At 44.4% G+C, this 104,261-nt stretch overlaps 5 protein-coding genes across 10 annotated transcripts; 1 reads left to right on the forward strand and 4 right to left on the reverse strand.

Annotated features, from left to right (window-relative positions):
* Nucleotides 1-3,459: 3,459 nt before the first annotated feature.
* On the reverse strand, nt 3,460-6,060 carry irf2bp2a (interferon regulatory factor 2 binding protein 2a). The gene is made up of 2 exons (XM_084561979.1): nt 4,890-6,060; nt 3,460-4,577 (listed from the first exon to the last, which is right to left on the reverse strand). Exons 1-2 carry the CDS (start codon nt 5,716-5,718, stop codon nt 3,862-3,864), a joined length of 1,545 nt encoding a protein of 514 aa, XP_084418105.1. The 5' UTR covers nt 5,719-6,060; the 3' UTR covers nt 3,460-3,861.
* A 25,378-nt stretch (nt 6,061-31,438) lies between these two features.
* tomm20a (translocase of outer mitochondrial membrane 20) lies at nt 31,439-33,283 on the reverse strand. The gene is made up of 5 exons (XM_084561068.1): nt 33,094-33,283; nt 32,712-32,758; nt 32,545-32,626; nt 32,205-32,347; nt 31,439-31,903 (listed from the first exon to the last, which is right to left on the reverse strand). Exons 1-5 carry the CDS (start codon nt 33,215-33,217, stop codon nt 31,859-31,861), a joined length of 441 nt encoding a protein of 146 aa, XP_084417194.1. The 5' UTR covers nt 33,218-33,283; the 3' UTR covers nt 31,439-31,858.
* Nucleotides 33,284-33,828: 545 nt separating this feature from the next.
* Nucleotides 33,829-73,275, reverse strand: arid4b (AT-rich interaction domain 4B). Of its 5 annotated transcripts, none has more exons than XM_084562071.1 (24): nt 73,097-73,275; nt 70,688-70,736; nt 60,178-60,288; nt 55,961-56,026; nt 55,510-55,600; nt 54,216-54,295; nt 53,756-53,847; nt 51,231-51,372; nt 50,031-50,110; nt 45,604-45,680; nt 44,728-44,876; nt 44,568-44,640; nt 43,901-43,995; nt 43,670-43,767; nt 43,232-43,430; nt 42,946-43,151; nt 40,030-40,212; nt 38,981-39,065; nt 38,757-38,892; nt 37,314-38,552; nt 37,051-37,161; nt 36,607-36,831; nt 36,335-36,481; nt 33,830-36,214 (listed from the first exon to the last, which is right to left on the reverse strand). In XM_084562071.1, exons 2-24 carry the CDS (start codon nt 70,691-70,693, stop codon nt 36,063-36,065), a joined length of 3,843 nt encoding a protein of 1,280 aa, XP_084418197.1. In that variant the 5' UTR covers nt 70,694-70,736; nt 73,097-73,275; the 3' UTR covers nt 33,830-36,062. The 5 variants fall into 5 exon arrangements, with proteins under 5 accessions (XP_084418194.1, XP_084418196.1, XP_084418197.1 ...); XM_084562069.1 differs by having other exon boundaries at nt 38,685-38,892; XM_084562068.1 differs by having other exon boundaries at nt 33,829-36,214; nt 44,568-44,876.
* A 386-nt stretch (nt 73,276-73,661) lies between these two features.
* On the forward strand, nt 73,662-88,524 carry ggps1 (geranylgeranyl diphosphate synthase 1). Of its 2 annotated transcripts, none has more exons than XM_084561795.1 (4): nt 73,662-74,065; nt 75,934-76,031; nt 79,440-79,510; nt 86,384-88,524. In XM_084561795.1, the coding sequence occupies exons 2-4, from the start codon at nt 75,959-75,961 to the stop codon at nt 87,179-87,181; spliced, it is 942 nt and encodes a 313-aa protein (XP_084417921.1). In that variant the 5' UTR covers nt 73,662-74,065; nt 75,934-75,958; the 3' UTR covers nt 87,182-88,524. The 2 variants fall into 2 exon arrangements, with proteins under 2 accessions (XP_084417921.1, XP_084417922.1); XM_084561796.1 differs by having other exon boundaries at nt 75,937-76,031.
* Nucleotides 88,525-94,937: 6,413 nt separating this feature from the next.
* b3galnt2 (beta-1,3-N-acetylgalactosaminyltransferase 2) lies at nt 94,938-103,744 on the reverse strand. Its single transcript, XM_084562274.1, has 12 exons — nt 103,556-103,744; nt 102,890-103,016; nt 102,376-102,476; nt 100,464-100,663; nt 100,119-100,214; nt 98,762-98,872; nt 98,565-98,643; nt 97,884-98,067; nt 97,447-97,572; nt 97,112-97,271; nt 96,972-97,028; nt 94,938-96,041 (listed from the first exon to the last, which is right to left on the reverse strand). Exons 1-12 carry the CDS (start codon nt 103,662-103,664, stop codon nt 95,904-95,906), a joined length of 1,488 nt encoding a protein of 495 aa, XP_084418400.1. The 5' UTR covers nt 103,665-103,744; the 3' UTR covers nt 94,938-95,903.
* Between the last annotated feature and the right edge of the window lie 517 nt (nt 103,745-104,261).

The following is a 104,261-nucleotide window of genomic DNA, read 5'->3' on the forward strand; positions in this document are numbered from 1 at the left end:
TCCCCCGGTGCCGAGAAGAGAAACCGTCATTACTAGTCTCGCAGGGGCCCGAGCCCGGCTCCAAAGGGAAACTTTGATTGATGAAAAGAAAAAAAAGAGGCAGATCTGAGCGTGTCCTCGATACAACATTTGCTGTGACCTTGTTTTCCCTGACAGGTCTAAAATTAACCAAGCGGATCAGTTATACTGGGAGTGGAGAAATGTAGACCAGATTCTCCTTTTGGCGCGTCCCTGTCTCTGCTCGCTTTCAGGGGATTACAGCAGCACGAGCGTGCCTTTTGATTTATTGTGCTAAACATAGATTCATTAGTGAAACAGCTGGCTACATCGAGTGCTTCGCTGTCTCCCACACATGCCTATCCCTCCCCTCCACCCACTCGCTGGACCATATTCAACAATTTAATGTAAAAGAAATGCCTTAAGGATTAGAATTTATAGTGTTTTTCAATGAACATGCTGTCAGCATGCGTGTCACGGTTGGCTGATATTTAGAACAAAAACACCCATGGATGTGATTATAGTTTAAAGACAGTGTTTTGTGTAATCTCGGAGCACGGCCTTTAAGTTAGCGATATTAAATGAGAAACACGCTTTCTTTGTGAGCAGGCAGACAAAGAGCACACCTCGTGCTCCCAGAGTTATGACTTTACTATCACACCAAGTATCTTTGTGTAACACTGCATACCAGCTGCGTTAACCATTACAAGGCGAGGCAGTGGGGCAACAGGCCGACCTATCTGTTATTGCCTTTCACTTAGCTTGATTAACAGGATTGTGTCAAGTAAATCAATCACACAGTCAATGAGGGTTTTTATGACCATTGATCTGGGCCGTGTGTCGCTGCAGCTTGATAAAGAACGTCTGGGTTTCTGGGGATGTTTCAAACGCTCGACTCTAATCCTGCAAAACGCACGGTGAGAGAGAGGGAGCGAGCCAGAAGGCAAAAAGAGGAGCCTAAGTGGATCTTCACCCGGAATTCACCTGGCTCGGCCTCAGACGAAAAAAAAAAAAAGACTTAACTTGTGATGTTTGCGGGCAAGAGCACGTCAAAGTCAGGACAACGTCTGTCAGCTTAAACATTAAAAAATCCCTGGAGGTTCTTGTAAGTAAACAAAATGAAAACCTGTGAGTCATTAACCACAAATGGTTCCCGCATGATTGTGCCGAAAACAGAGGAGATGATTCACTTAAGTAGTAGTATAAACAAAACAAAACAAAACAAAAATCGTAAGAATTTCGGCTAAACTTCATCAACTCTGCGTGACCTTGTCCCGGCTTTCCGCTTGTTTACCCAGATCCCTCCACTGATGTTCCCTCCTGCATATCAATCGACTGCACCGGAGCATCTGCTGTGCACCGATTTCACCGGTAGCTATGCAACGCCTGAGCATTGTGTTATGACAGGACCACTTCCAGGGACACATTATCACTGTATTAGCTGTGGCGCAGGCTATTTCGGTCGGCGCTGAACAAACAGGTATTGGGTTCTGCTGCCATAAATCTTCACGGGCAGAGGAAGAAAGAGAAAATGTTCTTTTATGTCTCGTTGCGTCATGCTTCGAGACAGATTATGAAAACTTGGCTCCCGTGGCTGATATTCTCGGATGTGGCAATTTTAATTTGGCTGCCAGCGCAGCGTGATAAGGGACAAGTAGGTTAGACGCTCAACCAATGTAAAAGAAAAAGAAAAAAAACGTATGCAAGTTGGAATATGGAGTGGGTGTGCTGTTGACGAGCACAGCAAAGTGTCAGGCTTTATCGAAGTGGGCTGCCTTTCTGGTTTAAAAGTCCAACTGATAAGATAACCTTCCAAAGAAGCGGAAAAAAAAAAAGACGCATAAACAAACAGCCGGCTTTAAAATGTGCACTCATCAACAACGGGTTTCTCTCGGTTCAGGAGACGTTTGGCTTTAAATCAAGACTTTTAAAAGCTTCTGTTTGCTGTACATGTTTTTATTTTTGTCCTCAGCGAGGGGACACTAAATCTCCCCGCCGCTGTCAGAGGGGTGCAAAGGCTATGTTTTCATTCAACATCACGAATCGATCAGTTAATCAGGGCACCATGACGCTTGCTAAGACTCCGAGGGGGCTTTAGAAAATAATGCATGTAAAAGTGACAAACAAGTTCATGAACACCAAGTGAACCAAAGCATTAAAGCAGAAATATTACAGCTGTTTGTCGGCATTTAATTGCAAAATGAAAATAGGGAGCTGCCTCAATAAAACATTAGCAGATTATGTCCCGAATAATTACGCAACTGCCTTCTACACCAAGTCCTCCTCTGCCCCCTCCACTAGATACTATCCTCCATGTCGGGGTCTGCTTGGTGCAGTGTCAGCTGCATGAGGGTTCTTTGTCTGAGAGAGCAAAGAAAGAAAGAAAAAAAACAGTCTCATGATTGCTTCTCCTTCGCAGACAGTATCTGCAGCCCGTCACTTAACGACCCCATAAGCTGCTCATTGCTCGCAGAGATGAGCCTCCGCAGCCCGCTCGCCATCACGGAGGCAGAATTGCTGTTTTGTTTGTTTGTTGTTTTTTTAAACGGCCGTGCTGACACGCACAGTTAAAATTTGCATTCGGAGAGATATAGAGCAAGGTCGGTATGTAAGGCAGCAACAGCAGCAGCAGCAGGGTTGTTTACTCTGCGAGGGCACACCGAGGCAGAAATCTGTTCGAGGCGTGTGAAAGAATGTTGTAGTATCGGTGATGCTAGGAGTGGCGCAATGTACCACACGGGCTGCTAAAACTGAAAGCACATGGGGTGTTGCTGCAGTGCCAACGTACCTAATCCATGACTGGAGACGGATTTTTATTCGTTATTTGTGATTTGTCACTTGCTGAGTGAATCATAAAGTGTCATTACTGGAAAATAATAGGAGTGCCCAAGATATAAAAAAAACAAAAACAAAAAAAAAAATAGTAAAAAAAACAATGTCAGACACAATTACCATACAAGCTTGAAATTGTGGCGCCACTACGAAGTGTTATTCAGAGGGATTTTAGCAAAAGTCCAATTTTGTGGTTACACAACGTGGTTGCACTATGGTATCATGTTGACATTCATGCACTTTCTCATTACTGACTCAACAGATTCCAGCTGACTGAACATGACTTGGCACCTATTTCTGCAATCAGTCGGGAGTGATGCACAAACTGGAGCAAAGTTGGTACAATGTGTCTGGGTATATATATATTTTTTTTATCTTATTCGTTCCAGCAAAGCTTTTCCATGAATCACGAAAAAGGCATGTGTGCAGAAAAGGAGAAGTAGAAGGGGAAAAAAAAAAAAAAAGAAACTGCCGTCCTGCAGCCTGAAACAGTAGCCTACTTATGTTGTGCAGCGTAAATCAGGTCTCCTGAGCCGTCACAACAAGCCTGCATATCAGAGCCCTATCTCGTCATCTGTCCGCAGCCCTGTGCAGCTTATTCACCCAAATGAAGCAAGCTCAGACAATAAGTTCATACAAGATCAGAAATTGTATTTGGCAATTTTTAAACAAGTGCATACAAGTACAGCTAAAAGCATTTTAGTTTTGCCAAGTGCTCGTAGAGTAGCATTAGTCACATTCTACGTTAAACAGGAACTGCCACCAGACCTAGAAGTACATCAAGAATTTTGTTAAACATCAACAAAGAGGAACGTAGTTCATTATAATGAGTACATACCTTTATCTTCAAAAATATAGAAACACAATGTATTCAAAAATCAAAAATTGTACAACCATGTTTACGAAGTATACTCTTCCCTTGGGTCCAATATGTACAAGTCCGTTAGTTTGTTTGAATGGTATGTATGTGATATTTATATATTTATACTCATATTTTTTGCTTCCCCTCCCCAAAGAAGTGTTCACACAAAATCAAGGGTCCCTCTCCTTTTTTACTTTCACATCTCCTGCAAGGATGGTGGCGATTTCTCCCTGCATGAAAGCCCACGGTACGTTCGAGCCAACCAGGGGACATTTCTCTCCACTTGGACAGTACACTTCACCCGTGGCACCTTGCTGCTTTATGCTTTCCCTCGAGCACGGGAAGCAGAACTTGTGAGAGGGGACAGACGGGCACTGAACAAAGTGTGTGTCCTCCAAACGCTCGTGGCACAGCGTGCAGCACAGGGGTATGCTGCCGGGTACCGAGGAGTCCGGAATGCTTTGGGGGTGCACTTGGTCCATGCCTGGCACGTGGGGGGTACCTGCACCAGACGGCTCTCTCTGCGCCAGCCGCCTCGGATTCATGGAGGACGGCGACAGGGGGCTGCTGCTGTTCCTCCGGGTGGTGGAGTGGACTTGATTGGCGTCCTTGGGAGAGCTGTTCCCACCAGCATTGTCTGCCGCCATGATGAGCGCAGCCATGGGGGACTGGCCGTTCTGGGCTGCCTCAGGTGGGGTGGTGCGAGAGTGGGGGGATATTGTGGAGGGGGGAGAGGTGAAGCTTGGGGGAACTGGAGGCATTTTCAGTCCGTCATTAGGCGGTGGTAACCACTGCTGTCCCTCTCCGTTGAGCTTGGCAGCCGTCCCCTCGCCCTCTGGTTCAGGGGACGCTTTTCTCTTCATGCTCCGGGGATGTTTGCCTCTGTCTGGAGGGGGGAAAGGGTTAAACAGAACAGTTGAGTTGCAGAGCTCACACAAGGAGCAACAATTACACTGGAGGGGATATGTTCATTTTTGCTGTTCCCTGCTGCACCACAGGCTACACAACAATAACAAACGCAGCAAACAATAAAATATTCATTTGTGCAGCTTGAAATGGCCATAAACCCTACTTTTATAACCATTTGTTCAACATTAACCCATTGCTGGGATGAAATAGGTTAGTAAAGGCAACGTATAAAAATTAAAAATGCACAAAAATGCACATTATAAAGTAGATATTTCTTAGGTTTGCTTACCTGATTTCGAAGCCGTTGCACTGGAATCATAAACCATAGCCCTCATGGACGCATGGTCCTTCTTGAACCTGCTCTCGAAAGTCTGCTGAGCCATCAGGTCCCTCACCGTTTTGCCTTTGCTCATCCACTCCAAGTCTGCCCTGTTTTTGTGGCTCTCCGAGATCTCCGGCGTGAGGCTGTCCGGTCTGTGCTTCTCCTTCACCTCTCTGTCGTGCTCGGTGCTGGAGACCGAGGCGGGTCTCTTGCCCAGGTCGGCGGGACTGCCGGCCGCCAGCGCGGAGGGAAGCCCCATCTGGCCCTGCCTGCCGTTGACGGCGTGCACCGGGGGCAAGTTCCCGTTAACCAAAGGCACTAGATTCGGGGGCACCGTGCTATTCCTGCGCGGGTTGGGGCTCTGGCGGTTCAGCTCCGGCGGCTCGTCGGGCTTAGGAAATCCATTGGGGACCGGGATGCCGTTCGCCTGCCTGCTAGACTGGTACTCTGGACCCAGCCTGGGCGGACGCTCGGAAGTGAGCGGGTAGCGGTCCAGAGGCTGCGGCGGCCGGGAGCCGGGGTCTCCGGCCGCAGCGTGGTTGATCGCCTGGATCTCCTTCCCGGAGAGCTGCGACTTCCCCGGCCCGGCAGACCTGCCCTCCTGAAACCCGTGAGCCCTCTTGAGCTGCCGGGCCGTCTCGATGACAAACTCGATGCGGTCCGCTCCCTCGTAGTTGACACATCCCCTGCAGACGGGCTCGGTAAAATCCCAGATCATGGCCCAGGGCATGCGGGGCAAGTCGCACAAATAACACGACTGCCTCCTGGAAGAAGCAGCGACCGCCGCGGACGACATAGCTCTCTGTCGTCGACCCCCCGAAAAGAAAACCCAAAATGTGGCTTCTTCTCTCTCTTCCTCCGAGCTCCCTTTAAAAAAAAACAACACGCAACACACGCACAAAAGCGAACAAAGAGCAAGTTCCGTTCGTCGAGAAAATATATATATAAATATATATATATATATATAAAAAAGCCGTAAACTCGTCCTCAGTCGACTTTTGGAGCAACAAGGTTGAAGTTTTAGAGGGAGAAGTTCATGTCGGTGTGTACTTTACTACGGCTCTCCTCTATCTATCTCCACTGACTCTCTACTACTGGCTCAATGTGGAGCAGTGACGTCACCACTAAACGCCTGCTTCCACTTCAGTTTCTATTGACTTGATTTCTTCGACAGACCCCCCCCACCACCACCACCACCACCACGACACCTCCTCTCCACCCTCCACTGCAGCCTCTGTCACTCACTGCTTCTTTTTTTTTTTTTTTTGTCTTCTTCTCCTCTATTTTTTTTTTATTTTAATTTAATCACTTGAGCCTCTGCCAACAAAAAAAAAAAAAAAAAAGAAAAAGAAAGAAACTGCACCCAGTCCTGCTTCACTACCACCACCAGCAGCAGCAGCAGCAGCAGCAGAAGCACTACCGCCGCTTCCGAGCGAAGGGGGAAGCTCCTCTTAAATGTGATCAAACCTGCAAAAAAAATCAAAAAAAAAAAAATTTCAAAAAAATGCGACAAGAAGGATTTTTTTTTTTTTTTTCTAATTTTTATTTTTTTTCCTCCAAAAACAAACAAAAAAAACGTGGCTGCAAGTTTAAAAATTGAAGGGGAAAACCGACTCCTCCGGTTGGGCTGCCTCTGTCTCTGCCTCTGCCTCCTGCTTTGTCCTAAATTCAGAGCATGATCCGGTTCAGGCTCGAAAACGCTCGCTGCAGCTTGTTTTTCTCAATGCACAGACAGACAGCGCCTCGACGCAACGAGCCGCTACTACTACTACTTCTGCTGCTGCTGCTGTGCAATGAATGAGGTGGGTCGACCCTAAAAGAAAAAAAAAAAAACACTCTAATCCAATGGCATTTCTTAGAAATAAGAATAAAAAGCAGATTTTTTTTTATTTTTTATATATCTTGCAGCAGAGTTTATTCTATTTTTATTTCCTCCTCTGCTGCACACCAAGCCACAAATTCAAGCTGCTAACGTTTACATCATATTATTTATTTATTTACTTTCCCCCCATGCCTGCTAATATATAAAGAGCAACAATAACCACCACAATAACAAAAAAAAAAAGGCGCCTCCATTAGCCAGTAACCAGGAAGCTCTGTCATGAGGTGGGGATTTCCAGCCAGTGTGTTGTAAACTTGAATGGACTGGGGCTGCAGCATGAATATAGCTCTGCCCACATTTTATTCTCGTGCACTGATCCAAATCTGTCACCGCTAAATGAAATTACGCTGGATTGAATCAACCATCTAGACTCTCCCTTTTTTTTTTTTTTTTTTTTAAAGCAGCAAGTTAATAAATACCTCCGAACACATTAGTCTGAAAGGTTTAACAAGACAAATGGTTTTTTTTTTCTCTCTCCTTTTATGTGAAAGGAAAACGTGTTAGTTAGAAACAGGTCATATAGCAGAAACTCTGCCAAAATCCCCTTAAGTAAAAGTGTAGGTTTTGAACAGGAGGAGTGTCCCAGTGGTTCAGATTCCTCCCTCTCATCTGGGCTCATTCCAACTCATTGCAGCTTAGCCTCGGGCTCTGGGTGAGGCAATGCGTCTGAAACCTGCAGACACAAAGCAGGATATGTTTGTGCAAGTCCATGTGACGTTGGAAAGAGGAAGCAAGATGTTTAGTCACGTACCCTCATCCGCCTCACCCATCTACGGAACATCAGGCCATTTGGCTCCATGCCTGGGGCCCGTGATCATGCAACTGTGGCATGAGGCTTTTCTTCAGAGGGTTTCCATAAACAGAAAATAGCCACTTATGATCTTTTCACACATATCATATAATTGCAGCACAGTTTGCACAGGCTTCTTTTTTTTTTTTAACAGCTGTCCTTGTAAAGCTGCCAATGTACAGTATGAAAGATAACACGTTCCAGTGCAACACAATGATATTTCCTCTTGAAGAGCTACAGACGTCACGAGCTTTCAGTGTGAACTGCTGTATTAGCACTCCACTTCCCATCGCCGCTCTCTCTCAAATCTCAGTCCTTGTTGGGTGAACAACACTAGGAAGTGTTGTTAGGCTTCATGACACAGTTAGGAAATGACTGTCGCGAGGGGGCAAAATAAACAAATTCCTTTCCTTGAGATTGGTGGGAAACAGTTGCCTAACTCTTTGATCCCTCGGTTTCCACTCGGTCGATGTTTGTGCAAGCGAAAAGCTGCACGGCCAAATAGCTATTATGCAAGACGGAGGCATGCTGAGATTCAATTAAATCCTAAATGACCTGATTCTATAATAAGAAGATCCTCTGATTTGTGTATATACATATATATATATATATATATATATATAAAACATGCTGCAGAGGCTACAAAGCGAAGGCAGGGTTGTGCTGAATCGAGGCGTCAAAGCTCAGAGAGGAAGCCAGACGAGCACAGATGGCTCTGATTGGCAATATGAACCATGTATACAGTAAAATCACCACAGTGTGACCCGGACGGTGTCCCATCTCATTTCAGTCTAGCCTCCAAACCAGACGGAGTGGCTGTATAATGTAGTTTCGAACAGTTTTCTTTATGCAAATTGAGACACGAAGCATCTAAATAAAGAGCGAGAGCTAAGGTGACGGCCAGGGGAATACCCAGCATGTGACAGCATCGCAGGCCTGATGAGATGACGTTATTTTGGTTTTATCGCTTTCTGGGCCCGTTCAGTTTTATATTGGAAATCTTTTATTCATGGGAGCGAATCATTACAAATTCTCTGTGAAGTTTTTTTTTTTTTTTTTTTTGCTAATATTTTTTCCGCCTGTGAGCCGAGAGCAGCACTGGATGTTTTCTGTGTCGTCTCCCTCTCTCTCTCTCTCTCTCTTTCTCTCTTTCTCTCTGTGTTCCCCCTCTCCACCCCCCTGCCGCCAACATTTACGTTATATAACCCTTTTTTTCAGAACAAGTGCTGAGGCGAGCACCAAACTAAACTGTAACATGTTGCACCAACATGAAAGGAGGTTACGACAGGACAGTGTGAGGACACATAACTGAAGTTAAGCAGCTGCTATAGTGACCCGTGTTATAGATTAATGGCTGCACGGAGAGAGGCAAAGGTTGGAAGTTATAAGAAGAGTAAACATGAGGCCTGCTGTGCGTGCTTCGAAGTGTAAGAGGGAAAGAGGTAACCATGGAGATTATCACAGTACCCTAACTACCTTATATATCCTGTTTACGGTGCTATTTTTAGCCGCAGTTTTGCACTGCAAGGATTAGAGCACTGATAACAATTTGGGGGAGCTCTGAAGGATAATGAGCACCCATCTGCCACATTAGCTGCTTCCTGTTCGTCACCGGAGTCTGAATACGCTCCACAGATTTTCTGAATAGATTCGCTCCGTACCCTGAGAGAATGTGCGGCGCATGTGGGGGAATTATGCGCCGGCGATAGATCCCGAGGAGGAGAAACACAGGCATTTCAAGGAGCCGGCTTTTTGATTTTGAGGTGTAAAATGGTGGAATTCAAATAAAATGGAGGGTCGACGGCGAAGGGGGGGAAAAATGCGCTGGGCGGCTGGAATCTGGGGGCTGGAGGCTGCAGAGGTGATGTCATTGGGCCAGAGCAAGAGGCGAGTGAAAAACAAGTCTCTCTCTTTATTCTGATCCTCTTTGCAGTCCCAGCAGGGGAAGGAGGGGTGGAGGGAGCGGAGGGAGGTGGTGGTGGTGGTGGTGGAGGGGGTCTGGCAGTCGGCCAAGGCAAGGGCTGCTGGGAAATGGCAAAGGATGCCAAGCAGGCCCCACCGCCAACATTAGAAGCTCACATCTTTGTTCTCAGAAACCTGGTGTGCTGCCAAAGGCCTCATTTCAGCTCCATGGCATGATTACACTGGATGTAGGCCAACTACTGAGAGCTTGCTCGCTCTTCCTCCCTCCCTCCCTCCCTCCCTCCCTGGGCTCACTCTCTCTCTCTCTCTCTTTTTCCACTGCCTTCAAAAGCTTTTCTGCCAAACATGCAGCAGTTGCCATGGCTGCAGAGAATGGAACATAAAAAAAAAAAAGTGAGTAATGAGTCAGGCTTGGACCCAGATGTGCCACATGTGTATCCATTTAGAAAAAAAACAAGACGCGGTAACATATCCCCTTAATCTGCCGGGCTTGTCGGGGAGGGGGGATGCGGGGTATGGTGGTGGGGGGGTGGGCGGGTTAGCAGACGATTTTAGTAAATAGCAGAGGGCCGGCCGAGAGGGGAAAGTCAAAAGAAGAAAAATCCCCGCACAAAAAAAAAAAAAAAATGTAAATGAACAGCATTGTTTTCACATCCATTTTTAAACAGAAGGTAGTTTCAGTGGTTTTGCAGAACAGATTCGGTTTTGGCAACCAGGAACAGAAAGACCTGAACTTTGCCTCTGTAATGCTACGCTTAAGTAGGCTTTCATGCATCGCGAGCTGACGACATCATTTCCTGTCCGGTGGAAACCCCCGTGTATTTTCGGTCACAACCAGGCAGTTGATGTAAACAACCTTCCAGTGGCCTTTTATTGTAGCAACATCAGCACATAGCTTGAGCTCACTGAACACACAGAGAATGCAGCAGTCGCATGTCTGCGGTTAGGTGGTCCAATTCATACTATTGGATTACCTGCGCATACCGCTGCTGTCTTATTTACTGCCCTTAAAAGGCAGCCTCAAGAGTGACTCACAGTTGTTATGTTTAGCGCGCTGAAGTTAAGTGTGCAGTCATTTCAGCTTAGTGACTTACTCATACGAAATGTTCAAAATGTCATGTCTGCTGCATAGTGTCTCTCTCTCTCACACACACACACACACTCTCAGACAGAAGGACAGTGTTGCCACAGCCACTCCTACAGGAGCACTGCAGTAGCTTCTGTGCTCCTGGTTTGTTTTTATACCTTGATAGATAATCATGCAAAAACTCCCCAAACAGATTTGACACATCATAAAGATCTTTGCAGCACGTAATGTGTCCCGAGCGTACGAATGTGTGCGTCTACGTTTATATTTGTTGCATGTCTTCTCCACAAAGCCAGTGCTTCTTTCCCTTTTCCACCCGTCGAGCCGAGGAGAGTGAAGAGTATTTTGTGCGTTATGTAACCTCTTCCTCTGAGCCAAAATAAAACCCTCCCAAAGTAGGCTTATTTATCACCGAGGCTCCCGTCTATTTTTGAGCTGCCTAGCTACAAAATGGACTCTGACATTCCCGGCGCAGCAGTTAACGGAGCGCTCGGCTCGGGCTCTGCTCGCAGATGGACGTCACGCGGCAGCACTGGCACTATTTCACGTTGTCCTTTCTCTGTTATTAGGCGGAGGACGCCATCGATTTGTTTTTGCTCCTTTTGCATGTATTCACTCCTTCAGCTGAAGGCTGCATAAAACCATTTGTAAATAATCCTCGCAGAACGTGCTGCCCATGCATATTTATAACTCAGTGGAAGGAGATCAGCGTGGCTCCTTTTCTAGTAATGTTTGCCTTGAAAGCAAAAATAATGCACGGATTCATTTTCTATCATTTAAAGAATGCAAATACCCTCACTGTGAGAGTGAGAAGAAAAACCAAGAATAGCAAAGGATGACCTAATTGGAAAACATTTTGTAGGAAACTATTCATTGATTGCATGCAGCTCTGGAAAGTAGGAATGATCAGGGATAATGCAACTGTAATGTATCGTTTGCAGATGCTGTGGTTACATTTGGAAATTCTTCACTTTTCCTGTAATTTAGCTCTAAACACATTCACTTGGAGACGGCCCTTTTCCAGTAGCGGTCATAAATCAGCTTCCAGATTCCACGGATGCTTCACCGGCCTCTCTTTGATCGTCTGGTTTATGGAGGATGTTTCATCGTACACTGCGAGCGTCCGTGCCAGCAGTGTCCTTCCTCCCCTTTCCATAAAAGTGCAAGTTGTCACGATGGTGTGGCATTCATTATCCGCCTGTGGTTTTTGCGGGCCTGGCTCCCGAGCAGCTGGGGATGACTTGCTGTCGCATTCAGCCTCCTGCCGCAGAGAAAAGATGGAAGGGCAGGAGATGAGTGCCGTCCCCTTGTCTGCGTGATAAAGACCCCTCAACCGCAGCGTCTGGGCATCTGGGCACACGATGCCTCACCTCCCTCATCCACTTCAAAGCCCTGTCTCAGACAACAGCTCGCCGAGAAGGGCTGAAATAGAAAGTGGAGCTCTGATGATAAATGCAGCCGCGTGTTTGTGAATTCAAGCACGGTTAACGGACACGATCGCGACACGGTTTCTATTTTCATAGTTTTGCACGTTACCGTACTCACAAATTCAACTTGCTGGCGAGTCCAGGATGTATTTTATCTGAAGGTAAAATCTGAAGAGAGAGTACTGCTAGTACCGTAGATAACCGTTATCGCCTCACACAAAACATGGTGTGTATGGACAAGTACAGAAGGTCTTGTACTCCAGCATTCCTAAAATTTACTGTTCGTCTTATGCCCTGCTGCAAATTAGATAAACTAGGCTATAGCAGTCATTGTTGAAGAGGTGAAAAACTAATAAACCATGCTGAACATAAACTACGACAACAAACCCTCTTAGAGAATGTATGCAACATCTGGAAAAGTCCCCCATACAAATTTTGACTTTGTAAACAGGAACTACTTACAGTAACACTAGCTTGTCCCTCAAGAGATTAACACTCAAGTGGCAACACAACCGAACCGTGTAACAAATTGTGCTTTCTTTAATAGATCTAGCAAAACTCAATGAGTCAGTAATCCCAGTGTTTTATCATGCATTATTGTTTAGCAACTGAAAGTGATGACGGCCTTTATTTAGGAGGCTAAGATCACATTACCTAACGCTGTGACAACTTCTATGACAAACTAGTTTTGCAGCATGAGACAATGACAGTGTTGTCATGCATAATTTTTCCTACCAGGCACATTGTGAGCAGTTTAGTCACAGTTACCACAACAGGCTCAGCTGAGGCGGTACAGTAATACTGTGGGAAGCACATGGGATGACTGTTGGAGAGAGCATTGACGCAACAGTAACGTCCCAGAGGAACAGAAAAGGGACAGAGCACGCTGTGGGAAAGTTCGGTGCCCTTGGAGGAGGCCGATAAGCTCCAAGGTGATATGAAACCGCGTGTGTGTGTTGTGCAAATTTGTAACGGCTACAAGCGCGTCGCTGATAGCGAGCCGTCTTACACCATGTGTTTGCAAAAAAAAAAAACCTGCCTGTCCAAAGGGCATGTTGAGCTGGGTGTGGTCAGCGTTATCTGAGTGATTTCAGTTTGTGATGGTAATGCAACACTGCGTCTGTTTGTGTTTGTGTGTGTGTGTGTAGGGGGGGAGGTTGCAGTCGTCGTACAGGTTTGGGCAGAGGCTGTTTCCAAACGTCTTTAACATATGAAAGGTTGAGGTTAGCCCCCCCCCCCCCTTTCTGTTAAGCGATGAAATCCACATTGTTCAGCAGGCTCGCAGATGTGTAACTCGATCTTGCTCTATGCAAATCACTTGAAAGCTCTTTCTCTCACAGAAGAGGATAAAGTTCACCTACACCGCGTTGCCACACAATGGGAGGGAGGAGCCAGACAGCCTTGAAGAGGAAATGGCCTCACACCGCCTGACAAGTCGAGCTACACCCAGCAGGGTTGCCCTGAAGGCCAACGCTCAACCCTCCCCCTCCGTGTGTGCTTTTTTTTTCACGTGTACATGTACTTTGTTTATCTTGAAACACCTCTGCTGAGAGCTGACTTCTCTCTTCCTCCCTGAGGCTGTGTGACTCTGATCAAAAAAACACGTCATTGCCCAACAACCAGAATACCTCCCATGTAACTCCAAAAAAAGCTTTCTAACTCTCACATGATCCGAGTTAACTATTTACAGCAAAGAGGAAGGAGAGAGAGAGAGCGAGGGAGCAGCTTATTCTGGGTAAACAGGGCCTTGTGTTTGCTGTCTGAACTAGTTAACCCTGCTATTCACTGCCTCACCTCTCCGCTCATTAACGCCCGGCACGCAGGAACATGAAACTCGTCACTCTACACCAAGACAAAGCTCCTTCTTCCTACCACACAACAATGCGTGCGGGCAGTCGGAGCAGTCCTCCCATTATGAAACCGCTCTGTCACAAGACAAGCGCCTCACAGGAATGCTGTTGTGACACATGCGCGCTGTTGACACAAGGGTTAAACATTGAACCGCTCTCTCTCTCTCACACACACACACACACAATTCAGCTGCCAAAAGGGCGGGAGCTTTAACCGCTGCAGCACCAGTTTGTATTTATCTTTCCATCCTGGCTGGCTGCGTCCTCCGCCACCTCCCCAACAGTTGTCAGGTTTATCAAAGGAAAAGTGCTCTGTCTCTAACTGTGGCCAGGTGCGGTACAGTGTAATGATTCACACAGCAGACGCCGCGCTCCGCAGCAGACTGCCCCGTATGCTGGAGCTTTGCAGAGGTCAGCGGGTGCGCGTGTGTTGGATGTCATGTGGTGCAGATCCCTGGCTCAGCGCTGGTGCAGAGGGTTCAGCGGGAGTTTAGTGCAGCTTCATTATTCATGCATTTCTGTGCACCAAATCATGGCAGCGTGGAGCCTTTCCTCTCCCCGGTCCCTGGTTTCATTAAAAAGTGTTTCGTATTTGTTTATGTGTTTTAGACGTTGCCATGCGCCAGGCAAATCTGTAATTCTTAACAGAGGGGCGTCTTCAGTTTAATGTGTGTTGGCAAAGCTTTGAAAAATCCCTGCTTAACAATTCTGGGAAAGCCAGGCCACCTGGAAATCTCATGACTTCCTGAATCTAATTCCAGGCCGAGCTATCAGACTGTCTGACTAGCAGCTTTCATTGAGGGGTGTAAACACTGAATGTCAGGCATGTTTGCCGGGGCCAGGGTTGAATCAGGCATTAGTACTCATGTAATGCCTGCAGTGAACTCGAATGCCCCGGCAAAGCCCTGATTATATTTTCTCCCTGTCTAACAGATTTATAGTACACTGTGAACCCAGAGAGAAAGCTGGCATCGGCTAGACTCATAAACAGGTTTGTGCACCCTCCACACAGCCTGTTCTCGTCGTTTTCAAACACAGTCTGCACTTTACTCCGACCAAACAACAACAACAGAGGTTTGTGAGGGCGGGGAGCTTTGACAACGTGCAACTGCAATCTGAATCTGCACACAAAGCAAACGAGGCCGCAGAAAGACAGAGCAAAGGTATGACACCTCCAAGGGAGAATCCAGAACAAAATCCCCTCTCATGTCACGGCGTGCTGTGTTGGCGGACCGTGACCTCATCCAAAGTTTACACGCAGCTGCCTCATGCTGCTTTGTTATCTTCAAACCAGCACATTCCAGCCCTCAGCAGGCGCAAAAAATGTCAGCATGCGGATCCCGCTGCGCCGCGAGAAACACAAACAGCCGAATGAATAGTTCGCCAAGCGAGCAGGAGTACATTCAGAAAGTAAAAATACACACAGATGCACACTATTTGAAAAGCAGAAGGGTTGACATGTATATAGGTCAGTTGTGGACCGATTGGAGCTTTGCATGCTTGCTTACTCAGCAGCCTGCACCGAGCTCAGCTCGCTTTCAGTCTTTTTTTAAACAGACCACAGGGTAGTAAATAGCTACGAGGAGGATCACAGCCTTCACAGCTGATTGGCTTGATGCTCGCCTGACATAAACAGGAAGCCGGCCCGTGCAAGTCAGAGAGGGGAGCGAGCAAAGACGGAAGGACAAGAGACAGGCAGAACGTGGTGGCAAAACAAAGAGAGTATGTGTAAAAGCCTGAGGGATTTAGGGTTGAGAGGAAAAAAAAAAAAAAAGGTCTTTCTGTTTGTAGCGAGCCACGTGACTTGTGGAGGAATTCAGCCTGTGATTCAGTCCTCTGCGTTGTCAGCAGGTTGTGTGGTGCAATGATAATGGTGATGATGTGTAAAGTACGGTGTGTTTGTATTGGAAACAGTAGGGCAGGAGACCATAAAATGATGACACCTGTACACTACAAGCATATCATGACATTCAGTCTGGCTGGACCTGCGGTGGTTTTATCGCTCTACATGTTTACACATCATAAAGCAAAAACTTTTATAATCTTCATGTGGTTCAGCTGGAAAAGTGTCAATGGGAGTGACATGAAAGATTAAAGTGCCGCTGTGAGTTTAGAAACCAGGTTCCTGTAAACATTTGCAAAAAAAAAAAAAAATGCGTTTGCACCTCTAACTCTAACTGCACACTTCTTTTTCAAGCGCGTATGTGCAACTTCAGGCTAAATGATTCATGTCAGTTCCTGTTTTCATTCTGATCACGTTGCACAACTTGCGGATTACGTAAGAGAAGCAGCCTGTGACCAAAATGATTTCACTTCCTCGTATTTCACCGTTTTGGGCGAGCACTATGCAAGTTTCTTTTTCACAGTAGCCTGTGTATTTAGGCAGTTGGTGATAAGGTCACATTCAAAACGTTCAAATTTTGAAGACCAGTAGTTAAAGCAGCATTTTACATAAGCGTGTACCTCAAACCAAGATCTTAATAAGTGGTTAGATGGAGCATTTTACATTTTTGAAGCTCAGTGTAGATAGTGACTTGGCCTTACTCCTGGCTAATTTGAAAATGGGCAAAGAGGTGGAGTGTAGATGGCGGTGAGACCAATGTACACAGCTAGCAGCCTGACACGGCGACCACCATGTGGCCACATGGTATGAATTTTGCGTTGTTATGAGTAGGTAAATTAGCTACAGAGTCCAGAACCATATTTTTGGCTCCAGGCTACAAACTGTTTATTTCTACTGTAATTTGGACATTTCAGCAAGAAAGTTGATGAGGATTTACTTGTTTTTGGAGCCAGCCTCAAGAGGCCATTCGAGGAACTGCAGCTAGCAACCTGTCAATCACGCCACGCCCTAAAGCTACATACATGGTTTTCTTTAATGATATATATGTATTTTTTTTTTATTAAAGTCTAATGGGGCCATAATTTACTAAATGAACTTTGTCCTGTATTGAAAGTGTGAACTCATCAGGGAAGTATATTCTGAGGTAATAAATAAAATTAGGTTATTTTCTCATAGACTTCCATTCAATCTTTTTACAAACCTTTTACCATCAGATGAGTCGCCCCCCTGTTGGCCGTGAGAAAGAATCCAACTTGAAGGCATTTCCGCATTGAATTCACATTTCGTACCGGTTCAAATAATGACTGGGAGAGACAGATTTACGAAGATTTAAAAAGGACAAACTGAGATCAATCCATAAACAGCAGCACAATCAAACGTTGTGTTGCAATGTCAACAGAATTTAATGAACCAAATCCTGTAATTACCACTTGCGGCCACAGAGGCCAGTGTGCAGCAAACGTTAGATGCATTCTTGTTTGTACTTATGTCCTTGTGATAGTCCAAGTACTGCTCCAAATTAAAGTATGCATCTGACAAAGTACAGTCCAAATACTTGAGCAGTATTCGGTTTCTTAATCCGGAACATGTGACATACTCGGCACCTAACCCAGCAGGTTTTGTCTAGTATGCATCTGGAAATAACTTGTGAGGACCTGGTGCAGACTGGTATCCCCTAATGCGTTTTGCGGATGTCATCAAGTACGCTGCTGGTGCAATTCCAGAAAGACCATTTCAGAGTCAGTACTTCCGAATCAAACTTGTCGAATCAGAGCTACCAAAGTACACAAGTTCAAAGTTTGCGTATTTGTTATTGATTGTGTTGCTTTAACAGCACAAGCTTGATGTTGACAGACCAGATTCTGTTGGGCGGCTATCGTGTATCTTCTGCTAGCTCTGCGTGTGAGTTGCCGGGGTGTTGCATGTTTCCCAGAGAGCTATAACAGGGCAAAACCACTGAGTGGAAATAATGAGTGACATATCAGCTCTGCTACCCATAGAGCTTTTAGAAAAAAAGAGGCCCTCCTCCCTTCTACCCCCGTCAACCCCACTGTCCTCATGACTGGCTTTGAAGGTCAGATGAGAGAAAAAAGCGAAAGCACCGCTGCCACCTCCGACTGACTGGTTCAAACAGGCCCTGGGAGGAAAGGGGGGGTTGCGTGGGGTGTGGCCCTCTGAGCATGCCCAGTGAGGAGGAATGCCGTATGATGGCAACACGGTGGGCTCTCCCATCTGCTGATGCAGTGTGCACTTCTCGCCCCGGGCCCTTTTCCATCCAGTCTAGTGAGCAGCCAGATCAATTTACTGTGGAATGAACACAAAGTCAGCGGCTGACGCACACACATATTCACACATTCTTTATGTACGACAACAGCCGGGACGCAGAGAACCTGCACTAGCACAGTGCACTGCACTGCAGCAAGCCGCCGCGCAAGCCAGGCACGCATAGGAATTTACTCATGCATGCAAAAAAAAAAATAGTACGGCAGAGGTTGAATCTAAGGGCTGATATATTATTCAGGGAAACTCCCTCTCTGCTCCAGCAGGAGTTTGCAGCGCTTCGTTCTCCGACTTTACTGCACGCAAACAAGAGAGCCGATACTCTGGCGACTTTTCTGCTTCCAAATTAAAAAAGTGCTGACTCATCTAATCCACACACACACACCGAGGCGCCTTCATTCATCACGACCGGCTGTAGCTAGCTAGTGTTTCTGAGATGGATGGCACTGACTGACATTTTCATTGTTATTTCATCACCCCTGTTTGGCTAAAATGCCAGAACAAGAAGGATCAGTTCTAGGGAATGCTATTATCTTTCTCCAGACATGCACACAAAAATGAGACCATGCGTGCGTTATGAATAATTGAGGAGCCCTGCCGTGTGCAGTAAAGCAGCCGCTGACTAGGCAACCGGGGGTGGCGCTCCTAACTGCTGTGACAAAATGGTGTAGCTTGAAAAGTGACATTTAAGACGCGCTGATGCTAAGGCGTGTTGTCGGGATCCTTACCTACCTGTGCGTGACAAAGCAAGCAAACACGGCATGAGTAAAACTTCGAAACTGCGAGCGCTAAAATAAAAAAGTCCATTTCAACCGACTGAATGCAAATCCAGGTGTGACTCGGGCCTTTCTGCTCGCTCTTATTTTATGAATAATTGAACCATATTGTGATTGTGATTGGATCTAATGTGTTCTTTTCTTTGCGGAGTCACGCCTGCGCTTTCCGACATGCTAATGAGCCTCCCCTTAAGTAATTGAGCCGCGTTAATGGTGCATTATCTGGAGGACGATCAAAGAAAGCAGCAGAGATGAGGGAGAGATGAGGGAGAGATGTTCTCTGGTGAGCTACAGATGATAACGAGAGAAGGAGTTTTCAACCGTGACGGTCACCGCGGTAGCCCAAGTCGCATAAAGACGCTGAATTTCATTCCTAGATTCAACCCTCAATCAGACGAGGATGTTTCTTTTAAAAGTGAGACGTCCTTCACAGCCCCGTCCTTCGTCTCCTTCCCCGTCTTTGACACACCGCCCCCCCCCAAACCACCAAACCATTACAGCCCACTCCAGACTGAGCACTGCAACCGCTTCGCCACCCCACCTCTCCTCATCTCAGCCTTTTGCTCGAGGGTTTCTAAATCAGGAACATCTGACATACTCACCACCTACTCATGTGTCTCTCTGTAACTCCCCGTGACCTCGATCCACCCACTTACATTTGAATATTGTACACACTGATCTTCCTATGATACTTTATAGCTGCCCCATGTTCAAACACAGCCAGAGACCACATGTACACACGAATAATATTAAGACAGCTGCAGTTCAAAGCTTAGCAACAGCTGTGTTCCATTGTCTAACCGGGAACCGGCTGACATTTGAAGCCAGCGATGGCCGCCTCTAAATGCTTCTATTCTTTCTCTAGCCTTCCCTCTTATTTGCTCCCTCCATCCGTCCCTCTTTGTCCTCCGCTGCCAAACACTTCTCATTCCTGTGATGTTTTGGGTATCGCTGAGGTCTGCCTAGATACCGCAGCGATTCGGATTCTCACACAGTAACCGGGGAAGCGCAGAATATGCTTCTTATTTGCCTCCCGCAGGAGGCAGACACTCGATCCAACCTCTTCACTGTCAAAAAGGGCGACGGAGATATACTTGGCAAGCTGTGTTTTGCACCCCTCCTTCCCCTTCCCAGTGTGTGTATGTATGTATCTTTCAAGCCCTTCATTTCCCAGAAAGGAGCCCAGGATTTATGAGTGCATGAGCCGCCGCGAGCGACATCTCCAGAGAAGGATGAGTGTTTCCTGCAAACATTTGGAAGGGGAGGGTGGCGCTGCTTTGTGTATGTGTGTGTGAGTGTGTGTGTGTGTGTGGGTGGACAGGCTCCCATAGAAACACTATCCAGTAACACTTCAAGAGCGTCATCAAGGGGAGGGGTGTGCTGTGTGTGTTAGCGTGGAGGAGGCGTCTTTCTGAGAAAAAGCCCATGAGGACCTGTGATTGACAGCTAACTCTGCTGATTACTGCCCCTCAGGGACAGACTCTTGACAACAGCTGCTGCTTCAAACTCCCCCTGAACTATCGCTAACTTCAGGTTCACCAAATATGTCCAAACCTGAGTTGTCAGCTTTAACCGTGGTATCCGAATCCTTCCCTCTGCCCTTGCTTCCAGGAACCCTTCGCGGAAATCTGACACGAGAGCACGGCGCGTTGCCCAACGTTTGCTGAGCTGACATGTATTTGCAAAGTAACCGAGCCCCTCATCGCCGCTCGTCTTTATCCGCCGCCATCGGGTGTGCGGACGTGAGCAGCAACAGTGACTTCATGGTGAGTTGTGTAAGAGCGCGGGGCGAGGCTTGAAAACCGAGCCATGTGAGACAAATGAAAGTGCTGATGCGCCGAAAAGAGAGCCAGTGTTTCTGGAGGCATGCAGATACAGAGCATCCGCCCCCCCCCCCCCCCCCACCCCACGCCCCTCGGTCAGAAGTCAGAGGACAGAAGGGGTCCGGACTCATCGGGGGCCACGTGGACAGTGTGTGGTAAAGGGCCAGATATGAGGGGGTGGAAAGGGAGAAGGATTGAGAGGGGGGTGGAGGGGGATCTATTCCAGTAGAGAGAGAAAGGTCGCAGTGTAAGCTGATAAAGGCAGGAGGCAGAGCTTGGGGCTGCTTCCAGGCCAGCTAGTCAGCTGACGCTTGCAGCTGTGTTTGGAACATCAATATGAGCCTTGTTCAGCCCCCCTCCCCGCTCCTACCCTCTAAAAATCTCTTTCTCCCTCCCTCGCCTGCTCACTCGGCATCCCCTCTCTCCGCTCCCTCCTCCTCCTCCTCCTCTCCTCATCATGCTGTTTCCTTTTTTCCAGCTCTGATTTATGAAAGTAGGGCATGTGCCCATAACTGCTGCATCAAGGCACATGGCTGAGCCTCCAGAGGCACTAAGGCTCTGTTTACATCAGCCCAGACAACTGCACCGCATTGCACAATCGCCACAGGCAAGCTCTGTTATATAAAGCGCTGGGGCCACGTTGGCTCTATTGTGGGGGGTTCACCCCTTCCATATCGGCAATTCTTAAACTGCACTAAATCTGTCGTCTGCACCCCGATATAACAACCTACCCCTTTGGCCGAGGACTGAATGTGTCAGTCACGCACCGAGCGTCGAATGTGGAAAATTCATCAAGCATATTTAGATCAAGCGGCCAGGGAACAGTTCCAGGAACTTCAATAGCGGTTTTGTTTTTTGCTTTTTTGTGGGGGTTGTGTTGTTTCCAGTTATTTCCCTTCGCTCTCACACAGGATTTTGGTGGGCCTTGTGTCTGAGGTTTATTGTTGAGAAGTACTGGAGCAGGAGAAAATTACAACAAAGAGAAGCGACAAACGCTGCGATTTCAGTGTAAAGTCTGAGAGCATGCGTGTTTGTTTGGGGGATGACAATCAGTCCCAAATGAAGCGCGCACAGGCGCTCGGAGGATCAGTTTCCATGACAACAAATCAGACTGCTCAGCCGGCGGAAGACGGGAAAAAATGTGTCGTTGATGTGCCGAGAACAAAAGCATTTCAGCCAGAAGCCCGAGACGAATATGACAGTAAAACTGCATAATCATGTTGTGGGCACGAGGACGGAGTCTGAGGCAGATTTGAGGTTGGACCGAGATGATTCATGAGTGTCTGTGCGAGGAGGTCAGAGGAGTACACGGGCTGTGAAAACATGCCGTCATCCTTTGTTTTTCCTCATCTGACACACAGATGGGAGTTTAATGGGTGTAACCTGCCTTTGAAACAATTTTAATGGAGGCTTGAAAACACGACCAGCTGCTCTCATCACAAACCATTAACCATTCGTACAATTTCGCCCGTGCAGCCGTGCGACGGAGCTCAGGAGCGAGTTCGGCGTAACCTTCCCTCCCTGTCTGCATGGTAAACCAGTGCTGACTCAACAACGGGGCCGTTCGCTGCAAGGATGCACCATGGTTTATGGCTGGAGGCTTGGGAGCTGGACCGCTTCGGATGCTCCGTGAGTCATTACCGGCCGGAGGCCTCTGTGTGGTAATGTGTGTGGAACTCTGCACACACAGGATTGTGCTTTCAGTATTCTGAACATCATGCAGCTGTTCAGCATGGAGCACAACACTGTCATCTCTGGCATGGCTTTTACTTTGTTTACGTGCAATTCCCAGAGATAAGAGATGCTTTGAGATGCACCCAAGTATTAATATTCACTTGCAGAAAGCTGCAGAGAGATATGAAAGCCATCTTATTTTTCCAATCCAGAGCCCTCACCTAAATAAACCACGTTTGTTCTTCTTTCTTTTTTTATGCCTGAGAGATATTTTCCCCCTCATGCTTCCATTCTTTGTTGCTCGCTGCTGCTGCTGCTGCTGCTGCTGCCTTTGTAGGAGTCCTCGTATCCTCTGCGCCCCCACCCCCTCCTCCCGATGCCCACGCTCCTCTCCTCCACTCTCATAACTCAGCTGTTACTTGGCAACGTGGTCCCAGCTGGACCCAGCATCAGCCTCGTTGCCACGGCAACAAAACGCACACATGCAGACACGGTAAACATGTTGGTTTATCGAGAAGCCAGCACTGCACACACACACGCACACACACACACAATAAAACCCACATGTGTATTCAGCTCCGGCTCGGTGCTAAAACAGCCATCAAAGGAGGAACGCCCAGAGTAATCAAAGACTGAATGATTGCCAGCATAATCCTGTGCACCTGCAGCATCTTCACATCTGCGTGTTTGATAAAAAAAAAAAGAAAAAAAATGGAGAAAAATAGATCTGAGGTTGCATAGCATGATGTGATGGATTGCTGATTCTTTGCAGTAATTCCTCTTTGGAGAACATCCATCTGGCTGCATTAATTAACCACTTAATAATTTCTATTTTCACCTCCTTTATTAATCATGCCCTGCGTCACTGTACATTTAAAGCACTCACTGCCTCGAGTGCACGGTTCTGGGAAGCAAACCTCTTCTCCACGCTCCGGGTAGCACTGCATCTGTCGTCATAGCAACCCGATCCATCATCTGCAGGGGGATCAATTGATTCATTATTGAGTGAGGCGCAGCCCCCCTCCTTCTCTGCTTCCAGTTCACGTCTACTTACTCTGCCTTCAAGCATCCATTATTGACGTCTAAGCCTGCCCACTCACTGGGCTGAAGAATAGCGAGCTGTCAGGTCTCCCTCATAGAAATATAATTTCCCATCCTAGATTTTCTCAGAAAAACAGCGTGCTTGTTGACCAGCGCGGGGCCAGGTAGAAAAAGCAGCCCGTACAAGATGTTCTCTTCGTTCTGTCACGCGTGCAATCAGGAAGCACATCAGAGCTGCAGGTTTTTTAGGGGGATCATTTCAGTTGGCTAACCCCAAAATCCTCCAGAGGTCATTCCCACATGCGCTAGGAATTAGGAAATAGCACAAGAGGTGGAGGAAAGAGTACTGCGGGGCGTGATGGCCTTTGTTGTACAGACAGGATGAATTAGCATCAGATGAAGCTTTAAGAAGAAAGGACGAATGTAACGTGACACACACAGCCTGTTCAAAACACTGTTTTCTGGAGCAGGGCATTTATAGCTGCAGGGGAAGACACGCTTTGATTCCAGTCTGTCCTCCACTGTGCGGCTGCACACCTAAGTAGAGCCTGGAGGCAGTGGGATGGGTGTGGAGCTCCAGTTTCTAGGAAGGAAAGCTGAGGGAAGGAAAAAAGGAAGACAAATGTTATAGGAAAATGTGTGCTAAATGGATGATGTCAGCTGCAGCACTTTGACATTTTAATGTCATCTCTCAGGGAATTACATCATTAGCCATCTTTCCTGGCCCGACTCAATGCTGGGAAACCTCTTAATGGATGTCAACAAGCCATCCCTCTGGAAGAACGGAGCAGCGGGGGTTGGGAGGGTAGACAGGGTGTGGATGGTGGGGTGGAAGCGGCGCTCTTGCAAAGCTTTTCACTGAGCAATATGAGGGAGAGGCCTCACACTGAGCGTCATCTGGGCTAAAAGCCTTCAGTGCATTTCTCGCCGCAAGATTAACTCAATCTGTGCGAGCGTCCTTATCAGACAAAGTGCAATCATCTGCGAGCTCCACTTTTCCGCCGCCCTTCCTGCTGACCCCGAGTGACCCGGCGTGTAACAGCCTCGCGGTGGAGTTGTTTGTTAATCATTTCATGCATTTATAATTACAGGAGCTCACCGAGCTGGCAGCCGGCGAGTCTCCGCAGCGGCCGTGCTCCGTTCAATTTGAAAAGCTGTCAGCGTTGCTTCTGCAGCCACCCAGAGATCAGATGCTGTATCCAGTAATTGATTCATTAATCATCTACAAGTCCATTAAATTCAAATCAAGTCCAAGAATGGGAGCGTTCTGTGTGAAACTAAATGGGAAAGAACTTTTTCTGGCTGATGGACTCCTCTGGAAATAATTCATGGACACAAACACTTCAAACAAGTAAAGCATATTAAAAAAAAGCCACAAGATCAAGGCTTTGGTAAAAATAGGTCAGATGGTAGATTTAAACTGGAGACATATTAGTTTGAGCTTACATGACAGGACACTGAAATAAATCAACAGTGTGCAGAGGGCTGAAATGTAAGGGGGGAAAATTGGGGAAAAACTTGTGCTAACTCTCCTATCAATTACGTGTCAGGTGGTCAGACACAGAGTCTAGAATAACGACGGGTTTCTTCAGCTCTCATCTTACAGTGGCATGTGAATGCAGCCGCACGGAGGATCGGCTCAGCCTCGGAAGAGGATTTGCTGCTGAGTGAAATGCGGGGCTGGAGGATAGAGAAGAGTGGCGTGGCTCTGCGGCTTAGGTTCACAGAACAATCGCGAGGCTGACCGGTGTTTCAAACGGATTTGGTCGCCGAAATAAATCATATTTCCAGATGGGCACAAAAGGAGAGCTCCGGCCGACGTCGTGAGAATGAAACGTCGCGTACGACGTGGCTCATCCTCTTGAGGGCTTTCATTTGAGAGTCAAAGCTTGACTCGCCGTTATTATCTCACTGACTATGAGCCTGTAATCTCCCTCCCCAGTTCATTGAGAAAAGCAGATTGGATGTGACAAATCCAGGCCCCAGATGACAAATAAGTCAGGAATTTACCACTCTATGGCACGGCTCCTTCATGGACCGGGAATGAGGGGGATATCTCTTTCACTCTGAGTTAAGACGTTAAATTCACATCAAAAACTGAACCTGAACGCCTCAAGACTGGTCAGGCTTTTGATATATTCGTTTCCGCTCACAATTTCCATGCAGAACATAACAAATCGTGTCTTTAAAGTATGAATGGGCCCCGAACCAGTGCTGTTACTGTACTGCCATATCTAAGCATCCATATGCAGACCGGTTACATAAACAACAAAAAAAAAATGTAAACAAGTCCTGCATGCACAGCCTGTCATAAAAATAGTGTGCACGAATGAATAACATTAAACGAGTGGGGCAGATAAGCTACCCCCTTATGTGCTCGCCTCAGATTCAAATTTAGCTTTTGCGTAGGGAATTGATGAGACACAGAGCTCAAAGCCAAAGTCTTCAAAGACTGGTGGTGGTTACACAAGATGCAAGGCGTCAAACCCACTCTGTAGTTCTCGGGTGAACGAGTGGGCTGCAGCCGCCGTGCTGCACGGGGTGATACGGCAACAGAGTTCGGCAAAGCCCGTGAAAAGATGATAAGATACAAAAAGTCACGACAAGGTTACACCGTGCGTAAAGGAGAGCAGAAGAGATTTCTTTTTTTCAGATGATTGTAGTCGGCGCTGCTCTGTCATCTTTCAAGGTCGAGGTATCTTTTATTGTTGCCATTAAACATAGCAGGTGTGGGAGAAAGACGAGAGAGAGCGAGAGAGAGAGGGGGAGAGAGGGGAGACAACCATGGGGGGGAGAGAGAAGAAAATGACACAAAAAGATAAGACGAGAAATAAAGAGGTGTTGCCGCAATAGTGAAAGTCAAGGTACATTCATGCAGGGAGCTACATGAAAAGACTGTGCACCTTTTATAAAGCTGCATTAGCTATTAGCTTAGCTTAACGTAAAGACCAGAACTGCTAGCCTGGCTTTGTCCTAAAGATAGCAAAATCCACTTACCAGCACCAGAGGTCAGAGAGTTGGGGTCAAGTTAAGGTAACAGACTGAGTTTGAGACACAACGCAGATGAAGAAATAGACAAGCACACAACCCCCGTATTATAGGCGGACATCTTTACACTTGTATTTTTATAAATATTAAGTTAATTAAGGTTAATAAGTAAATTTTAGGAGCGTCACACAAAAGCAGATTCAAAGACTTTCAATGAGGGGGCAAGGATGAACTTGTCAATACAAATTTAGCAAAAGAAAATGCGCAATTACGCAGTTGGTGCATGCGTTGTTAGCTAGCTTACAGCTAACATCGGTGTAACGTGGTGGTTCTTTGGCTGATTGGGGAATATAAACATGGACGGTGCGTCTAGGTTAATGCTTCTGCATCCTAGGTGACGCACAGCTCTGTACCGTAACCTCGTCTACACCTCGCCAGAAATGCAACTGCACCCCGCGTCAAAGGAGACGACAAGCTGCTGTGCTGGAAAATGCATTTCCTCGTCCACATCTTCGTCCACGGTCTCAGGTGGCCGGACGAGCTTACGAAGAGTGCCATTTATTCTGATGTCTTCTCTCTTCGTGCCTTGCGGCGATCTCAACGATCTTGTTTGAAGAATACGGAGAAACTGAGCACAACTGAGTAGAAGCCAGCTAGCAGCGCAATCACAAAACGATGCGGACGCACCAGCGCATAAGTATAAATGTGTACAAAGGTGTTCTGCACACGTCCACTGCAGAAGTATAAACCAAACTTTACTTTTTCCTGTCTTTTTGTTATCCCAATATTTCGTATAGCTACTGAAACGAGGGTGGAATCCATTATTTCATCTATTTATTAGGTAGAAAAATGAATGAGCATACTTCCATATATGTCAAACATGAAAGAATAAATAATCATTTTTTATCCTAGATGTGAATCTGACTAATGTCCTCCTTCCTGCAACTGAACTCGCTTGTTTCGTGAGAAAATCCCCGGCAGCTCCAGGCTTGTTGTGAAGAAGCATTTTGCATTACATTATTACATTATTAATGGCAGCGTGCAGCGGCAAACTATTTGTCTTGGTAAAAAGCGAGAGAGCAGAGCGGAAGTAGAGGATTGCCACATTCTTGAGGAGGCCCCACATTCCCCTGAGCACCGCAACGGCGTTGTTACAGCTCGCACAGTTCTCTGTTTCCCCCTGCACCCCCTCACCCCTCCTCCAGGCCCCCGGCTTCCTGCTCAGCAGCGGCGGCAGCAGCAGCAGCAGCATGGCCGCTCAACCCTTTCCCTTCCCTCCCCTGCTCCGAGCTCGGTCAAGCTCCATCTCCCTCCACCCCGCCGCTCCAAATACATTATTTACACTCTCCTCCCCTCCCTTCAGCCCAGCTCCAAAGAATCAGGGCAGAGGGAAATAACACCACTGTATAACCCCCTTCCCCCTCCCTCCTTGCTCTGACACATTGCACACACAAGCTGACCCCCCCCAACCCCCCCCCACACACACACACACATTTCCCCTCCACCAACACCACCACCACCACCACCACCACCCCACCTGCTCGCTCTTTTCTCACTCTGCGGGATGGAAATACAGTGCAGGGCTGGGCTGCGACAATGGGAAACTCTGTGAGGCCCGGCCCTCCCATTAATCCCCTCTGACGTGCCTCCCGAGGGCAAGGATTTGCTACAAGTCAATGCAGGAGACCTACAGTATGCAAAACAAGCCTGTCTGACTCTCTCGTGATGTTCAAAGCCTCTGCACTGCTTGTGAGACAGGAAGACAGATCAGAGAGAGAGAGGAGAGAAAAAAAAAAAAGAAATAACTGTGCACACAGTCTGCTGAGTTAACCCTTCCCTCACCCTCCCGCTCAGCGTATGTGTCACTTCCCTCTTCTAGTTTCACTCCTTGCATAGATTGCACAGATAATGCTGATGACAGATGACAGGATGAGAGCTGATGCTGAGCAATATTTTCTTTCTTCCTTTATGCTCTGCCGCTATTATCCGCTTTGCCCCCCCTTCCTCCCCCCTCCCTCCCCCCACGTTCATGACGAATTCAGCTCCAAGACGGGGGCGTGCTATCAGACCAAAAATATGAAAACCACTCAGTGTAAACAGGAATTCACAGGTCATGTGATGCACTTACTTCTCTCAGACGGAGTAGTGCTATTGAATTTCAGCCTTATCAGGGATCTAGTGATGAGGAGATAGGTGGAGGCTGGAGGCAGAGTGGAGGGGAGGGGGGGGCAGACAGGCTGACATTAGAGAGGGAGGCAGCCGGGGTGGCTGGGCTCTCGGTGGGGGAGCGACTCTCCACACCATTCAGCTCGCACTCACAGGGAATGTAAACAACACGGCCAAATAGGCGAGATGGAGGAGAAAAGCTGCGTGGAGGCAGGGCTGCAGCACAAGTTAAATCACCACAGGGATGGAAATGGAAAAACAGATGACAGTAAAAGGCATCACCCCACAGAGGAAGAGAAATCCGCCAGGATTTGTAGCCTGCTTTAGATTCACGTGATTGGCTCCACTGTTGCTTTGCCTCCCACACCCCCCACCACCATCACCACCACCACCACCACCACCTCCTTTTTCCACCCATCCTCAGACCCTTTGAGATGGAAAAATGGGTCATCTGTGTGGAAGTTAATACTCTGAGCACGTACAGTGCTGCTTTATTTTTAGGACGTGCCTTGGAAATTTTTCTCCTTCTTTCCCTCACTGGTGAATGACACAGAAAAAAAAAAAAGAAAAGAAAGAAAGAAGGCGCCGGGTAATTAATATACCGTGTTGCTGCTGTGCACACAAGTGGCAGTGCAGAAGGGAGCTGCGGTCTTAATAATAGCCTGGACATGTCTCATATTTCTCCCGAGCCTGCCCTCTCCATGACAACGTACAGTAGGCTGTGACATCAGCAACGGGACACGGAGACGGAGGGCATCATCGAGAAACACATGTCCCAAAACACAGGCGCTGGAGGACCGCAGGCCTCTGTGGACGCCTTCGGCTAACACAGATCAGCAAGCTACAGGCGGCAAATACCTCCTCGGAGGATCTCAAAACGCGGACGGGGTGCAGCAGAGAGTCTGCTGCTTTGCAGAGCTACGTGGAGCTGCCATAGCAACCACATACAACTGAGCTATTTCTGGCCGCCTTAAACTCCCAAACACAGCTGCTGCTACATAACCAGACATCTCCACCGGTCAAATGGCACTCGGTATACAGGAGCAGCAATCAAGCTTTGGCATTCAAGCTCACACACGGCAATAACACAGCAAAGGTCATTAGTGATGTGGATAATTTGTTGACAGGATTTCCAGTAATGAGTTGTGGAGCCCAAATTATTACAGCCATTATATTATTCCCAATACAACAGCTGACATATGATCAGAATCCAAGCATACAAATTACAGTGACGGTGCTTTGGTCCAAGCTGGTTAGAGCCTGAATCCTAATTTAACGTTGCTCTTAAAAGCAGGTTATTTCTTCATGCACCTTGTAATGAAGTGAGAGTCTGCATCGACCATCCGTGTACACATTAGAAAAAAAGGGATTATAAACTGTTAAATATCCGTCCTTCTGATCACCGTCTCTGTGCTGCAGGCACAGCCTTTGTTATTGCTGTCAACTGGAACTGTTACACTCTCAGCTCCCTCCATTCAGTTGTCCTTCAGTGGAACATCATGGACGTCTGCAAAGGCTGCCTGGAGCAACAGTGCCCCCTGCTGCACTACAAGAGGAACTATCTCCACTTTGTTCTGTTTTGCTTTTTCCTCTTCCTGCTTCATCAGATATGAAGAGCTGACTCATAATCCATTCAAACAAACCCAAATAGAGCAGGCCTGCAATTGAACGACAGACGCTGAATTAAAAGAATTACAGCAAACACTACATTAATATTCTGCTGAGCACTGAGGACTCTCTTTGTCTCATACAAAAACTTTGCTGTGTCATGCTGCAATCTAACAACGTTTGTCCTCATGTCGAGGCCCGTGTCACTGGGTGTGCTTTATGCTGGCTCGCTTTCAGAGCGGGCCTGGTATCCTCCGGTGACCCCTCAGCCCTCTCCAGTCTGCAGGGGCCAGCGGCCGAGTGTTTATTTACAGGAGAAGCTGGCCAGTGGTTGCCTACGCTCTGCGGAGCGGGTTGAACCTGTTCCTACCCCCAGCACCAGCTCCAGACCACAGCTCCAGCTTGACCTCCAACACAGTCTGGTATTTTTTTTCCCCCCTTCTGCCTCCCCAAAGGATAGGTTAACAACGAGTCACTTCTTCTGCACACACACTCGGGGCCAGACGACTCTACAGACCCCCGACAGGCTTCTCCTTTACCACCGAACGGCCAACTAGCAGGAGTGCTGAAGACTGCAGAGTGAGCCCATGAGTTCATGGAAAATGGAACAGTGTCTACCATTTAGTCTTCACTCGACATTTCTGGGCCGCCGTTCATTTTTCATCCCTAATGTAGAAAAACTGCACCCACCTCCCCCCCCCCCACTCTCGTTTCCTGGCAACCTGAAGGCCCGGGTCGCTCTGGCCAGAGTCTGTAGAAAAACAGCTGCAGACGGGGATAAAAATAATTACAGCTCTATTTGTCTTCCAAGAGACACACTTCCAACCAGACCTACTCCCTTCCCTTACGAGCTGCTCCACTTCTGCTCTCCTGCGCGCACAATAAAGCCATTCACAATAAAGACAATGAGGCTCAGTGGAGTTGCACAAGCTCATGTTGCACAGCCGCGACCGGGAACAGAAATACTGTACTCGCATGATGGCCCCTTCAACCTTGTTTTGGCAGCAGCTGTATTTGACTAACCAATGTCAAGGATTCGCTAGATGTCGCAGATCAAGATTCAAGGATTATTTTTGGACTTACCCAACATTCCTAGGTGTATGAATGCCTGCAGATTGGCTTACCTTACCTCCCTCTGTGTTCATTAATATTTACTCCTGTGGTTTTATTTAAATCTGTTGGGATATTCATCTCGATTTATGTCTGTAACACCATCCATTCAGCAAAATAACTCTCCAACTTTCCAAACAGACTGAAACTAACCACTCTGCGTATTACAGGACTGCGGATGCCTCAGATTATCCTGTGCATTGCTACTGCCATCTGCTGGCAAATGGAAAAACCTCAAGACCCAAAAGTGTGTTTTTCATGTTTTATTGGATGATTTTACACAGAAAATTATGTTCAGATGTGAAAGACAGTAATATAAAAATAACATTTAACAGACGCTGCAAGAACGTCTTCAGAAAACAATGTACTCTGTTTTAGTGTGGACACACATTTTCATCAACTGTACAGCAACATGCAGCAATCACAATGCAAATCAGCAACGCCCGGCCTCGAACTTAATTACTTTTCAGGGAAATAAATACAATAAACGGACAGCTAGACAACAAGGGCAAAGAAAGAAGGAATGTGATTTACATGTCCCAGAAGAGCAACCGTTCACCCTTCATGATGTTCACACACACACACACACGTACCAAACAGTGCATCAGTATCAGTGCCCGAAAATCCCTTTACGGAGCAGTACCAGCAGACTTCCACCTCAAATTCACTCATTCGACGTCATCTTCTGATAAAGTCTGGGAGCTGACGAGCCGCTAAAAAAAAACAGAAAACAGGAAAGGATCTTTCAGAGGCTGCGTCGAAAATTCAATAGAGGTCAAACACAGAGCAGCTTCACAGGATGTCAATAACTTTAGGACTTCTGTCTTAGAGGTGAAATAACTAAGAGCTACGGACACACAGCTCTGAGTTTTGGATGATTCTAAGGTTGATCTTGCACCCTTTCTTGTCCCAGAGACCACACAAGTGTAACTGGGGGGTTTATTAAGGATGCTTCGGCACCAAATTCTCACCACCGGGCTGCGGTTTTAAAGGAGAGATGCAGGAGACCCTCACCTGGCTGATGCTGGGTAGTTTTGTGAGGAGCATTTGGAAAACTGGAGGAGGCAGCGTCTGCTGGAGAACCTGAAGCAGCTGCTGAGGTTGTCCACATACCGCAATGGCATTGGTCAGGTGGTCTACGCCCTTCTCGAATTCACCTGGGTTAGGAAAAAAAATAAAAAATTCTCAATAACATTTCAAAGTATTATAATAAAACAAGGGCTAAAATAAACATAAACCGTGCACTGGTTGTGTTGCTAAATAGTGTATTTAACATTTTACTACACTGTGTACCAAGCACATGAAGCCAACTTTGGTTTTATGTGAATAAACATTAATCAAACGTGTTGCTAACCTTGTGCCAGGAGCTCTTCTCCCAGTTGGATCTCCTCCAAGAAGAATTTCTGAACAGCTTCCGCGTCCTTCAAGTCGGGCAGCTTCAAAGTCAACACACAAAGTGTCAGAAATACATTAAAAAAAATGAAATTATAATGAACTCTAACTGGTGGCTTTTAGTCTTACCTTTGCTAGGCCAGACTTATCACTGGAAACCTTTTGCCGTCTTCTACCTGTGAGACAAAAGAGCGTTTTAGACTGGACAGATAAAAAATTTAGTTTGCAAAACCAGGAGCACATGGTTACATGGCATGTGGTGCGCAGCAGATGTCTATCTATCCTGCAACATAGCTGAGGAAAATTAGGTGACAGTTTATGTTAGCATACTCTAATCTGCGAATAACAGAAAACAGGACAAAACATTCAGTATTGCTCTATATATTTAAATGTCCTTTAAGTCTTTTTTTAATGTGCCGTCCTTGCAGTGCTTCTCCACACGGAAGCTAACGTGCTACCGTTGCTAAGTTGACTGTTGAGCTAACTTCCCCCCCCAGACCCCGACACTTACGTTCACGCAGCTTTTCCTTGAAGCGAGGGTCACTCCGCCGCTTCCTGTCAAAATAAATACAGTATGCGATGAAAAGGGCTCCGCACACCCCGGCAAGTACCGCGCTCGTCCTGCCGCTCATCATATCTGAAAACTATTCATGGGCTCGCAGCGGCAGACTAGCTGGCTAGCAGCTAGCGCGCTGCTGAGGAAGTGCGGACCGGAAGTGCGTAACTCGTGACGTGAGGCGTGGCAACGGTATCCATATCCGGGTAAGTGCGGTGCATTTTTATATTTATTTTAATAAAATAAAATAAAAATCGTAAATTCAGTTTCAGAATTTTAAACGTTTATCAAAGTGAGCAGCTGCCAAAAAATAAATTAAAAAAATAAATTAAAAACCCCACCGTAATTAATTAATTCAGCTAATGTGTTTACCCTGTGCATTATTTCTAAATTGATTTAAAATTGAATTAGACAACCAAAGTAATAACCTCTAAAAGCCAAGTAGGCACAAGGAGAGGCGAGACTCTGTAGGTTAGTTTTGCATCAGGGCCCTTTAACGGCTTTATCAGGCCATAAATAATGATAATAAAAAAATAAATGATATAAAAACAAAACAAAATGTGCTGAATTTGAAAAAGACACCAGCAACTGTGCACATTTAGTGTCTAAACAAGGACTTACACTACAGAACGCTTTAATGTGAAGCGTTTTAATGTTATAGTTAGTCAAGATAAAGAAGCGATCTGCAAAATAACTAAATTTCCCCCTGAAACAGTGGAACAATATAAAAATATTCAAGTATAATAAAAGTACCTTTAAAGCTGTACTTAATTACCGCACCACTTATGGCAAAAGACACACAGAGTACTTCACAAACTATGGCATTTATTTCAAACAGAGGCTTCTGCTTTGCTTACATTTTTACAATAAATTACACACTGACCATCATCAGATGAGCCTAATAAATACTATTGAGCATTTTTCAATAAGCTCCATTGCTCTCTCTCTCTCTCTTTATCTATAATGCGGACTGTTTTTTCCATATACAGGTTGGTACAGCTTCAGCTTCAGGCCATATACAGGTCGGAAAACAAATCAGCCGCATCGTACGCCACCGTTCTTCTCTCACAAGCACAAGCTACAGAAAAACAAAACGGAATACAAACTAAAGCAAACGTGAAATTAAAAAAGAAAAAAAAAAAGAAAGAAAAAGCTACTGAAACTGATGAAATAGGCCAAACAGAACAACAACGCAAAAAAAGACAAAAAGAAAGAGGACAAAAAGGGTGGGGGGCGGGGGGCAAACATGCTGTAACCCTCAGTATTTACACTCTAACTACAGTTAAAACCGTAAAACTGTCTGTACAGAAAAGTACATGTTATTAACAGTGCGAGATATTAAATAGCTTGACTCAAAACACTTCTCAATATACAAATGTATAACAAAAGCATACAATTACATACAAGTGCCGAACAAAATGTAACTTCAGGTTATCATACAGTAGGGGGTCTATACAAAGGAAACACTGGAGATGTCTTCAGAAATGTATACACATACGTCACTCTATGATATAAATGCACATTTACAATATCTCTACCTTTATTGTGGTCATAGTACAGGAAACAGAACCAAACTCTTTTTTTTTGGTAGGGGTGAGTGTGAGGCGAAGCCGACATGCCGTTTTTGATCGTAAAAAGCCAAAAGAAACTGAAATTATGCTTTAATTAATGCAGCAAAAGATGAACTTAAGTAACTTCATGTTGTTTGAAACACTGCAAATGTGTGAAGTGAGTACTGAGAACGTGACTGCGAGCATCTCCTGTGGCTGCACTTCAAGTTAACTTGATCCAGCTGCAGATGTGCACCATTGAATCTTCAGTGAAGACGATGGGACTGAGCGGGTGATGAAAACATAAACGAAATAAAGCAGATGGGCTTTAAGAACTGTGATGAAGTAATGTGACCATTGCATTCACCACCACAACTACCTCCTCCTCCTCCTCCTCCTCCTCCTCTTCCATCATCATTGCACATTTTATACTGCCAAACTCAACAAGCTGGATGAGTATTCAGTAGTAGTTTACATGTGATCCAGTACAGGAGTTCTGCTTTTACAATTATAATTCTTAACTACACCCAGACGCCGATAACATCCATTTCACCTGTCAGACTTAGCCCTTCACTGCCTGCTCACGCACACAGAATTCCTCAGACTTTTATAAGGGACACGTAATTCCAGCTGACCCTTTGATTTGAGAAGAGGATCAGGTATTTAAAAAAAAAAAAAAAAAAGTGCTGTCCTTTCTCAAAGTGCCCCATGGAGAAGAACAAAAAGGCACTACAGTATCATTCCATATTCATCCACTGAGGCCGTCAGTGGACCTATGATGGTCTGAAACCTAATCACCTATATGACTCAAACATGTACAGGACCACACGCCTGTACGTTAGAGGAGCCTCGTCAACCCCTTCAGGTTTAACCACATAAAAGGCCTTTTTTTCTTTTTCTTTTTTAAATGAAGGTGGACAGAGAAACGTGGCAAAGTTACCTTTCATATGCCCTTAATGCCAATGTGGCAGTGTTCCTCTGAATTTCCCGTAACAACACGGCAAGCACAAGCTTGATCACAGAGGGATCATCACTGGAAATCGTCCCTTACCAATTATTGCTTGCAAAAACAATTCTTGTAAATGTTCAATTAAGAAGAGCGCAAAAGACAATTCTGTGTATTTTTTTTTGACAAATTTCATCCTACACAATCTTCATAAAAGTGCACTTAAGTGCCGTTAGCTTGCCAAGGAAACAGTTGTCAGTAAAAAATAGTGCTTGTTTCTTGTTTTGTCTCTGGTCTGGTTTTTGTGCCCCAGTAGTTACAGTATGTAGGTTGACTTGGGCGCCCCGCCGAGCGGGAGGAGAGAGGGCGGCGACCCCAGGGTGCTGGTTAAGTGCTTAGTGCGGTGGCTCCTTGCTGGTTTCGTCCTGTCACCTGCACTCCACTGATACCCCGGAGTTCTGAGATGAGGAGGATGAGGATGATACCGGAGGGTCAGCCAGCGTCAGCATGACCGCCGCAGTCAGTGAGCTGGAGGACGGCGAGGAGGAGGAGGAGGATGACGAGGACGCAGCCACTGTGCCTGCAGAAAAGCAACAGAGTTTAGTTATGACCAGTTTTGAGATGTTAAGTATTAACATTTTAATACAGTTAGCTAACTGTTCATCCTGGCCAATCTGCAGTGAGGGAAAAGCCGACTTACTTTCCCGCTCCTTCTTCTTCATGCGTTTTCGTCGTCTGTCAATAGAGGCCACCTCAGACTTGAGGGAGAGGTAGTGATTTCTGATGTCCTGCAGCTTCTCCTGAAGAAAAGAAATCCTCTCCAGGCTGCTCATCTTTTCCAGATCAGCTATGTGGAGAAAGTCCAAGTCAGATCAGGTCCCCCGAAACAAAGACACAGCAGATAAATAAATTAGAAAGAGGAACCAATACCTTCATCTGGCATTATACTGTATGAATTAATTTGACACTTACACATCTGGAAACTCCACTTGTACACACGTGGCGATCTTCCATGGTGATCTCGATGCGTGGCGTGATCCACGTCAGCTTGTTTGTGGTACTTATGGCTCGAAGGCGGAGATCGTCCGTGACACTTGGGCGAGGTGGCAGCCTTCAGGTCTGATGCGTTGTTCTTAGAGGCAGTTGGTTTGGCAGTGCCCTCAACAACAGACTGGTCCTCACTGTCACTGCTGTTGGCTGGAGGAGGGGGGGAAAAAAGGGAGAGAGCAGAAATGAAAAAAATATAAAAAACCAGCAGGCAAAACCTAATTTCCTTTCCCATCTGGAATCTGTAATATGATATCAGGAAAGCAAGTCAATGTGAAATAGAAATTCCACGGCTGATAAAAGTACTGCTGGCATTTGAAATGAGAAGGTGAGCGTGGTGTCAGCAGTTCTATCTACAGCTGTTCCTACCTGTTTTCCTATTCTTTTTGGGAGGCACACCTAGGCTCTTGCGGTTTGGCTTGTGTTTCTTTGCGGCTCCGCCTGCCTGTGATTCTTTCTGCCGCTTCTGGCTCACAGACACTACAAAGACATTGCAAGAAAATAGTGAGGGAATAAGCAGACTGTGAAATGAGTTGTCAGCTTGCGTTTCTTCACTATTCCACTCGAAGAAAAATAATGAATTCTGTCACTGAAAACTAAACCTGATATCAGAGATTTGCTTGAATTTGTACCTTTGGACTTCTGCTCAGTCTCCTGCTGGCTGCTGCTGCTCAGCTCTAGGCTGCAGCTGCTGCTGCTGTTGCATGAGAGGCTGACGTCAAACACCTTTGAGGGGGAACCTGCCCCTTCGTCCTGAGGGAGCTCTTGCAGCTCCCCACCCAGGCTCTCCACCTCTACCGTGCTGCTGTCTGTCTCGCTGCGCCCACCTGCCACCTCCTCTTGTATGGGTCCTGGAGGAAGAGTGTCAGAAACCGGCTCTGAAGGCAAGGCGGGGGGTAGAGACGGTGGCGGGGAGGAAGGCTGCACTTGACTAGAGTCTTCCACAACACTGCCTCCTCCTGAGGGGGACTCAGGCGTCGTTGGCGGTGTGTTGAGTACAGAGTTGCTGCCACTGCTTGGAAACTCCTGTAGCTTGTCGTTCTCCATGGGCTCCTCTGAAGCTTCGTCCTCAGCTCCGGCATCCTGTTCGACACTGGGCTCCTCCATACACGAGGGTACCGGCGGGGGAGGAGAGTTGGCAGCCTCTGTGTCTGAGTCAGAGAACAACTCTTTGAGAGTCTTCTTGGGCCACTGGGCCTGGATGCTGGACCACACATCTTTTTGACCTTTAGGGCGAACAGCAGCCCTCTCCTCTGCGTTCCCAGACACTTTGGCCCTCTTTTCAGGAATGTCCCAGAAGCCAGCTTGTCTGCTAGCTTTGTTCTTCTCCTTCATCCCGTTGTACTTCTTGGAAGGGGAACCTTTGGTTTTAGGGCGACTTCGCTCACCTTCCTCAGCCTGGGACTCAGCCTGCGCTGCACCCTCCTCATCTGAACTGCTGCTAGACGACGCCCCCCTCTCCTCTCCAGGACCAGCTGCTCTCTCCTCCAGCTTCCTGGGAGAGCCCCCAGGCAGCCAGTCAGCACTCCTGGTGCTCCTGGTCTTAGCTTTGGATTGGCCCCTAGGGGTCCTCTCTGCTGCACCGTCCGCTTTCCTCTTCCTGGTGCTCGCCTCTCCCTCTAACTCTGGTTGGCTTCTGCGCTTCCCAGCGTCTGCGCTCTCTGCACTGACCACTTCCTGACTCTTTCCTGAGACCGGAGAAGGTTTGGGTGCTTCAGAAGGCGCCCCGCTCTCCCAGCGCTCTGATACTTGGGGCGGCTCGTGTGGGCCTTTTCTGAGGCTACCACGGCAACCTGGCCGATCCTCCTCATTTTGCTCTCCCTCCTCATCCTCCTGCTCATGCTCGCTCTCGTCTGTGGTAATCTCAGAGGCTGAGGCAAACAAGACAGAGCTTCTGTTAGTTTCTGCAGAACATCTACAGACTTAATAAACCACTTCAGAGTGAAACAGTCCTAATCTGCTTTGAGTGTGCATGAGGACTACAGGCTAATGAGTGTTGCTACCTTGCAGGCCATTGAGGATAGAAGTAATTTCTATAGACTTGACTGGAGACTGCTGAGTCCCTTTGTCCTCACCCTCGTCCATCTTGGCAAACACATCCTGGCTCAGGCCACACTTGGAGCGTGGGACACGGTTAGTGTTGGACGAAGGGCCGAGGACTTCTCTGTCATTGAGCCTCTCCAGCCTGTCTCGCTCCCTCTCAGCTTTGTTCTGTCAGGATTTAACAAAGTCAGTGATTCACGTTCACGATGCCAAACCCGGGCTTAAATTAAAAAGTCACCACTCCTGAAAGCCGTACCTTTATTTTTTTGCGGTGCTTTATTTTTGGTACATTCTTATTGGCAGGGCGCACAATCTTGTCTGCTTTGATCCATTCATCATATCTAAAAATCAAGTACAAAAGACAAGAGAGACAATTTCAGCATTCAGGTCTTTGAAGGAGGCGCTGAGAAATATCCTCTCACACCACCACCCACCACACGGACACCTCTACAGTCTGACCCCAACATGTTGCTGTGGCACAAATTTGCCTCAGCAGCAAAAGAAGAAATCCCATGGTGTTATGTGGAAAAAGACAAACCTTTACGATGAAGAAAGAAACAATATTTAACACCGACCACCACCACCACACAAATCATATTCAACAGAGTTCCAACGGTACCGAGGGGGCTACTTAGCTCGTATGAGGGGAAATGAAAAGTTTCACAACATCACACACAACAGACACAATGCAGAGAACATCCCACTGTCTTATATAGAGTGCTAGAGGACCACACAACGACATTGAGACAATGAAATGCTGATTGCACTAGTTAACCTCTGTGTCATGGTACCCTAACACTCTACTTAGCACTGCGTTAACCCTGACCCGCTGGGGAGGGGGGAGAGGGTTGAGAGGTAGAGGTGAGTGTAGAAGCACTTTGGTTGGCCATTCAGAAGAGATCCAAAGGGTAGCTCACATGTCAAAATATCAAAAAGTAGCGTCTAAAACAAATTGATCACCGCCAGAGTGGTTCAAATTCAGCCTGTCTGTGGATTTAGTGGAGAGACAGACAGCTGGGGGACAGACAGACAGGGGGATTCAGTCAAAACTGAGCGAGGAAGCTGCGGAGTGATCCACATCAACCCAACACTCAGTTCTGCTTCTGCCACTAGATGGCCCAGTGTTCTCCATAATCAGAGTACTGACCATGGGACTGGATCGGATGAAGCACAATTGTGAGAAAGGGATGTATCTGTTACTGCTGCGGGAACGCCGGTGTAGCGGCGATCCCGTTATTTTGATTATTATTATTTTTAGGGTGAATATATAGACGTTAGGTGATTTCTCCCCAGGTCCTGTCTTACCTGACGTTCCAGCCACAGTAGTGCACCAGGTAGAGCACCTCTCCCCCCTCCACGTCTGCCTCTTTCACAGTGGCCTCGTACGTCTTCAGATTGCGGCCTCGCCCATACCTCACCTGCACCTTCATCCCCGGGGGGTAACACTCAAACTCCTCCCCTTCCTCCCCCTCCTGACTGCTGTCATCCCTGCAAGAAAAACAGTTCAGCACTTCCTGGCCCTAGGCTGCCCCGTTGAACACCACCCGCCCCGCCCGCACCCATCCACCCAGCTCACTACCAGCTGCTAGGAAGCTTGTTTAATTTGCTCCACCCTCGCCTACCCTGTCCCATTACAACACTAGGCCATAATCTATGAAGAAAAATCCCATTTTTCCTGCCTTAGCTCTAATCCAGTGTGACCTACAGCAAACTGCAGGATAAACAACTGCATCGTTAACAGTAAGCCAGTCAAAGAACAGTACATGGAGTGTTTCAGCAAATAAAACATCATTCTTTCATGGCAAAAAATCAATGATCATGGGAAATAACACTACGGTTATGCTATCCAACCTTATGTCCACACGCCAAACACTTGGGATTCTCATTCACACATACACACTGTAAGAAACAAAGCAGCCACAAGAAGGAGCTAGTGGGAAACAGTCAGGAGATGTCAAAGCTGGGGGCATAAGGGCGGTGCAGGAGTGCTGTGCCAGTAAGTGTTTTTTAGGCGCACAGGGGCAGGTTAGCACGGCGGCAAAGCACAACTTGGCAGACAGCGCAGCAGCAACTACGGCACTGAGAGGAAGCGCGGCTGATCCAATTTGGTCGGCTGCCACAAAGAACGGCTACAACACAGTGCTCCACGAGCCCCCCCCCCCTCTCCTCCCAAAGCTAACTGCTCAGTTAGCATGTGCATCCTGCAGACGGATCAGTTTTTGGAGAAGATGTGAAGTCACCGCACTAAAACTGGGGACACTACAGACGTGGCATATCAACTCTGATAAAAAATAAAAACAAAAGGTCACATGGCAATAAATAGGCAATTGACTGTAATAATCTGAATGACTTACTGACTACTCTGTTGAGCACTTGGGTCGACCTTTTTAAATAAAGTGCTTTACACATGAATTGACACTGATATTATTGATTGATTTATTTTTATTGGTCCCATGTTCTTTAATGTGAAAATCTGCTGTTTGTCTTTGTTGTAATTACAGTAAATAATCTTGTTGGAATATTGATAACTTAAAATGAAGCACTGCGGCAATTTTTTGTTTCATGGAACATACAATTAAAATAACAATCAAAACACTGGCAGATATATTCATAATAAAAAAAAATAATTAGAAGTAGCTTTTAAAAAAATATTCAAAAGCATTGGTTATGTTTTAAATGTTCATTTTCTTAAAATATACACAACTGAGTTCAGTCTTTGTACATTAGTATGAAGAAAAAGCCAATAAAATAGAGCCTGGAGTCAGTCCTCGTGTACTGAACAGAGCTTTAAAGGTAAATAACTCTGAAGCAGTAACTAATGAATCACTGCAGAAGCAGGTTTTCATCTATATTATTATTATTTAATGTCGTGAATATAAATGAATACATAATTTTCCCATTTAGGCTAGCTGTAAACCAGCTGTCAGAGGCTACACAGAGCCACGGCCGCTGGAATGAAAAAAATGCGTTCCACATCGCAGGCGGTAAACATCAAACGGGTTTGATGTGATCAGGAGAGCTCAGTTCAGATCCGCCTGTGGATCGTCCACTGCGTGAGTGTGTAAACCCTCACAATACGGCGTGATCTGTGACGGCGGCTGATCCCGACAAAGGAATCTTCTGATCAAGAAGTCAGAACATGACGGTAATCAGCATATAATGGTGTAGTGTGATGTATAACTACCTAGAGGGAGGTTTCTTACTCCCTCAATCGGTCAAAAAAAATTGCCTATGGTGACTGTTAATGTTTCCTACTGCAGTGTCCTCAGCAGCCCAAACAGCCATAACACAACTGTCCCTCCAGAGGATGAACAAACATGTCTAAACTGGACAGGAAACAACAACCACTGAGACCAAACCGTACAACTACCCAGAACGAACACCGACTCAAAAAAGTCCTCTTTCCTCTAAAAGGTTACTGCATCTGAAGCACTACCTTTACAACTGGAGGGTTAATGCATCGGTGACAACACTCACACACATGGAACATTTAATAAAGCCGAACATCAAAAGCCAAAAAAGTGAGGGAAGAGACAGGAAGTGTGTGTGCGAGGAGGGAGGGAGGGAGGGAGGGAGGAGAGCAGAGAGATAGAGACAGACAGATCAGGAAAGGACAGAAATCAAGAAGAGCACAGCCATGTTGTGTGCGCTGAGAGGGTGAGGCTCGCTGGGGCCAAAACGGCCAAACAATCCCAGCAAGAGAGAGCGAGAGGAAGAGGAGGAGGAGGAGAGAGAGAATGAGACGGAGGGGCAGAGAGAGCACAGCATGACATGCCAGGTGAAAGGTAGCAGTCAGGCTTTGGTGCTCTAACATGTCTCTGCCAGCTGATGCCGACTAAGCCACGAGAAATAATAATAGCACAGAGGGCAGTGGGTAAGAGCTTAGTTAGAGGAGAGAGAGAGAGAGAGTAGAGAGAGTAGAGGGAGTAGAGAGAGAGAGAGAGGGGAGGGGACAGCTCTCCTCTCTCTCACTAGTTAGCAGGTACAGGTGGATTGTGGGTAACTGGATATTAGTGTCATTAAGGTCAGAAGAATCACTGCTCCTCATCTGCTCATTGTGTTTTTATTATGACCGAGGAAAATTAATTTCTCAGGTCCTTTTTAACTTTATAAATACTGATGCAGGAGCCCTTCATGGAAATTGTGTTTGTGCCATGAAGATATATTTATATATTGTTGTTTTTTTTTTAACTGGAGGGACCATCCCACCAGATCACCTACCCAGAGTTGTCCTGGCTCTCCTGCTCCTCGTCTCCCTCCTGCTTCTCGTCGTCGGCTCCGAGGCGAGCCGTCGACGAGCCCTCGTCCGCGTCTCCCTTGTGGGGTCCATCTTCTTCGTCGTCGTCCTCGTCGTTTCCGCTTTCCTCTCCGTCGGTTTTCGGCGTTTCGGACTCCATTTTGCTTCGGGTCAAATCAGGTTTCTCATCCTGCGGGAGAGCGAGGCTTTTATTACAGGACGCACGGTCTGGAAACTGATTTTAATCAGACAATATTAAGGAGAACGCACCTTGCAGACTGTGGACTGTGCACTGCAAGGCTCCACATCCGTTTGGGCTTTCTGCTCTTCTGAGCTGGATGATGTGGGAGCTGTTCCTCCTGCCTCCTCCTCAGACTTCACCTCCCCCTTAGGAGGCTGCTTTAAAGGGAGGTCCATCCTGAATGTGATGGCAGTGGAGGTGCAGTACTCCTCGAACCCGTACAAGTACCTGCATGATTAGACATTCCTCATCGACGTATCCAACAACATTTCAATCCATGTTCAATCTAATGTCTTACACGTGCACCGTTAAAAGCTAATAAACGAATTTGCTCCTGAGGGGTTTCCAAAAAAAAAAAAAACTGCAAAAATATAAAAGTAAGTCAGAGAAACTACAGAACACGAACCACACGGATCAAAGGCTGCATTTTAAAACATCATAGCTGTGGAGGCAGAGCCTGTACATACTTGCGGTAAGCACATTTGACGTTGTAGCCAGCGGCTGTGTTGAGCACAGGGATTCCCAGATCTTGATAGACCTGCTTCCAAACTGAGCCGCTTTCAATCTGTCAGAAAATGTAGGAAGATGTTCAGAGATAGTCAACATCAAACAACAACAACAAAAAAAACCAAAAAAAAAACAAGTGCGACCTCAGCAGAACCACTCTTAAGAGGAACTGCCATCAAAGTGACACTCACACTGTCAAAGCCTCCCAGTTTATGCACCAGCCTGTAGAGCTTGAACAGGTTCAGGTTCCTGTAGCCCAGAACAGGCCGCTTGTTGATGGGAGTCCCTGGAGAGGATAAACATGGCACGAGATGATGTGGTGAAAAGGTGTGGAATAATGTGTACCTGAAATTAGTTTGTATTCTGACAGTGGAATGTATTAAAAATAAAATACTTGAATTTCAACTAAAAATCCACGATTTTTTGTTGTTTTTAGTTGTTTTTTCAGAATAATGCATAAAAAAAAAACCACAAATACAAGCATCCATAATACAGGATGTAGCTGATGTGAACTAGAGAAGTATATTCCTGTTTAATAACAAGCAAAGTGCACAATTTAAATCTGAAAATAACTATAATGGAGTAGATTAAGAGATATGTCATCACTCTTAATCTCAACATTTTAACGACTAAAGCAGGAAGTGATAAAGCAGCTGCACATATAGAGATATTTCTTCTTATTAAGCATTCAGGTCTTTGAAGAGGCGTCAAATGTAGTGGCAAAAGGAGTAAGCTACACGTGGGATTGTAAAAGTGTAAAGAAAATAATTCTAAACTAAATAAATAAAAATTGTAAGCTGTAAATGCCTGCAGGGTTTTGAAGAAACGTGTGCACATGGATTTTATCTACACACTCACCTCTGTCCTCCATGAACTTGTACAGCTGCTGCAGAAAGTTCTCCCTCTCCTCTGGGAACGGCTCCACCTCCTCCTGCAGACAGAAAACAAGACAAGTTTGTTGAGGCCTCGCTGCTGCTTGCCGGTTGCTCGGATGAGAGCGTGTCCACGGAGCACGTACCTCCTCCTCTTCACCGCTGGCATCCTCTTCCTGGTCCTCCTCTTCGTCGTCATCGTCCTCCTCGCTGCTGGAGCTTTCCTCCTTGACTTCTGTCTTCCAGGTGCTCGGCACGACCAGCTGCTGCTGGAACTCCAACGCAGCGTCCAGAGCTGTCGTATGCAGACATTATAACGTGTTAACCACACTTGTCATTCCTTGCTGCTGTAAGCTAGCAAACTGGAACATGTAGAGCAGCTTAGACTAAATGTAGAGCAACCTAAATACTTTGAAACAGTACTGGTTTACAAGATCTGCTGATGACGTGTTGTAAATTATGTCTAAGCTCTCATAATATAATAATACATCCACGCAAAGATAAGACACGACAATAGGAATCAAAAGAAGAGCAGCATGAAAATCTGTCCGTATTTGCAGTGACGCAGAGCAGCAGAAGCATTCAGCCACAATGTCACAGGTGGGTTTAAGTAGCAGCTAACAACCTTGGCAGATGCTTGTTTTACGCTTTTAGGATGCGGAAAATATCACAGTTGTGAGTCAACCACCTGTGAATACCAAGACTGAGATAATGCAAAGCTGTTTCCTCACCGTAATTACGAGAGAGTAAGAGCTCTGCGGCAGAAAAAAAAAGGGGGCACTGTATAAAAAGCCTAGTGAGGACTTCAAATAAAAATAGACTCGGCAGTGACAGCAGCTCTCCGCCGCTTCCCCCAGAACAAAAACAAAACTTCTCCTTCTGCAGTCCGCCTCGCTGCAACACATTCTGTGAGCCTTTTCTGCCAAGTGTGTCAACACACAGGCCAGCCCACAGATGTCAGGGACTAGGTATGCACTCTGCACCAGATCTGTAGGAATCCCAAAGCTTTACTTTAAACTCACCGGGTTTGAGCCCTGCGTCGGCTTTTGGAGGACAATCGCTGTTCATCTCGCGGACGTCCTTCCGCAGCACCATGTAACTGCAAAACACAGAAACTCTTGATTAAAACGCGCACAGAAAAGACATCATGTGGACACAGTGTTACTTCACCAAGGCTCAGCTCTAGCAAGTAAAAGTAAAGAGCGAGCCAGCCACAATCTATCTTGTTTTCTGAAACAAAGTTCCTAATATAACAACAACGCGAGGACTTTGCACTTTTCAAGTTTCTAGCATTTCATCCGAGCAACCAACAACGACCTCAAATTCTGAGCAGACACGGACGGTCATGGCTGCAGTCACAGCCTTCTTTCTTAACAACATCTCAGCAGCAGCTGGGCAAAGTGTTGGCGATTTGGCAGATAGATGGATCAGCGGAGCTTGTAAGCTGAAGGCAGTCAGAGGCTTGGCTGGTGTGCAAGAGAGACGATTTGCCGTGGTGTCTGTGGGCAGCTGAGCTGATCCAATGACTAGATTTGTCACGGAGGGAAATTTTTAAAGGAGCTAAAAGCGCTCGTGCTGCGTGAAACAAAGAGCCCGGTTCATTTCCTGTAGATAATCGCTTGAAAATTTGAGTTGAGTATATTAGGGAGACCCCTATTTGTATTCAAATGTGAAACATGGTTTTTGTAAACGTGTCCAGCTAAAAGTTAAACAGAGCTAAAGAGCATTCATGCTAAAAGCTCTGTAAGGCTGTAGTTAGACATAGCAGTGATTTAAACACTAATGTCAGGAACATTCATGCATCACCTTATGTTAATTAACATTAAACAACAGGTACAGCTGAGCCGTATAAGAATGCTGTTAGTTTTGCAGGTATATAATGATAAACCAAGCATTTGTCCTGATGATGGAGCTGTATAGAAAAGCCAAGGGAGTAGAGTTCATCCTTTATGCATGTAGTACATTTTATGACAAACCATCCAGAAGCTGTCAAGACATTTCACCCTGAACCACAAATGTCAGTCTCGTCGTGCAGCTAGAAGAAAAATCAATGGATCATCAAAGTCAGTAAGATACATCCTCTGGGCAACGTTAATGTCCCCTGTGACATGATGAGCAAGGGGCGGGGAACGCGCCGGACAGATCGCAAGTCAATCACAGGGCTAACTCAAAGAGACAGACAACCATTAATATTCACATTCACACTTACGGTCAATTAAGAGGCCTAACATGCATGTCTTTGGACTGTGGGGGGGAAGCCAGAGCGCTGCACCACCGTGCTATTAGTCCAACTAAATAAGTAAAGAAATAAGGTCTGCAGAGAAGCGTAACTGTCAGACAGTCATCATGAATAAATACAACTATTTAGTTTCTAATTTATTCTAAAGCTGGAATTATTTGACGTCACTGCTTACTGGCCCTGATCAGTTATCTGGATCATAAGTGGGCAGCTCTAAGTACCACCGTACACACATAGCGTTAACGTTCATCTCGAGTAACCACTTGTGATCAGATCTCAGTCTCAGGTTCTACATGCAAATACACACAAACAAAACGATGCGGCCGCTGTCTCAGACCAGTGACCAGCGCTGTTTGCTGGTGTGTGCGCACGGAAACATGATAGCAGTTTTGTAATGTAATGAGCTGTGAAGCCTCCCGCACCCACCCAAAAGCACACATGTTAAGAACTATTTATTTATCTCCACCCTGATGTTTTTTTTTTTTTTTTTAAGGACTTGGCCAAAGCTCATGTTGTAATTCGAACCCTGGAAGCTTCCACACGCACGGCAATGTCATTGCTGAGCTGTGTGCAGCAAGGGCAAACCTCTAGTAATGAAGGTGAATAATGTCCCTGGTCATTATTGAGGGAATACGGCAACTTTAACGCCGCGTGGCTACTTTCCATAAAGTACAACAACATGAACACACGGCTAATTAACCGAACGGCAACCCGTTTCTCATGATTTAGTGAGAAATGTTTTAAAATACTGCGCTTAACTGTGTTTTTGTCTTTTAGAAGTCATTGTGTGTGTTTTTTTTCCCCTGAATGAATGAGGCAAAACTTATGCAAGAGCAAAACCTGTTGAGTAGGCGGCCCATCAATGTGGCTAGGACGCATTATGTGTTCACACTACTAAAGGAATGTGGTCACAGAGCAGCTTCAAATGTGTGATCCGGTCCTCAAATGCACCCTCAGCGTGTTCACATCTATACTTTTTAGCAGGTAAATAAATATAGCATAAATATTACAGGCTGCGCGATGAAATAGTAAAATAGTGTAAGTATAACAAGCACATCCAGGGTATGATTCAACTCTGCAGCCCACTTTTTTCTGTATATACGTCAACAGCAGAGACAGCAGGTCCGCAGCAACAAAATACAGAGACGGCTTCTGTTTCAATAGTTACTACGGTAACCACATCTGACCGAATAAGAATAGCCGCTTCCCGAACGCTCACGCCCTCTCCCTGGATGTGCCCTCGGTTTTCCCTAAAAATGTTTTCCCAAAGCCATTGTTGTTGAAAGGCACCGCTGCATGGTTATCAGTAACGGCACCAAACCCTCCGGAGGAAACGGAGCACAGTGACCGCCGGCGCAGCGTCGCAGGGGTCACGTGACTTACGGATGCGACCCCTCTTCAGTGAAAACAAACCGCACGGGGAGCAGCCAGTTGGAATAACTCGATAATAATAGGCAAGCAGAGGGCCGTCATAAATGATAAAAAGTAGGAAAACAAACAGTGTGTGTGTTAAGAAAGAATGGAAACACACTTGAAAGTAGTGTAAGCACAAAAAGGGCTAAAGGAAATGATGCAGCATTAACAAAAAGAGGATGTATTCTCAGCAATAATTATATAGAGAAGATCTCGCATCTCAGTAATATATATATATATATATATACACTGTACATACTTATAAATAAACCTTCCTCTAAAGATTGTGATAGAGCAAACATAACATAAAGAGACATAGCTCACACAACAACGTCTACCTTTTGTTATTCCATCCACACAAAAGCAAAAAGACTGGAGGGAAACAAACCTGAAAATCTCATTAACGGCATATAGATTTTCTTACTTCTTACATTGCCATTTCTTGCACCATTCTGATTTCAATGAGTGTAATCAAGTTCGGCGCAGAACAGAAAGAAAAAACTGCTCCAAATGTGGCTTAATCTGCAAGAAAACCAACACCATAGGAAGCCCCGGCCGGAGAGGAAATACTCCACGTGTTTATGACTTCCAGCTCTTCTCTGACTTATCTTATCCCTCTCATCAGCTCGACCCTTCACCTGACTATTAGCCAGACTACGAGTGATAAGACTTCCTGTGCAGCAAATATGTCTTCAGCTGCGGATTAAGAGTCACGGCGATGACTTGCGCAGGATATATCTATTAAAGAATGCATCAAGGCTGTTTTGTCATCAGTGGAATTCAAACAGACAGAAGAGTTGTCTTCGGAACAGTGAACAAACACCAGATTAATTTATGTCGAGCGTGGGCTACGCTCCTTCCCACATACAGACAGACTGCAGTAACAAACCGCCAGATGAGCGCAGACTCTTGACAGGACTTATTTCTATTTATTTATTTCTCTCTTTACCACAGACAAAACAATCTGGCGGCTGTGTGGTTCAGTGCCGAAGGCAGGCTGCAGGGAAGCTGCGCTACCTCACCTTACCAGTAACTTACAGCCTTAGGACAAATACAATAAGACTGCCCGGCGCTGCCAGAGAAAGCACACGGTATCTGGTTGGGAGACCTCATCAAATCAGATTCTAATCTTTTAATCCAGTGGTTCTTAAACTGGGTGGCATGGATGACCAGCGGCAAAAAGTCTGAGACAAACTAAGATGTAGGAAATAATTATATTAGTTGCATACACGATCATTGTTAATGACAGACTGATAAAACTGGTGGTGGGGAGTGAACTTTCTTTGGCTTCTGAAGAGGGATGCGATAGAAAACGTTTGACAACTGATGCACAAATCACAGTCATCTTCAAAACACACAGAATTAAGCAGTCGATGCACATTAATTTTACCTGACTGAGACTTTCTGCATAAATATGTAAGATTTACTCTAAAATACACACAAAAAAAAATCCGAAACATTTGCAAATATTATACTTCTACAGCCATGTCTTACAACTGAGTAACAGTGTCCTTCTTCCTGCAAACTGACCACTGATCTATTGACTGCACCGGTACTAAATGATCAAGCGACTGATTGCTAATCACAGCTTAATTTATCACAAACAAATGCTAATCATTTGCCTGTCAAGATTTGAATAGAGTTGGTTTAGTTGAAGGCAAATTCTACGGCTATTTATGGAAGCTGACAACATGAATCAATGACCTATGATGAATAATATACAGAAAGTCATTGGTGTGACCCAGCTTGATGCAACACGGTGTAAACTCGTCTTTCAGCTCATTAATAATGACTCACAATTTTCCATCCTTGAAAGAGCGGACGAAGATGTTGTCCCTCTTCACAGTCATGTCTTCGTGGCAGTCCGGGGAGATGACCTTGTTGCAGAAAAACAAGAGACAGTCAGAATGAGGTGGCACTGTGTGTGTGTGTGACAGTACAAAGAAGAAGAGGAGAGGAGAGTTGGAATATGAGACTAGTTTCAGCAAAAGGCCACAGTGATTTATTGCAAAAGATGCTGTTTGTGAAACAAAAAACAAACAAGCAGCAGGGATGGAGAGCGATGTGTAAGGGGTGTGCACCCTCTAACAGCATGTGCTGCGGCTGTTTACTGGACTTCAGAGGCACAACAGTGAGAGCTGCCAGGGTCTAACCCAGAGGAAGCAGCGCTGCCATTATGGAGATCTGATTTCCACCAGAGCTCAGCCTGCTCTGTGTACAAAGCACACACAGGCTTGAAGGGTGGATGCTTCTACTTGATCACTATGACTCACACTCGCTCTGTGATCCCATTTCGTCCTCTGTCACATTGCCTGTGCTGCGAACGCAAGCACCCAGCTCACACATTCAGAGGTGTTTCTACCCGATTTCTATTTAACTAGGTCGCTCCAGAGGACACAGTTTGCCACAGCTATGCATCATCTGTTGCGTGAGGCATCTACCAGTGTACTACTCCACCCCTCTGCCATACGATCGCAGTGTAAACAGTGACAGGCAACTGTGTAATGTACTCCTCTGGACTGTCACAAGGAGGCAGCGTGGAGCTCAGTCAACAGACAGCCAAGAACAACAAATCCTGGAGGCGGGGCCTTGCTGACTACACAGTTAAAGGGACAGCTCCCCCCCCCCCCCCCCCCCCCCCCCCCCCCCGGCCCATTCTCCCAGTTCTACTTTTAACGCTTACACACAAGAAACCATTTCATTATGTAGGGTAGGCAGGGTGGAAACAATTGGATCGGAAAAGACTGACAACATGCACTGTTGCACATGACAGGGAGAACAAGTCACAGTTGAACTGTTTCTGAAACTCTCCGACTAGCAGATATGCTGCTGCAGAAAGTATGTCCTATTTTTATTTCAGTTTGTTGTAGGTGATTTCTAACGCAATAACATAATCCTGCTGAGTGCCGAGGTTACATAAGCAGGCGGTTTTGATGAAGGGGCACAATGCTGTGACCGTTTCTTCACGGTGATGCAGCAAAAGAAGGGAGGGCTCACCAGAGCAGGGTACCACGTAGTCTTCTTCTTGTCCCCCGTGGCAACCCCCTCCACACAGACCACCTTGCCAAAGAGATCTTCATTCTGCCGCTGATCGCTCTCCTCTTCTTCGCTGGAGGATGAAGACAACTCCTCCTCTTGACTGTGGGAGGAAAGGACAGTTTGCTCAATGGACTGCGCTGTGGAAAGCTACAGTGAGGATGAAGACACTCATAAATAATTTATTTATCAATCAGCGCATCGGCTAAAACTACTACCACGTTAAAGCTGTATACAGACTCGAGCTAAAAGATGTCCGATAATCAGAACTGTTCAGCAGATCAGCCCCCAGTTCAATTCTCAGCTAGCCCTTTTGCTTCATGTCACTCCCCTACTCTCTTTACCACATCCCCTGTCACTCCACTGTCTCAAATAAAAGCATGAAATGCCCCAAAATAAATCTTAAAAAAAGAAAATGGCTGACTTTTTTGACTAAAACTCTGTCAGCATTTGCTGGAAATATATACGGAGACTTGTTGCTGTTCCAGAAGATAATCTGATTTATTTCTGCAAGGGCTGACATTTGATTGATGAAAACAACTTATCTCTTTTTATTCACACCAGAGTAATGCTGTGGTACAAAAACAGCTCACAGAACCACAAAGTGAGTGGCATTTTGTAATGAATCCATGCTCTAAATAAAGAAAAATAAAACTGTGTGCGTGGGTCTGTCTTAATAAAGGCAGGCAGAAGATGTCTCCTGCTAGAAGCTGCCACGCACTTTCTACACTTATTATGTAGCGTAATGAAACATGAGGCTCACGCTACTGATGAGCTCACTCATTAGGATCAGTGTATTAAGAAGCATGCTCCCTCTCTCTTTCTCTCTCTCTCTCTCAGCTGTCTGTCAGTCATCCTGATGCTCAAGCAGAGCCCCTCACTGCAGACAGACAGCCGTGTCTCTGAGTGATCATGCGAGCGGCACCAGCGGGCAAACCGATCTTCCGTCCTCTTTTTATGCCTCACTAGGCGAGCTCCGAGCACAACTCCATGTGCATATACACACATACAAAGTGTCTGGCATGACTCGAGAGCAGTAAATCAGCCAGGCTGCTACTACTACTACAACAACAACAACAACAAAGCTGTGAATCAAAGTCATAAACAAAGCACTCTCAATGAAGGAGAGACTGCCATTCATTTTTTTTTTTCCCACCCACATTGACGGTTGTTGCAAGGAAATGTCTGACAGCTACTTTTAAGGCTATAACATAAACGAACACACTTTGGGAAATATGTTTGTTTGCCGTCAGCTGCGGTATTAGCCTAGCCTTTTATAAAGACTGGAAACAGGCAAAATCTAAAGCTCAATGAATTACACATTATATGCAGTGTTTTTTTTTTTTTTAATATGTGCACGAACTGAGCTACAACAGAACCACTTCTTGGCAGCTACTTCTTCCAAAATCCATTTCCTCATTCATGTCTCTCAGCAGCCGGACAAGAAAAAATCTCCCTTGTTCTGCCTCCAACAAACCATCTGCTCAGATGTATTCTCCAGTTTCCACGTTGTAGTGGTTTCCGTGGAAGTAACTGTTGACACTACTGTTGGTGGAGTGATTACAACATAATGCAAACACACCGACCGCACAGGTATGAATGCTTTCACGTGCATAGCCACCTACGGGCGTATTCTCCACATGCAGGGGTATAAATGAAGCTTCGCAGTCTCCGCCGATCGACTGGCAAACTCGCAGATAAACAAACAAATCTGTCTCATGTCTTTATGCAAAGCTAACAGGCTGCATATTTAAGCTACAGTCGAGAGAGTCCCATCTATTATTGTCTCAGCAAGAAAGCAAATTGAGATGTCCCCCCCCCCAAAAAAAACAAACAATGCTTTGTTTTTCCAGTCATCTCAATCCATAATACTCTCTCGCTGCTCCTCGTAATTCAAAGGTTAATATTAGCACATAAGGAGACAACTGGTCCAAGGTGCTAATGTGCAGCTGGGACCTCTCCAAGTCAATATTACATCAATGTTCAGAGTGATATTGACTTTTCTTTGTGTGCCATTAGCAAGCGGTGTCAGAGAATAAGATTATGTGGCAAAGTGTCCTCTCTATAACGGGAGAGGACCCACAATCATATCCAGCACCAACAGGCAGATCCTGTTCCCTGATGTAAACGTCTGCCGTCTCCGAGGAGGAGGCACATCAGAGCATGAAACACCCACTTGAACATTTCAGTCAAAGCGATAACATTCAACAGGACCACGCCGCGGTCACACTGTCTCTCAACCACGCATGCACACACAGGAGCTCGGCGTGATTAAGGAGCTGGAGGAGGTTAGCCGGCTCCTCTTCTAGGCCTCAGGGGCTCTTTATGAGGGGATGGAGACGAGAGTAAATCTTTCATTTCAACTGCTGTCAGCGCAGTTAGAATAGGGGAGCCTGTTACTGATGACTGTAGATCGGTGCAGAAAACCCTCCCCACCGGCATTTCAGACCTCTGATATATTAAGTTTGAGCAGTATATGCACTCACATGGGGTTTGATCGTCGGCCGCGGTTGCCCTTTTTGCCGATGACAGGTGTGCCGAAGTGCTCGGGGTTGGTGAGAGGGAGTCTGTCAAGCGTCTGCGGGGGAGACGAACAACACAAAAGAAAATCAGTGGCATCTTGTCAGACGCTAAATTAGGAGGCAAAAAGATTTACCCCGTATTATACCCTAAACACAATATTTCTTTACTGGATTTCATCGGTTAAAATGGATTTATTTTATATTTAGTGACGCGTTTATATTTGCTGGGAATATTTCACATCCACAAGGGTCCATTCATAATCAGTGTTTTAATTTTAGCATTTCCAGTTGTGATGTGAGGCAGCTGGTGGTGAAATATATATATATAAAATATATATATATATATATAATATATTTAGCATCATTTCCCTAGAGAACTGAGAGAGTAGGTTGTTATGAAACCACAGGACTGCACAATACTCGCCTCGCTCTCTGCAAAGTGACGCGCTCCTTTCAGGCAGAGAGATGAACGCCTCAGGGTCTTCTCATCGCCATCGTCAAACACTGCAGAGATGAGAAACTATTAGGCAGCTGCATGTAGGCCCGGTTGTCCACAAACACTCAAATGTAAACAAACTTGAGTACAAATGAACTCCCGCCTCAGCTGCAAAATGTCTTCTTGCGTTATAAGATGCTTGAAACCAATTATGCTTGTCTTCTGAGGCTTAGACCAGCTGCTTTGAGCTCGTAGCTTCTCCACAGCTTCAAGGATCCTCTTTGAGTAAAGTAAATAGTAAAATAAAAGAGATGTGGAGAAGCGTCTGAAGAGTCATTTTATTTATGCGTTAGCCGAAGCCATATCTGCCTGAAATTAAAAACCTCTGAAGACCAACTTCAGCACACATAACAAATCAGACAGAAGATAATGATAAAACACAATAATAACCGCACTGTCAACATCCGCAGATTATTCACTGCTCAAACGTACTTTGCGACAGCGCTTCAGCAGGGAGGCATCTTTTTGTTTTCCCCACCGCTGAATATAGAGATTGAAAATGTGACAAGAGGAGTGTTTCCAAGGCGGACGGAAACCCCACAGGTGCTCTGAGGTGGTAGCAGATCTGAGCCGCAGTCTATAACACTGTGTACTCTGAATTTCAAATCGCCAAGCGAAACCTGCTGACAAAATTTGTCGTGTCCCGTTTCTAAAATATGGGAATTTACAGCTTTTCTGACTTAATTAATAAGAAAAATGAATAAAATTTTATGTTTTGCACCGTTTAAGGTCATCTTAACGAAAAACTGTGATAGGTAATTGACACATTATTTAAAATATTAATAAAAATAATAATAAGCAGCCTAATGAAAGAGTAAAATCAGCTGAGCTCTACATGCAGCTCTGCTCACTTGGTTCTTTACTGCACAGTATGTTGCATTAGTTTTTAATCTGTGATAGCCTGGCTGAGCTTTGAAGCCAGAAAAGTAAATTGTATTTGTAGTGAATTTTATAAAGTAATCACACAAATAGCAGCAGTAGTTTAGAGATATTATTAATCTAAGCATCTAAAGCGTAGCAACAGTCTCCCTGCTGAACTGTGTGAAATCACTAGAGATGGTTCCTGCGGCATCTTTAAGAGTAATGCTTAAGGCTATTGAAAACACAAAGCAGCGTGGTATTTCGCTGAGCACAAACTCTTAATGCTGCTGCTGCTGCTGCTGCTGCTGCAGGGCGAGTCTCAGAGAGAGGAGATAAAGCAGACAGTCCGTTATTGACTTACCAACAGTATATATGCTAGCGTCGGTCAACTTGTTGATTGTGGCCTCCTGGTAAACTCCGTCCTGATTCTTCACCTCTACAACAGCACCCACCTGTGGGACGGACACACGGTTATCGTTCTGCATTTCAGTGCATCGCTAATTATTATTATTTTCTAATGATAAATCTAATGATGCGGTTTCAAGTGATGAGAAGACCATATCGCAGCCACAAGAATCCTAATTGACTGAAATTGCGGCGCTAATGCTTCACTGCCTGATGCTCTTTCGCCGTTTCTACGTTCACTATGAAGGGCTGTGATTAGGTGCAGCTGAGATACAAAAGCAAGTGAAGCTAAAATGTAAAATGTTTGCTTTAACCAAAAAAGGATTAACTGTTAACAAAAAAACTCTAAGCTACAAATAAGAGTGAGACAATAAGTATATTACAGCCACGCGTCTTTCCTGCCTTACCTTTAAAGGCCCTTTGATGTTTTCATCATGAACCTCAGCCGTGGACAGATCTGGTTTAAAGGTCACCTGGGGAAGGGAGAGGCAACGACAAATCAGAATGAGTAATGAACATAAACGCGCACAATAAAATCCCTACAGACGTGACCAGGCAACGTCTCTCATCCGCTTCAGAAGGGCAGCACGTCTGGACAAACGGCGCTGGACCTTCACATGATACCGGACACAAACGGGCGAGGTTTGAGATAATATACTAGCAAAGAATCCACAGTGTCATTATGCAAGCAGTCTGTGTGTAAATATTTTATACTACAGCTCATTTCTGGCTCTGTTAAGTGACTGACCCCCAGCTGGCTGCGCTGCTGTCGCCAACAGTGGTGTGGAGTTCTGCTGTGAACGCTCGGGCTACGCCGGCTGACCCTCCCCTCCCGCCTACCCCCTCCACTCTCCCTACTGCATCTGCAGCCTCCCCCTAAGTGGGCAACGGCAGATCATAATCTGATCACGCTGAGGTTGCCATGCATCCAACTCCCTTGGAGCCATTTACCGTTGAATCTTTTCCAGGGAGCACGTGTGAAAAGTTTCAGTGCAGCCAGGAGCGTAGAATCTGTTTAGTATTACAAACAGCCCCAGCTACTTTATACATCAAACACTCATGTGCTTCATTCTTTGTTTCCTTAGGGAAATTAAAGTCTTTTTTTTTTTTTTTTATATATAGAGCATGTGCTAGTAAATAAAAAAATAATAAAAACATAATCATAATGGAGAACTGGCTTCACTTTTATTGACTGCGATTCAACCATAATAACAAGGACAAAAAAAAAGAAAAATGAAAACAAGCCTGCAGGTAAAGAATTCAGACAGTGATCTCTCGAGTCGGTTTTAAATATAACAACAGCAGACACGGCAATCAGCAAGTCCCGCTGTGAAAGAAACAAGACAATGAATGGACGAAGTACATACTCTAAGATGCTGCTGAACTGTGCCAAGGCATAAAATAATGGGGAAGAAAGAGGAGTAAAAAAGCTTCCAGGGGCAGCATTTGATCAGTTACAGAGATAATAACATTCCTGCGCTGCAGAATAAAGGGATCTCTTTCTGCAGGAGGCTCTGCTCTCCACAGACAGAGGAAAGGTGACTCCCGCTGTCTAAAAAAACTCAGCTAGAGAGCATCAGTAACACCTGACCATCCTGACAACCTCCTAACGGCAAGCTTGGTTTCCTGCAGAGGTCTAGACAACCGCATACAAACTGTACCGCCACTTAGACCTCAAAACAAATATTGAAATAAGATATGAAACCATTTTTCTGATAAAAATCAGAGCCTCGGCGCAGCTAAATTGACGTGATAGGGGCTTTTTTTTCCCTCCCTGTAAGCAAAATGAGGCATGAAGATTGGCAACACTGAAGGTAAAAATGTCAGTGAGCATTTTTCACAACTGTAAAATGCAAGGCCGTTGTGTTTCCGTCTGCACGACACAGCGGCAAGAGCGGTACAAGTATCGGCTGCATGTGTGGCAGCTCAGACAAAACCAAATGTCTGCAACCTCTGTGTTTACCGCTACTGCTGGGTAAAGCCTTCTACTGTTTTGTTTTTATATGTCGTTTACTTCATTGTTTTTTTTTTTTGTTTTTAATGAGTAATGTGGTCAAGGGTTGTCAGCTGAAAATTAGTCATCAGCGCTGCCATTTATTTAACTCCACCGCTTAATTCCACAATATATAAACACCTTCACGATTTGTGCCTCTGTGAATCTGTTCTTCTCCCCCTCAGTACACAGCTGTCTCCTCACTTCTCCTGCCTCCAACAAGTGCTTTGTTATACAAAGTATGATGCAACTAAAAGGGCAAAATTCACAACATGTTTGTTCTAAAGTTTTTCAGTTTTTGATGCAAAATTAAACCCACTGACAGGAGAAGTGAATAACTTTGACCATCTAGTGACAATCCAATGTTCTGCTGGGAAGCTTTTGGACCTGGCATTAGTGTGGATGTTACTTAGACATGTACCACCCATCTAAACCAGACCAGGCACCCCCACCCCATAGCAATGACACTCCTCTGTGGCAGCAGCCATCCCTGGCAGGATGCAGGCACACACACAAAATCGCTTTAGGAACAACTCAAAAAAACATGAAAAACAGCACAAGGTGTTGACCTGGCCTCCAAATTCCCTAAATCCCAAACTGATCAAGTATCCGTGGGATGATCCACAGAGGCCCCTCCCCTCAACGCACAGGGTTAGGCCAAAAGCCCCCCCCCCCCCCCACTAACAACATTAAGTTGCCAGACACCACAGGACATCCTCAGAAAGAGCCATGTCCATTCTCTAATGAGTGACAGCTGTTGTGGAAGCACAACGGAGACCTACACGGTATTAGAAAGGTGGTCATAATGTTATGCCTGATCAGTGTATCTGATCTGTTATAATCGAAGCGCATTAATTCAAAATGCACACTTCCTGTAGAGTCATTTGAACCGGGGATAGTCAAATTAGCACAGTGACAAATCTTAAAAGCACCCAGAGAGGCAGCAGAGCTTCTGATACGCGCTCACTTGCCAAAACATTAGGTACACCAGTGAAAACGAATGCATTCTAATGCACTAAAACCCCCTTTATGACTGTTGTAATGTTCAGTTATGCTGAAACAGTGTGAGAAAGATGTTCATTCAACTGTATGATAATTCTGGAGCAGGTAGTTTGTGGAGCCAAAATAAAAAACACAGCCTCCATGAAGCTAAGATTCACATTAGCATGCGTTCCTTTTGACTAGCGTACCTAATGAACTGGTGAGCTAGTATAAAATGTCTTGAAATTTTTTTAGCTGGTCCTCACAGTCCTATTAAATAATTTAGGAGGGGGAACTGTTTTCCAAAAGTGCTTAATGGAGAATAGAGAAGTACATCAAAGATTATACAATTTCCCTTTAATCTGTGATCAAGTAACGGCTAATCTGTTGCGCAGTGATTTTGACTGATCATATGTGTGCTGAGTCTTTTTATAGTGACTGATTCTGACACGGTGCTAAATGACCTCTTACACATCCCCCTAGCGCACATCATCATCATCATCATCATCATAAATAAAAATGTCAAACAGATCTTTTCACTTGGTTTTGAAATCGCATCGGCGCCATACGCAGCATCCTTCGACTTTGTTAAACAAGCAGACAGAGATTAATGAGCCGGGAATTCATTACAGAGGAATACTCAGACTCACAACACCCGCCGAATAATTGCTGAACGTTTCAGCATTCATGTGACGGAGCTCGCATTCACATCCCAGCTACCCAAAAAAACAAACCCCACACTCAGCCAATTAGTATGGTAATTAATTTATGAGCTGAGACCGTTTCAGTCCACATTATTTAAGCTGAGAACATCACATGATCTACTTTGTCATGTTTGTTTCTGTGCACGAGACAAAGGGGCGCGTCTCGTTTGATGATTTTCGCCTGCTGCACCGGAATCGCAGAACACCGCTCCTCTATTGTCTCTACAGGGGGAACTACAGTGCATTGACACAGTGAAAAAGCCAGCATCCAATCTTTGTTCCTCCCACACACTCTAGCAGAACGAGAGACAAGCGATCTGTCTCTATTGTATTATCCAGATGCTCCATCCCCACAGGGAAATGAGATACTGTACTACGTGCATCAAGCAATGCCTTCATCGGCAAGGCATAGAACCAGACGAGAAAGCGGCAGTCGCACCGCTCTCACTCCGACACAAAAAGCGTGTAAACCGTGGGTGAGGGGGATGCCTGAGGAAGTGATGGGTACCTCATAGGCTTGGCCAGACTCTACATCTGTCACAGCTGGGGCCCTTGATCAGTGCTTCAACTCTATGAGCCGCACTAACAACGTAAAGCAGGTGGTGGAGCTCAATCGTGTGAGCAGCACAGCTGGATGTTTGGCAACGTTAGACACGAGAAAATTATTTAATCCGGTTTTGACGGCGGCAGGCTCGAATGTCTAATACAAGAAGCCTCTAATCAAGCCAACAAACCGGCCTCTAAAGGAACATTTTTGGACAACATCTTTTAAGTCTAGCCATCCCTTAACTGTGGATGTACAGTAAAGCTGAGCCGTGTGATCTTGACTGCAGCCCCTTCACACAGAGGCCCCCTAGCCCTGCTGCAACCGACCGACTTCAAACATCACGCAGGCGGACAATTCATTTTTAATTTTGGATCGCGAGCACTTTGAAATGCGACTTACCTTGGCCTTGACTAGCCTCTTGGCAGTCTTAATCTTGGCTTCACAGAAAGCCCCTCGGTACTTGGCGCTCACGTCCGTCCCTACTGTCAGGTAGGGGGGCTCCTCCAGAGTCTGAGGAAATAAAAAAAAAAAAAAATATCGCACAAACAATCAGTTCAAAGCCTTTTGATATATATGTAGTTTACACACACAGGTGTCTCCTCGCAGCAAAGGCAGGAGGACACACGTACTACAAGCGGAACACAGTCTAGGCCAGCATCGCAAAAGCCACCCGGCTCAGTGATTCATCCATGGAAAACACATACCATCTGCTCTGGGTATTGGAAAACAAGTCTCTGAGGGAGCAAACAAAAAGGCCACTTCACTACAGCTTTGATGACTACGAAGATGAAGCTATCCGAAACACATAGCACCATCTTGTGTCATCATTGGATGTTTATCAAACCTTTTCGCGTGCCCCCCTCCTCAAGAACAGATTTGCGGCGGATAGGGTACACAGAGAAAACAGACTTTCTATGTGTGTGTGTGTGTGTGTGTGTGGATGGGGGGCAGATGATGTGTGCGGTTCATGTAGTTCGGAGATGAATTTACTGAGGGTGTTTCACTAAAGGCTCGAGAAAAAGGCCTAACCTAACGGCGGTATATTTAGACATCCTTCTAGAATAAGACCCAAAGTGGGCCACACTTCCTGCTACATCTGACGGCAGGTTTTAACTCAAGCGGCACCTAAGGAAAACATTAGCTGCGAGACGAACAGCGAGGAATGTGCCTTTATTTGCAGAGCACCGAACGGGGGGGAAAACACACTTTTCTATGCTGAACGAATGAATCAATGCCCCTCAGAATGAACCGTGGAAAGAACAAGTAATTTAACACCACATTATCTGCAAAATTAACAACAGAAAGATGGTTCTGTTCATTACTCAGTGCACTGAAACAGTCTTCCCAGACAAGCTGTCCCTATTTAAGATAATAAACACTTGTGAGACCAAGTTAGATATACACCTTTTCATCTTTTTTCCTTTTCTTTCTTTACATTTTAGGTATACAAGCCAAATAAATGCATAGCGTGAGCTCTTCGCAGCAGTTGTTCATTGTTCCCATGTGGAGAGCAAAGACCACAGAGGTTGCCATTCTAGCTAAAAACTACACCAGCACTTAGCACTACTTGAAGCAGCCAAGAGGAACTAATCACTGACACCAGCTGCTGTAGGCCTCCGTGGCACATACTTGTGTCATGACCGAACTCCTTTCAGGACTGAAATGGCAAGTCCACGTCTGAAAACTGTTTGCAGGTTAGCTTCTTTCTTTTTTTTCCTCCTTCTCATGCCAAGGTCTTTTGCAAACTATAATGGATATTACGGATCTCAATCCAAGTCCAAGATCCTTTGTTTATTGTAAGTTGCTGGGTACACCGGCTGGCAAAAATGACCTATTGTCCTTGCGCTAAAGTCTTGAACCTGTAAGAACAAACTGCGTGCGAGCAAACTCATGAGTGACATGAGAAAAATAAAGAGCAGCCAACTGTTTTATAGAAGAGTTCCACGTTCAACAAGTGAGCACAGCAGCTTCTGGGGGGTGGAAAAAAAAAAAACTGAAAGCGGCTGCTTTGCTTCTGTTTCAACATTTTGCAGGTGCACAATGCCTCTTAAGCGCCGTTGGTTGGTTGAACAGTGGTTTTGAACGTGTGTAATTTGACAGAGGCTGCTCTGATCCTGCCTCTACCCTTGGTTTCAGTTTAGGCCTGCTTTAGAAATCGCTGTACAGCTGTATTATGCAGGTATAATATAAAAGGAGTGAGGACGTGGGCGTGAATGTGGTTCACATACACCTGATGAGGACTTTCTTAATCTGTGTCACCCCTGACATGCTAAAAATCCTAAAATGAGCGAAATGTTGCCCTTCCAGACAAACCCAAACTAGCCTAGTCGTTACCATCCTACGTTTCCGCCCGAAATTTGATTTCGGTCTGGCACATTAGTCTGGCCCAATGTAATAGGAATCTGTCTCCGTAATGGGCGGATGCTTATTTTGAGGTTTAAAATCATTGGAGTTCCCTTAACCAATCAGCAACGTTTGGTAAAGACGTATATTGTGCGCCGGGGTTCAGGCTCTTACGCTTACCACTTCCGCTTCCAGTTAAATAAATCAAACTTTTCCCAAAGCCAGTTGGAAGGAGAGCTACGACGTCCTTGCCATTTATAAAATTGACAAGACAAGCTTCTTGTTCTGGTTTTAATCCCGTGATGCTCTCGAGAGTTGAGACAACTTCGCGGACGGCTTCTAGCGTCTCTTCCTCCGTCGCCACTGTTGCTATGCTGTTGAACTACAAGCTTCGCTGGACTACAAGCAACTCGGCAGTGCGAGTTCCGCGTCATCACTTAACTGTTCGCTGATTGGTGCGGACCGCGCGGTTACACGCGAACCGTGGAAGTGCAATTTGGCCAGACTCCGTGCCAGACCGAAATCAAATTTCGGGCGGAAACGTAGGATGGTAACGACCAGGCTATGCCCAAACAGTGATATGGTTAAAAATCCACTGTACAATTTACGTTCTACATAGAGGCGCCCCGATCAAGATTTTATTTTGCCCGCAATCCGATGCCGATCAACGAACATTAAGTCTTACAAACAAATTTTCCTTAGACTTTCCCTTATCTTGTATTGTTCTAAATTATACATGCACTGTGTAACTGTATTAGTTGAATAGCTCTGCTTTGCACTAAGGAAATAAAGTTTTCTCTGAACTATTCCTTAAAGATTTTCATTTTATGTTATAGCTAAAAGTAGAGCCTTCTTCAATTTGCAAAGTAAATATAAGTAAAAAAAAAAAAATAATTAAGGGACTGTTTGGACCTTGTTATCTGAATGCAATGATCTGATGAAAATACTTTGTTCACACCTGATATTTTAAATGCATCCTGAGGTAAAATTACAGTTTCATGCTCTGTATGCAAATAAATACCTTCATAATTTAGGGTGCAGTATAATACTTTTTTTTTTATTTTCTGAACCAATGAAGCAAAACAGAAGCAATTTAGCTATAAGACTTTAACGGTGGTGAAGATTATCTGAACATCCATGTTGAAGGTTTCCAGAATCCAACAAGTGTTATAGCAACTGCCAGCCAAATAATCACGTAGGACAACCAGAATTTGGCTGTCAAGTATAAAAGATGCCATGCTTCATATCAAAGAAGATACAGTGCAGTGCACTAAAAATAAGAATGCTTCGTTGGCTGCCAACTTTAATTCAGTCTGTCTGTGAAAAAAAGAATTGCACTGCTGACTTAAAAGCAGTTTCTCACTTAGTCTTTTTATCTGTTGCTGGGAAAAGATGAGTAACCAATGAGGTTCTATACACACTGTGGTTAAAAATAGTGAAGATGTACGTCCAGGATGTAAAAGTGTAATAAAGAGACAAAGCTGTTAAAGGTGTAAACTAATATAAATGTCTCCCTACAATAGAACAATTCTGCTAAATGAAATATTCCCCCTAAAAGATAACTTGGGAACATGAGGCTGACAAATTGCCTCGTCCGTATTAAGAAGGCCACAAGCTTGTCAGAGTCAAACCAGGACAGGGTGCCTCACCTCCGGTGTCTCTGAGATTCTGACAGATGGGACTCAGGGGCAGAGTCCAGTGCACTTCAGCCTCCCCACCTCTCAGATAAACACCTCATTAGTCTTTAGTGTAGTCTGGCCGGAGCACCAGCTGCCCTGGCCAACGTCGGGTTTACGTGACGCAGCAGCCATTTCCACCGACTGACTGACTCTCCTGTCAGTCACGGCTGCAACACAAAGCTGGGCTGCCACTTGTTGTGTGCAGTCTACTGTTCCTGCTCATCCTTTGCTTATCTGTCTTTGCTCCCCCTCCAGCTCTGAGCCGGTTCCTTTCTACTTTTTAAAAAGAAGAGTGATATTAGGGAGCCCGAGAGGGCAGCTGGGGTTATCTTCACAGCTGTGGCAGCCTAGCGTCCCCAACCTAACATGGCAGGGGTAATAATACACTACCGAGGCCTGAAGTACATTTGTCATGCTCACATGCCAACACAAATAGAGGACAGTTTGTTGTTTCCACTGATAATGCCCCGTCTCCCTGGACTGAGCTAAAACTATCAAAGAAAACTCCATTCCTTAGATCCGACTGCCATGTAGCCTACAGCTGTCTGTAAAAAAAACAGTGAGTACTTCTCTTTAATTTAATTTCCATTACTTCTGTCAGTTCTGAATGACAATGCCCCCCTCCCCCTCCACCCCCACCCTCAGGAGATCAACCAATCAAGATGACTAAGCTCAGAGAGGCGTAATTCCTGTGCATTCAGGACGTGTGACATCCTCTCACCAACTCAAAATAACGTCATGCACCTTTTCTGTCATTAAAAAAAAAAGAAAAAAAAAAAAGAGCAGACCGGTATTTATTGTTTATTATGAGCCTTAAATGCCACTTCAGCTACTACATACAAAAAGTCAACATGATGCAGTAATACAATTAAGACCAGCTTTCTGGCTATTCACCTAGTGCTACTGAAGTGGAAAATGCTCTCCAGGCACATCTGCTTGATTAAACAGATACTAATGTGACTTGGCACCGGACGACTAAACACACCTGTGACTGGCATGGAAAGAAACTTCATTTCTCAAGCAACTGCAACCTGACTTCTCTGAAATAGACGTCTATGAAACGGTGTCCACGTTGCAATCGTAAAGACGGCCACGCGATAAATGATTTGTGATCGTGCACCCCTGTCGTTGGGCCACAAAATGTTCCTTTCCTGGTTGTGGATTCGTGGTTTAGACAGAGCGCCCGCAGATTACTGATTATCCAAAGCCTACTCCTTGTTTAAGCTGTTCTCATCAGAGGAACCGAATAGGAAATGCTGTTTCATTAAGTCACAGATTTGAAAATCATTCCACCTTCAACATAACAAAACACACCAGAGTGACACTGGCAGCAGCAGAATGAGATCGGTATCTGCTCAATAAAGACTCTCAGGTCATGAAAGATTTAACAGCCGACTCCATGCTTGAAAATAAGCCCGTGCTTATAGTGCATTTCTTGGACAGCCCGAGTGACTACAGCATTTTCACTCTACAATTCAGTAAAAGGATGATTTCTGGCAGCTATCAGAAGGTCAAAGCTGTAATGGCACAGTTGTGGGATGATGCGTATGGCCTTGGGTTATGTCAGCCATCAGGGAGGGTCCACAGCAAGCCTGTAGGAATGTCTTTATAGAGGACAGGACAGTCCCACAGACGCATACGACAATACGACACAGACTTACACCAGTTTCTGTTTTTTTTCCATTACCAGAAGTAATAACATTGACCATCTTGTGACAGTTTTGGAAGCTTTTGGACCTGGCATTCGTGTGGATGTTACTTAGATATGTACCACCCACCTAGACCAGACCAGACACCCCCACCCCATCAGCCACTCCTTGACAATCCAACCCGAACAGGATGCAGCCTGACACAGGCACACACACAAAAATGGTTTAGGAACAACTCAAACAACATGAAAAACAACACAAGGTATTGACCTGGCCTCCAAATTCACTAGATCCCAAACTGATCAAGTATCTGTTGGATGATACACAGAGGCCCCTCCCGTCAACTCATAGGACCCAAAGGCCCCCCACTAACAACAATCTGTTACCAGACACCACAGGACACCCTCAGAAGACCAATGTCCATTCTCTGATGAGTCACAACTGTTTTGGAGGCACAAGAGAGTCCTACAGAATATTAGGAAGGTGCTTATCTGTGCATGTTTCCAGTTTCTTGTGCAAACTGCCTCCAGCTGATTCACAAGTTCAGAATTTGTATGGTCAAAATGAGCATTGAGTTACGAGATGTGTTTGCGGAGGAATCATTCATTCTAGCTTAACATCACAGACTATTTACGGCCTGTGACTGCTCATTATTCCAGAAAATCAGGTCCATTACATTGCCCTTTTTGTTGGAACCACTCCCAAGTCTGACAGACTCATATGATTGCAACAAACCCAATGGAAGTGACACAGTGATGTCAGAAACATCAGTCACTCAGGCACAGTTTGAACACACCCACTCTCTGTCCCTAGGAAGAGTTAAAATTAGGAACCAGAAGTGAAAATGTCTGTTTGGACTGCGGGTGTGCAGGCACTTTAAAATGTTAAATGGGAACTTTTTTTTTTTTTTTTTAATGATTAAGCTCATTGATTAAGTGACCAAACTGTAAAATAAGAAGTTACTGTTTCTATACCTGGACAAGCTGATATATTTATTTGAAATTCTGCTTATACTTCAAGTTGTATAAAAGGAGTAAAGTTAACAACGCAGCAATCCTTGTGCATCGTACATAATAGGTAACTTTGGATACATTCATTTCTTAATCACACTAAATATGTTGTATATGACTTTTAGTTGTGTTTTGACATTGTTTTATTGCTACTGTCACTGAGATTAAGCAGAGCAATTCTTCCACCACTGCTTATAACTCATAATTGGACGTAAAAGATGCAGACGGTGCAAAAAAAACGGAAAAGGCTGGCACATGAAAAATCTGAAATTATAAGAAAATCTTCCTGTTCAGATCAGAGTCTCGGTTTGCGTCCTATCTTAAGACCGGCTATGCGCTTCACGCTCTCTGTATTTTTAATCATGGTTTTAAAGAAACGCTGTCAGGTCGTTACTGCTCCTATTGTGTAGAATTTCATCCAGACAGACAGCGCATCCTTGAAAATGACACATGTCAATGACACATTAGCGTCAAGCTCCAAAACAATGCAGGATGGCGTTGCAAACATAAACTGGTTTACAATCAGCTATTGTGCCACGTTAGGATGACATAACACTTAAATGCCTAATTAAGATTACCATGTAACAAATCAATTATATTCATCGAGAGAATTAAATGTCTGTGTAAATGCACCTATTTAAACATAACATTCGAGGCACCATGGAGCATAAAAATATTAGAACTAATAGTTTTTGACCCATTATATTGTACCGTATTGAATAGGCATGTAGGCCAAACAAAGGAACATGCAAAAGGGCATGCAGGAAAGAATTAAGCTCCCACCCAGCCTAGCTCACACGTACAATAATCCTGCTGTGAATCACCTCTTTGTCCAGACCAGAGTCACCACAATTCCAGTGACTGGTGCTTTAGCAGGAGTTGCCTTGGCAATGCCATGCGCAGCTTTAAAATTGCCAAAAATAACTATCTTAATACCTAAAGTTTAGGCACTTATTCCCACAGATTTAAGGCAGACAACATATCAACTAACTCTGCCAACTTTATTGAACTTTTTAATTAAAAAATAGAAGTGTTGCATTTGAATTGTCAATATTTTAATAACCTCCAAGGAACTTTAATCAATCAGAGACACCAACGCCCTGAACGCACATATTTATATCTTCTTAATCCAGTATGCACCTCGCTACTTTATGAACATTTAAACAGTGAGGTGCTCTAGCTAATGGCTTCTATGTCAATTTGTAGACCAAGCAAAATCCACAACCAGCAGATAAACAAACTAGAAGACACCCATGCTCACCTAAAACATCACGTACAGCCCCCTGCCCAGTTGTGTCCTCTCTGGATTGGGTTTGTAGGCTGTACAAACCACAAATGCTTGATTGGATTTGGATCGGGGGACGGTTGGAGGCCAGGTTAAAGCCTTGGGTTCATTGTAGTGCTCATTGATCCGTTTCAGAGCATTTCAACAATGTTTAGGTGTCAAAATAACTTCCACACGAATGCAAGGAGCCTAATAACAAGATGGTCAGTGTTATTAACTTCACCTGTCAATAGGTTTTAGTTGCAGATGAAGAGCGAAAGGAGGTAATGGGGTAAGTTAGGGGGGCGACATACAAGCAAAGTGCACAGGCTGAACTCGAGCCTTTGTTGCTGTGGTCAGGGCTATAACCTCAGTTTTAGAGGAACCAGGTCACCAGGTGAGCTACTGGGGCAACCCACTGTCAACACTTTTAATGTTGTGGCTTGAATGTGTACTTTTCAGTTCTACACATAATCTTATTTACATACCAGTGAATAATTATTCACCTAGCAATTTTTTTGTTTGCCACAAAGGACACATTAGGCAGCCCACACCACCTGACGTGCCGAGGCCCCTCTTCCCAAATGAATAAATAATTACCAAATAACCGCGGCACCACATGCCGTTAACCATCACTATGGCAGCTCGCCTAAATGTAGGAAGGACTGAATATATTTCACTTTCTCAGCAAAGCAAGGCAATTTTCTCATGAACAGCTTTAATCAGAATCTGTCTGGATAATCACTATTTTGATGCCACAGAGAAACTCTGGACTACCAGCTGCATTTAAATGTCTACACCGACAAAGCACTTAAAGAAAAACGTATTTAAAACAAAATGGTCTAAATGGAAACAAAAGAAGTTTGTTTTCCCGATAGTGGCACTTGTTTTCAACTCTTTAAGACCATGATTATTATTATTATTATTGTTATTATTTAAATCAGGGAGGACGGCACACTCAGAAGACACCCAACTGTTTCTTCTCCCAACTGAGAAGTACGCGAGTAACTCAGGACTAATGTTTTGTTTGTTGAGTAACTTCCCGCTTTGAGCATTTATATAATGTTACACTTTCTTGGCATATAGTTACGTGCCTGTATACTACTCCATTATGCAAGACACTCTACTTATTTATACAACTAGCTAACCATGATTATAAAAAAATACAATAACTGAATCCATCTACTAGATTACGTCTTCAAGGTGAGGGAGTTCATCTTTTTCAGTTTAAGTCAAGAAGTGCTTAATAACAAAGTTACTGATAGGACTGTATTAAGAATTAAGCTAATTTCCAGTACATCTGTCTTCCTGTAGAACGTCTAATGTTTAGAGCACTTCATCCAGCATACAGCTGCAGAGTGTGCAGCTGCGGCTGACGAACAAAGGCCGTGGACCATGAACTTAAGTGACATGAAATGCTAAGTGAGCATAATGAAAAGTTGTCCCAGTTAGAGCAATTTACAGTTCCGTCATTGAGCAGATGCTCCTACACAGAGCCGGGTAAAGTAAGAGAGCACTCCTCCAGCATCAATAGAGCCAGGCGACTCGGCGCACTATGGAAACAACAAATGTTTCGACGTTAAACTGAAAGCGTCATGTGAAACACTGCTTCCTTTCAGCAGTTACATCAATAAGCAAATGTAAGCATAATTACCATCTAATAGAAACCTACTGCAGAATGCTCACAGGCAGCAAGATGTTAAATGTATTTCACATATTAAGCTTTATTCAAGTAGACCTGTAGATAATTATACAAGAAAGGTAGCTTAACAATGAGAATTAGGTGATGGCTGCTGCTAAACCCTTGTTGTTCATTCAAGCGTATTTATAGTCATGGCAGCGACACAGACTATTCATTGCAACCACAAACACTGCAGAAGTTCAGGTCATCACTACTTGTTGAACAAGTATGAACGCAGGGCAACAGAAAGGATTAGTGGGGTAGACGTAAAGCAAAGCGACGCATTAGCATCAAAATGATTTCCTCATACCAAAATGAAAGGAAGTCCGACTATTTTCAAATCAACATGATGCTTTTTGGTTGCTTTACGACTGGGTGTGTTGGTAGATTGTTGACTTGTCTATTAGTGGGTGCTGGTGAAGTCTGATTAACCACAATAAGCCGTAACACTATTAGGGGCACGGTGACAGCCGACAAATCATTACCAGAGCAGCCTTTATTACATCCACCACTAACTCTACAAACAGGAATCTTGTCAAAGCGCTCACATCTTCTGCACGCTTTATTTTTTTTTTACCCACGATGCCATTCTGCTGTTATACCAAAAAACTCTTAAGATATAGACTCTTGTCAACGCGCCTGTGTGTTGATGCTATGCATGGCTCACATGGCGACAAATGACAACGTAAAGACACAAAACCCTGCAGGCATAACAACAGCCACAACAGCGACCCATTGAAACTATAAGAAAAGACTAAATAGCCCACATCACATTATATTTCCCAAACAATGGCAGCTGTGACTTTTTTTCAATTTGAATGGCAGGAGGAAAAAATATTTTGAATATTTCATGCATTCCACTCTTTTATCCACACATAAAATAAACGTGCCACACCTTCAGATGCCACTCCATCTTGGCATCTGATTCAATAACAACAAAGCATCACAAACATCAGAATTACACTTCCAAATTTGCGTTTGCAAATACAGCCCGAAAGCCACGAGAAACTCGATATCGCGCATATCAAACAAAAGGTATTACTCTGGCCTTTGTCCAAGGCACTGTGTTTGACCTGGGCCAACATTTAGATTTAATACGCATTAGCTTTACTCGTGAGGGTAAAACAATGGAGCCACGCACACAGAGCACATTTAACAGTTTGTGTTTAAACACCCCCGGTTAAGGCAAGTTTACATAAGAGCTGAATGAGATTGCAGCAGTAGTAGTAGAGCTAATAGGGTTTTCCCACTGAACACATGCAAGGAAAAATGAATGAACATACCTTCATCTCTCTATGAGTCCTCTAGGCGACCAGTGTAAGGAATCGGAGGCTGAAAACAGAAGGAGGAGGAGGAGGGGGGGAGAAAGACGCTGTTAAGCATTAACAGAGAGTGCCAACTTCAGTCTTCAGCCACAACAAGACACGATTATGTTATGATGACATCACTTCTTCTGCTACACTGCTGGATGAAAAAAAAAAACAGAAAGGAGAAAAGCTGGGCGGTAGACTTTACATGATATGCTTTGAAAAACACACCGTCTGCACATCCTTTCACGGGGGAACTGTTTTCTACATCCTGGATTAAAACTGCAACTGATTTGTAAATTGTGAATGTGTGCCTGCGCTTTTCCAGTCCCCAAAAATATCTGTGCTGCAAAGTAACCCGTGGCAGGCTGATCACTCTCATTCGCAGAGCCCTCAAAGCCGTTTATGTAATGCCCAGTGTACTGTTGTCAGTCACCAGTCTGACTTGGGATTGAGGCTGTAGCATAGCGAACGAAGGGCGAGAGGAAAACACACAAAAGTAACAAGCTGCTGGCAAAAAACGACTACCTCTGCCTGCACAAATTCATGGATAATGTAGCCGTCTAAGGTGAAGTGGTAGACGGCGCACAGGCAGCTCGGTATCTCGGTATCTCCCGAGTACGGCAGCGTGGTGTCTGCTCTGCACTGCACTGGCTGTACCAACACTACAGCAGAGGGTGACGCCATTTCTGTAGCTGACAGTCGGCTAAAGAGGAGTGCACTTCAGCGCACAAACGCTGGAAATCACGCGATCGGCAGTCGCAATTCACCTGCAAGTGTCAGATCCATTTCCCTCAGTGATACGGATCTCTTGGGGATTTTTTTTTTTTTTTTTAAAAACAGGAAAACTGCTCCGAGACCTTTTCGTTTTTTGCTCCTCTGCCTTGTCTCTCTCTGTGTGTGTGCGCTGATCTCTGCAGAGTATACACTCGCCAGCAGAAAATAAATAAATAGAGCGATAATAACACCGCTTATCACGGACAGGCAGCCTAACCAGAGCTGTATAGAAATGTCACGATTAAAAAAAAAAAAAAAAAAAAAAGTCAAAAGTGGGGATCGGTGGTGCGGCACGATTTATATTAAAAAAAAAAAAAAAAAAAAAGTCACTTTCTTTCCCGGAGAAATGTAGAGTCTTTATCGACTGGTCGACTGATCGACGAGTGAGACTTGCCTCTGACAAAGAAACAAGTCGACGAAACGGTTCGCAACAAGGTCAAGCTCGAGGCGGGGGGGGGGGGGGGGGGGGGGGACTTGCAACGCAGCGACGCCGCGTTAATTCCCCCCTCTCTCTCTCTCTCTCTCTCTCTCTCTCTTTCTCTCTAATATTTTATTGTTATAACAGGAGCCAAGGTCGCAGCCCCTCATTTGTAGCTCATGGTCTCGCTGAATGATCGCGGAGGCTACAATGTCATCCGCCCCACCAGACATATCTGCCAGACCAGACCGCTGCAAGTGAGTGACTTGACCACCGCCGTCAACAAAAAAAAACGCACAGACCCGAGTCTCAATCGCCTTCTTTTCTCTCCCCCCCCTCCTCCCCGGTGGCTAACTAAAGCCCATTTAAACCCCCTCCACTTAAATGAGTCAGTTTATCAGCAGGCGATGTTGCCAGCTACGGAAATGTGCAAAAAAAAAAAATACTGGCCACGCAAACACAACAGTCCTCTCCAGCAGAGGGAAAAATAGTCCACCTCTGATCTGCTTTTATATCCTCTGCTGATCAGTTCCTTAATAATACGAGGTGGCCCCATCTGGGTCCTCCTCCGAACAAGTCTGCTGTCTGTCGTGAGAAGCTAGCGACACTATAGTGGCACAAAAGAAAAGCCTGACAACGCAGTTTACCTGTTTAAAACTACACGGCTCGGTCGCTGCTCCGAGAAAAATAACATCCCGCAGCGGGGACACAAGTCGCACGACTGTTTGGTGTAATATCACTTTTGACGGGCTATCTATCAGGGGAGCACCATGACAGGCGCTGCTCGACGACAACCTCCCCGAGGATTCCTCCGCTCAACAACACAACACTCCGGGTCCGGGTCTGTCCGGTACACTTGAAACTATTCAACCTCGGGAGCAGCATAACCTTTCACTGTGCTCATCAGCTTCATTATGGCTGGCTACAGCATAACTTTGTTATCGAGCTGACCCAAGTTTTTTTTTTTGTGTTTTTTTTTTTTTTTTTACCCCCCCTCCTGCATTATCTGTCGTCAGCTTTTTACCGTCCGGTCGCCACATTCATTCATTCATCCCCCTCCCCTCTCCCCAAAAACACAACATTAGTTAACAAGTTAGCTAACGTCAAGGTTGGCTTGGTAGCAAAGCAGGGGAGCAAGCTAGTGAAATCTTCAAAATAGCAATGGCTCTGTCGAACAAAAGCAGGCTTACCTATGCCGTCAAGTTGAGAAACACTTGTGTTTTTCGACGAAAGTGTATTAGTAATCCATAGGTACATTTATGTAGAAAAAAATCTGACAGGTTTAAACGTCGTCCGTTGGCCCCCCGGTTGATGTTGGATGCGGATGGGTATAACTCGTCTTCGTGCAGAGCTGCTGTTTGCCTTGTTGAGTAGCTCCTCTAGCCTAGCTCTTTCTGCGATCCCCTCCCCTCCGCCTCCTGAGAATGATTGACGGGCGTTTTAGTCCCGCCCTTCACAAAAAAATACGCACGCCCATTGGCTGACACGGCAACTCGAAACGCCTCAACAGCATGTGATTGGCTGATCCGGGAGAAAAATATCCATTGTAAAGTGTACCAACTGATCCTGCTGGGCGGTTGGTTGTCACAATACAGCGAGAAAAAAAACGCTTAAAAACTACAACCCCCAGTTTGGAAAGCTATGTGTGCGTTCGATATGTATTACAGAACAGCCCGACAATCGCAAGAGAGTTTTTCCTACGTACCCCACAGGCCGGGCGCTTCTACCGGGCATTGTAGAAATATAACTGCAACATACATTGTATGAGGCACCAACCTTACATTACCCAGCTACTCTGCGCCTGCTCTGTATCGCCGCCGAAGCATATATAGGTAGCTCATCACGCTTTGCCTTGTGTTGAAAATTGTCTATAGAGTCTACAGCAACGGTTTCGCTAGCGTAGCAATAGCATCAGGTGACTTAGCCAGCGACACACGGACCTGAAATGACATGAAAGTGTGGCCGTGACGCTCACACCGCGTGCCTCACTCGACTAATGTGGAATGGGGGAGTTTTTATTTTGAAAAAGAAAGTAAGAAATGCTCAACGGTGGTGAAAACTGGCGCGTTTATGTTAACCCGTTAGCGCAAGCTAACTAGCAGCCCGGCTAACCGGAACACAGGACCGGCTAGTCAGCACACTGACACGCAGCAGCCAAGGTGGGTGGAGTTAGACCACATCATTTACCAAATGTCACAACAGCATTGCAGTCTGAGCTCTGCTGTTTATGTGTGATTTAAAATATTGTTTACGTTCTTATTTAAGCGGATTCAGCATTAAAGGAAAACTTTGAGTAAAATGTTAACCACCTTTTCAGTCTATATCTATAACTAATATAAAATGGAATTGAACTGAGAAGGCATTATGTTTTAAAGTGAATTTGATATACAATTAAATGGGAAATTATATAGATTTTAATCATTTTAGCCACTGTGTAAAGTTTTAAGTATGTGATTTCACTGCACACTGACTTGTTGGATTTAATTCTCTAATAATATTTTGGAGAGAGCTTGAGGGGACTTTAGTTTGGATGATCATCAGCTGTCACAAACAGCCAGCTCCTTTGTTGCTAAATCACATTTCACATTCGTTTTGTTGCTCCTCAGCAGTTTCTGTGACTCGCCAATGAAGCGATTGTTCGAGCTCATTCAGTCTTGTGGCCTGTGTGATCACACTCAAGGGGATTTCATGGCTCTGCACATGCGCATGACATTAGATGAGTGAGGGCAGTTTAAATGTGCAGCTTCACAATGCACGGTGGTTTTGAAATTCTCACTGGATTTGCTGTCTCCATTATTCGTAAATGATAATACTGTGCTGTTAAAGTAGTTGGAACCAGTCAGCAATACCTTGTATTTCAACATGTCTTCTTTATATTTTACATGGAAGATTAATAATGAAGAAGTAAAAAACCATGAAGGAGCACATATGGATTTGTGAAATAAACAAGGCCAGCTGACGGATGTGTAAAGCTGTCGTCTAAGCTTTTCTGAAGAAACTAAAACACAGATTTGGTTCCTGTTTCACTTTGTTTACTGCATAAATCCGTATATGTTCCTCCATTGTTTTGATGTATCCAATATTAATTTACTAGTTTACTACTACTTTATAAGAAAATACTAAAACTAAAAAAAACATTGAATGAGAAATGTGCCAGTCAAAGGTTTGGAAAATACAGTCCTCGAGTCTGACATTGTTCCTGTCAAGGCGATGCAATCCTTTCTGCAGTTTCATGTACTAAGTTCCTGTCTACACAACTCTTGTTCCCCAATCTGTCAATCAAGAGCCTTCTTTAAGTTTAGAACAGAGACATTTTGGATACGAGCTGAACCCACTCACCACAGCCATCACTCAACAGATGTGTACACATTCTCACATCTTCTTTCTCAACCAAACCTTATTTCTGTAGACACCTAAAAGAAACTCAATGGAGATCCAGTTATTTTTGTGTCTTTAGACTGCCGCTATATCAGATTGAAAAAGGCACCTGTAATCTCTCATGTTATCTAATCTCTAAAATAGTAAAGTCTCGCTTCAGGGTAAGGGGGTTATCGGGTGGTCGAGTCTCTGACAAGTAACCGTTTTCTGTTATCAGGGTATAAATAAGGAGCACAGCTTGAAGATGTTGGGTTAAATGTTTACTTCTGGTCTTTGTTCTTTGTTATCAGTTATAGGTTTTTCTACAAACAAAACAAACGCAAGTTTACAGAAGCAATTTTAACAAAAATGTCAAAATTTGTATCCTGACTTTTGAGAGATTAACCCTTTAAAACCAAAAGAAAGTACAAAAATAGTAAGTTGTCACATGTGAATGAATTGATTAAGAGAAATATTGCAAAAGCGCCACTAGTTTCCTCTGTATCTTTTTATATATATCTTTTGTTGTGAAAGCTTGTGAGGCTGCACAACACAGCGTATTCTTGCACTGACAAACCACATCAGACTGTGGTTTCTTGTTCATCTAAATTTCCGTTTCGGCAAAATTTTCAATTCTTCTTTTTTTTTCTTTTGTCATCTTGTCTTCCAGAAGAAATCTGTGTACACTTGAAGCGATGGACGCTGACTCAGAGAGCACCTCTGACCGAATTTTGCTCGAACCCTACAAGTATCTGTTACAGCTGCCAGGTGAGCCTTTTTTTTTTTTTTTTTTGAACTCTCGGTGACTGCAGGTTTGAGGAAGAGAAGTAGTTACGCCAACATGAAGCTGAAATGTCACCAAAAGCCACGAATACCGCCGGTATAAGTAAATACACAGAGCTCTGACCTGCTCACATCCTGTAAGTCACCCCGGAACATAGCTGAGAGACGATGACCACGATGAAAGGTCATTGTATAGACACAGAAAAACAACTGGGAAAGACTGATGCATTATGGGTTGTCAGGCTAACGAGTGTGTTCAGGCTACAAGCAATATAAAGTAGTGTTCTTAGCATCTCCTGGTGTCTTCACTGTGGAGATGAATACGTCAAACAGCCAATGGGGTTTCATGGATGATGAGCTCAAAAAGGACAGCTAACTTTGAGAGACAATTATTCTGGCTGCTTCAAGAGACTGATAGGAGAGCGTGAGCCTGGACTGATAGACAAATGTTGGTTTTACATTTGACAGTATTTAATGTTTGACTTTTTACAATAGAAGGCTCTTCAAAGTTGAGGGCTCTCTCCTCTGCTTGGCCTAATGGTACCTCAAGGACACTTTTCCCTGAAAGTGGGTGTTGTCTTATTATCAGTATAAATCACCATGTTAAACGAGGATTGACTTATTCAGTTCATTATCTAACAAAGCATAGTTTGCGGCAGTATGTGTCCTCCCTTAGTTAAGGATGTTAAAAGGTGGATGCACTGCAGGGCATCTTGGTTGAGTGGGCGTCCCATAAACGGAGGTTATAGCTCCCGGTGCGGTGGCGCAGGTTCAATTCTACACCCTTCGCTGCGTGTCTTCCCCTCTCTCTCGTGCTTCTTTACGTTCCTGTTACTCTATCTGTCAAATAAAGGTATGAAAAGCCAAGAAAAGGACGCTGTTTTTCAAATTAAGTTGGATTTAATTTGAATGTTCGCCGCAGAATCAGTAAACATTGATTAATTATGACAATTCACACACCGATGGCTTCAGATATGACAAAAATGAAACGGTACGAGTTTAATAACCCAGAAATGAGCAAGCTGTGCACAGCATTCCCAAAGCCTGATTTCCCTTGACCAATGCACTCATGAGCTGCTGTTTTGGAGACAGTCTTTATTTGTTTTGTTTAGTTTTATGTCAGTGGAGAAAAGACTGACCTTGCACTGGAATTTAATTTTCTCCTGCGGTGTTACTGTGTCATTTTGGCTCATAACATGTGAAGTAGTTATTGTTTAGCGCCTTGTGAAAAATACGACCCAGAACTTAAATATTTTCACAGTTACACATCTTTGTTCCTCGGCCTCTGTGTTTTCCTCAGCCGTTTAAATTATAAATAAAATCACGGATGATCTGTGTGAGAGGCTCTTTTAACACCCACTGTGCAAATTATAAGGTCTGGATTGTACCTATTGGTTTGCTCAGCAGTATGCAAACCCTAATAACCCTCATCATTGTTTAGACTGTGGCCACAAGCTATCAGTGGAGACCGCTTCACAACAAAATTAAGTCGTAAACTTTGCTGTTGAACGAGCCTCCTCATATTTTTCAACTACTTAGTGTTATAGTCCGATAGAAGCTCTGCGAGTTGATGGACTGATTTCATTGGGTTTAATATTCACCCTCACTTAGATATTCAACTAACCGTTTATGAAAAGTAAATCTGTCTGAGAGCTATTCTCTGCCCTCTGTAGCCGTTTTTCTCACATTCGCCGCAGCCCTGAGCCTTTCTAGACATTACCCAGAGGAGTTGTAGGTTACAACGCAAATGTCGGAATCACTTTATCCTGCCAATTCCCCAGTTAGCGCAAAGCCTGTGTAATGTCAGGCCGAGCCCATGTGCGGATAGAGCAGGTAATTGTCCAGAGAATTCACAGTGAGCGAATTTGTATGCTGATGTGCGCATCAACCTGCCTCCTCTACGCTCTACCCAAGCGCCACTCCTCTCCTAAATCAAATAGAGTATTTCCAGTAGTGAGAACAGAGTCCCGTTGTCTGCTGCATGTGTGAAAGGGCAAACCCTGGACAATGACCGAATTCTCTGGATGCTGCCAAGAGTTCATGTATGAAAATGGCTTCAAACCACAACACTGGCTTCGTTCAAACTGACTTTCAACCCGACTGAAAAAATTCAGATTAGGATTCCAGCTCAACTGTTTGCTTAGAAATCGTAAAAATAAATTATCTGATAAGAAACATGTGTGTACATAATTAAAATGTAACTTATTTGTCATGCACAAAGAGTTTCTGGCTGTTGTGGACATACTGGATAACACGAGAATTAGTGTTTATTTCAATAAACACATTTACTTAGAAAAACATGACCCAGACAAAGAAAGGTCTTCAACAGTGCTGCCCACATTGATTCTGGCGCCGTCCGTCTTTTTTAAACGCTTGTTTGAACAACTGGTTGTTTTGGCATGTTTCTGTCACTCCTCCTTGAAACTCATCAGAAATAAAGGATTTATTCCAACCTGAGAGAGCTTATTAGCTACACATATACTGATCAGCCACAACATTAAAACCACTGACTGGAGAAGTTAATGACATTGACCATTTTGTGACAATACAGTGTTCTGCTGGGAAACTTTGTGTGGATGTTACTTAGACATGTAGCACCCACCCAGACCAGACCAGGCACCCCCACCACCCCATGGCAATGACACTCCTTGATGGCACCAGCCATCCCCAGCAGGATGCAGCCTGACACAGGAACACACACAAAAACGATTTAGGAACAACTAAAAAAAAACATGAAAAACAGCACAAGGTGTTGACCTGGCCTCCAAATTCACTAGATCCCAAACTGATCAAGTATCTGTGGGATGATCCACAGAGGCCCCCACTAACAACATTCTGTTGCCAGACACCACAGGACACCCTCAGAAGGCCCATGTCCATTCTCTGATGAGACAAGTGAGACCTACACAATATTAGGTCATAATGTTATGCCTGATCGGTGTATATTCCTATTGAACGCATCATCAACAGGTTACACCACCCTCTCAGTTAGGCCGGAAAGGTCTTTTTGATCAGGCTAAAGTCTAAATGATGACTATTATTCTGATTATTAGTGTCTGTGTAAACACAGTTTTGTGATGTGTACCTGTAGGTATGTTGGCTGCACCTGACTATGAGGCACAAGTATCTGTTTTTATAGGAATATTGCGGCTGCGCTCTACCTTCCCTGTTGATATTGAGCTTAAACTGTGATATCGCAGGTACCAGCAATATAAGCACTCAAAAATGACTTATCTCAGCAAGGCCTAAGTAATAAGACACAGTTTTCAGCAGAATTAACTGCTGATTTGCTACATTAGTCTCTGTCTTGGTTAGCTTTTTCCTTAGCCGAACCACAGTGTGTGTATGTGTTTATGAGAATAATTAATTTTTTGTGTCCTACTCTCTCTGCAGGAAAGCAGGTGAGAACAAAACTCTCGCAGGCCTTTAACCACTGGCTACATGTTCCAGAGGACAAGCTCCAGGTGAGAAATCCTCTATTTAAAAGCCTCTTAACATTCAGATTCGTCCGATGTTTATTGGCGCAGACGGGTCCGGGAAGGTTAAAAAAAAAAAACGATGTTGTGCTCATCTGGAACAGGCAATTTATTTTGTAATGCACCAGGAGTATTTTGTCTGCCGGCTTGTCCTTAACCAGATGTGAACATAAGGCTTCGGTGTAGAGCTTAGAGCATCCCATGATTTATTAAAGGAGGTCATTAATGCAGTCGAGGATTCAGCAGAAGGATATTAAAAAGATGGTGAAATGCTTTTAAAAGCACAGTAACTCTAAAAAAAATAAATAAATCCCATATTGCTGCTGTTTTCATGGATCGTTGGAGTTGGATGCATTTTATTTACCCATACAGAAGGTGCTTACACTCTGTTGTTTGTGGTTTGGTGCTGGGCTGATTGTTAACAGAGGGTTTATTCATCCTACAGTAAAGATGTGGAAGAAAATAAAATGAATCAAGAAGCTAAAAGAGGTGAAACAGCAGCTCTGTTGATTTGAATGACGCACCCTTTCATTGTGGCATTACGAGTGACCCTTTATCTTACATATAGTCGGTTTAATAACCATTTTAAGAGATGATTGGCTGGTTTGATTGCTCGAAGGTACAATCCATTAGCTCATTTCCAGGCCTCTGAATTGCCACCCATATCAAACATTATGTTCAATGATTCATAATGGTCTTGTGTTCCTGAACGGCTATCGGAGGAACACTACAGGGACTACGGCAGAGTCTGAGGGTTAAGATTAAAGCACTTTTATGAGGTTGATTTCTCACCCCCTGAAACGCAGAATTTTGGTTAAACATTACCAAAGAATTATTTCCATGACAAAGTAGAAATAACTAAATATGTGGAACAAGTTTCTTTTATTTTTTAAAGTCTGTTAAACCTTTACTCCTTTACCTACTGAATTCCCTCCACTGTATTCAGTCACATCAGTTTCTATTTCCCATTTTTGACGCTCACTCTCTAGACTTATCTTTGTCTTTATTTAGTCATGTGACACCCCCAACTCCTCCCCTCCCATAAAAACTAAAAAGACTGGTAGAGCAAGTACAGTATTCACCATTGCCAAGTCAGATTTGCATGTCGTCTCCCATCACCCTCTTCGTATTCTTCCACGTCATCTGAAAAGGACAAAAATCTGTTGGAATAGGGAAATCCAGTGCAGCAGGCCTTGTCTCTATACTAACAGCTCCAAATATAAAAAGTTCTTGGAGGGAGTAAAAGCATGACTTCAGTGTGATTTGATGTGGTTTTTACATTATACACTTACTTGCCAGCTCATTGGGTACACTAGTGAAAACAAATGTACTCTATTAAGAGTCCTGCTCTGATTCTTACTTTCATGAAGTGTAATAGTGCTCGGCAAACAACTGAGAGAGCTGTTGATTTCATTTAGGAAGCTGTGGTTTGTAGTACTAACTGTATGGTGTGGTGCAGACGCGTGTTTCTGCTATTTTAACAGCCCCAAACTACATATGAGCCGTCATTGAGCCAGCTGCTGAGGGACGGGTCTGATTGCACGACTCGTTATTACATTAGATATATAATTCGCCTTGAATAGAAAAACAAAGACGTCAAATGGAGTTACGTTAGCTGCAGTGGCGGACGGTTGTTTGTAATACAGGGAGTATGATGAGTAGGATGAGGTAAGTGGGCAGGATATTTTGCTTACTGTGAGCTCAGTGTTGCATGATGAAATGCACGTAACATTTTATTCCAGAGGTGCAATGACTGCGGTACAGTATGATGACCTAAGAAAACCCTAGAATCAGTACTGGTTGACGTTTATTGGACATATAAATGTGTTGGCTGCTATTTGTTCTTCTACATTTAATATTCCAGAAAATAATAATAATATTAATGCAGTAATGTGAAGAAGTATATCAGAAGTACTGAGTGAAATACTTATTATTTATCTTTGTGATAAAACAATTAGCGTGATTTAAGTTGAAGCTGGCTTCTAAGGTATTATTATTATTATTATATATTTATTATTCATATTAGACTGCAGCAGACATATTGATGTTTAAATACAGATAGCAGGCTAGTCGACACTACCGTTTTCCCTCAGTTAAATTAATTTCAGAGTCTGGATTTATTGGTTTTAGTGCCCCCACTGTCTCCTTAGGGAGATCAGACTATTGACCTTTTACTGATAGCATTAGCATTGTAGTGACTCCACACCGATTCTGTGTCTAGTGACTAGGGCATAGACACGTATCTAATCTGTATTTTCTGGATGTACATTCCTGACATGGAGCACAGTGCCGGGTCAGTCTTTGCTGGTCAACAGCTCTCTGTGATAATTTAGAAACCCTCACCAAACAGAGGAATCTACGCTCTGTTCCCGCCTCTAAAGAAAAGCCCTCTCAATTTCTAGTTACTACACTTAAAAATAGATGCAGACGTGTCAAAGAGCAATAAAGTTGTCGCATCTTCTGAGGAATTATTGGCCGTTATAGATCAATCCTGTCACGTCAGCCCTGCCTCTACTACAACATCCATCTCACACTTTGCATCAGTGGAGAGATATTTAATCACAGCTTTCACACTGCGGCTCTTACAGCAGGTTGCGAGTCTTCAAATTAATTAAGTCGGACTGCTAAATTAATAAGAGGAGGAGCATTTTCTATTATTTTACAATTTGATGCAGATTTCTAGCGCTCACATTTTCAGTACGAGCTAAAATGTAACGAGGAATGCTGCCTCACACGTCGTTATGTTGTCAGGTACACGTACATATTCTCCTCGACGTCCCTGTTACAGTACAGCGAGTAGTGGGGGGTTTGAACCTACCTCACATGTCGGAGACCTGTCCCCCCTCATTGCTGCCTCTGTGTAGCAGCTCTCTCAACTCCTGCTGAACCCATCACGCAGACTGAGAGCCCTCCTCGTCATCATTAGCACACTGCTGCCAAGAAGTTGCCGCCATGGAAACAACCGTGCATTCAGATGGATGGAGGCAGCGACTGTGGCACCCCGTCTCATTCCTTTGCTTTCTTTTTTTTTAATCAAACCCCATATGTTCATCTGCGCCGCGTAGCACAGCACGGGCCGTGTATGTTTGGGAAATTCCCGTGTTCATTTGCGACCTTTAGCTGACTGCCGTGCTTTTGTTCCGTCTGACGCTGTAGAAAGGTTAGTTTTTTTATAAACCCTCTGCTTTTACTTTGAAAACGCGTTCGCGAGAATGTCTGCCGCCTCGGGGCCTAGAGCTTCTTGTGCTTTTTAAAGTGATTGATACAGAGCGACTCTAAAACATAGCTGCCTGTGTGAGTAAATAAAAAGGAACTGGGTGGCAGGTTAATAATAACAACCCCTTTTTACATATTGTAACTGTCTGGATACAGTCTGTGAGTTGTGAGGTTTATTATCACACAGGGGAGATGGGAAGGAGCAGACCGTATCACAGTAAAGCCTGGATAGTGCATTTGCAATAGATCTTTATTGCAGGGATTTCCCAGGAAATAGTTCAGCGGCAGTAGTTAGCTGTGGCACATCTTGTCTGTGATCAGTTTAATTAGCGTGTGACAGCGTAAACAGCGACGACGCTCAAGAAATATGACATAAGCTGTGTGAAATAGCTCCTCTGCTCTTGTCTCTAAATGTTAATGCTTCATTTCATAAAAGTGTATTAAATCTTTACGTGGACGGCTAGTTAATTAGCTAGGAGCTCCGTTTGTCTTTGCACAGCAGCAAAACGATTCATAACTGTTTGCCCTTATCAGCAACAACAACTGATGAGGGCAAAGAGGAAAAGCGACATGATTTAAGAAGGATAAATCCCAGATTAGGATTATACAGTGGCTTCTGTTATATTTAGTTTTTCATTTTGACACTAAAACTGAAGTGTGATGGTGTTTCTAAATGCCACCATCTGTTAGGTGTGGTGTAATCATATGAGATGAACATCTGCAACAGTTCTGCAATCTGAACGACGAACAGCCATAACAATGCAGTGTTCTGCTGGGAAACTTTTGGACCTGGCATTCGTCTGGACGTTACTTAGACATGTACCACCCACCTAGACCAGACCAGACAACCCCACCCAAATAGCAATGACACTCCTTGCCTGTTTTTGCAAAAACGGTTCAGGAACGACTCAAAAAAACATGAAAAACAGCACAAAGTGTTGACCTGGCTTCTAAATTCACTAGATCCCAAACTGATCAAGTATCTGTAGGATGCACTGGAACAAGGCTGATCCACAGAGGCCCCTCCCCTCAACCCATAGGACCCAAAGGCCCCCCACTAACAACATCCTGTTACCAGACACCACAGGACACCCTCAGAAGGTCCATGTCCATTCTCTGATGTGTCACAACTGTTTTGGAGGCACAAGGGAGACCTACACAATATTAGGAAGGTGGTCATAATGTATACTCATGGTCCTCTAAGAGAGACAAGCGTATGCCAGCACATAACAAACAAATTTTTAGTTACTTCATCTCACTAAATTGGACACTGCATCTCCTTGGTTGGTTGTGAAGGAGTCTCTGCATTTTTAATGGGTCACTGATTGTAGCTTTGGCAAATAGAACGAGTTTCTGCGTCAGTAACCGCTGCTGATAATCAATGAAGTCCCGTGAAGCAGTGATGGCACTCGGCACTTAAAACGGCAGCATTATACAGCGACAGCCTGGCTAATTAGGTTCCTAGGAGCACCCAGACACTCAAAGTCCAAAACTTGAAAATTGCCTGTGCTTGTGTTTGATAGCTGCTGTTGTTATCTGAAGCGGTGTCTGATGTGAATTTCAAATCTTGCCTTGATTGTGCCCCTGTTCCTTTATCCTGACGGAGAATTGCAAATTCACAAAGGCAGCGGCTTGTTTTGCGGTGAACCTTTGAATCTTTAAGTATGTTTTTTTTGTCTACACATTATTCCATTTACATGTTTATGTGTGCACTCATTGTGGCTTTACTCACAGCCCCCTCCTTCTCTCGTAAGTGGCTCACTGAGGTTGCAGGGTGACCGAGTGTCGGGACCCTGTCGAAGGAAATGTTGTGTTTGGCGGATAAACTGCTCAACTGGCTGAGCCTTGGCCATCTGCCTGACCCACTGAGTCTCTCTTTGTGCTCCCAGGCCCCATACAAACAGCTTTCTTTACCAGGCCACACCACTTGTCTTTTAAATCAGCAGAGCACTGCAGCCGGCTGCACGGCCAGCTCAGGACAGCAGACACCTCATGGCAACCCTGACTGTTTAGTGTCAGGCATGGACATGAAACAAAGACGTTTTACGTCTTGAGTTGCTCCCGATGGACAGAAGACACGCTATTGTATCCTCCTGTAAAGGACACTACAATTATTTGACATCAGCGTAGCAAGTAATGCGCTCCACCATCCTCACACTGCAGCCACTAACTCCCCACAGCAGTGCATGATAGAGAGAGGGTCATACTGTATTAAAGCTGTTGGAGCGTGTCAATACACTTGTCTTAATGGCTAAGGTTAAGTACCCGGCCATCGTCATTCTCTTTTCAGAGGAGGTGAGAGAGCACTAAGCCCTGCGGTGACACCTCTAATTGCTTAACCATGTGACTACATTTCCTATAAACATCAAACCGCTGTTCCTCTCTCTTTAGTGACACATCCCAGTGTTACAGCAGAACGTGTTAAATCGGCTCCAGTTCTGTGTGAATTTAAATCGGCTCCAGTGTCTTTTTTGGGGAGAGAGAGATCTTTATATTCTCTGACCGGTTGGCCGGTTTGTTTCGGCAACGATTATTTTATCTGCCGATGCGGACACTGACGAGTGGAGCAGTGCAGGCTCGAGTGTAGACGTGGCACCCTCTGCTGTTTACAAGTTGTAATGCATAATTTACACAGCCCCCCTCCCCGACAACCTGTTACTGTCGGTTAGTAGCAGCTGTAGAGAAAGGAAGTTCCTTTCATTAAACATATGTTCATTCGTTATCTGTTACCGCTTCTCCTCTAGAGCAGAGGTCTTCAACAAGGAGAGGTACTGCAGGGGGATGTGAAATGTCAAATGTCTTTAAATACACATCAACATGAATCCAACATAATGTAGAAGATGTTATCTTTTAGTCAGAAATGCATACATCCAGCGACACACAGGTTCATTCACAGCAAAAGACTAGCCTGGACCTGTCCCTCAAAGGCCTCCTGCAGACAAAGAGGAGGACCTGCCCCCTATCGCTGCTATGCCAGTCACGATGCTGCATGTCACATGCTGGCTCTGTCAGGTTCCCCGTGACAGACCGAGAGTCTGTTCAGCCCCCAAGATACCTTTTTCAAAAAACCCCAAAAATTAAACATCATTAACTTCACTCATGAATCCCTGTGCAATCATTTTTTGCAAGTTATTCCTGCCTATAACTCTGCAGCTCCTATGCACGACAGCCAAGTACTGAGGCCAGTATAATATTACGCCAAGTGTATAGACATTGTTATGAGCCAAAATGCAATGTTTTGTAACTCAACCAAAAAAAACTCTAAAAGAAACAACTTCCCAATAACAAGGTACACAATACATGGCACTAGGCCCAGTTTAATATAAAACACAATATGTAAAGTACGGGGGCCCCTGCTCCAAATCAGTTTAAGGGTCCATGGCATGAAAAATTACCCCATCTCTAGAGGATCACGAGAGGGTATTACAGGTATCGTTGGTGGGGTAAACAGAAAGGCCCCAGCTGGCTGTCAAGTTCAAACCCAGAACTTTCTTGCTGTGAGGTGTCGGTGCTAACAACTACACCACCTCATAAGAATAAAGTATCGATCATTTTTTTTTACTGTGCATTTCAATGCTCGTTTAGGTAATTTCTGCAAAATTTCTGCTATGGATTAATGTCCATATCCGTTTGTGTCTTGTTCAGGTGATTATCGAGGTGACTGAGATGCTGCACAACGCCAGCTTGCTCATAGACGACATTGAGGACAACTCCAAGCTGCGTCGAGGCTTCCCTGTGGCGCACAGCATCTATGGCATTCCCTCTGTTATCAACTCGGCCAACTACGTCTACTTTTTAGGCTTGGAGAAGGTGCTGGTCCTGGAGCACCCTGAGGCTGTACGAGTGTTCACCCGTCAGCTGCTGGAGCTGCACCGCGGTCAGGGCCTGGACATCCACTGGAGAGACACCTACACCTGCCCCACTGAGCAGGAGTACCGCAACATGGTGCTGCAGAAAACTGGGGGGCTCTTCGGCCTGGCTGTAGGCCTCATGCAGCTCTTCTCTGACTGGAAACAAGACCTGAAACCCCTCCTGGATACTCTGGGCCTGTTTTTCCAGATCCGCGACGACTACGCCAACTTGAGCTCCCGCGAGTACAGCGAGAACAAGAGTTTCTGTGAAGACCTGACCGAGGGCAAGTTCTCTTTCCCCACCATTCACGCCATATGGTCGCATCCAGAGAGCACCCAGGTGCAGAACATCCTGAGGAAGCGCACAGAGAACATGGACATTAAACGATACTGCGTGGACTACCTGGAGAAGGTGGGCTCATTTGCCTACACCCGTAAGACCTTGCGGGATCTGGAGGTTGAAGCGTACCGACTCATCGAGGGGTTTGGGGGCAACCCTCAAATGGAGAGCTTGGTCAAACAGCTCAGCAAAATGCATCACGAGGCCGAACACGACACTGCACAGGCTCGCAGCGAGCCACACTCCAGCTAAAACCACCGACCTCATCTACGTTTTCACTCCCACGTGACTCATGAAGTAGGCCTGCACACACAGAAGCTTTGCTTGTGCACTGACGCAGATTTACACATTCCTGTTAACCTCAACACATGCCGGCATGTTACACTCGCAAACTGTTGAGTCGCAGTGAGCACTTGAATTCTGGTAGACAGCTTTGACTGCGTCCAGCAGCTGTGGAGACAGCAGAGCGGTCCCAAACGTTGCCTTTCTTTTGTGTGCTAAATGGTATCCTTTGAGTGTTGCTTAAAGGTACACATCACTCTTTTTCTAAGTGTAGCTGTGAAGGGAGAGAAGAAAATGAATTAAAATTGGAAACTTCTTACGGTTTTAGCTTTGTATTCTGGAAATTAAAAATACAAAGATGGAAAAAAAAAAAAAAAAAAAGCTTGAAAGCCTTTTGATTTGCGGTGCAATGCATATAAATGTGTTTTGTCACCCCTGTTTTTCCACCAAATGAAATTCATTGATCGAGGGCTGAGTGAATGCTGTGCGCTTTTCCTTAGGTCCTTGTTTAAAATAACTCTCGGATGTCTCAGTTGTATGACGTGTGATTTGGGGATCCTCAATCATTAAGCCGCCAGAGTGCCAACTATTTAGAAAAGACTGTTTCAGTAATCTGCTTGTTAAGCAGCACGCTTGCATCATATGTATTACAATGCTCCTTTAAGAGCTGGAAGTTGCTAACATCACTGTATGTCTTTTAACCATTGACTTAGTAATGTACTGTATTGTGATGTGCTCCTATCGAGAGCTATTGTCCTGTCTTTTCATATTACCTGCCTAGGGACTCCAGATGCAAATTAGCATTGTTGCTATAATCCGGCATATTTACGTCTATTGCTATCTGAATAGATGTTAATCAATGTGCGCTGTCCCTTTCAAATAAAAACAAATTAAAATAAATACTGTATGAATGCTGTTGAGATGCTTTGGTTGTAGTGTTTCCATCCATTGTCAACCAATATTCTTGTACTGTGATTCTGTTATATTTGTTAGTGTGCTGCTGTTAAGGACTTTTATGCATTTACTGAATAAAAAAAAAACTTCAAAGAAAGCTCCTGGACTCCTAACGGATCTTAACATCTCTGCGTGGCATCCAGGCTACTTTGGTTCCCCTTTGTTTTGAACTTATCTGATAACAGCACCATCTACTGAGGACACAGGTGTAATTGAAAAAAGTTCTTTGTGTGGCTTTCTGACTTCCACAAGAGTTTGATGTGTTATCTGGGGATCACGCTCTTTTTGAGCAACATTTACGCCGCGCACACACCCAGCATACACCACCCTGTCCGTGCAAAACATAAAGCCGCCCTTATCCACAGTATGTGCAATCATAAGCCTCCTACTGTTGCACCAGATCTGCGCGCCCGTGTTTCAAGGCGGCCGCTGCTCTTGCAACTGCGCGCTGAATAGTAAAGGCTGTGAGGCGAGCCGGCTGATGCAAGTTATGGCAGAATTGCCTGCTATGCGCTTTGTTTTGAGGAAACCTTGACTGAATACACCCGGAGGTCGGCCGCGCTGGACGTGTTTCACTGCTAGTTTGATCTTAAATACTAGACGCCAGTCGTCTAAATACTGCATTATCTGCTGATTCTGTTAATACTGTTGAGTTTGCCTTCAGCAGCTGAAAAGCAGCACAGCCCGTGGACAGAGGCTATCTGTCCCACACAGCTCTGTTGACTCACTGGAGCTCACACTCTTGACAGCTGCAATTCAATTAATTATGTGTCTTTCGGATTGAATTGTGGCTTCACTCAAAATACATCTATTCATCAAAATGTCAAATTCTTGCAAATCTGGGGGGGAGCGGCTCCTCGACTAATTTTCCTTCCAAGCACCCACAAGTGCAGGAAAATGTGATGCAAATGCATTTCTGATTTGATAAACAGGCGAGACGTATGAAGTGGCTTTTTCACCGAGCTGACTTTAAGTCCATCACAATAATCAAAGCCTCTCACGGTTCTCATTTCTTCTCTCTGGGTTGACTAGATTGATTTTCTGCACCCTCTGTGTCTTGAGTTGTGCTGGAGAGCAAAACAGAATAGCTTTTGTGCGAAGAGCGACATGCCTCACTCACTGTCTCCCTCATCCTCTACAAGCTTTGGATTATTTATCGCTGAGCTGCGCTTTACACATTTGTGCTGCTTGGTAGCGCTCCAATGACAACAGCAAAAATTTGACAACCTCATTACTGAGAAAGTAGATGGAGCCGGGTTCGTTTGCCTTGAAATCTTTTTTTTTTTTTTTTTAATTACTTGGGCAAAGTTTTTATGAGTGCTGCGCTTACAGATGCACCTCGCACATTTACACCTCCGAGCTGCCAGAGGAGCTGCGGTCCTTCACTGGAGCACCTGGCAGGACATTTTATTCCAACAGCCTCTGAAGAAAACCACCCACCTGACTGCTGAAGGTCTTCAATGTGACTCAAACTAGCCGTATTGAACCATGCTCTGTGATGGCACCATTTCTTTTCAGCTACATACAGCGATTTGTCTGCTGATATTCTGCTTCAACTGCCATCTAATCCCACGAAAACCAACGATTTCTCCCAACACTTTGACTTCTCCTGCCCTGTTTGTTGCTCTTTTCCAAAGCCTGTTTGTCCAATGATTGCCGCTTTCTAAAATGAGTTTTTCAATCTCACAAATGAGTAACCTCTAAACACGCTGGACATTTGTTGGGGACTATTTTCATCTGCAGATCTGGCGCACTACGAGTGTAAACAGCAGCAGGTAGGCCTGACATAAAATAAACCACAATGCCCAGGTTCACGGTAATCAAAAAAAAACAAGTCACCCGGTGCAACAGAGTGGCACATGATGTTTTGTCAGTAACTACTGGAAACAGCAAAGCTCTGCAGCGCAGAAAAAAATAACCCAAGTCAGGCCTTGAATACACTGACAACTCTTTCAACAAGAAAAATACAGAAGATCAACAGACTTATCTTTTAATTTCGCTTCATGCACGGGCTTCCTTCGGTTTATAATATTCATGTCTGCGTGGTTCTCATATTCGTGTCGCTGTTCCCAGAAGAACACATGTCCTCATGCATAATTCTGCCAGTTGTTTGTAAAAACCTCACTGCGTCTTCAAGTTCCACTGGGGATAAAGAGGAATAACAAAGTACTCGCTGGTTTCCACCTGCCCAAAGAATAAATCTGTCTTCCCCGAGTTATAAAACAGCCTAACTCATTTATTAAAGAAATCTTGTCATGTAAACTGAGAGGTTAAAAGATCTGCATGTTTGCCAGGGTTCAGGTTAGCCATAGCATCAGTTAACATCTGCCGTAACAGTTTCCTTTTAGAAGTCATTGTATTACAACTCTTCCTTCTTTGTGGAAGTGTAGTACCAAATAGTCAGACTGCCCATCTAAAGCCTAAACACATTAACTTAGCTGACATAAAGACATTTCTTGCGTAGATGGTGTCACATCAGGTCACATCAGATGACTGACTGGTTTCCAAGAATCTCATCATGAGACAGATGAGCTAATTTATGATCCTCTTAAGACCGAGTGACTGCCAGTAATGAGTGAGCTAATTATCTCTCATAAACACTATCATAGCAAATCTGCCATGTTACTGCAGCAGGGGTCAAGTGGGCTTATGAAAGTCCGTGAGTCACTCAGTGTTTCCATCACTTTATCAAGACGTGTGTAATCGTTTGTAGCCGACCTTCCACCGAGTGTGTCATCTAACCAGTCCAGAGTGTCACAGCTGTGTTCTGCAAATGTTTGCAAAAAGGGACAGCCATACCAGGCTGAGACACTGCATCCGCGGTGGAAATGAGAGAGCAAGCTGTGGGTGTGATTTCAAATTGGGGTATGAAAATGTTGCCCCATTAGGGCATAGTTGTGTGCGTCTAATAATATCTTCTCATTCCTGTGAATCAGAATCAGCCACAAATGCTGGTTTTGGATGCTGGGTGTCATGAATAAATGATTTCCTCCTCGTTTTAGTGCACACAGAGGAGGAAAAGGAGGGGGTTGCTGGAGAAGAGGTGGCTGATTGACAGCAAATGTGTAATGCTCTGCGAGGAGAGCCTAAGAATCTGGAGTTGTTTGAATGAGTATGCAGATGCACGACACTCAGCAGACTGTAAGCTCTTCTTCCTAAGATCTGGGACAGCTGTGAGTGATGTCAATCATGTCGTGTTCAGTCTGACACCACAGGTAGGTCTTAATTTCATCCCTAATGTACTGTACATTTCCACAGCGCTTTAAAATAACACACACAGTTACTACACACATCGTCACTGATATATATTTCCAATTGGTCTAAACCTATATCTCTACAGGGACACTTGTACTTCAGAGATCCTTCCACCTTCAATATTTCTGTAGCTCAGCTACACTAAAACAACAGAGATTCCCATTTGATTAAACAAAAATCTTTGTTCATGTTTCTATAAATCCAAATGAATACTGTATAAATCCATACAGTAGATAAAAATACTGGCTAAATACGAGCTAAAAGTAATGAACAAACAACTAAAACAGCTAGCTAAAAGTGATGAACTAAAATAGCTAAAAGCAATGAATGGACTAAAATAGTTAGCTAAAAGTAATAAATGAACTAAAATAGTTAGCTAAAAGCAATGAATGAACTAAAATAGTTAGCTAAAAGTAATAAATGAACTAAAATAGTTAGCTAAAAGTAATGAATGAACTAAAATAGTTAGCTAAAAGTAATGAGCTAAAAGTAATGAATAAACAACTGAAATAGTTAGCTAAAAGTAAATGAACTAAAACTAGTTAGCTAAAAGTAATAAATGAACTAAAACTAGTTAGCTAAAAGTAATAAATGAACTAAAATAGTTAGCTAAAAGTAAAGAACTGAAATAGTTAGCTAAAAGTAATGAGCTAAAAGTAATCAATAAACAACTGAAATAGTTAGCTAAAAGTAATAAATGAACTAAAATAGTTAGCTAAAAGCAATGAATGAACTAAAATAGTTAGCTAAAAGTAATAAATGAACTAAAATAGTTAGCTAAAAGTAATGAATGAACTAAAATAGTTAGCTAAACGTAATGAATGAACTAAAATAGTTAGCTAAAAGTAATGAGCTAAAAGTAATGAATAAACAACTGAAATAGTTAGCTAAAAGTAAATGAACTAAAACTAGTTAGCTAAAAGTAATAAATGAACTAAAACTAGTTAGCTAAAAGTAATAAATGAACTAAAATAGTTAGCTAAAAGTAAAGAACTGAAATAGTTAGCTAAAAGTAATGAGCTAAAAGTAATCAATAAACAACTGAAATAGTTAGCTAAAAGTAATAAATGAACTAAAATAGTTAGCTAAAAGTAATGAATAAATAGCTGAAATAGTTAGCTAAAAGTAAAGCACAAACAACTGAAATAGTTATCTAAAAGTAATGAATGAACTTAAATAGCTAAAAGTAACAAGTGAAATAGCTGACTTATGGCTAAAATAAATAAGCAGCTGAAATGGCTAGTTAGCTGAAGATAAAATTGAAATGGTTAGCCTCGCCAAAATGAATAAATAGCTGAAACGTTTATCTTGGCTGAAAACAATGAGTAGTGATGAAACAGCTAGCAAAAGACCAACAGTTCAGATAGATATGTATTACTCCACAAAAATGTGGCGTAAACAGTTAAACTGAGGACAGGATAAACAGAAGTTGTTAGCTTAGCTACAAGTAAGGAATAAGTGGTTAAAACACCTAGCTAAACTATGACTGAAAGTAGTAAATATTAGGTGGAAACAGCTAGTTAGAAATAGATAAATGGTTGAAACTGTTGGTGAATAAACGGCTGATATAGGTAAACTACATCTAACTGAAATGGACGGTTAAGATAGTTAAGTTGGCTAAAGTTAAACAGCTATATGTAAGCTTAGCTACAAGTAGGCTAATCAACAAATACTTGGATTACTTATCTACAAGGCTTTACTTAGATGAAATAGTTAATTTATTGGTAAATATAGCTAAAATAATGAGTAAGCATCAATATTTTGTAACAGTTGAAGCATTTAAACTTCCAGCTTTCTGCCACTCCAGTGATAGATTGTAAACAACATCACAGGAGAAAATATTGTATATTTTTTTAAGTGTGTTAAATGGGATACGGTAAGTGCTTTTGTTCCGAGACTCTCCAGACAAAAACAAGACACTCAAGTAAAATTAAGTGTCTGGCACAGCCTATCAAGAAAACAAGACTCAAACTTGTAACGTCAACACATTCTTGGATTCAATCTGCCGCGTATGAAGATGAGTTTTGGAAGGAGGTGAGACTCGAGATGAAAAGGATTTTAAAAATACAATTAACTCAGGCACCCAAGTTCCCTCTATTTTCTCCGAGCGGCGCTTGTCGCAGACTAAACGGATGATTGCACTTTCATGGCAAAATATTAATAGAGTGAAAATAAGTCAGCGGTTCTGGGAATTGTACTCTTGTCGTCACTTAGAAAAGATTACACACACGCTTGAGGGCATAGACTATTCAAAACATGTGGGGGACTATTAATATCAAACATATGGATGAATCCCATATTCTGGGTCAGTAAGATGAGATCTTGTCATTACGCCGTGTTTTATTGTTGTAGTACTTCTGCTTCTTTAATCATTAAGCGTCTTAGCTTCGGGAGCAACTTCATATTCACATGTATTGATCTCTCAGAGAACAAAGGACTTCTTGAGCAGCGTTTCCCCTTGACACAACATCATTTCACTCTCGCTTATGTCAATACAGGAGCATTTTGTCCCTCCAAACACGATGCAGTTCCACATTACATAAAAACACACACAAAAAAAAAATCATACTGGCAGCAATAAGGTGAGAAAAACACTCAAAAAAATGGCCTGAGCCATTAAATTACTATAAGGAGAAAGCCTGAGGAGATTGAGAATATAATACACATAAGAGCAATTTCTAGGTAAACACGGTGCAATTTGTTTGTGGAGTTATTATGACAAAGGTGGATACGGGTGATTTGATCGGCTGTTTGGGGCGAACAAGAGAACGGGACTAGAATAAAGGCTTCAGAGGATTTGAGTGATAATAATTTAAACGTTTTACATCAGTGAGTGACAACATCACCGCAGCGCTTATCGGAGTTTAGACAAATTCACTGAGTTCTAAAGAAGCGCAGAAAGCAGAAGTGAGCATTTTTCATCCGCTGTCATTTCCGCGCCTCTCTCTCTCTCCCTCTCTCTCTGGGCTCACAATGAAAGGGCTTGGAGCCAAATCAGCGAGAAAGGGTGAAAAACGGCGTGCTTATCTTTGTGGGAGAGTGGAACAGATGCGGATATGACTTTGTTATCGTGCAGCTCACTGAAAGAGAAGAGGCGAAAGGAATGGGATGGAGAGGAGGAGAAGGAGGAGGGGGATAGGAATGTCTGCTCCAATGTCAAGTTAATTGCAGGAACAGAAATCTTGGCAGGTAGGACAGGCTTAAATAAAACAAATGACATGTATTATCCTCCATTAGTAAAATATTCAGCATCGTCTTTCATTATTTAGAAAAATATACAGCGAGGTAATGTAATTCTAGTGACTCGGCATCAATCATATTGGCTATACTTCAATAAACAAACAAATCACTGCAGCACCTAAAAGCGGTGCGTTCAAAGATGGCTCTAAAAAAAAAAAAAAAAAAATCATGTGGCTGGATGTGTTCAGTCCTATTGATTAAGATAAAAACCCTGATGAATTTGGGGCTTACAGTTTCCTTGATCAAAATTCCAGCGGTGTCCAGCTCACCGTCTCGGGAAAAACAATCATCGATAGAAACCAAAGGGATTTCATATTCCTTTTTAAGTTTGCTGACTGCGTGTCTCTGGCGCCGAGTGAGCAACGCTAACGGCTGAAACGCAGCTTCAGGCTCGACACACAATCAGCAGCTCCAGTAACTTTACTGCGTGAATTGTCCCCGAAATAAACAACAAGCACGTCACTAATCTCTCTCAAGTGTTCTTTATTACCTTGGAGGAGGGCTTCATAAAACCAGTGTTAAATGAGTCTCTTTCACAGCCGCTCGGGCCGCATCATCAAAAGTCTGCGTTGATATCACAAGTGTTAACGTTACATACAGTATGACGCCTGACAAATACAGTAAGGCCACATCACTATTTGCACAATAACGGTTACAGTACAAACTGTGTGTGTGTGTGAGAGAGAAAACTCATCAGAAATCTACAAACAGTGAAGAGGATGAAAAGCTTAGGACAATAATTTACAAAATATAGCAATGTAGAGTAATCATCTTTAACTCTGTAGTACTCAAGTCTTCCAGCAGTGATTCTGTACACGACGACCATCACATGCCGATATTGCACATGGTTTCTTCTCCTGACAGTTACAATACTAAAGCATTTCAAATTCAGTCTTTTTCCAATGAAGATATTTTCAAATTTAATAATAGATTTCATGATACAAATACTTTTTTAAAACATGTTGTGAAGCTGCAAATGGTTCAAGATGTCGGTGCAGTGTTTTTTTTTGTTTTGTTTTTTTAATATTAAGAACCTGCAAAGTTTATTTTCCATAGTCCCACTCTTAACATTTCAAGTGTTTTTGTTATATAATAATAATAATAATAATAATAATAATAATAATCATCAGTAATGATGGCTCAGTTTGGTGTTTTAGAGGAAATCACAGAGACTGAACTGACCGTCAGTGTTTGAGTGCATTTTACCCACAGTGCCACGTGGTGAGTGTGGTGTGAACCAAATTTAGTGGTCCCAGGGACAACCGCAGGGGTCTCCGCAGACCCTCTTTCTGTCCCAGAGGACGTGCAGCTCCTTGGCCGTGTGCTGAGGAGACGACAGCATGTCCAGGTAGCACTCCTTCTCGCACAGCCAGCCGGGGTCCTGGCAACAAAGGAACAGGACGGTACAGTAGCCGTGTTGACACGCACAGGTCTAATTTAATCATTAGCCGTGCACGGGCTCAGGTCTTCCCCGGGTTAAATTGTTCATTTGAACCCTTGATTAATGTTAACGAGGTCCATGTTTAAACCAGTTAACAAAACAACGGCAATGTTGCGCTACAAGGCGAGTGTGGTAAAGGATTATTCTTGTACACGAAAGTAAAATGTAAAACGTGCATGTTACAGCTACATATTTAAATAAATTGAAAAGTGAAACACTAATAAGATTAATATAATCAATGTTCAGTCATCCGTGCCGTCATGTTTTATTATAAATATAAATTAAAATGCACGGGCTTCAGCCAACTAGCAGATTTATTGGAGAGAGGCGTAAAATATGTATCATTTCGACTCAAACTTTTTATTTTACACTGCATCTTCTCATTTGTGGAGGGAATTGGGGAAATGATACACTCCCCTAATTAAACTCTGAGGACCAAAACACCGTTAATTAAACACGGAGTACAAATGATTGCCGACGCGATTTGTTTTTCACACTGTTAAGTCCCTCCATTGTTTTACAACATTTAGCTGCATCAAGCCCAATAAAAGCCGCCGTGAATGAAAGTGTGCAAGTCTCGTCTTCACCGCTCACGATATCAAAGGCTGTTTAGATAACTGAGTGAAGAAAATATGCTGCAATTTTAAGTAACATGTTTTTTTCTTTGCTATATGCTCTACAACCTGAATACATGATTCATTTGTGGTTGCTATTTCAAACGTTGACCTTTATCTCATGTTGTTAGGTTGGTGTAACAGGAAAACCTGACACAACAATGGAACGTGTTGCATTTTATAATATCAATAAACCAAACACAATCATTTGTGCGTCATTGAAGCTGGACGTTCGAGTCTTTAAAGCGTTTTTTACCTGATATTTCTGTGGTCCAACAGCTGCCATCCATATCCCCATGCTCACGTCTTCTCCCTGTAACCACACATCCAGAGGAGATTGCTCACGCTACGATCATGATCATCTGCCACCGTTTCTTGCTTCCTTGCTTACTCTACCTGGTAGGCCTTCAGTTTCTCTGCATTACTGGCAAGCCACTGGACCAGGTCACGAGACACCACGTAGCCTGAGCCGCAGGCAAACGCCGGGTAGGCCGGGCTGGCGTACTCCAGCTCCTGCCACTTCCCGATGCGATCCACTGCCCAGCTCTGCCTGAAACTGGGTCAGATACACATTATCGTCAAATCCTGCATCCCTTCCTCCTCGCCCATCTTCTTTTAGACTATACAGAGTGGCTCTCGTTTCAGCTGACAGTGCACCCGAGTTCGACTGCAAACACAAGCGGATGGTAAATGTACATTGTCAACAGGATCACACACCACACTGTACTTACTTCCCCCACCAGAAATTGCTGCGCTTGAGACCCTTGTGGTCAATCTTCATTAATACCGAGTCCACATCGATGTAACAATCATCGTCAGTCTTCAGCAGTAGATTAAAGTCAGCGTTTCCCACAGACCTGCCAGAGAGGGAATTTGCCACTTTAATTAAAGCCCACCTTCTGGTGTTTTGCAATATAATACAGTGGATTTACAAATACCACTGAGGGCAGGGGGCAAGAGGCTCCGCAAATACATAAAACATTCGTCAAGTCAAAGCCAGCATGTTTTGCTATGTGAAAACTCATAATTGTACTTTTTCCCCCAACTGAGTGATTCTAAAAGCGAGACATTTTGAGGCGACGACACACTTTCATTTCAGGTTGCTGATTTCCTCAGAGGGCCCGGGCAATTTGGAGACAGAGAATCGAGTCATTAGCACTTGGCATACCATTTATAGAACTGAAGCAGTTTGGAAGGCACGTTCCTGTAGGTGTCTACCACATCTACGAACACCATGTCGCCATGCCTGAGGCTCTCCTCTTGCAAGGAGGCGTCTTCCTGCCTCAGCCTGGAGGCATGGAGCTCCATCCTGGCTGGGCGACCCCGCAGGAGTCCTGACAGTCCATCTCCATCTGATACGGGGGGGGGGGGGGGGGGGGGGTGACATGGGTAATGGAAGTAATCGGAGAGGGAAAAGGCCACATTAACGTTTTATTTGCCCAAAGTTTGAATAAATTACGGCGTTTTTGAGACACAACAACTTGAATGGCTGGAAAACCAATATGACAAAACTATAACGTTTTTCAGCACGGATCATTAGTTCTGTTTTCAGAGATCTTGAATGATTAATTTAATTTTGTTTTGCACAAAATGGCAACAAATCCATTCTCAGATAGACTCAAACGCCAACGCATGCAGGCAAAATCAATAATGTAGAACAGCAGGGTGGCAATGGGGAACATTTTTTACTTCCCCTTTGGCCCATATGCAAGAACCCTGAGGTGAAAATCAGGTAATCTCATAACCTGAGTTTTTACACAGACACCTTTTACAACAGTCGGCTCATGGAGCAATTTCAATCAAACCGTTTTCATAAAAAGCTCAGAATTCATTTTGTTGTTGGACCAACCATAGATAGTAAATGTGAAGCCTCCAGCCAGACCGGGAAATCCAAGAGCACTTCTATGAGGCAATATGCCCTCCGCAATCTGCAATTCCAAGGAAAGGAAAAAAAAACTTTTTTAACTTTCCCCTCCACTTTAAAACCTGAGAGGATTTTCTCCCTGCGTTTATTTATTTTTTTCCACAGCACATGACATGACATACAGAGGAGATCTTGAGGACGCCTCCTCCATCGTTGAGCTCCACCGAGGAGGAATTGACTGTGGTCAGCGCAGCCGAATCCAGACTCTCCCAAACCAGTGTCCCCTCAAAACCCTGGATAAAAGACGTTGAGTCACATCATGTTTTTCTATCAGACACTATCATTAGTGACCACTGAACACACTGATGTCAGCGGCTACTCAGAATCACTTAAGATTTTGAAACTAGGGTAGTTTACGTTTGATTTAAACTGCTTCTAGTATTTTTCCACCACCATTTATTTTTTAAATAGTTCCCTTTTGCAGCAGTGACGCACAGCTGTCCTCCAGAGTGTACTGGAACTACGGGTGCAACAAGTACCTTTGTCCATCAATGATGCTTTTAAAGTTAATAGCGGTGTGAAGACAGCTTTGAAATCGCATCAAGCGCTCTATTTTCTGCTGGGATATAAATCATTAAATAATAATAATAAAATAAAAAAGCTTCCTAAAAAGAACTATGTCCAGTAATGTGGTATTTATTATGGATAAAAGTGTATGCAGACTTAATGACTTTCTGATTAAATAAACTACCGGGAACTACTGTTTTTTTACAACCTGAACCTTATTTCTGGCATAAAATACGGTCGTATACTCACCCATATAACTTTTGTGTAATTCGTATTCCTTCGGGAGATATTTAGATCTGTGTATATCCATATAGTGGGAGTGACTGGGGCACCGATACGCAGCCACTAAATAACGCATTATCTGCCGCGAAACTCGTTCATTTCACAAATATTTTGTCATCGTACGCTAGTGCTATTCCCCGTTGAGTCCCGAGTTACCTGTTTTCATCAGTAGATTGACCTACAGACCTCAGATGATGTCTTCTGACCTGGATGATGTCATCTCCGAGCACCGCGAGCACCCGCGACGGTCGGCTTGTTTACCTGTAATTTGCTACTGCTATGGTTCGTCCACAACCTCAGAATCGGAAAAATATTCAGCCATGTTGCAAAAAAATAAAAAAATAGCAGTAGCAAATTACAGGTAAACAAGCACTAGCGTACGATAACAAACTATTGGTGAAATTAACGAGTTTCGCGGCAGATAATGCGTTATTTAGAGGCTGCGGTTCGGTGCCCCAGTCACTCCCACTATATGGATATACGCAGATCTAAATATCCCCCGAAGGAATATGAATTACACAAAAGTTATATGGGTGAGTATACGACCGTAGTTTATGCCAGAAATAAGGTCCAGGTTGTAAAAAACAGTAGTTCCCCTTTAACAGCTATCGGTGAAATATCCCAATAATTGAAATAACTGCTCTAAAATTGGGGGACGTCAGTGTTTCTATAGTCAACGTGAAAACTGACCTTGGGCAAGATGAACTGCTCCACTGGTTTGTACCACACCCAGTTCACCATGGTCCCAGTGCTGATGGAGCTGAAACGAGCAGTAACCACAGCCTCCTGCAGAAAAGAGAAGTATTTATCCATAAAGAATTCGCTAAGCAACTAAAGCTACAATCATCCACACTGAGTGCTGCACTATACAGTTATCTCAGTGGCAGTTATCCAAAGTGAGCTGAAGTTGGTGTCTACAACTGAGTCAGTAAACAGCAGCAGCAGCAGCAGCAGCAGTCCTCCAGCTGCCCCCAGGCTGTGCATCTACCAGGCTCAACAGTCAGGCAGCATACGGGATGCATTATGCTCCTTTACCTCCTGGTCCAGCTGCAACAGCTTCACCGTCACGTTGCTCTGGAGTTCGGGCCGGCTCCCGCTGGGAAACACCCCGAGCCTGGTTATCACCACCGGGTGGAGGACCTTGAAATCCAGGGCGATGGAGGACACGTCGGCGGGGGCGAGCACGGAGGGATCAGAAACTGTCACAATCTCTATCTCCGCATCCGGCCCCGTCACTGGAACAGAGGGGGGAGCAGGGCGCATGAGAAATTTATCACGATCCCAACAGATAATTCAGGAGAGAGAGAGAGGCAGACCGCGGCAGAGCTACACCATCAGCACTTTGAGGAGCTGCTTCTCGCGACTGCCGCCTTCAAAGTGAGCTTCTTGCTCATGAGCGTGGTTTGTTAATTACAAAAGAGCCGTTTGTTACTCAGGAGATCAATGAAAGGATCAAGGCTGTTAAAGCAATGCAGGTGTTTTGTTTTTTTTTGTACTTTATATGCATTCTACACCAAATAAAGACAAGAGCAGAGACAAAGAGAGTGCAGCAGTTTATCAGACCAAATGTCTTCCTCATTGACTGAATAAAAATCGAGCTGCAGGATTCTACCTCAGTGCGCGAGAGATAGATTTAATATTCTTGTGCTTACTAAATATAAATGCTTAGCTTGTGCACTTTCTTTACTGGGGCAGGGGGTAGAACTTGAGACATAAATAATACATTATTTAGAGCGAGATTACTGTTATTTAGTATTTTACTATGAATTAAGCATTAACTGAGGTTCTGTTATGTTCAAGGTCCTTTAAATAGTCATATTAATATATTTTTTGTTTAGTGGAGGAACATTTGTCCTACAAAATGTTACAAAATGCCAAAAAACTGCATTAAAGGACTTCTTGTTTTGCCATAATATGTTTAATTTAGAGAGAAAATCAGCAAACCGTCACATTTGAGAAGCTGTAACTGAGAACCGGGGGGCTCTTACAATGTATTATGCTGTTTATATCTGCTCTCAAGTATTAAAGTCTTCGAGTATCATTAAGAATTTGACTGTTTCTCCGTGATTCAAAGCACAACCAGTGTGCATAGGGAGCGGGGTTACTAGAACAACATCTGAGAGGAGCCAATTAGCATTCACCTTATCTCGTAGCCCCGCAGAACAATCGCCGTGATGAACGCCAGCACAAACAAACATATTTCAGCAACAATTAATTGTCCGCTTAACATGTGCGTCGACCTGAATCCTGAGTCAGGTACCCAGCTGTGTTTAAAAGCAGCCGTTGTCTCTTCTTCTTCTTCTTCTTCTTCCAATCACGCCCAGCATCTCGCTCCAAAGCTGCCTGCCTCCGATTCTGAGGCAAATCACGTCAACACTTACGTCCATTAACGCGTCGGAGAGAGCGGAGAACGGGCTGGAAAAATAAAACATCGGCGTGACCCTAAAGGCCACCGGCTGAAAAAACCTATTCTGATGAGCCGTAATTATGTTTTCATGTAGGCAGCAAATACTGAACGGATGGGGGGAAAGTAGTGAAACTGCTGCGAAGGTGGGAGACAATTACCGCAGATGTTCTACCTGACAGTGTTCAATTATTTCATATATACGTCCGTGCTTGCAACAGCTCTACTTTTCAAGCGTTGGTAAGTAGTTCTAGTCACCCCTGCAGCAGCTATGTTGACTGCGAAACATTTCTGCTTCGGCCTTGGATACAGAAAGGAAAAGAGAGTCGTCCTTGAGCCGTGGGCGCACATGAATAAAGGTGTTTTACTTTTCTTCTGAACATTCCTTTCACCCTTTCAGCTTTTATTCTCCCTCGGCTCGGCTATTGACAATAGGACGTGAACAAGCAACAGATTGCAGAGACTCCTCTGTATTAAAGCTGCAGATGCATCTTGTTCCTGTGTTGTAAGTGAGTTTCTTTTTTTTTTAATTTTTCTCTTTACCTGGCTCGCTGAAGTTGAGGAGGGAGCACGAGTAAGGATCCTCTCGGTCCTCCTCCGGAATGGGACACCCATGTTGGCCCACGATAAACTTCACCCCCACTCTGAAAATAAGCACAAACATTACTACAATCATCTTCTTCTTCTTTCTTTTATTTTTTGTTTCGTTTGTTTGCGTGCACAATGTTCGGCTACAAAATTTCCTAAAGCTCATCCATCCAACCGCCCTTGGTTGCCATGGCTACCGGGGGGTTGCTTAAAGGCCATCACATCTTATCTGCGCTCAGATCGCTGGATGAGAAGGAAATGGGCAAAATAAATAAATAAATAAAATAAAGGGAAGAGGGAGAAGAGAGAACAATATCTGCCGCCGGTCAGGTGAAGATAAAACGGTTGCTTGGTGGTAGTCAGGTATTCGCCGGCTGCTGCAGGTGTTATGAATGAGGGTCTGGCAGGAAAGTAAATAAGGGGGGGAAAAACAAAAGGGGGTGTTAGTTGGAGCTCCACGCTTACGGACCTGTGCCGGAAGAGGGGGTGATCTCTGAGGTAGCCCAGCCAGGTCTCTCTTATCGCTTGCCGCAGTTCATGATGGTGTCTGGCTGACAGCACTCCCACCAAAACTTCATAGAAAGGCAACGGATCATCTGGAGAAGAAGGAAACGTATCACTGAAGACAACAGGTAGGCAGACATACATAACACTAAGTCATAAGGAATGAAATATAAAAGGTAAAACATGATGAGCAGAGATAATCAATAATAAAAACTATATTTTAACTTGATTTAAGCTTCTTATTCCTGATCCAGACATTCACTGCCTCCATGCATCAAAAAGATTTGGTTAAACTAGAAACATCTGATGAAAACACAGCAACCCTGATAATAATCCGACTGAAGGTGGCACAGTAACACAGCAGAGACGCTCCGCTCGCCTCAGATGTTAAGACTGTCCCAGCAACGCCCAAACACACTCAACGTTTATCCTCCTCTAAAAAAAAGGAAAAACACACACACACTGATTATTAACTACCTGTTCACACACAAACTAACAACCACAGTGGTGGACCACACCGGGGCGGTAAAGGCAAAGTTAGCCACACAAGACGCTCGGAGGTATAAAAGTTGCGAGCCTTTGAAAGGAGTCGAAGCCCGGGCTGCGTGGCTACAAAAATAAAAAAAAGTACCGGAGTGTGTGTTGTTGTCCAGCGGGGTGGTGGAGGGTCGCTGAGCCAACCACAAGTGCACCAGGACGGCGACGGCACATGGGAGCAGAATGAGCGCTAGCCTCCGCATGGACGGAGCCCTTCATTCAGCCGGAGCAGCCTTCAGCTTTAGCGGCGCGGAGCCTCTTCCTGAGCCGCACGGCACTGCACGGTGTGAGCCCTTCCTCCGTGTGCGCGCTTCATTTCAGCTCCGCAGCTCTCCGCCGGGGCTCTCAGCACTGCCTCATGTCTGCCTCCGCTGCTCGGAGAGCCGGACCAATGGGAGACGAGGAGCCCTGCCGCGGTGCACTCTGGGAGGCGGAGTTCAGCGCTGTGGCCAATCAAAATACAGTAAGAACTTGGAAAATTACACACGTTAGTTATACAAAATATTGATTTGTATCGTATATTTTTTTATATTTTTATAATTTATTATTAATAATTATAATTTTATTTTTGTACCTTTTATACATTTATTCTTATATAGTCATTATTTTCTTACCTTATTCTATTTTGTATTTAACTTGTATTTTTGTATTGTCTTCCTCTGCCCACAATTATTTTTATTTTTATTTTTATTTTTATTTTTATTTTTATTTTTATTTAGAATCAGAAGTTGTAGTCCTCTTACTTGGGGGGTTACACTATTTGCAATCTCCAGGGGTTGTGCAAAATAAAAAGGAAAAAC

Source organism: Chelon labrosus (assembly GCF_963514085.1).
Source record: "Chelon labrosus genome assembly, chromosome: 15".
NCBI lineage: Eukaryota > Metazoa > Chordata > Actinopteri > Mugiliformes > Mugilidae > Chelon > Chelon labrosus.

Coding starts and splice junctions, on each gene's coding strand:
- irf2bp2a (XM_084561979.1), bottom strand. CDS start 5,718: ATGTCGTCCGCGGCGGTCGCTGCTTCTTCCAGGAGGCAGTCGTGTTAT. Junction 4,578..4,889: donor TGCAACGGCTTCGAAATCAG/GTAAGCAAACCT, acceptor TCCCCCCTCCAG/ACAGAGGCAAACATCCCCGG.
- tomm20a (XM_084561068.1), bottom strand. CDS start 33,217: ATGATGAGCGGCAGGACGAGCGCGGTACTTGCCGGGGTGTGCGGAGCC. Junction 32,759..33,093: donor CAAGGAAAAGCTGCGTGAAC/GTAAGTGTCGGG, acceptor TTTGTCTCACAG/GTAGAAGACGGCAAAAGGTT. Junction 32,348..32,544: donor AGAAGAGCTCCTGGCACAAG/GTTAGCAACACG, acceptor TTCCTAACCCAG/GTGAATTCGAGAAGGGCGTA.
- arid4b (XM_084562067.1), bottom strand. Junction 43,996..44,567: donor CAAGTTCATGGAGGACAGAG/GTGAGTGTGTAG, acceptor TATCCTCTCCAG/GGACTCCCATCAACAAGCGG. Junction 36,482..36,606: donor CAAGTGGAGTTTCCAGATGT/GTAAGTGTCAAA, acceptor TTCTCCACATAG/CTGATCTGGAAAAGATGAGC.
- ggps1 (XM_084561795.1), top strand. CDS start 75,959: ATGGACGCTGACTCAGAGAGCACCTCTGACCGAATTTTGCTCGAACCC. Junction 76,032..79,439: donor GTATCTGTTACAGCTGCCAG/GTGAGCCTTTTT, acceptor CTCTCTCTGCAG/GAAAGCAGGTGAGAACAAAA. Junction 79,511..86,383: donor TTCCAGAGGACAAGCTCCAG/GTGAGAAATCCT, acceptor TGTCTTGTTCAG/GTGATTATCGAGGTGACTGA.
- b3galnt2 (XM_084562274.1), bottom strand. CDS start 103,664: ATGCGGAGGCTAGCGCTCATTCTGCTCCCATGTGCCGTCGCCGTCCTG. Junction 100,664..102,375: donor CCTCAACTTCAGCGAGCCAG/GTAAAGAGAAAA, acceptor CCTCTGTTCCAG/TGACGGGGCCGGATGCGGAG. Junction 98,068..98,564: donor CTTCACATTTACTATCTATG/GTTGGTCCAACA, acceptor CCCCCGTATCAG/ATGGAGATGGACTGTCAGGA.